Source organism: Rhineura floridana, chromosome 8, assembly GCF_030035675.1.
Source record: "Rhineura floridana isolate rRhiFlo1 chromosome 8, rRhiFlo1.hap2, whole genome shotgun sequence".
NCBI lineage: Eukaryota > Metazoa > Chordata > Lepidosauria > Squamata > Rhineuridae > Rhineura > Rhineura floridana.
In genome coordinates this window covers 40,299,284-40,443,462 of record NC_084487.1, presented here as the reverse complement: position 1 = coordinate 40,443,462, position 144,179 = coordinate 40,299,284, and the positions used below count along the sequence as shown (strand labels likewise).

Genomic DNA, 144,179 nt, shown 5'->3' with positions numbered 1-144,179 from the left:
TTCAACTTTGGGTCCCCAGATGTTGTATGACTACAACTCTCATCAACCCCAGCCTGCTTAGCCAATGGCCAAGGATGATGGGAGTTACAGTCCAATAACATCTGGGGACCCAAGGTTGCAGAACAGTGCATTATGTCACATTTACAAGTTGAGATTCAGTGTCATCTTACACTCTAATATACCATTTCCTCTTTTTATGAAAATTTTAAACACAGTACTAAGAATCCTGGTGAGCAATGTGGCAGGTTCAGGGCAGGGGCCAATGGTATGCACAGGAACTGAGGCACTGCCCTCTTTGCTTTGTGTTGTCAATGGCAAATGGCCCCAGTTGCCCCCCACCCTGGGGAACTCTGCAGCTTTGCATGTATGGCTTGTGCAGGATTGCAAAACATAGCAGTGCAAGAGACCACACTACTCCCAGGCTTTTCTCCAGCAATGCCTATGACAACAGCCCAGAGCAAACCTCTTATTTGCTGCTCTGCTTTCAGTGCACTCCTGCTTCAGTTCTAGGATCCCAATGAAGTCTCTGTCATGTGGTATGGGTGGGTCTCAGTGGATGTTTCTCATGGAGCTGTAGGCCCCATGTAGGTCTATATTCTTTATTATGTTCAGCACACACACAAAATGGCTCCTGTTGCAAGTTCTCCTCCTTGAGCTCCAACACTCCCTCTTCAGTTATTTATTTATTGTATTTGTATACCGCCCCATAGCCGAAGCTCTCTGGGCGGTTTACAGTAACTAAAAACATTAAAAACAAATATACAAATTTAAAACACATCTTTTAAAAACAATTTAAAACACAATTTAAAAAATTTAAAACAATTTAAAAAACACATGCTAACATGCCTGGGAGAAGAGGAAAGTCTTGACCTGGCGCCGAAAAGATAACAGCGATGGCGCCAGGTGCACCTCGTCAGGGAGATCATTCCATAATTTGGGGGCCACCACTGAGAAGGCCCTCTCCCTTGTTGCCACCCTCCGAGATTCCCTCGAAGTAGGCACCCGGAGGAGGGCCTTAGATGTTGAGTGTAGTGTACGGGTGGGTTCGTATCAGGAGAGGCGTTCCATCAGGTATTGTTGTCCTAACCGATGTAAGGCTTTATAGGTTAAAACCAGCACCTTGAATTGAGCTCGGAAACATACAGGCAGCCAAAGCAAGCAGGCCAGAATTGGTTTTATATGTTTGGACTGTCTGGTCCCTGTTACCAATCTGGCTGCTGCATTTTGCACAAGCTGCAGTTTCCGAACCGTCTTCAAAGGCAGTCCCACGTAGAGGCATTGCAATAATCTAACTTGGAGGTTACCAGAGCATGGACAACTGAAGCCAGGTTATCCCTGTCCAGATAGGGGAGCAGCTGGGCCACCAACCGAAATTGGTAGAAGGCACTCCGTGCCACCGAGGTTACCTGAGCCTCAAGTGACAGAGATGGTTCTAGGAGAACCCCCAAGCTATGAACCTGCTCCTTCAGGGGGAGTGCAACCCCATCCAGGACAGGTTGGACATCCATCATCTGGTCAGAAGAACCACCCACTAGCAGCATCTCAGTCTTGTCTGGACTGAGCCTCAGTTTATTAGCCCTCATCCAGTCCATTGTTGCAGCCAGGCACCGGTTCAGCACATTGATAGCCTCACCGGAAGAAGATAAAAAGGAGAAATAGAGCTGTGTGTCATCAGCATACTGATGGCAACGCACTCCAAAGTTCTGGATGACCAAACCCAACAGTTTCATGTAGATGTTGAACAGCATGGGGGACAGAACTGACCCCTGTGGAACCCCATACTGGAGAATCCAGGATGCCGAGCAATGTTCCCCAAGTACCACCTTCTGGAGCCTATCTGCCAAGTAGGAGCAGAACTACCGCCATGCAGTCCCTCCCACTCCCAACTCAGCCAGTCATCCCAGAAGGATACCATGGTCGATGGTATCGAAAGCCGCTGAGAGATCAAGAAGAATCAATAGAGTCACACTCCCCCTGTCTCTCTCCCCACAGAGGTCATCATACAGGGCGACCAAGGCTGTTTCCATGCCAGAACCAGGCCTGAAACCCAACTGAAATGGATCCAGATAATCGGTCTCATCCAAGAGTGTCTGGAGCTGGCCCGCAACCACTCGTTCAAGGACCTTGCCCAGGAATGGAACATTTGCTACCGGTCTATAGTTATTAAGATTTTCTGGGTCCAAGGAGGGTTTCTTCAGGAGTGGTCTAACTACCGCCTCTTTCAGGCAGCCAGGGACCACCCCCTCTCGCAGAGAGGCATTAATCACTTCCCTGACCCAGCCAGCTGTTGCATCCCTGCAAGCTTTTATTAGCGAAGAAGGGCAAGGATCCAGCACAGAAGTGGTTGCACGAATTTGTCCAAGCACCTTGTCAACATCCTCAAGCTGTACCAACTGAAACTCATCCAAGAAATTGGGACAAGGCTGTGCTCTGGATACCTTGCTTGATTCACCTGCTATAACAATGGAGTCTAAGTCCTGGTGGATGCTAAATATTTTATCCTGGAAGCAAATTCATTACAGCGGGCCTCAGATGGTTCTACCATGTCCCTGGGGCCAGAGTGTAATAGCTCCCGGACAATTCTGAAGAGCTCCGCTGGGTGGCAGATTGATGACTTGATAGTGGCAGCAAAATATTGTTTTTTTGCTGCCTTTACTGCCCCTAAATACAGCTTACCATAGGCACTTACCAGTGTATAATTGCATCCACTAGGAGTTCATCTCCATCTGCACTCAAGCCATCTCCTATATTGTTTCATTGCTCTCCGGGATATACCATGGAGCAGTACGAGCTCTACACAGGAGAGGGCGCTCAGGAGCAATCATGTCAACCGCCCGGGTCATCTCTGTATTCCACAGTTCAACCAGGGTTTTGATGGGAGCGCCAGCCCTATCAGCCGGAAAACTCCCCAGAGCCCTTTGGAAACCATCCGGATCCATTAGTCTCTGGGGGCGGACCAACTTAATAGGTCCCCCACCCTTGCAGAGGGGAAAGGCCACTGTAAGTCTAAACTCCAGCAAGCAGTGATCTGTCCATGACAGAGGGACTGATGTAAGGACCCCCACGTTCAGATCACCAACTCCATGCCCAGTTGCAAAAAACAAATCTAGAGTATGCCCTGCTACATGTGTTGGGCCAATGGCGTATTGGGACAGTCCCATGGTTGTCAAGGAGACCATGAAATTCTGAGCCGCCCCGGATAAGGTGGCCTTGGCATGGATGTTGACATCCCCTAGAAGCAACAGTCTAGGGGATTGCAACAGTGCACCCAAGACCACCTCTGTCAGCTCAGCTAGGGAGTCTGTTGGGCAGCGGGGCGGGCGGTGCACCAACAGAATCCCCAGTCTGTCCTGCAGACCCAACATAAGGTGCAAACACTCCAGACCAGTAGTCACATGAACAGGGTGCTTGCAGAGGGAGATGGAGCTCCTATAGACCACAGCAACCCCCCTCCCTGGCCCTCAGGTCTACCCTGATGCTGAACCAGGTACCCTGGTGGACATAGCTGGGAGAGGCTGACTCCCCCCTGCTCACCCACCCAGGTCTCAGTTACACATGCCAAATCGGCTGCGTCATCCACTATTAAATCGTGAATGAGGGAGGTCTTATTATGCACCCATCTGGCATTTAGGAGCAGCATCCAGAGGCCAGAGAGCTGGTTGATAGGGCAACCAACAAACCTGCGGGTGTGGGGAGGACCGGAACAAGGCACAGCCGTTAAGTGCCTAGGCCACGTTCCCCTTACCCGGCAAGTCTTCCTCACAACGCCATATCCCCCTTGACCCGTCACTACACTAATTGGGCCCCCCTCAGGTCTCCCCACTCAGCTCTGAGTCCTCTCTCCTAGGCACATGATTCAAGACCCACAAAAAGGCAGACAAAGCAGGAGGCACCTCAGCCAGCCAGGTTATGCATCCCCTCCAGGGAAGGGACAGGTGGAAAAAATCAGCAACAGCTGGCTGAATACCTGGGGCCTGATCCTGCAAGGCATGACACCTGCTGAGCAGAAGTCCAACAGGGAGAGGGTGGTGGTAGCCGAGCAGCAGCAGCAAGCAAGCAAGCAAGCAGGCAGGCAGGCAGGCAGGCAGGCAGGCAGGCAGGCAGCGGCAGCAGACGGCTCTCCTTCCCTGGACAGCAATGATTCCCTTCCTCCTGCAGGCACTTGGGTCTCCCAAGCCACCTGAGCCAGCCAGCTTATGTATCCCCTCCAGAGAAGACAGGTGGAAGAAATCAGCAACAGCTGGCTGAGTACCTGGGGCCTGGTCCTGCAAGGCGTGACACCTGCCGAGCAGAAGTCCAACAGGGAGAGGGTGGTGGTGGTGGTAGCCGAGCAGCAAGCCAGCAGGCAGGCAGGCAGGCTGGCTGGCAGTCAGCAGCAGCAAACAGCTCTCCTTCCCTGGACAGCAACTGTCCCCTTCCTCCTGCAGGCACTGGGTCTCCCGATTATCACCAATTTTATTTTTTTTTGTAGCAGTTCCTATCTTTCGGCAAGCATTCTTTATGTTAGAATATTATTATTTTATCTTTTAAAATAATAAGGAAAAGTTATAAATAAAAAAGGAATCCTCTAACAGCTTACGGCTTTACTTTATTATTATTTATACAGTGCTTGTATTGTTTATAATATTTGAAGAGCGAAGTGCTCAGTAAAGTAAAGCTGTGTTCCACTGATTTTTACCTTGTGCAAATGACATCAAAGTGGAAACTGAAAAAGATAATACTTTAAAGCTAATTGAAGGAAGATCATTTTTGTATTTAGTGCCCAGACAACCTGCGGAACCTTGGGAAAAAAGGTTTGACACTTGCTTTTTGCTACACTAGTTCACTATAGACAGTACATTAAAAAAGCAGCCACAGAGCTCAACCTGGCGCCCCCTTCAGATCAGCTTGGTGTCTCCTCAGCTCATCTTGGTGCCCCCTTCAGCTTGGTGCTCTAGGGCGACTGTATAGCTTGCCCCCCCCCCCGGGCTGGCCCTGTGTACCCTCATAGTTATTCACATGTAACATTCAACATGTGCACTGTCTGTATACACAATAGGTGAGCTGTAGGAATCAACAAGGGTATACTCTTTCCCACAAATGCTTGTACTTGTGTAGAGACAGCTTGCACCTGCATTCAGGATAATGTGTGAACAAGCCTATAGTCCTCCTAAGCACTGGCATAGTCCTGATTGTATTTTGATTTTATTTGTCCTTTGGTTCTGGCTTTTGGCTTTTTCTTTGGTTCCAACTTATGGCACACCCTCAATATTGATTACTTTTTTGCTCTTTACTGTGATGCCTGATTGGTTCCTCAGCTCCACCTCCCAGCTTTTTTGCTTGGCTTCCTGGTTCACCTCCTGGCTACCAGCTCCAGGATCATCCTAGATAGCTGCCTACAGCTCAGCCCGCGCACTTTGGGTTACTGTCCCTTAAAAAGCTTCTACTTTTCCACTGCTTGCAGATGCAGTATTTGCAATCTCCATTCTACAAGGGTTTCTTTCCAGCCACCATTCCCAGCAACTGCTAATCTTCCAGCACCAAAATGATAAAGGAATGGAAATGGCATAGGACTAGGAGAATTCCTGCCATTGGAAGAAAGGAGCTGTAGCAGCTAAACTGGAGATGCAGAAGCTTTTGAAAGGAAAGACTCCCTACCACTCCTTCATGCTGGGAGGAATTTGAATATGGCTATAACCTTCAAAGCAGCTACTGCTTTTCAAAGCTCTTCCAAGTACATTTTCTGATCCTAATCCAATTGCCACCTGTTTCTCACTGGCTTCAGGGATGGAGAATTCAAACACAGGATGGGAAGGGTTTTTAATACTTAGTGTATTTCTTCAAAGCACTTTTTCCCTTGCATCCGCCTTCAACTTTCTCTTGTCTGGCATGCAGTTCTTGGAGAAACCTCATGTCAGTTTTATCTCAGCAGTAAAGGGACTTATCCAGATTTAGTGCAGAAAGGTTGGTTGGGGAAGCCCTGTCAATTTCATCACTGCTGCTATAATAATAATAATAATAATAATAATAATAATAATAATAATAATAATAATAATAATAATAATAATAATAATTCACACTATCATTTCTGTGCTTGTTCACATACATAACCTTCCATTTGTTTGTTCTGGTTCTGCTCATTCAAAATTGGAGAATACCTCATACAGATGGAACAAGACAGCTTTAACTGGATGTACCCTTGGGTATTGAATTGGCTGTAAATTGAAGCATCTAGTTGCAGAAATAGTTCAGAAAGTCTACAGAGGAAGAACTGACAGCCGAGGTAGTAGTGAATGAGGAAGATGACATTTGCTCAGTCTTTCTGCTAACACCTGACCTGATGCAGACTTCACTCTAAAAGAGATCTTCTCTGGGATCCTCCACCTGCATTCTTCAGCTTGGCCAGAGAGATGAATGACTAGGGAGGGTAATCAAGTAGACTAGCAATGGGGAACTAATTATGCCCACCAGGCCTCCACATTTGACTGAAGAGTTTGTTTTGGCCAAGCTGCGACCACCTGTCCAACATCTGATGTTATATATGATGTCATGCGTACAGTAGGTAAAAATGTGGCTGGGTCAAAAAGGGGTTTGCAGGCACCACCAGTCAACTGATTGGGGGCATCTGCAAAAGCCTCCACATAGTGCCCTGCATGGCTGTTTGCAAGTCTTATCAATCAACTGATCATAGGTGCTTGCAGGACTCACCTGTCCAACCTGGCCCACGGGAGGGGGGGATCCTGGCCTGCTGCCCAGATTCAGTTCCTAAACCTTAAAGCTGACACTTCCTGGAATTCCCCTTGTAGCTTAGGTTACTTTCTTGGGGCTCAGGGGTCCTGGATGTAGGGGCCTAGAGAGTTATGGAACAGAATGGAAGCAAAAGTTGGTCAAGAAAATCCTGGTTTGTGAATTCACCAAGCAGACCCAACTGGTTTTGCTGAGGGCAGAGATTCAGCCTATATACTTGGTTCTGATGAGAAAAAGACAGATAAATGGTTGCTATAGTGACTAGGCCTTGGATAAGCTCTGAGATGATGGACTAGTGTGAAAAAAGCCCAACAATGGATACTTCCAAATTTCAGTTATGAGAGGAGTGGAGGGAGAAAAGGAAGCAATCAGCAAGGAGGAAGAGGCTTTGGATTAGTGGGAGAGCAGAGAGAGGCTCCACTCCTTCAGTGATTTCACTTAGCTTTTTCCTTTAGATTTGGCTTCAGCTTTTCTTACATATTCCTTTTTTCCTGGTGCCTTTCAAGCTTCAGTTTTGTCTTGTCTCTTAAACACAGAGAAGGGACTTTGTTTTTAGAAATCCCTTCTTAAGAAGTCAACTGTGGATTCATAGCTATGAATCCCTCTCAAACTTAATATCAAAATGTCATGCAGTTAGAATAACTAAGAAACTTATGCTTTAATCCTGTGTATACGCTAGGAATGGGCGAGAAATTCAATTCAGTTAGCATCTGAAGCCGAATCTATCAAATTTGCACTTTCCGAAACAATGTGAGTCAGCCTTCAAAATTCTCATTTATTCAAATTTTGCAAAGCAATTCACCAACCAAACCATGTTTACAAAAATGCACATTTTATGGGGAAAGTGTGCATAAAAATTCTGAATATATCAGTAAAAGTAACATACAAAAATGCATTTATATGATGAGAAATAGTCAAAACTACCTATAAAAATGGGCTCATTAGGAGAAATTTGCACTAAAATGATGGAGAATTTTCATGAGGATTTTTTTTTAATTTGCAAATTGCTGCAGAAATGTGGAGAACTGAATTTAAAACTGGAAAAATGAGAAGCTGAGAGAACCAAAACTGACAGATCTTTCCATCCCTAGTATACACTTTCCTCAGAGTTGGTTATGTTAGATTCAAAGGGACTGGCTTCTGAGTGGAAATGGTTTTAAACTAGTTCAGGCAGGATTTATTTTTATGAGATGCAATTTAGGGCTTAATAATATGCATATTTCATTTGCAGCTCTTTGGTTGATTATTTTTTATTTGCCATTTCTTTTAGTTAATTATTCTTGACTGAGGCTGCAATTCTAATCTCACTTACCAGGAGTAAGACCACTGAATCCAGTAAGATTTACTGTTGAGTTGACATGTTTAGGATTCTGCTGTAAATTACTCTCTTGTCCTGTAGATTAATTTTATATTATCTCTGATTTTACAGTTTATTTCACATTTTATTTTACCCCAGTTAATAATTACACGTGTCTTGCAGTTTTCCCGTTATATACTGCTCCCTTATATTTCATGTATGTTTTCATCATTTGTCTACAGTGATTTAAATAAATGTTTCCAATTTATTCTGCTTTTGGTCCTTTCTGGTTGCTATCACTAACTCACTGGAGCAAATTCAACGGAGTTAAAAATAAGACCTAATTTCACCCTCACCTTCTCCAAGGGTGATATCAGGAAAGGGTGCTTTCCAACCGTCTGACCCTCCTCCCATGCATTGTAAATTCAGTGATCTCAGGAGGAAGCACACACTCCTAAGTGCTGTTTTTGAGGCTTATATTAATAAGAACATAAGAACATAAGAAGAGCCTGCTGGATCAGGCCAGTGGACCATCTAGTCCAGCATCCTGTTCTCACAGTGGCCAACCAGGTGCCTGGGGGAAGCCCGCAAGCAGGACCCGAGTGCAAGAACACTCTCCCCTCCTGAGGCTTCCAGCAACTGGTTTTCAGAAGCATGCTGCCTCTGACTAGGGTGGCAGAGCACAGCCATCACAGCTAGTAGCCATTGATAGCCCTGTCCTCCATGAATTTGTCTAATCTTCTTTTAAAGCCATCCAAGCTGGTGGCCATTACTGCATCTTGTGGGAGCAAATTCCATAGTTTAACTATGCGCTGAGTAAAGAAGTACTTCCTTTTGTCTGTCCTGAATCTTCCAACATTCAGCTTCTTTGAATGTCCATGAGTTCTAGTATTATGAGAGAGGGAGAAGAACTTTTCTCTATCCACTTTCTCAATGCCATGCATAATTTTATACACTTCTATCATGTCTCCTCTGACCCGCCTTTTCTCTAAACTAAAAAGCCCCAAATGCTGCAACCTTTCCTCGTAAGGGAGTTGCTCCATCCCCTTGATCATTCTGGTTGCCCTCTTCTGAACCTTTTCCAACTCTATAATATCCTTTTTGAGATGAGGCGACCAGAACTGTACACAGTATTCCAAATGCGGCCGCACCATAGATTTATACAACGGCATTATGATATCGGCTGTTTTATTTTCAATACCTTTCCTAATTATCGCTAGCATGGAATTTGCCTTTTTCACAGCTGCCGCACACTGGGTCGACATTTTCATCGTGCTGTCCACTACAACCCCGAGGTCTCTCTCCTGGTTGATTATATGCTGCTCTGTACTGGGTCTTATGTTGATTTTGACTTGTTTTTATGCTGACATTTGTCGGGTTTTTTTAATCTCGGCTTTCTTAAAATCATTTTAATACATTATCTGTATTGAGTGTACTTTTATATGTTTTGTGAAGTGCCCAGAGGATTTTGTGGAATGGATGGTATCTGAATGTAATGTCTGGAGAACTTGAAAGTTTCCCACAATTTTGTGACATGTTGGTCCTAATAATGGTCTTGCCCAACTGTGGATATTCATAGGTGTTGAGCTAGCTTCATTCCTAGTACCTTAAACCAGGAGTGGGGAGCCTTTTTCAGTCTGAGGGCCATATTCTCTTCTGGGTAACCTTTTGAGGGCCACATGCCTGTGGTGAGCAGGGGCAGAGGCAAAAGCAGGCAGAGCAATGAATGCAAATTTCACCTTTGCAACCATAACCCAGAAAAAAGACATGTGAGACTTAGCACTGGAGTAATGTTATGTTTATTAAAATATAATAAAGTTTTGGAGAACCTCCAGACCAAATAAATTAACCAAATTCAAACCATGCTGGCAGGTGAGGAAAGATCCCTCCAGCCCCCAGGACATGCACTTCAGCCTCAGGCTGTGGCTCCTCAGTCAAGACTGGGCAATCAAATCCTCTTTCCTTGCTAGGTGAATCTTGGATGAGCAGCAACCAACCTGTGCATCAGGGCCCAACTGTACCGGCATTAACCCAAATGCACAAGTCAGGTCACAAGGGCACCCCCCAAGTCACTCCAGGCATGAAGGGCAGTGCCCCACAGGGTGTCCTTAACCCAAGAATGCCTCAGGATACCTCTTGTTTGCCCCCCACCTTCCTCACCTGCCCGAGCTCCACAACAAGAGGCAAGCTAACCACTCCAAAAGCCAATTAAATCAACCCCACAGCAGGATGAAGTAGGCAGAACAGGAAGGATCTGAAAAGTGAGAATCTAAGCAAAAAATTACTACTCAGCCCCTAAGTGGTGACTGGCAAAGTCCATACTACGCGAGGGAGGGTGGGCACAGAGAAAAATGTGAAGAGGAAGAGTTAGCGGGGAAAGCTGGCTTTTAAGCCACACTCTCCCCTTCCTGACTGGGCCTCCAGCCCATGAGAAAACCCCTCCCTCTCTGCCTTCAGGAGGCAAACCTCCTGCGTCCTCTTTCCTAAGGAGGAGAGGTGGAGGCAAACACGTCCCCACTGAAGACAGGAACAATGTTGTACAGGAGGCCTAGTTCTATACACTCCTCTCTCTCCTCCATCTGTACAAGGAAGAGACATTATCAGTGTCCAAGGACACATTCCAGTGAGGCAAAAAAACTTGGGGTGCAAAGCAGGGCCAGTGAGTGGTGTGGCTTGGGGAGAGTTCCAAGGGCCAGAGAGAGAAGCTGGAAGGGCCGCATTTCTTCCCCAGACCTGAGGTTCCCCACCTAAGCCATCAAGATCTAAGCAGGAATTCTATTAACGTTTTAAAAATCTTCTTTTCTTCCCAACCAAGTTTTTTTTGCAGTGTCTGTCTCTTTATGTGGGCTATAACAAGGGAGCAGAGGTTTGTAATAAGGGGGCTTCTTGAGGTAATGAGAGCTGGTTCATCTCAAACTGAGGGAGGGAAATCATTTAATATCTTTTTCAATCAAGCCATGCTTATTACAGAGAGTGGGTAATGCTTCTTATGTGAAAAAATCTAGAATATGAAGACGCTGCATGCTGTCCTCACTCCTCTCATGGCCTCTTAATCTGTTTAGGGCTAATACGCTGCCTTATTACAAGGTAAACCAAGTTACACAGTAATTGCCAACTCAAAACAACAGCAGAAAACTTTGCCTTAATCTCTGTCCCGTTGAGTTTTTACATGACTTTTGCTCTTGTAAGGATTGCAAAGTGAGCATTGAAGGAAGTGGAAGTTCAACACACAAGGCCCAGGAAATTAGTGGGAGGGAAAACGTTCCCTTTGAACCAGGTAAAAAGAAACACCACTCCTGGGCTGTTTCTATTCTCTGTAGTTGAAATGTTCTAACTTGGCTCTACAGACATCCCAAACCAATACTTGCATTTCAGCAACCATGGTATGCACACTCTCCAAAATATTTGCAATTTGCTTCTAGGGCACTTATGTATCACCCTAAAAGAGGGCACAGATATGCATACAATTTGTATATGCTAATTTTTTAGGAATGTGTAGGAATGCAAATTTTGAAATAACCCCTATAATAGAAATAGAAATACAATACATCTCACCATGATGGGAAAGATTGTGACCACGTGAGCTGTGTGCCTACACAGGCCACATCCACACCATACACTGAAAGGAGTATTATACCACTTTAAACAGTCATGGTTTCTTCCAAAGAATCCTGGGAACTGTAGTTTGTGAAGGGTGCTGAGAGTTGTTAGGAGACCCCTCGCCGAACGTCAGTTTTCAGACTTCAATTCTCAGACAGAGGGATTGACTGTTGAACTATTCTGGGAATTGTAGCTCTGTGACGAAAATAGGGGTCTCATAACAACTCTCAGCACCCTTCACAAACTACAGTTCCAAGAATTATTTGGGGGAAGACATGACTGTTTAAAGTGGTATCCTTTTGCTTTACATGTATGGTATGGAGTTGGCCTCATCAGTTTGCTGTCCTAGGTGCTAACTGCTGACGGGCAACTTCAGGGCCTCTGCTCTCCTTTCTTAGGGTTCCTTGTCTTTAAACTGAGCTGCTTTCAGACATGAGACTTATTGCGTTAGCTTAATGGATTAAAATGGTAGCACTTCTGTCCTGATTTCTAAAATTCCTTTCACACTGCAGTACCTGTTGCATTAAGGAACAGTAGCTTTTTGAGCCAATATACAGTAGGGCCCCACTCATATGGCGGGTTACGTTCCAGACCCCTGCCTAAAAGTGGAACCCACCGAAAAGCTGAACTTTGTCAATAAAATGGCACCGATGCCCGAAAAACGCTGTAAAAGTGGAACAAGCGCTGTATGAGTGGGGCCTTACTCTAATTGAAAGCCGCTGTATTAGCAGAATGCCGAAAAGTGGGCTGCCAAAAAGTGGGGCCCTACTGTACTGGCATTTCACACAACGGTCTTTCACATGGCTGTAATAAATGTCTTGTTTTGGTCCCTCACCCATTATACACATGCCCACTGTAGTTCCCCACTCTGCAGGTGGTCTAAGATCTAATCCTGTCATCATGCAACCGCTCTCCCTTCAGTGTTTGACGTATATTTTTTTAGTTATATAGCCAGAGGCATGTGTGTGCTGCTGCTTCCTGTGCCTACACCGGAATACTGGTACAATTTTCATCAGGCAAAAAAAATTGTGTGCCTCAAGAATGGGAATCCACTGTATGCTTGAATGCTGCTAGCAAAAAACTCCTGAAATTTTCCAGGTACCAGATTCACCAAACAGATTATTTCTGGTATTATTTATCATGGAAATTAGTGCTAAACTTGCATTATATTCCACTAGAATTCCAGAACTAGCTTGTAAGTTGTGTGAAATATCAAATCTAATACACAAATAACCAGGTAAGAAATAGTCAGAATAACAGAATAAAATACAGTGTGAAAGCAGCCCTGGACTTGGTCTGTACATTCCTTCAAACAGAGGACACCTTCGAATAAAGGTCTGTCCTCTGCTAAGCAGGACACATGGGCACCCCTTTCTCCTCATAAAACTATACAAAGTCAAGGTGTGACATCTCCCAGGAGTGGCTGGTGGGTAGGGGTCCCTGCACAGCACCAAACTTCCCTGGTGCCTTGTCCCAGCAGGACTCTACTTATGTTCTTATGTTCCCTAACAGCCACTCCTACCATCTCCTTTCATAGGGAAAATGGAAACACCACAGATGTTGAAAGATAAAGTGATCACCACAGAAAGATTCTTGGAGAGGCAAATGCACACACAAGATTTCCAGTGGTTCCTTGATTCTCAACAAGTACATCTTTGGGCATTCATTGCTACACCATGTGAGTGCCTTAGAAAATGTCATCTACTAATGAAAGCAAGTATCTTTCCAGTTCTGTGTGCTCCTCAGCAGTCAGTTTGAAAGAGGAGGGATGACAGGATCAAGTGCAATTGTGAAGAGAAAGCATTGCCCTGCTTTATTAAAGGACAATGATCAAAATACTATAGGAGGGAGATGCAAGTTTCACAGCCCAGTATCCTCTGTGTTTTTGCCTATGATATTCCTTTGTGCGTACTGAAATGCAGGGGCACTGTTAAGCTCAGCAGGCTTCAAAATGTGTTGGATACTTCCAGCTGGCTTTCTGTTCACAGGAGGGGCTCTCACTGCAGGGAGTACTCATCTCATATTGTCCACCTGTTCTGTTTGGGGTTTTTTTTGCTGGCAAGCAGCAAATTGAAATAACAAAGAGTATCCTTACACTAACTGAAACTGAGCAAAGCAGAAATGGTGGGATGTTCCAGAGGAATGCTAAGATATATCTTTACATTTCAAATAGCACTTTTTATATCCAGGGTTGTTTGTACTCTACATAAAAGAAAATGTAAAAATTTGCATGAAGACAGCCCAATTTTGTCCCCTTCAAACAACAACACATAGATCCTGCAATCTAGATTATGCAAATTAATCATATTTACATATTGCTTACTTATTTTTCATAATTTATGTTGTTTCTGTTAATTGCATGGAAAAAACAAAAGTGCTGTGGAGGATATTTCCAAGCTTGACACTGCAGTCCTAAGGGCTAGAAACCTGCTTTTTAGAAAGGATAACTAGAATTTTCAGCATGCTTAATTCTGAACTCAATAACCAAATTCTGTGCTTATAGTTTTGGACATATTGATAATTCTATCCTAGTTAACATCCATGCAACCATGCTTTCATATAAGTTGGCAGAAGTCAGTAGCCTTTCATAGAATTCTGAATTAAAGGATAAAGGATTCATAAACAGGTGAATATTTTACTAACTTGCAACCCTCTGACTTGCAGACCGAATAGCTTTTTCTACCTGTGTATAAGTGATCACAGAAACCTGGGTGGGAATCCTTGTCCTGCAACCACACACCCTTTGTGTTCTTTGGTGATGTGGTGTCTTCAGCATCATATAATGTTGTTCACATGCATACCTCCACCCTCTGTTATATTACACGTGGCACAACAGATGCACTTCCAAATCCATGCTTAGTTAGGGAAGCTCACAGAGTAGAATTTTTTAGTATGGGAAGCTCATGATGGGCATATCCCCATGACAGCTGCCCAGACTCCTGGCAGGGCATTTTAATATAAAACTAGAAATGCAGGAGTGTACTTCAAAAAGGTAGATGCTTCCTTTGATCACCAACCAACATCTAGGCTCTGTATATCCCACATCTTTAAAACACATTCAAAGCACATCCTGCCACCCAAAAATCCTGGAAACTGTCGTTTGTTAAAGATGCTGGGAATTGTCGCTCTGTGAAGGGTAAGCTACAATTCCCAGGATTATTTGGGGGCAAATGTGCTTTCAATGTGCCTTAAAGGTATGGTGTGTATGCAGCCCTAGTCATGGAGACTACACAGCAAATGGCCTTGCTATTACCTCCATTGGCTTAACGTCTTTTGCGTGTGTTTGTTTACAGGGAGAGGAAAGTAGTCTGATCTTAAGCTCTTGAGACATGCTGATTGTGGGGCTCAGATGTGTTGAAGCAGTGCATTTGATACCCCCCCACCAGATCCACCCATGCAGATGTGTGCTAATGACACAGGCCATCACAAACCAGGAACATTCTACTGTATAAGCTCCATTGGAAAGAAGGCCTGCAGAGGAAAGCATCCTTCCCAGTGAAGTTAAAGTTAAGTGCTGGATGGGGGATAAGAACCCTGCACTGTCTTGTTCATTCTTACTGCTTATCTTAATAACTCATCCAAAGCACTTCTGCCTCCTTGTTTTTGGGAGATTGCTCCACACAATCAAATCAATCTCACAGTCAAAAGCCAGTCAACCCTCCCTGACATCCAGCCTAATTTCCCCCCCTTTTGCTCAGTTTAATCTTGTTAGTCTTCATTTCAGTGGCTTGGCCCAACCCTCTCTATTTGCGTCTTCTCTTTCTCCTCATTTGTACCCTTCAAGGCCTTTTGGAAGGTGATCTGCTAATCTCCCTGTAGTTACTGTTCGGCCGACCTAAGCATACTCTTAATTTTTTCCCTCATCAATCAAGACTTCCTGTCCTGTTCATCATGTTTAAAGCTCTTCTCTGAACTCTCTTCTCTTCATCAACAACTCCTTGCGTGAAACACAGGCTTGCGTTTTGGTCCCATTGCTGACATAAAGAAGAGCTGTTGCCTCCCAGCTAGCTCAGGTGATGCTTCAACGGTCAATAGAAAAATAAGTTCTCATGAATAATAATAGTAAAATATTATGAAGAGACAGGCCTTCTTATTTCCTTTCTGCTAGACTAGAGCAAGGAAAAGCCGTTTAACCCAGTGAGCCAGAACAGTTTGATTTTGAGGTGCCTGTTTTTCCCCACCCCGCACAAGAGACCCTCATTCCAATATGCAGGAATGGGGAACATTTTTCAGCCTAATGGCTGCATGTAGGTGACCTTCTAGAGGCTGCATGCCAGTGGTGGGCGGGGCCATAGGCAATAAGTGGGTGGAGCAATGGATGTGACTCTTAACTTTTGTTCAGTAGGCTACTTTCCAGGCTTACAAAAGATAGAGGTTTCTACACCAGGAGCGAGCCAATGTAGTGTAGTGGTTAGAGTGTTGGACTACGACCTAGGGAGACCAGGGTTCAAATCCCCCCACAGCCATGATGCTCACTGTATGACCTTAGGCCAGTCACTGCCTCTTCGCCTCAGAGGAAGGCAATGGTAAACCACCTCTGAATACTGCTTACCATGAAAACCCTATTCATAGGGTTGCCATAAGTCAGAATCAATTTGAAGGCAGTCCATTTCCATTTCTTTACACCAGGTGTGCGGGAACCACTTTGCAGAACCCAGGACCTGTGTAGAATCTTTGGCCCTCCAAATGCTGGTGAACTACAACTCTCATCAGCCCCAGCAAACATGGCTAATGGCCAGGGATGATGGGAGTTGTAATTCAGCAACATCTGGAGGGCCAGAGGTTCTCCACACCTGTTCTACACATATCCCCTCCATCTATTCAACTAGACAAGCAAAGGACATTAACAGAGTTCAAGACCACATCCTAGCCAGGCAAAAACATCTGGGGAAGATTCCAATGAATGGTGTGGCCTGGGGAGAGTCCTGAGGGCAGACAGAGAGGTCTGGAGAGTCACACTTGGCCTTTGGGCCGGAGGATTGCCACCCCTGCCATAACGGCATAGAAGAATATCTTTTCTTCATGTATCTTTATATCTGTTATTTTCCTATAGCAGGAATGGTCCACTTCTAAATATCCTCAGGTGTGAGTATATTCTGTGTACTCTCTTATCATCAATAGATCAGTCCCTGCTATTAGGCTTACAATCTAAAAGACATGAGACAAAAGGAAAGTGGATTGGGAAGGAGGAGGAAAAATAATCAATCTTGGAGCCTAGTTCTTCTTGTAAGTACTCAGTCTGTTGTCCAGGTGCTAACTGTTGATGGGCAACTTCAATACCCCTGCTCTCCCTTTCTATGGTGATTTATCTTTAAACTGGACTTGGGCCAGGCAGCTCTTCAAACAGGACTGTAAAGTAGAACTACTCTAGGCGAGAACTTGGCAGATCCAACCATGAATGCTGTGGCCCAGGTGCCTGCCTATCTTTCTCTATCACATCTACTGTACCATCTAGCTTTTGGCTCCATATGGTTGGATAACTGTACAGCTAAGAAGTGCCAAGCTTAGTTCCTCTTCACCCCACTTTGTGTGAAACATCAGTGCGTCAATTAGCACAAAGAACTTTTAATATGGCAGGCAGCACCAGGCTTCCATTGCCATGAAGTTCGGATGGCATGCCTCCAGCACCCACTGACAGTCTGCTGAGGGAAATTTCACAGACAGTTTTCGGTAATGGCTCATCATCCTTATGTGGATATGACTTGGATGCAAGTCCATTGGCCATTATCCTCTCCCATATTGCCTTGCATAGTCCTAATTAATCTGCTCTCAAACTCCATTGTCAAAAGACATGTTCAACAATAATTGCATCCTGGGTTCCTTTCCTGCACCGATTCTCTCTCTCTGCTTCAAATTGCTTCTAAGATGAATCTCATTTCATTGTTTTCACGCTGACCCCCTTTGAATGTTACATCTCTAGCTTTACTGGTATTTACAGTGTCTATTGCTTCCCCACCATCTGTGAAAGCAATTAATGGGATGTTTGTTGTTTTAAGGGTTTCCCAGGTGTAGCTATTTAGAAGTGCTTGGTTTTATGAAAGAGATATCATCTACTGAGACCTGCAGCCCACACACTGAAGTCAGGCACAGTTTATACTTCAGCAAAACACCAATTTTCGACATTAGGGCCAGAGGCCAAATGCTGATCTCCAGACCTCTCTATCTGGCCCTCAGGACTCTTCCCAGTCCACACTTCTTCTGATGCCACACCTCCTCACTGGCCCTGTGCCACTCCCTCCTTGATTCCCTTTCCTGGCTGGCATGCATCCTTGAATGGTAATAAGACGTCTTACTTGCCTGGATTGTGCATGGCTTGAACGTAGTCTTCTGTACAATGACAAGAGTCACACACACCTGTTTCTCTGCCCAATTTTTGCCCCTGAAAGGTCACCCACGAGGGAAGGTGACTCGCAAGCTGAAAAAGGTTTCTCACCTCTGCTTTTGGGGGGGGATGAAGTGGTGACTGGAGACAGATCAAGGGTCAGCGAGGGTGAGCATTTGCTGAGGCGCCATCCTCCTCCTCTGTTGGTCTTAAGGAAAAAGCCCATGTCTGACTTCAGCTCAGTGGTGAAACACACGTTTTTGCATGTGTAACAAAGCGATGTCATCAGGGCAGGATTTGGAGGGCAGAAGTTCAGGGCAAAATCATCGGCATGAGCAGGAACGTAAGACGCTACCTTATACCGAGTCAGACCATTGGTCCCTCTTGCTCAGTGTCCTCTGCACTGACTGGCACTGGCTCTCCAGGGTTTCAGAGAGGGAATATTTCCCAGCCCTCCTGGAGGTGCCAGGGATTGAACCTGGAACCTTTGGCATGCAAATCAGATGCTCTATGACTGAGCTGCTGTGTGTGTGCATACAGTGTGTAAACTGTCTGTAAACAAACAGGCTTGGCTTATCACATTTTGAAGTGGAATAATTCACATTTTCATCTAAAGAAAGTGGCTCTTGAAAAACTATGAAGTCCAAAGTTTAAAATGACCTAACTGCATCACTGGTATACAGTGGTGGCTGGTGGCTCCCTGTCAGTAGGGCAGTGGAATCCACTCCAGGGTTTAGTCTGAACTTTCAAGGAGCTGTCCAGGACAGCTCCTTGAAAGTTCAAACTAAACCCTGGGCTGGATTCCACTGCCCTACTGACAGGGAGCCACCAGCCACCACTGCTGGTGTATGATCCCAAGGACAATCCCTGCATCTCTAATGAGATGACCCCAGGTAGCAATGTTGGAGAAAACCCCTGCCTGAGGCTTTGGCAAGCTGAAGTCATCCAGAATGAATTATAACTGGACAGTTCTGATTTGGTATAAGACATCTCTGTATATCCTTAAAACAGAATCTAGTAAGGAGCACAGGAAGTTTCCCTCTCAACATGTCCTAGTTTGGGATGTGAGGGGTAGTGGTTAGAGTAGGGTCAGGGGGACCAGGGTTGGAATCTCCACTTGGCCATGAAGCTCACTGGTTGATCTTAGACCAGTCACTGCATCTCAGCCTAACCTACCTCTCAGGGTTGTTATAAGGATAAAATTGGGCAGGAGAGAACCATGTACGCCACCTTGAGCTCCTTGAAGGAAAGGTGGGATAAAAATGTAATAATTATTTAATTAGTAATAGAGGATAATTTCATTTGGTTTATTTTTAAAAAGTAAACTGATCCAATTTGCACTTTTTAAAATAACACATGGATTTGGTTCACTTTTTTAGAGTAAACCTATGCAGTTGCACCTTTTAGTGCAATATACATCCTTCAGATTTTTCACTTCTTTTTAATTTTTTCCATATTAGTAAAAATGCATATTTTAGAATAAGATACATCCTGAAATGTATACATTGAGAAAAAATATATATTTGAACACTGTTTTGTCATAAAATAAATATTTAAATATACATCTCACATATTAATGTGGAAATGTGATGGAACATACTTATGAATAAGCATGCACAGAACTGATATGGATCAAAAATAGACTGATCTATCCACAGTCCTCGACTATGAGACCAAAACAGCTCATAATTTTCTGTTCTCTATTCAGGATCTTGATTTTAACACTTAGGGATCAATGAGCTCTTGCCTCTTTAAAACCCAGACTTAGCTGCCGTGGTTGCAAGCATCAAAAAGTTTGAGAGCCTGTTTCCTGTCTGCCAGAAACTGCAGACATTTTGGCATCTCTGGACATGCGGCTTTCTAATCCAAAGAGCTCTGCATATGGATAGATCTGGAAATATTCCCCACCGCTTGTGGTTGCTAATGACTGAGTTTTTAAAAAGCTTGAGGAACAGGTGGGGGAGAGGGTCAGTGGGGTTCCATTTAAATTCTCTTCCCAGACAATTTTAAAGCCATTTATTCTTCAGCCCGAAAATGTGGTGCTATTTCCTCCGAGGCTACATAAGCTGCAAATCTCAACTGCCAGCTGCACCTCTATGAATGCGAATATAAAAAACTTTTCAGCTATTCCTGGTCCCGAGGTCTCTTGGCAAACTGGACAAATAAAGCACTGCCTGAATATAGTTTGGCTTCAGTCTGCAGTAGGTGCAGAAAGGAAAGGAATACAATGCACTGAAGAGAAAAGATAGAGCAGTTTCTACAGCCGGCGTATCCAAGCGACAGTCACATAAGAGAGCAAAATACAAAATGAGGCAATGATGGCCACCAACTTGGATAGATTTAAAAGAGGATTAGACAAATGCATGGAGGAAAAGGCTTACCAGCCACAACGGCTATGCTCCGCCTCCATAGGTGGAGGCAGTATACTTCCAAACACTAGTTGCTGGAAACTACAGGAGGGCAGAGTGCTCTTTGCACTAAGGTCCTGCTTGTGGGCTTCCGGTGGGCATCTGGTTGGCCACTGTGAGAATAGGATGTTGGACTAGATGGCCATTGGCCTGATCCAGTAAGCTCTTCTTATGTTTTTATGTTAAACTGCAAAACTGCAAAATGCTCCTGTTCAGGATACCCTATTCTACCCCCTCCCTGGCTTTCCATTCTCTCAGCAGTCAAATAGCATTTTGTGGCCACTAAGCATGCTCAATTTTCATCCGGCTATATGTGTGTGTGTGTGTGTGGTTCCTTTCCTAGGGATGGGGGAGAAATTCAATTCAGTTCATATTTAAAGGCAAATCTATCTAATTTGCACTTTCTGAAACAAAACAAGAACTGGAACACTGCCATCTTTTGAAATGTGCACTTCTCCAGATTTTGCTGTGTAGTTCTCCAACTAAGCAATGTGTACAAAATTGCATATGCTAGGGTAAAGTGTGCATAAAAATGCATATATTTGTGGAAACAACAAACAAAAATGAATTATATTAGGAAAAATTGCTTTTCAAAAATGTAAAGGTATAGCCTGAAACTGATTTTAGTCCCCCCCTTTTAATTTTACCTCTTTAGTCCCCTTTTAATATCACTCTTGGACTATGACCTGGGAGACCAGGGTTGGAACCCCACACAGCCATGATGCTCACTGGGTGACCTTGGGCCAGTCACTCCCTCTCAGCCTCAGAGGAAGGCAATGATAAACCACCTCTGAATACCGCTTACCATGAAAACCCTGTTCATAGGGTCACCATAAGTCAGGATCGACTTGAAGGCAGTCCATTTCCATTTCAGATTTCTTAACTCTATGTTATGTATTTTTATCTATTTTATTATTATTATTATTATTATTATTTGGTTTTATGATTTTATTGTGAGCCACACCGAGTGCCCTATTTTAGGGAAGAAGGGTGGTATAGAAATCAATAAATACATTAGGAAAAATGGCATACAAACATGTACAGATTAGGAGAAATTCACACTAAAATGCTGATGAATTTTCATGCAGCCTTTTTAAAAAAAAGAATGCACAAACTGAGGTAGAAATGTGGAGAACTGAACTTAAGACTAGAAAAATGGGAAGCTGAGAGAAACCCAAATTGACAGATTTGCCCATCTCTACCCTTTTCTGTACTTCTGCAAACCTTTGGGTTCCCTGAAGCCTGCTGATACCTCCCTCTTCTGCATGGATGGCACCATCTGACTACAAATGGATCATAGTGCTCAGAGAATTGAGGGGGAGAAAAAAGGAAGTCTCATCATAAGAGTGGAAGTTTCTGTATAGTGACAGGCAAGTCCCACATGCCTCACTTCAGATTGGTTTGAGTGGTAGCTATGCCCTGTTAATAACTCTGCTGTTCCCTACTGCTTCAGACATCCACAAATGACTGTTGCAGTTGAGGTGTGAAATAAAACACAGACACATCAGCTTGGTTGAACAAGGGCCACTTTATTAAATTATATTAAAATAAACCCAATTTAAAGTGACCTGCAGAAGGAAAACCTAGGTGCGGAACTGACTCTAAGCAAGTATCTTGCCATACAGCTCTTGGGCGACCAGCCCCTGCCGGAGGAAGGGCAAGCCCATGTGCTTACCCTTACCCAGGCCACACCTTATAGGTGAGTAGGGGGGCCTTCCTATGTCATCCCCACCCGGGGCTGGATAACCCCTGGGTAGATGAGATAAGTTGGCCCCAGAGGCAGCCCATATCCTGCCTTCAAGCTGGAAAGCTCTGACAGGCAGGCCTCCGAAACCGCCAATCACCTCCAAAGGTGCCTAAGGGGGCCACCTAGCTGTCCTTACCTATCTCCCTTCCGCACCTTTCCGCACCAGTGCTAATGAACTGCCCAACGGGGTATTAACTGCAATGCAAATTAGCCGAATTAGCCAAAACAACCTATTGATCACAACGCCCCCTAACCCGATTCCCTCCCACTCCCATAGTGTGGAGCAGGCAAAAAACCTGCCTGCCAACTCGGGTGGGCAGGATAAAAATTCCTACTCGGCCCCGAAGCGACCCCTAGGCACACCATGAAAGAGGGAGGGCGGGGTGGGCGTCGCTTGAGCAAGGAGGAGGTTGGAAGGGGTGGCTGGGCTTAAATAGGCCCATCAAGCCCCACCCCTTCACTCTGTGCGTCGCGTGCGCGTAATAGCCGCGACGCGCGACTCTGCCCCCACAAGATATGGAGGCAGCAGCTTCACTCCCGGCTGCAACTAGGCCTCACCCACCAGCAGCGCAGTAAGTGAGGCCTCATTTGTGTGAAATAAGATAAGAAGGCTGGATGGACTCATTGATCTAACTCAGGAGGGCTACAGTATGCCCAGTTACAGCACAGATCCATAGCAGCAGCCATCTCTAAATCCTCTGCAGAGACATACTCCACTCAGAAGAGGAAACATTCCAACAAATCCTCTTTGACCCTAAAGAGGTTATGTTGAAGATCATTCACTTGATAAACAATGGAACCTTTGTCCACATAATCTTATTTAGGACTAGAGTGTAAAAAGGGTGTACTAAAGTGCTCAGTTTGGCTGGTGGCAAACATTTCAGAAGCAGAACAGACTCTTACTAACAGTGCCATAGGGAGAGATAATGGCCTACAATTTCATTACTGGTATGCTCAAAGCTTGCATATTGTGTTGTGAAAGCAAGAGAGACTGATTGCATGAGCTAGAGCCAAGCAATTGCTAGAACAGGGGTTAGAGAACCTGTGGTCCTACAGATGTTTCTGGACTGCAAATCCCACCATCCCTGACCATTGGCCATGCTGGTTGGGGCTGATGGGAGCTGGAGTCCAACAATATTCGGAGGACTACAAATTCTCCATCCCTGTGCTAGAAGGTGTTGTGCAAGCTTTCTCTTTCCTTATTCTGTCTCCCTCCTGGCTTATTCAATGCAACTCAGTTGCATGCATCTGAAGTTCTTCCTCCTACTCTTGGGTGCCTGTTTGCTACTGCTCTTCTTGATCTTCGCAGTGTAATGCTCCTAGCAATTAAAATCCTAACGCTCCACAAAAGTAGAGTTTGGTAAGACTTATCTGATCCTTCCAAGCAATTGGAGGCCAATTCTCTACAATGAATGTAGCCATGCACCAATATATCTATGTCACGGAGACCAATTGCTTGTCCAGGTAAGTTGTACAAAGAGGAACAAAAAAAGATTACATGATACTTGCTCTAACTTTAGTAGTTTATTTTCTTTTAATCCTAGCTTTCTTTTTTCTTAAGCAAATCTTCTCTTTCCACTTTAAATACCCTATGGAGATGTCCCCCCCTTGCCCACAATCATCTTTGCTTACCCTATCCAGCATTCATTGTTGCTTTCTAGCTTGTGTATACTTAGCCTTTTAACCTTCCTCTGTAAATCAATTTAAACTTATCAGTTGTTATATTACTTGTTGTTCTCATCTTTTGATTATTGACATGCCCATGAAGGAACATGGTATTCCAGGTGTGATTGCAAAAACCATAAAAAAGATAAATTATAACTTCCCTGCTGCATTACATACGTGGTGATTCTTTGTACACTGATTAAAGTTAGGCTGGATGACACAGAACCTTTTCTTATTAGATCTTGGTATAACTCACCTGGGCAAGCAATAGGTCTCCATGTCAATATATTGTGCTGAGGCTACACTTAACGGTAGGGAATTGGACTCCTTCGATTCTAGCAGCACCAAATTAGTTTAGAACGCCCATGCTACATGTGAAACAGGAGGTCTGTAATCCAGGAATAGCCAGCATGTTCCCTCCAGATGTTGTGGACTACAGCTTCCATCAACCCCAGGTTCCCTACAAATATCCTGCAAGCCAGGGTGGCCATGTGTCATGCTTGTCAGAGAACAGTCCTCTATTTGAAGGGCTGTCAGAGGGCAATCTTTGATTTGAAAAAGTCTTCTGTTTAAAGCATTGTCTGTTAATGGAGGCTGGTGACTCTGATGCCAGTGGAACTGTGAATCCACTCTGGATTTTAATCCGAACTTGAAAGTTTGGACTAAAACCAAGAGCGGATTCACTGCTCCCCTGACACTGGAGCCAACAGCCTCCACTGCTGTCTGTTCCAAGTCCATTTTAAAAATAAGAACCATAAGAATGGAGAGCAGAAGTCTTGAGGTTGCTGATTGACACCTTCCCCTCCCAGAGACTCTAATGTAATAATGAAAACTTCAGGAAATGCAGTCACAGAGCTTGGCCTATCTCTAGGCCTAGCACCACTACAACAGCATCCTCAGGAAGCTGCCAGGCCCCAGGCCTATGTGAAGGAGACTAACTCATTTTGGCACCACATGGCTCATACAGGTATACGCATTGGAAGGCTAGGATTTCTTTATTTGGAATGGGTAAGCATTACAAAATACAGTGATAAACTTTGCTATTAGGCAGTTATTGTACTGTTTTTGGCACCTGCGAAAACATTTTTGTTTAAGCACGCCTACCTTGCCTTGATATATAAATTTGACGTGTATTTTAATTTTATAATTATATATTTTTAAAGGAAACTGATTTTATGTTGAACATTTTTAGGCTATCTTGTTTTTAATATTTGATTTGAATGCACATTTATGTTTTATGTAAACTGCTTACATGTTTTGATGATAATTAGTATATAAATCCTGCTAAATAAAAATAAATAAATAAAATATTTTAGCCGCACACTGTTCTTCAACCTTGGGCCCACAAATGTTGTCGGACAACAACTCCCACCAACCCCAGCCAGCTTAGCCAATGGCCAAGGAAGATGGGAGTTATAGTCCAACAACATCTGGGGACCCAAGGCTGAAGAACAGTGCAGTGGTATAATAAAGATAAAACAAGTAAAAAGAGACAAAACTGTTCCTAGAAAAGAATACAGATAACTGTCCTCAAGTCATCCTTCTGGAAAACTTGTAGAAATTTTTTAAAAGTTTTAGTATCTATCAAAATATGTACAATGTTAGAGCCTGTCTAACATTAGTGGGCAATATGTTCCACAAGGCAGGTGCCACCACACTGAAGGACGAAGTCTGAACTTCTGTGAAACTGACATGAATGGCAACATGATCAGTCTCAGGCCATGAACCTGGCAACCCTATTTATGACAGATGCTACTGGAGGACACTGATTCATAGGGTCACCATAAGTCGTAATCGACTTGAAGGCACATAACAACAACAAGTTCTAGCACAGGTGTGGGTAGGAGCATTCCCTTCTTCCTTTCCCCACACACACACCCTTGTCTAGACACAAGTAGTGAATTATGGGGGAACTACAGTGCGCATGTGTATAATGGGTGAGGGATGAAAACAAAGCACTGTTCATTGCAGCCGTGTGAAAGACAGTTGCACAAATGCCGGTATATCGGCTGAAAAAGCCACAGTTCCTCAAAGCAACAGGTACTGCAGTATGAAAGGAATTTTAGAAATTGGGACAGAAGCGCTGCCCTGTTAATCTGTTAAATTAATGCAATAAACTCCATGTCTCATGCAGCCCAAGTATGGCTTAAAGGTAAGGAACCATAAAGAAGGAAAGCATTAGTGCTGAAGTTGCCTATCCACACTTACCAGTACATAGTCAGCAGACAGAGCAGGCACACAAATAACCTGGTGCCTTTGCTGCTATGGCGAGATGTCGGGACCTAGATTCCCATTTTATGACAGTTAGTCCTAATGAGGTGACTGGAGCACAGTCTAGTCATGTTTTGTTGGATGAGTTTCAGTCGGTTCAGTTCGAGGACGTGGACAAGGTGCTTGGACAGGTACGTGCAACCACTTCAGTACTTGATCCGTGCCCCTCTTGGCTTATAAAAACTAGCAAGGATGGAACAGCCAGCTGGGCCAAGGAAGTGATAAATGCCTCTTTACGAGAGGGAGTGGTCCCTGGCTGTCTGAAAGAAGCGGCGGTGAGACCACTCCTGAAAAAACCTTCCTTGGACCCAGATGACTTTAACAACTATAGACCAGTGGCAAATGTTCCATTCTTGGGCAAAGTCCTGGAACGAGTGGTTGCTGACCAGCTCCAGGCGCTATTGGATGAAACCGATTATCTAGATCCATTTCAGTCGGGTTTCAGACCCGGTTTTGGCACTGAGATGGCCTTGGTCGCCCTGTGTGATGACCTATGTCGGGAGAGAGACAGAGGGAGTGTAACTCTGTTGATTCTCCTTGATCTCTCAGCGGCTTTTGATACCATCGACCATGGTATCCTTCTGGAGAGGCTTGCGGAGTTGGGTGTTGGAGGCACTGCTTGGCAGTGGTTCTGCTCCTACTTGGCGGGCCGTCTCCAGAAGATAATACTTGGGGAACATTGCTCGACCCCGTGGGTTCTCCAATATGGGGTCCCGCAGGGTTCGGTCTTGTCTCCCATGCTTTTTAACATCTATATGAAGCCGTTAGGTGTGGTCATCCGGAGTTTTGGAATGCGTTGTCATCAGTACGCTGATGACACGCAGCTCTACTTCTCCTTTTCATCTTCTTCAGGTGAGGCGGTCGATGTGCTGAACCGTTGTCTGGATGCGACAATGGACTGGATGAGAACTAACAAACTGAGGCTCAATCCTGATAAGACTGAGATGCTGCTGGTGGATGGTTTCTCTGGTCAGATGGTGGATACATACCCTGTCCTGGACGGGGTTACACTCCCCCTAAAGGATCAGGTTCGTAGTTTGGGAGTCATTTTAGACTCTTCCCTGTCACTTGAGGCCCATGTAGCCTCGGTGGCACGGAATGCGTTCTACCAACTTCGGTTGGTAGCCCAGCTACGTCCCTAACTGAGTAAGGAGGACCTTACATCAGTGGTTCATGCTCTGGTAACCTCACGTTTGGACTACTGCAACGCGCTCTACATAGGGCTACCTTTGAAGACGGTTCGGAAGCTACAGCTAGTGCAAAATACGGCGGCCAGACTGCTAACAAGAACTAAGCGGTCTGAGCATATAACACCTGTTCTGGCTCGCTTGCACTGGCTTCCAATATGCTACCGGGCCAGATTCAAAGTGTTGGTTTTAACCTATAAAGCCTTATACGGCGCGGGACCACAATACCTGCAGGAACGCCTCTCCCGTTACGAACCGGCTCGTACACTACGGTCTACTACAAAGGCCCTCCTCCGGGTCCCGACCCATAGGGAGGCCCGGAGGGTAGTAACAAGATCTAGGGCCTTCTCAGTGGTAGCCCCCGAATTGTGGAATAGTCTCCCCGAGGAAGTACGCCTGGCGCCGACACTATTATCCTTTCGGCGCCAGGTTAAAACCTTTCTCTTCTCTGAGGCATTTTAATTTAAGTTATTTATGTAAATGCTGTAATTTCTATTTTAGATGGTGTATTTTTATATTTGTTATACTGACTTTGTAATTTTATTATTGTATATGTTGCTATGTTTGCCACCCAGAGAGCTGTTTGCTAGTCGGGCGGGATATAAGCTGAATAAATAAATAAATAAATATAAATAAATAAACTTAAATTATAGTAATTATTTCTAAATTTGCATATAAATTACTATATGCAAGTTGGTATCCTCTTTTGTCTCTTTTTTTTGGTGATGCATATCCTGTTTTTTGGCAAAGTATAACTGGTCACCCTAAGGGCAGACTATGTGTGGCACACAGAACACTGTCTTCCCAACTCCGCATTGTTGGTCCTCATCCCCCAGCATCTACTACCTGATACAGCTGCCCCAACTCTGCCTAATGGTAGGGCCGGCCCTCCAAGAGAAGACAAAATAGAGAAAAAGCCTCTTGCCCACAACAGTAATTAGCAACAGCTGTATAAGGGAACCAGGGCAATTTTAGCCCCCAATGTTGATCCTCTCACAAGTTAATGATCCAAAGTCTCCATTTTGTATGATTTCCCAGCCATTAAAGTGGCTGTTGAGGGTTTTTTTTTTTTAAAGCTTAGAAAGGCAAATGACAAATGTGCCTTGCACAACATATGTAAATGGCAACAATTTTTCTACTCTCTCTTCCTCCACCCCTTCCTCGGAGTGCAAAAGGCCCATAAAACAATTAGAGCTTAAAATTGGACTCCTGGCAGAGAATGAGAGAGGGAGTTTATGCCTTGTTAAGTGTAATCAGCTTAGTGATAAGGGGGGCTATTTCAGCTGTGTCTGATATAATTACATCATAAACTCCACATTATAACTAGAGCAGGCAGAGGTGAAAAGGTAAAGAGAGAGTAAGTAATGGGTTGCCCTTCAAGAGATGTGGCAAACAAACTTAAGGAAGAAAGTTTTGTTAACTGAAAGAAAAAGTAGAAAACACATCACCTTTTAAAAAATGTAATACCATTGGAAGTTGTGTTTGTAAAAAAGTGTGGAGCCATTTTGGGTTCAGCCCAAGGCTGGGTTGAAACTGCACTGTTAAACTGAGTGTGTTAGCATGAAGACCTGTGCAAGTTAGAGATCTAGTAAAAGCATAACTACAAGTGGGAGTTCACACCACCTAACAAGAGTGCTTTTGTTCAGGATACATACCTTCTCTTTTCTTGTCCAACTGATAGTCAACATTCTAAGGCTACTGATCATGCTCAGTTCTTTCTGAGCTGGTTATTTATTTTGCTCCCTTGTACATCTCAATAGTCTTCAGGTTATGCAGATTTCTCCCTCTTGTGGCCCCCAGTTTGGTTCCAGTCCTATCGACACACTCACCACCTGAGTTCGCTAGTAGAGAGAGTGATTTGGGAGTGCTTCTGTGAAAAGGGTGGGCCTAGTTGCTAGGCTTCTTTAAAATTTTGCAGATTTCCAAATATATATCTGGCAGTTTTTTCCTTATTACATGGCTCATGCTCTATAGCCATGCAGCCAATTGTGTAGAGAACAGTATTCTTGCAGGGTGACATACTCTTTTACATGCACCTCTGTGTGGTAAAATCAATTTACCGTGACTTGGAAGGAAACCAGTAGGTTTTAATTACTTTTAATATAAATGTTGTTCTAATGTACCCCACCCATAAATGTGGAGAGAAGCAGGACCATGGTATCACCTAAAGATGGGCAAATATATCAATTGTGGTTCCTCTCCGTTTCTCATTTTCCCAATCTTAAATTCGGTTCTTCACATTTCTGCGACAGTTTGCTTTTGAAAACAAACCACTTATGAATATTTACCAGCATTTTAGTGTGAATTTCTCCTTATACTTGCATTTTTGTATGCAGTTTTCTCTAAAATACATATTCTTGTAATTTTCCCTAATTAAATGCATTTTTGTATGTTATGTTCATTAATATATGCATTTTTGTTCACATTTGCTGCCTGGAGAACTGCACTACAAAATTTGGAAAACTGTGAATTTCAAAGGATGGCTATGCTTTGGCTCGCATATTGTTTTGGATCGTGCACATTTGGTAGGTTCACCTTTAAATGCAAACTGAATTGAATTTCTCCTCCACTCCTGCCATCACCCATCTTCTTCTCAACGTTCCCCTGAATTCAGCTTCCTAATTTCAAGGAATGGTTCCTTATTTAATATTAACATTTAGTAACAGTGTAATCCTTGCCAAAGTGTTTTTTTGTGTTCTACTTGAAAATTCCCGGGAGTCTCACAGGGCTGCCTCGTAATTTTTAAAAAAACGTTCTACCAATCAAAGCACATATGTAGCTCACATTTAATAACTGCAGTCTTGTCTTTAACTGGTACATTTTGAAGAAAAATATTAGGAGACTGCACTACCACACTGCATTATGAGAATGATGGGCCCCAGGCTAGGGCCTGCTTAGCCAGTTTGATAAATCTGGGCCTGGTCAAAATGGAGTCATCAGAAAAGGAACTAAAAAGTGCAGAGCCAAGTACAAATATTCTTGACAGTTCTCTGCTGCACCCTTTCTTGGATGACCTAAATGGCACTTGCACACCAAAGTATGAGAACCTCTGGACTAGGATAAAGCCCTGCTTACAAGCCTGTGTTCAGAGTATTGCCAGGGAGTTTCGTATGAAGGGAGAGGGATCTGACAGTTGTTAGGGGTGAAAACTGCCCGATGTTCATATCCTCCATTAGCATGAGAAAGGAACAAAAAAGGAGACTTCATGGCACCCTTTCAGAATCAATATGTACGCCACCAAACACTTGGCGAAACACCAGTGTCTGGGCACTTCAGATAACTTCCCAGCAAACATGAAGCATATCACAACAGAAGCAATGGAGAGAGAGAGGGAAAATGGGAGAGAGCACATTAGAGGACAAGCACAAACATTCCATATGACAGTCAAACATTAGAAAGTATTTTGTGTGGTGGTGACAAACTTTCTGTCACTGTTGTATGGCTTGGGTTGTGAGTTATAGTCATCATTAATGATAGGGCACCTCCCTCACTCTAAAGCAGATGTGGTGAACCTCCCCCCATGCGGTTGAACTACAACTCCCATCTTTCCTGGCCATTGGCCATGCTTGCTGGGGCTGATGTAGTTTCAGCCACATGTGGAGGACCAAGGGTTCCTCATACCTGCTCTAAAGCCCCCTTCATATATTATTTGCGTAAAGGGAGCATCACACCATTTCTGGCAAGCAGGGTCCCTCTCCCCAGAAGTGGTGTGATACTGCCTTCATGCAAATAATGCCTGGCCCTGCCGATCGTATGGAGGCCTATATGTGAGTTGCAGCTTGCACGTAGGCTTCTTCACTGTGAACAACCATGCAAATGCATGGATGTCTAGAGATGGGGCCAGGCAGTGTGCAGCCCCACTCCCCAATAATTGTGTAGTACCAAAGTGATTTTAGATTAGGAGAAATCCTGCTATTGGCCTGTGTAAGGAGCCCGGCCAGAAAGTTACCTTGCAAAATGAATCAGTTAAGTTGCCAATACCTTTGTGCCTTAGAACATTTAAAGGGATAGAAATGAGCACATGAACTGTAGTCTGGCAATCTGAGGTCTGAGAGACGCTTGGTGGCATCCGATCCTATGCATGGTCGCACCAAAGTAAGTGTGCACAAGACTGCAGCCATGCTGCCTGAGCCTGACCCTATGCATAAATTAGTCAGTCACAAGCTACATTGAGTTCAATGGGATTTACTCCCAAGTGCATAATCACATACATGCGATTCACTATTAGTGTTATGGCTGAACTGAAAATGCTTGTCATTTGTTGGGTTGATAAACAACCATATGTGTTTTCTTCCCTTTCATAGTCCCCGCTGCCCCACCCCAGACACGTTGGCTTTCTTATACATCTAAAATGTATGACAATATGCTCTTTATATATCTCAGGGATGGGGAACCTCAGGTCTTGGGGCCTAATGCAGCCCTCCAGGCCTCTCTATCTGACCTTCAGGACTCTCCCCAGGCCACAAGCCCTCCACAGTCACATCCCTTCTTCCCAGACCACATCCTTCACCAGCTTTACTTTGTCCCCTCCCTGAGTGTTTTTGCTTGGTTTGAATGTGCCCTTGAACTCGGACAATGTTTCTTACTTGTCTGGATGGAGCAGCCTTTCCCAACCAGTGTGCCTCCAGATGGTGTTGGACCACAACTCCCATCAGCCTCAGCCAGCATTGCCAATGGTCAGGAAAGATGGGAATTGTGGTCCAAACACATCTGGAGGCACACTGGTTGGAAAAGGCTGGGATGGAGGATAGAGAGGGATGTGTGAGTAAATTAACATGTGTTGCTCCAACGACTTTTGCTTCTGGCCCTTCCCACCACTGGCATGTGGCCCTTGAAAGGTTGCCTAGACCCTTGGGCTGAAAAAGGTCCTCACTGCTGATGTATCTGGGACAATACCATATATCGGGGTGGCAAACCTTTGGCACTCCAGATGTTGCTGAACCACAATTCCCATCATCCCTGCCCATGGGCCATGCTTGCTGGGGATGATGGGAATTGTAGTTCAGCAACATCTGGAGTGCCAAAGTCCCCCCTCCGCCTTATATCATGTTTTAATTCCTTCTAGAAGCATTCCACATGTTATCAGGGAGGCCCTCTCTAGGTGAACTCTGATATCTGATCTTACTGGCCCCATAGCTGAGTCTAAATTCAAGCAGCATTTAATCTCATGACTTCCCATTCAAGCAAGGCAAACTGGAAAAATGGCTACATAGATTTCTCTAGATTGGTGGAATGAATGCACAGACCTCCTGCCAAGATACAGAGTGTCTTCTAACTCTGGAAAGAATGCTGTGCAGCTTTCAATTCAGTAGGGGTCTCTCTGATGTTGTGAGTGAAGTGCTGATTGACAGCTGGTGTCACAGTCCACAGGGAGGCTTAATTTGGCATTTCCTTAAATGGCAGAGCTGTGTTGACAATTTTTCACCCGAAAGCTGAAATGGAAATTTCATCATGACATGCTGTTTGTCCTTTCTCCAGGTTTGGGAGAATTCAAACATACTAAATGCTATAATTTTGGGGATGGGGGTGGGGGTGGGGAGAGAGGAAATGATAAGCAGTATAATTACTGTGGTTTTCAATGTGGTCTTGATACATCGCATTATCATTTGGTGTGAATTGCTCTTTTTAATATACAAATTGCTCACCCACCTTAATTCTGCCAGCATGAAATATTACTTTTGCCTCCAGAAAGCCCTGGGAAATTTCAGTCTGAATGAAAATTAAATGGAGGAAGTAATGACGGTGCAAAAAAAAAAAAAAAAAACTAGGACAGAATGGCTATTCCAATCAAATAGTGGTGATTAATTAATTAACTGTGCTTTAATGACAATGATGTTCCCCCATTGCAGAATAACTGAGACATCAGCTTTCTAAAGAGATTAAAACTGGTGAATGCCAGCAGTCAAGCAGATGAAAAATTATATTGTTAATAGCCTGAAAAGATGTTATACTGGAATGATAAGGACACTTGATTTTTAAAATGACACTATCAATTTGTATCTTCCCTCTTACACTGCTTCTGAAGGAAGTCTTTTATAATTTTCATGATCACATGTGTGTTGTATAAAATCATACTTATCTAATGTTTTATAATCCAAATGTCCCTATATTTTGAATATGCATTTTTTCCTCAGTGGCAACCTGAAGCTCTGCACATGACGACAAATTTTGGAATCCTGTTGACTTCAGGGAAATTGGTTAAATATCTGATTGCAAATACTTTGGGTCTGAATTGAAAAGATCTTCCTGTTCACCTGGCAATTGGCCTGGTCTGGTGTTTAAACTTCACAGCAGACAGAGAGAATTTCTGCCTACTTTTCTTTGTGTAGTATCGAGAATACTGATGGTCTGTCCTTCCACACTTTATTGGAAATTTTCAGATAAATATTTAGAGGATGGGAAAAATTAACTTCCAGCTCCAGATCTTACAGAACAGATCTATAGTACATCTGCCAGGGGCCAACAGAGCAAGAACCAGGAACTCTCCACTCTCCATGCACTAGCCCCATGTGGTAGGCTACCAGAGCAGGGTTGGTTAAAGCCATTTAACTGCCTGTGGAGAAGGAAAAGAAGACATCCCTCCCTATTCCACACACAGAAGCCAACTGGACTGACAACTGAATCTTAATTCACCACTGGTGATGGGATAGTGACTTCCACACCTGAGGCAGCAGTCTAATTGGGGGAGGGGCAAGACATATCATGTAGCAGACACAGATTTGTCTTCCATCATAGGGGAATGGTCATTGGGACAAGAGGAAGAGCAAGGGGGCTGCGGCTGCGGCTGCGGCTGCTGCTGCTGCTGCCTTCTAACACATGCCACCTGAGGTTCTTGCCTCACTTTGCAAAATGGTAGGGCCAACTCTATACTAGAACTGTTATTTGGAGCATCTTGGTGGACAGTGAAGCATTCTCAGGCTGTGAACTGGCCCTGTCCACTCATGCCAGTCAATCACTGGGCTCTCCTAGACTGGAAGAGCTATAAAAGGCTTTTCTGTTTGGACTGAAACTTTGTCTGACTGTCAACAGTCTTCTTGATTCTGGTGTGTTCTTTAGCTCTGACTCCCTTCTGACTTTGCATGCAGCTCAGCCCTGACAACATCTAGCATATGGAAAGGCAAATGCCACAGCTGTTACAGCGGCAGCCCAAGCCCTTCTGGGACCTGAGATTTACCTCCTCTAATCTAACAACACCATCATCGCTTGGTGGAAACAAGGCACTAATTTAAAAAAAACTGGCAAATTGCTGTCTTTCAGTGCTACCACAGCCTAATGGTAAGAGTAGCCCTGGACATTTAGAATTTCAGTGAATTTGATTTCATAAACGTGTTAAAGATTTGCATAGAATAGGCAAATGATATCCTATTCTATGCTAGGCCATTGGCCTGATTTCCAATTTTTCCAACCTCATGGGACATTTTTCAGTGTTTTGTAAACCTGAGGGATGTCTCTGTGCCTTGATGGAAGTCTAAAGGAGACTCATGTTCCTTCTTCCCAGTCCCTTTGGAGTACTGTGTTAAGTGGTCCTCTGATTGCTGCTGCAGCTACTGCTTGCAAAAGGTGCATGCCTCTAGTCATAGAATCATAGAATAGTAGAGTTGGAAGGGGCCTATAAGGCCATCAAGTCCAACCCCCTGCTCAATGCAGGAATCCAAATCAAAGCACCTTCCTTAAACTTGGAGGAAAAGAAAATATAATTGCACAGCATGCATATTGTTATAGGATGGGGGGTTGGTTTGGAGGATATCTTTGGTTATCCTCCAAGCCTGTGGTTCTGTGTTTGTAAGATGGAAGTCTATTGTAGAATAAACGGCTGAAGTGGTCAAATCAGGCAGTTTGTGACGTTATTTATTTATTAAATGTATATCCTGCCCTTCTTCCCAGAATGTTGATGGCCATAGCTGAGCTGGTCAAGTGTGGATACTTTGCCAGAGAAACAACTAATTAGTGCTGTGTCCAGAAGGAGGGGGTCAGACCTTTCCCCCCCTCACCAAAATGGACACCATGTCTTTCTAGGGGTAGAAGAACAATAGGCCAAGGTATAGTCTGGAAAGTCTCTTCTGTAGCTGGGAGCTGAGAAAACACATAGGCTTGACTTGTTCTCTGTGCTGAAACCAAACCTATGACTTTAGGGACCCTGCTAGACACCTAATGGGGAAGCAAGATCTATTGGAGTGTTAGTGCTATGAGCCTTCTCATCTTATGTTCAGGTTGTATATATTTGTAAATAAAACCATATATAAAAAAGACACCACAGATGTTTCAAGGAAACCAAACCCAAGGTAAGCGCTGGCACCCCTGAAGTATCTCACCACTCAGAGACTGGGGTCATGTAATAATATGTATGATTGCCCCATAGCAGTGGTGCAGTTAGGTAATTTTAGTGTGGCCTTCATGGGTCTTAAATTCCCCTGCTTTATATGATAATGTGTAATACTTCTCATACTTCAAAATGTGGTAAGCCAGTCCTACTGTGTTTGTGAGCCGAACTGTTCATTCTGCTGAGTGGGGCCCTGGACTTCTGCTGCAAACTCCTACCCTGATGGCCCCATTTCCCCAAAGAACTTGAACTCAATTGATTTGGGAACACCATGGATGCCCACATGCAGTCTAGTTGCTCCTTCCATGCTACTATCCAAGCAGGAGGCTCAAAGGAAGAACATTTTATCCTATCTGTGCCATTGAACAGAGGAATGATTTAGGGCAGTGTAACCTCTGGTCTCCAAGTCTAATTAAAAAAAAAACAGATCAGAAAGATGAAGATGATTTAAATTTATGTCCTGCCCTTCCTCCCAAAAAGAGCCCAGGGTGGCAAATAAATGATAAAGCACCAAACAAAAAACTTAAAAACAAAACTTATTAAAAAAAATCTTAAAAACAATTCCAGTACAGATGCAGACTGGGATAAGGTCTCTACTAAAAAGGCTGTTGAAAGAGGAAGGTCTTCAGTAGGTGCTGAAAAGACAACAGAGACAGCACCAGCCTAATATTTAAGGAGAGTCAATTCCAGATGTTTCTCACTAATGCCTAGTGTCAGTGAACAACTGAACAGATAATGGGGAAGAACTTCAACCTCATCTAAACTCCAGTAGCAGACGCTAATCTTATATGGAATCTTTGCAATGGAGACTGGTGGCTCCAATGTCAGTGGCTCAGTGAATCCACTCTGGATTTTAGACCAAACTTTCAAGGAGCTGTCCAAGGTGCTCAACACCTTAATTCTGACTAAAGTTTGGACTAAAACCCGTAGAAGATTCACTGTCCCACTGATATCAGAGCCACCAGCCTCCACCATATATTTGTAAATGTGCCTTTAAGAACTGTAGGAGACATTAATTGGCACCAGACCCTCTCATGTTTCAGACCACATGGGATTATTTCTCAGGAAATCCTGTATCTCTTGTACCTGTTTATATATGGAGTGTCTGTGGCTAAAAAATGATGAAATGGACCTATATGCACACCAAAGGTGCAAAAAGCTTGAAAAATAAATTAAAGCATAAAAAGAAAAAGGATGACCGTTTAGCTTGTTTTGATAACACTGCTGTAGTAGTGATAAGGTGTAAAATAAATAGCATAACCTTTATTGTTGTTATGAGGTGCAAAACAACAATGACCCCATAGTCACAAGAAATGTTCTCTGTTTGCTTGTTTGCAATTTAATATGGGCACTAACCATGAGTGAGTCTCAGAACCTCGCTGTAAAAGTTATTCCCTCCTGCAATATTTTCCCCCAGTGACTAATACCTGACACATTGATTTATTATTTCAATTTCTAACTCCCCTTTCAACATAAAAGGTAAACATCAATGCAATCAAGCCAATCAAATAATATAAAACATGAAATAAAAATGTAAAACAATCAAGAGTCAACAGTGCAGCAGGCAGACAATTCAAAGGTTTACAGCCTAGAGGTCATAACACCAGCTTACTGAGAGAGTCTGGGTAAAAAGGTGTGCCTTTAACTGGTGCCGAAAAGTAAGCAGTGCTGGCTCCAGACACACCCTGGAGAGGAAATGGCATCCCCTGCCTCTGAAAAGCATGGTTGACAGTATAATGACCATATAAATGCCTTGTAAGTCTATCAGCATGGACTTGCTTCAGAGAAATTGAAATAGATTTATTTTCCCATCCCTACTTAGGGCCAAACTTCATGTTATTACAAACATGTTAAAATAGGGGACTTCTTAACAATTGCACTTAAACAGGCCATTTTTATTTTGAAGAGAAAGAACATGCTCTTCATCCGACTGGGGTGCTTCTCCAGTTTTCAGCTGAAACTTCCCCTCCTTCCATGGGCTGTTCTTTGCCCCTGAAGATGCTGTTTTCAGTAAGCATATTTAGGGACAAATGGAGAGGATTTTTAGCAGGAAAGCTGTTCTGGACTGAATCCTCAGCCTGGATGAGGAGCTTCTCCCTGATTGGGCACTGTGCTAGCATTTTTTTCAAAGAAAAAAAAAGTGGCCTGTTCCTAGGCATGCTTTTAAAAAGTGCACAGTTTTGCCCTCAGGACAGCAATAAAGAAAGATTTCAATTTAATCCATGGAATCTTAACTTTACAGCATTCTAACAGTGTGTATGATGAATAAACATCATTCAAGTGTGCCTTAGCCCTAATATATTTTGGAGAAAATGAAATGGCTAAGGCACATTTAGATTAATATTGTTTGCATGGCTGTACTGTCGACACCTGGGTCTTTGAATTTCTAAATAGTAATCGCTCCAGTGATAGAAACATGGATCACACATGTGAAGGACATCATAAGAAGATCACTGGTGGATCAGGACAATGCCTGATCCAGTTCAGCATCCTGTTCTCACAGTGGCTAACCAGATGCCTATGGGAAGCCCAAAAGAAGCTGAGCGCCACAGCACTATACCCACTTGTGATTCCCAGCATACTGCCCCTGACAGTGGGAGCAGAACATAGCCATCATGGCTAGTAGCTGTTGATACCTTTATTTTCTATGAATTTGTCTCATCACTTTTAAAGTCATCCAAGTTGGTGGCCATCACTACTTCTTGTGCAGAAGAACAATGTGCAAAAAATGCACCTTGACTGTGGAGGTTTCATTTGTACCCTTTTATTTGTTCTAAATCAGGGATGGAGAACCTGTGGCCCTGGGCTACAGCTTCCATCATCTCTGATAATTAGCCATGCTGGATGGGGTTGATGAGAGTCCAGCAACACCTGGAGAGCCATAGGTTCTCCATTTCCCTTACAAACGAAGTTTTTATTTTACGATGAATCTATCATTCAGCTAGGCTGAAATCAGGATTTGATTCAGGTAGGCTGAATTCCTGGAAGTTGCAGAATGTTGAGCCTGCTGTAAGAGTGCACATCCCCTATTTGGATGATGGGAGATTTTATTTCTTTAGTTACCTTAAATGTCTTAAGAGGTTTTAATGCTTTGATGTTCTTGGTTTATTTTATTTATTAATTATTTTATTTATACCCCACCCTTCCTTCCAGCAGGAGCCCAGGGCAGCAAACAGAAACATTAAAAACACTTTAAAACATCATTAAAAGACCTTAAAATACAATTAAAACAAAACAACGTTAAAAACATTAATGGTTGATGGTAAAAGGGTCACTGCTTTCCATCAAACATTGCTGCAGTTCCACCCACATATTCAGTGTGCCCCATAACTGCTCACTGAGAACAGTTTGCATTTCCTTTATCTGAACAACCAATCATCTTGCGTTTAAGTGAATACAATACTTTATTTTTAAACAGCAAGCATTGGGCACACATTTTTATCCTCGAGTAATAAGATGTAATGGAAAAATTTACAGTTGGGGTTATAAAGCAATAACAGTTGTAAAACCATTTAGCAGGGTTCAGATGAAGGTGAAAGGAGAAGTTCATAAGTTCAGCATCACAATTAATTTTCCTAAGCTTTGCCCCTTTTGAGTTGCAAGGTCCATATTGCTTTGGAAAACTGTTGGCAACTCTGGAATTCTTATACAAGAATATCTTGTTTTTAATTTTTAAATTATTATTCTGTTGCCTGCAAGTTAGCATACTCAGGAATAAATTGGCCCATCTGATACAAAAATGGATGTGATGTTCATGCTGGATCCATAATCATCTACTGCTTTCATTCAGAACCTGTATTGGTTGATCATCTTTGCTACCAGTGAGAGCTAATTAATGTCAAGGGGAAGAAAGTTGTTGACCACCCTGTACTTAAAATCTTGAATGGTATATTCACTAGCTTTCTTTAGGAGAACTTTTTCTCCCTATCTCATAATACTAGAACTCAGAGATGTCCAGTGAAGCTGAATGTTGGAAGATCCAGGACAGATAAAAGAAAGGACTTCTTCACACTGAATTGATCTTTGTGAATTCCTACACTTACACCTACAGGACAGTTACCATCAACCTGGAGCTTCCCTGACCTTGTCCTGCCCCATCCCATCCCTGTCCCAAGCACAGTGGGGAGGGTGCCACTGCTGCTCCCCCCTTGAGAGAACAGGATGCTGGACTAGATGGGCTATTAGCCTGATCTAGCAGGCTCTTCTTAAGAGATTGTGGTGCAATATCACTACTGTGCTCCTTTACCTCCTCTGCTGTTGGGAAACCAGGCTACATTTCCAGGGCTGTGTAAATTCTTTTGGCCAAAAAGTAATATTTAAAAATATCCTTTTCTGAGATTTCATGGTGTTTTTGTGTGTGTTTCAGATCACAACATATTTAACCTGAAAGCCACCCTCAGGGCACTGTCACAATCACAAGTGATGCTGAGAACCCATTTTTATTAAAAATATATCAATTGTTGTCAACATTATTTCTGCATGAGGGGGTCAAAAATGAAAGAGGGCTGATTTGAAATTTATTTATTTTTTTTTTTTAATAATTTTTATTCAAATTTTTCAAAAAACAAACAAAACAAAGTAAAAAAACATAACAATACAACAACAAAAAATAAAAATAAAATAGTTGACTTCCGATTTGTCGCAGATCAGCTATAAGTATATAATATACATCAAACCTGTCCCTTAATATATACATACAGAATCCCTTTTCTCCATAGGCTGTCTTAGTTAATCGTCAAATCCCAGTATCATCATTTTATTTTGATCTTTCAACAAAAAGTCTAAGAGAGGCTTCCATTCCTTAAGAAATGTATCTGTCGATTTTTCTCTAAGTAGACATGTCAATTTATCCATTTCTACTAAGTCCATTAATTTCAATAGCCATTCTTCCATTGTTGGTGTTGATTCCATTTTCCACTTTTGTGCATATAATAATCTTGCTGCCGTAATCATATATAATATTATTCTTCCATATTTCTTTTCTATTTGTTTATCCATAAAACCCAATAAAAAAAATTCTGGTTTTGACTGAATATTTATCTTTAGAATTTTTTGCATCTTCCTACCTATCTGTGCCCAAAATGATTTTGCCTTTTTACACAGCCACCACATATGATAAAATGATCCTTCTTGTTGTTTACATTTCCAACAAACATTAGAAACATTACTATACATTTTTGACAACTTTTCTGGAGTCATGTACCAACGGTACATCATTTTATAAAATTTTTCTTTAAGATTATAGCATAGTGTAAATTTCAAGCCTTTTTTCCACATATTTTCCCATTGATCCATTTGTATGTTATAACCAAAATTTTTTGCCCACTTTACCATACACTCTTTTACTTGTTCTTCCTCCATATCCATTTTCAGTAAGAGTTTATACATTTTCGCAATTATATTTTCATCATTTGTACACAATCCTATTTCAAAATCAGATTTACTTATTTCAAACCCATACATTTTCTTGTCCATTTTATATCTTTCTAACAATTGTAAATAGGCAAACCATTGAAAACTATATCCTTCCTTTGTCAGTTGTTCTCTCTCTTTCATTATATATTCTCCATGTACATTTTCTAATAGTTCTTGATAAGTTAACCATTTCTCTTTTCCAGCCATTTCTCTTCTGTAAAACGCTTCTTGACTTGAGACACATAATGGTATTTTCAAATAAAACCTTGGTTTATATCTATTCCATATTTTCAACAGAGGACGTCTTATAAAATGATTGTTAAAGTCTACATTTACTTTTACTTTGTCATACCATAGATATCCATGCCATCCCCACTTCAAATTATGGCCCTCCAAATCCAATAGTCTTTTATTCCTCAATAAGATCCATTCCTTTATCCAGACTAGACAGCAGGCAGCAAAATAAAGTCTCAGATTTGGTAATCCCAGTCCTCCTCTTTCTTTGGCATCTTGTAGTAGTTTAAATTTAACTCTTGGTTTTTTTCCTTGCCATACAAATTTAGAGATATCTTTTTGCCATTGTTTAAAAGGTAAATCAGAGGATATTACAGGTATTGTTTGAAACAAAAACATCATTCTCGGTAGTACATTCATTTTTATCACAGATATTCTACCCATTAATGACAATTGTTAGTTTATCCCATTTTAGCAAATCTTTCTTAATCTCTGTCCATAATTTTTCATAATTATTATGAAACAACTTTGAGTTTTTATTTGTCATAATGATACCTAAATATTTCAACTTTTTCTCTATTGTAAAATCTGTCTTGTCCATTAACTCTTTCTGTTCCCTTAAAGTTAAATTTTTCACCAACATCTTTGTTTTTTGATTGCTGATCTTAAATCCTGCTAACGGTCCAAATTCTTTTAATTTGTCCATCAATACATTAATTCCTTCCAAAGGGTTTTCTAGTACAATTATCAAATCATCAGCAAATGCTCTCAATTTATATTCTTCTTTTTTTTATCTTTAATCCCGAAATTCTTTTATCTTGCCTTATATCTCTAAGCAGCACTTCTAAGACCAGAATAAATAAAAGGGGAGATAAAGGACATCCCTGTCTTGTACCCTTTTGTATTTCACATGATTCCGTTAAATCTCCGTTAACAATTATCTGAGCCTTCTGAGATGTATAAATCGATCTAATCCATTTTATAAAATTGTCTCCAAAATCCATTTGCTCCAAAACCTGAAACATAAATTTCCAATTCAAATTATCAAATGCTTTTTCAACATCTAAAAAAATCAAAGCTGCTTGTTTATCATTTCATTGTTCTAAATATTCCAACACATTCAAGACATTCCTGACGTTGTCACGTAATTGTCTTTTAGGTAAAAACCCTGATTGATCTTCCTGAATAAATTGTTGCAATATTATTTTCAATCTTTCTGCCAAGATCATTGTAAAAATTTTATAGTCATTATTCAATAGAGATATTGGTCGATAATTTTTTGTTTTAGTTAAATCTTGCTCCTCTTTAGGTATTAATGTTATATTAGCATTTTTCCAACTATCCGGTATCTTTCCCTCTTGCAGAATAAAATTCATTGTAGACTGTAAAGGTAGCAAGAGTTCTTCCTCCAAACATTTATAATACATTGCAGATAACCCATCTGGTCCTGGCGCCTTTCCTAATTTAATTTTGTTTATAGCTTCAGATATCTCTCTTGACGTAATAGGGCCATTAATAGCTTGTCTCTGAAAGTCTGTAATTTTAGGCAAATTCTGTTTAGATATATACTCTTCTATTTTTTCAGATGGAATTTCCTGACACTTGTACAATGTTGAATAATATTGATGAAAAATCTTTTTGATTTTTACATTATCTGTCAACGTCTCATCTCCTTCTTGTATCTTTAAAATAATATTTTTTTGACGTTCTTTCCTTAATTTATATGCTAACCATTTCCCAGGTTTATTTGCAAATTCAGAAGTCCTTTGTTTAGCAAAATTTAGTTTTCTTTCAATTTCTCTAACTGTCAGCATTGATACTTGATTCTGTAACATTTTAATTTGATTTACAATAGAAACTTTAGTTGGATTCTTTTTCAATTCTTCCTCTTTTTGTTTTATTTCTTCCAAAATTAATTGCATTTTCTGTTGTTTCTTTTTTTTTAATTCAGAGTTACATTTAATAAAATATCCCCTCATAAATGCCTTACTTGTATCCCAAACGATATTTTCACTTGTTCCTTTATGTAAATTATGTTCAAAAAACTCTTTTAATTTCTTCTTACATTCTTGTACTACTTTGTCATTCTGTAATAAAGATTCATTTAGTCTCCATCTAAATCCAAGATTTTTTTTTTTTAAAGTTAATATCACAGGATTGTGGTCAGAAAAAGTTTTTGGTAATATATCCATTTTATTTTTTTATTTTTTTTTTCAATAATTTTTATTCAAATTTTCATAAAACATACAAGACAAAATCATAAAACATTCAAAGACAAAAAACAAAATCAAAAATAGTTAAACAAAAATAAAAATAAAAATAAAAATAAAAATAAAAATAAAAAATAAAGAGTAAAATATTGACTTCCCATTTGTCAAAGATCAGATCAGTTATAAGTCTATAATATATAACAATCCTGTCTCTTAAGTCATATTATAAAATCACTTTCCTCCAATAGTTATCTTACTTAATCATCAAATCTCATAAACATTACTTTATTCTTTCCACAAAAAGTCAAAGAGAGGTTTCAATTCTTTAAGAAATATATCTATCAATTTTTTTTTCCAGATAAGCATATCGATTAACCCATCTCATTACTAATTATGATAATCTTATTGTCATAACCATAGTCAAAATAAACATTTCAATTAATCCATCACATCAGAATCTGTTAGGTTCAGTAATTTCAGTAGCCATTGTTCTATTATCCCTATTAGTTCCATTTTCCATCTTCCATCTTCAGTAGTCTTGTTAAGTCCAGTAATTTCAGTATCCAATCTTCCATTATCAGTATTCCATAATAATCTTGCTGTCAAAGCCATAGTCATATAGTAAGAGTCTGATGGGAATTACCTCTATCCCAAATATTTTCTTGCCATCCATTCTGAATAGGTTGCTGAAATACTGCTGTAAAATCATATCTCTGTTCTTTTTTTCAAAATACACTGGGTCATCTCTTGAAAGTTTTTCCATTGTCACATGGCTGCAGTTAATTCCATAGATTTCCTCTATATTGGGCTCCATCACATCATTCCAGTCCAGAAGATTATCCATGCCATTGATAACTTTATCTCTAGGATCTTCATTAATTTCTTCAGAGATAACATTGAGTTCCAAACAATAGATTTTATTTCTAAAGTCCATAGACTCCAAATCTTTTTCCTGTTCCACGTTTGTTCCAATCTCCGGGGTCTCCTCTCTCACAGGGACCCCTGTTCCAGTCTCCAGGGTCTCCTCTCTCACAGGGACCCCTGTTCCAGTCTCCAGGGTCTCCTCTCTCACAAGGACCCCTATGTCTTTAATCTCCTGTGTCTCCAAACAATAGATTTTATTTCTAAAGTCCATAGACTCCAAATCTTTTTCCTGTTCCACGTTTGTTCCAATCTCCGGGGTCTCCTCTCTCACAGGGACCCCTTCCAGGGTCACCTCTCTCACAGGGACCCCTATATCTTTAATCTCCTGCGTCATTTTACTCAATTCAATTTTCAGCTCCTTACAACCCTGTCGCAGGTTTTGTTTCGTTATCTCAATCTCATCCATTATTTTCTGAAACATAGTTATTTCCAGATTCTCAGCCACTTTCTTAATTGCCATTTTAAAAGAAAAATATAGGAAAACCACTTCTTATTTCAGCAACAATTGGGTTAATACTCCAAACTTGGTGACATCACAGTATAAACAGAGCAGACAGCCTTATCTCTCCATAGTTAAGTAAACAAAATGCAGTTCCCAGGATCGAAACAATTAATGGCAGTCGTCAGAAAACAGATTCGTCAAAATAAAATAAAATAAAATAGACCAAAAAGAGAGTAGTCTCAGACAATATAATATTCTTCAAAATAAAAATCTGGAATAGAAATCCCTCTTCTGTGTATATCTTTAGAATGCAAATCCAGGACAGCTTTTTGCAACAAAAACAGAGATAAGCTATTAATTAGTGCGTAGCAGAGAGAAGTTATGGCTCCCCAGTGAGATGTCAAAAACCGATCAATCTGGCAAATCTCTTTTAAACAGCAACAATTTAAGTCAAGTAAAAGAAAAATATAGAAAGAAGGGTGCTTGCCTGTTAGTGCGTTCTCTCTTAGAAGATAAGGTGAACGTTCGCTTTATCAGATAGAGCTTGCTGTTGAAAATCCGTCCCACCTTCGTCGGCTGGACCTCGTCCCATAAATTAATGAGATCTGGTCGTCCCAACAAAAATAGGCTTTGAGGTTAATCTCTTCGTTTCTCCCTACCCGGGAGAAGTTTAATCAGTCAAAAAAAAAAGAAAAAACTGACTGATATATCTGAATAAGCTTCTTTTGAGGCAGGAGCCCGTCTCAAAAGCAGGCACAGGCTAAGTCACCCTTCCCGGAAGTCCGGTAATATATCCATTTTAAAAATATCCTTCGCTAAAATTTTAGACATCCAAATCATATCAATCCTCGAGAATGTTTTGTGTCTTTCTGAAAAATAAGTAAATTCCTTTGCGTTATCATTTATATATCTCCAGGTATCCACCAATTCTAAATGTTCCATCAGTTCAAAGCAAATCTTCGGTAATTTACCCTGTGTCTCTTTGATATTTTTTTCAGAAAGCCTATCAATTTTTGGTAAGATTACCCCATTCCAATCACCCATGACACACCAATGATCATATGAAAACTCTGACAATTTTTCCATAAGTCCTGTGTAAAACCTTGTTTTATCTTCATTGGGGGCATAAATACCCACTATCAAAATGTTTGTACCCTGTAAAGTAATTTCAACCCCCACAAATCTACCACTATCATCCAGTAATACCAATTTAGGAAGCAATTGTGGGTTAATGTAGAGAACAACTCCATTTTTTTTTTTGGTCCAGCCGAAATAAATTCTTCACCCAAATTTTTACAAATCAAATATTTGGAATCTTTCTTCTTAATATGAGTTTCTTGTAAACAAATTATATCCAATTTTAATTTTTTCAAATAATGAAACACTTTCTTTCTCTTCTGCGCCGTGTTGGCTCCATTTATATTCCAAGTTAGATATTTGTAATCCATCTTTAAGCGTGTATTTTAAAATGTGCCTGATGCTCCTTTTAATCCATCATCTTCCTTCCCTTCCTCTGCATATCCTTGTTGACTTTGTTCCCCAGGAATTATATCCATATCTTTGAGTTTATCTTCATCCATATCTTTTGAAGCTTTTCTCAAGAAGTCCCTTGCTTTTTGAACAGTATTCAATCTATATTTCTGTTGTCTGAATGTAAAGATCACTCCTTCTGGAACATCCCATCTAAATTGAATTTTGCGTTGCTTAAGTTTTTCTGTAAGGAAAGCATATTCTTTTCTCTTACGTAAAAGTCTAATAGGAATTTCTTTCATCACCAGTATTTCCTTACCATCAATTTTAAAGGTATTTTTAAAGTGTTGCTGTAATACCATATCGTCTTCTTTCTAAAGTGAACAAGCACATCTCTTGGAATTTTTTTCATTGTTGCATATCTGGAATTAATTCTATACACTTTGTCTATTTCAAATTCCATCTGATTTTCATTCAAATCCAGAAATTTTACTAAAGCATTAACAATTTTATCTCTGATGTCTTCACCTGTTTCCTCAGGGATTGCACGGAATCTCAAACAATGTTCTTTATTTCTCATTTCAGTCACATCCATATAGTCCAAGTTTTTTTCTAATTCCAGATTTAATATATCTGTTCTATTCTCCAAGATTTGTACCTTTTCTTTAGTATTTTTTGCATCCTCCTTTATTTGCCCAATTGTCCCTTTAATCTCATCCACTTGTGTTTTAATATAGTCTTTTATATCTATCAATTCAGTTTTCATTTCCTGTTTTATATCATTAATCCCTTCCATTATTTTTTGAAACATATCTGGGGGTATAGCCCCTTCCTGTGGGTCAATAGAACCTCTTCGCTCCTGGGCCTTAGTTGCTTTTTTAGTTGTCATTTTCAAAAGAAGCCTTTAATTTCTGATATTAACCACTGTTCCAAAACCTAGAGGCAGTCTATTTCTTTTTTTTTTTCCTCCACCAACAAAAGAGTTAATATTCCAGGCCTGTTATTGTAGTCCAGCCAGCACAGCACAGTTCTTATCTACGTCCAAGAATGCAAAACAATTCTGGTTCCCAACACCAAACGATTAGTAACATATACGAGCAGCAGATTCGTCCAAAAAGAAATAGTCCGAGGAGAAAAATAGTCCAAAATATATTTCCATCAAATAATAATTACCTCTCATCCGTTTTTAAACTTTAAAACTCCAAATTCAGGCCAGCTTTTTGTCGTAAAAAAAGTATATAAGTTGTTTACATTTTCTTTCTTCCTTAATTATATTTAAAAGAGAAAAAGTATGACTCACCCAGGTTTCTCAGTTGCTGATTCGTAAACAAATCCCTTTTATTGTAGTAATTTAAGCCAAATGATAAGATTTAGACAGAAGTAGGCTCGCTGGTTAAGGACTTTTTTTAAGAAGAAAAAAAAACGCTTCGCTTTTTTCCAGTACAGCTTGCATGGAAATCCTGACTCCGTCTTCAGCCGATCGGCATGCCTTCTTATCTCAGGGATTTCCTGATCAATTCCAGCCGCCGACAGCTCAACGAAGTCTTGTGGAAAATCTGATCGGTTCTCCTATACCTTGGAGAACATTTAAGCCAGTCAAAGTTTCCTCTTGGCTGGCTTTTAACCTGAAAAAAGCTTCCTCTGAGGCAGAGATCTCTCAGAGACAGTCACCAGCTGAGCACTCACTTCCGGGAAGTCTCACTTCCGGGAAGTCAAAAATGAAAGAGGGCTGATTTGAAATTTAGTGGGATTTTTTTATGGCAGTTTACTTTAAACTTCAGACATGGGTAAGGTGAACAACAAACATGATTTAAAACATCATTGTGAAAAGAGCTTTGGGACATATAGTAGCCATTCCTTTTCCCCAGGGAACTCTGGGAATTATAGGGCTATGAGCGAGTGAAACAATAGGGATTGCTAACAAAAGAATTCTCAGCACTCTTACCAAATTACAGTTCCCAAGATTCTTTGGGGAAAGCCCTAACAAGCTGGCATTAAACCACACTAACTTTGAGGAGTAAACAATGTGTGTTTAATCTCTAAAGTGGACTCTAGTCTACCAGCTTTTCTTTCTTTCTTTCTTTCTTTCTTTCTTTCTTTCTTTCTTTCTTTCTTTCTTTCTTTCTTTCTTTCTTTCAAGATCATTTGTGTGTCTCCTTCTATTAAAAAGTAATACCAAAGCAGTTTACTGAAGACCTTTCTTTTTCAAAAAGCCTTTTAAGTAGAAACCTTATCCCAGTCTGTGCCTGCGTTGGAATTGCTTTTAAATATATTTTTAAAACTGTTTTTCTTTTTTTAAAAATGTTTTAAAATATGTTTTGTTTAATATGTTTTTAAAGCTGTTTTGATAAAATATATTTTAAAGATGTTTAAGATGTTTTAGAGTGTTTTTAGTGTTTTTGTTTGCCGCCCTGGGCTCCTTCTGGGAGGAAGGACAGGATATAAATAAATAAATTCACTGAAAACAAAATCTATAAATAGAGCAGCCAGGGATTATTAAAACTAGTGTTAAAGGCCAGGGAATTCCTGGACAATTATTATTTGTTACATTTATATCCCACCTTTCCTCCAAAGAGCTCAAGGTGACATACATTTGTTGGCTTGATTTTATTGTATTATTGTATTTATATATTCCTGACTGTTTTATTTTATGTACACCGCCCAGAGAGCCCTTGGGCTTAGGGCGGTATATAAATTAAATAAAATAAATAAAATAAATAAATACATTGTTCTCCTCCTCATGTTATTCTCACAGCAACCCTTTGAGGTAGGTTAGCCTATCAGACACAGTGATTGCCTCAAGGTCACCCAGTGAGCTTCATGCCTGAGTAGGGATTTGAACCCTGGTCTTCCAGGGCTTAGTCTGAAACCACATCATTACACTGGCTCAATATGCTTTCAACAGATATGTTTTCAATAATCAGTGGAAACTTACCACAGGTGATGTTTGCTGTATCTCAGAGGGAAGACCATTTCACAGGCTGGGGGGCACCATGGAGAAATCACCACTAGATGAACCTCTGCAGGCCATGGCACAACCAAAAGGGTCTCTTCCAAAGATCATAGCGAACAGGCAGGTATATATGGGAGAAGGCATCATTACAGATAATCTGGTTCCAAGTTGTTTAGGGCTTTGTAACTCAATAACAAAACATGAAACTTGGCTCAGTAGAAGATCAGCAGCCAGTGCCACTCCTTTAGCGCAGGTGTGATATGTGCAGGGTGGTTCCCTGAGCAACTTAAGGCTGCACACACCCCATACATTTAAAACACATTAATGTTCCCCAAAGAATCCTGGGAACTATAGGTTACTCCCACAGAGCTACAATTCTCAGCACCCTTTAAATACTATAGTTCCCAGGATTCTTTGGGGGAAATAATGTGCTTCAAATGCGCTTCAAATGTATGGTGGGCATACAGCCCCATCTGCTGCATTTTGCAACAGCTGCAGCTTCTGAACCAACACACAGAGTGCAGTAATCTAGCCTTGAGGTTACCAATGCACACGTCACTGAGGCTAAGCTTCAATAATCCACGTTTCCCAATTTCTTCTCTCCAAAACAGTTGCCATTACTAAGGATCCACATGACCAACTGAAGGCCATGCTAGACAATGCATTAGCTATAACCTTAAGTACATTTAAGCATTTTACACAAATTGTATTTGTTGTTATTTATTAAATTTATATCTTGTCTTTCCTTCCGAAGGAGCCCAGGTTGGCAAAGATATCAACAAAACAATTTAACAAAAAAGGAAGAAAGGCATTCTAAAATTAGTTTAAAACTTTCTAAAACACAATTACAGTTACAAATATTCTTTCATAACTTTCAGTGATCTTCGCGTTATCAGGAACTTCAGCTATCAAACTGGTAGTGTGGACCCCCTGAACCTGATCAGAACCTGATCAGAACCTGTGTGTGTGTGTGTGTTGGGGGTAGGGTGCTTTAACCTTTACCCCCTTTATGGTTCCAATCTGGATTGACACCCTCCTCCACTTGTGCCTGCTCTGCATGTTGGAAAAAAACCCTTCCCATTCACCTCAGTGGGAGCATTGTTTTCCAATGTAAATTGCAACCAGGATGCCTCTGAATTGGATTGGGATGATAGTGGGGTGTAAAGAGCCACCCCACACACATTACATCTAGGTTAGGTCCCTGTGGCCACAATTTACACTGAGGGGAAAAATATGATACATAGTAACAAGTATGGTCTAGTTTGGCTGTGACAGCCACTGTGGTGCTTGAGTCTTTTGTGTTGCTATTCAAACTGAACTTTTGCCCAGGGCTGTATTATTAATCATGGTATAATACGTTTATGAAGAAAGATGATAATTCAGCTGAATAGAGGGCAAAGGTTTTTTTTCCTCATTATGAAGCAATGATATAGTTGTGAGGGATGCCTATCTTTTACAGGCAAATTAGAAAAATCAGTTATCTTTTAGAAAGCCCAGGAAGAGTATTCCTTGGCAAATGGTCTTAGACAAAGTTCCAAACAAGGCCCAGATGAAAATTGTATTACAAACTGTAGCCACATTTTACACCCTTTAGTTTGACTTCATTGACTATATCGCAAAAGATATAAGATCCCAAAAGAATATCAGCAAAGAATGCATTTAGATGGAACCCATACAATGCATTCTGGTAACAAACTAAGGATACAATACTATGCTAGAGACCTTCTGGCTGAGGACTTCTAGGATTCAGCAGAAGTCCTACTAGTCTAGGGTTGGAAAAGAAATTCGATTCAGTACTTTTTGGGGTGGGAGTTGCCCTTCCTTTTTTTCTTTTAATATTTTCTGCAAATCTTAGTGTTTCTCCAGGCATTCATGCTGAACACTCCTTTCCTTTCCCCTGTGGCCTTGTTTTAGCTACAATCCTGTTGGCATTCACCAGCTCAGTTCAATATTAGAAGTGAGTGATGAAACTGATATATGTTTGAAGTACGGATATTCCCCAAGAGTCCTTTGGCCTCAACCGAACTTGATAAATAGGAGCTATCCAATACAGAGTAGTACAGTGTTTTTCCTCACCACATAGCTGGAGGGCTCTGATACACTTGCTAGGCATAGGGTGAGTCCAACAATACTAGCCATTCTTTTTGTATGGCTATAAGGTACTGAGCTGTTTCAAACAATAAAGCTAGAAGTGGTTTCCATGCTCCTCCTATGGTCTACTCTGATCCGAGTGTACCCCTTATATACCATTTTGTACAAATGGTGTCTGGTTTTTATAGCCTCATTATCTCTCTTTCGCCTTTTAATATAATAGGGCAGACCAGTAATATCAGCATATGAATAATTAATAGGCTTCTTTGCAGGTACCTTGATTTGTAACTTTTAATTAAACTGCAGCAAGACCAAAAGAAGAACATATATTTGTCATATAAAGAACATGACAATAAATTTGGCCTTCTGAGAGGCAGAAGATGTCATGAACAGCAGCATTTGGGGAAATACCTTGAAATGACCTCTAGATCCATGAAGAGGAGGCTTCACTGCCAGTAATGTTGAAGGCTTTATCCATGTCTTATTTCTGTGATGCTGCAAGATAATTCAGGAGATTCACCCATCTTTCCTAATGAAGCAGAAAAGAAAAGAAAAGAAAAGAAAAGAAAAAAGAGCAAAAGAACTATCCAAAAAACACCACTGCATCCTTATTAGGCTTGCTTGAAAGAATATTATATTCCATTGACAGTCTAATGGATTTTAAAAAATAATTGCAATGTAGAAACTAATGAAAATGCATCTTTTGGAAAATATGTTTGGTAAATCCTATCAGTATCTGTTAGGATTATATTAAGAATACCTATAAACACCTTAAACAGGATGCAAAACACAAGGTGGTTACAGTCGCAAATCGTGAGCATAATGAATATTTTAAAGGAAGGATGAATATTACCTAGCATGGAAAGTCCATTCAAGCAATGACTTCTTGTGTCTTCCTGGGCATTTGAATTTTCTAATAAAGCACCAGGGTTTTGATATTTCTACAAGACAGTTATATTGGACTTGGCACAGTCATTAACTGAAGTGGAGACAATAGTCAAGAAATTAGCAGAAGCTAGGACTGGGGAGAGCAGCTATGAGAGAAACTGAAAAGGTCCTCAAATGCAAAGATGTATCACTGAATACTAAAGTCAGGATCATTCAGACCATAGTATTCCCGATCTCTATGTATGGATGTGAAAGCTGGACAGTGAAAAAAGCAGAAAAGAGAAAAATAAACTCATTTGAAATGTGGTGTTGGAGGAGAGCTTTGTAGATACCATGGACCACAAAAAAGACAAATAATTGGATGTTAGAACAAATTAAAGTAGAACTATCACTAGAAGCTAAAATAATGAAACTGAGGTTATCATACTATGGACACATCATGAGAAGACATGATTCACTAGAAAAGACAATAATGCTGGGAAAAACAGAAGGGAGTAGAAAAAGAGGAAGGCCAAAGAAAAGATGGATTGATTTCATAAAGGAAGCCACAGACCTGAACTTACAAGATCTGAACAGGGTGGTTTATAACAGATGCTCTTGGAGGTCACTGATTCATAGGGTCTCCATAAGTCATAATCAACTTGAAGGCACATAACAACAACAGGAACAATGGCCCTGCTTGCTTCATCAACCCTGCCTACCCCCCACCAACCCCACCCCTTCTCCCCTTACACCTTCTTAAAAAAACACCCTCAATATGATTAACAGGTGGGTTTTCCCTCCACCTGTCAAAATCCCTTGTGGGACACCCAAGCTCCAATTGCCACTGAGGGAAGCCTGAGAAAGAAGCTTGACTTTTAAAATGCAGGCTTCTTTTTCATGCTTTCTGCAGCAGTGGTGGTGGCGGCAGTGGTGGCAGCAGTGGCAGTGGCAGTGGCAGTGGCGTGGAACAAAGTGGGTAATGATGTTTCCCTCTACCAGTGGTGGCAGCAGCAACAGCAGCAGCAGTAGCAGCAACAACAGCAACAGTAGCAGCAATAGCTGGGCAAAGGGGAGAAAAAAAATTCCCCTTCATTCCCCCACTAGTGATGGGGATGGGAGCAGCAGTGGCAGTGAACAAAAGGGAGTAAGATTTTCTTTTCTTCATTCTCCCCCCATCACTGCTGGTGGTTGCAGTGGAAGTGAGGCTGTGGCTGGGGAGGAGGAAGGTGGCCAGTAGTGGCACTGGCTTTTCATTACACTGTAGTTCACAGAACATCTGTTGATGGCCACACAAACTGCAGCATGTCAAAAGTTTTACACAAAATAGATATAAGAAGAAATGGTACTTGACTTTGTCTTTTATCATTACACAATTTCACAATGATATCCTACTATTCCCCTTTATCATTTATGACACATACTCCAAACATCTTGGAACTTGGGGTACTGATAAGCGTAGTCATTTAACTACCTGAGAGTTGTAAATTACTTAAATTGGTTTTGATTCTAATTACTGCTAAATGACTTGATTGTCCCATTGAGAATGGAGCAGGGTCATGCAGTGGTCACAGCACCAGGTGTTTGATAAGGTGCGTACTGAGAATCCGACACCGTGTTCCTATACTGTTGTGTTCACATTTTGGTAATGCCCTTGTGGCATTGCACTGCACTGCAGTAATTAAGCATGTATGTGACAGAAGAGCATGTCTTAGATTCAAAGTAAAAGCCATTGTCCTTGCCTATGAAACATCTACAGTGGGGTGGAGAACCTGTGGCTCTCCAGGGATTTTATTTATTTACAATTTAATTTTGTAATAAATTGCACTTTACATAAAATATCACAAGAGGGTATACAGACCAAAAACATAGTACTACAATAAAAACATCAAACACTTCAGTAAGAGCTGAAATTCTTGGCAAAGAATTTCAGCTTTGAAAGGTCTGTCTGAATAATACACTTTTTAGAAGATGTCTAAAAATGAGCAGGGGCGTCTCCTGCCAGATTTCTATTGGCAAGGAATTTCGCAGGGCACACTAAAGGCTTGGCCCCTGGTAAAGGCCAGCTAAATTTCAGGGGCATGTGTGACCATGAAAAGTACCCCATCAGAAGACTTCAGCAATTGAGACAAGAGGTCCTTAAAATACTTAGGGCCCAAGTTGTTTAGGGCTTTGTGAATTAACACAAGAACCTTGAACCTGGCCTGGAAGCCATTCGGCAACTAACGTAGCTCTCTCAGGACCATGTTGCCACCTGTGAACGGTGTGGCCACTACATCCTGTACTAGCTGCATCTTCTGGACCAAATACAAGGCCAGCCCCACATAAAGTGTGTTACAGTAATCAAGTCTTGAATTTACCAATGTATGGACAACTGTGGTTAGGCTAGTTCAGTCCAGGATGGCTTACCAGCCAAAGCTGGTAGAAGGCATCCCTAGCCATAGTGGTCACTTGGGTCTCTAACGACAAAAATGGATCAAGGAGTATCCCCAAGCTGTGAACTTGCTCCTTTAGAGGGAGTGGAACCCCATCCAGAACTGGCAGTTGATCTATCTCCCAGACATAGGGACCACTCACCAACAAGGCCTCTGTTTTTCTGGGATTCACGCTCATATTGCTGGACTTAAAGTCCCATTATCCCCAGCCAGCATGTCCCAATAGACAGGGATGATGGAAGTTGTAGTCCAACAACATCTGAACAACAACATACGTAACTTACATCCTTGAGTTCAGTATGGGGATCTGCTCTGTGAATCTGCATGCCAAATCTAATTGGAAAGATCTGAACTGTTTAACTAAAGTTGTGTTAAAATAAGTGATTACTGTGCACAGTTTTGCAATAGAAAGCTGAACTGGTGTAAAGGACATATCATGTTGCTGGGTAAGTTAGGCTTGTTAACACTTTAAGTCCTATCTTATCAAATATCCACAGCTATATTAGCTGATCAGGTGTCAGTTGTAGAATATGTCAACATCTTAGAGCTCTGTGATTGACTAGATGTTCTGGTTTTGCTGAGAAATTAGTTGATAAATCAGAAATGTTTTTTATCAGGCAGCATAAATCTACAGTGTGCGATATGGCTAGGATATATTAATTATATGATGTATGACTTGCCATAACCCTCTTATAGTTAAAATTTTAGTTAACAAATCTAAAATTATTAGCTGACTTAGGAGCTATTCTAATAACAATGTTTTACATTCGCTGAAACCTGCCAAACTATTAGAACCATAGAATGCTCCAACATTTCTCCTTTTAAGTACACAAACGTAAATACCAGCTACACAAATATTAGATATTGTGGACAGCCGTAGACAGAATGCAATCAATTCTATTAATGTCCTTATCACCCCAGTTCTGCCTTGTGCAGAATGTTCATAATTCCATAGGTCACACATTGTGTAATAGATACAGATTGTTTTGGGTGATAAGTTCTCTTGTCTGCATGAATGGAGATGGTGAAGTGCAAGTTTCAAGGTGCCTGTTGTCAGCAACACCTTATAAAATATAGAATGCTCTCAAAGAACTAAGCACTACAGCTGAACTTGGGCTATTACTCCAAGGAACGGGACTATATCATTCCACCATAGAATAAGCTTTGCTGCAACATTATACTGCATCCTTTGTGCCAGCCCAGTTGGTTTGTCTTTTGCAGTGAGGAAGAACTAATGTTCACTCTTGATTCTGATCGCATATACAGGGCAGAGAGCAGAATATTCAGTGCCTGTATTCTCTCAAACCTTTTATTTCCCTCTTCCTATTAGCAAGGCTTGTGAATAGGGCTTCGCTGGAGGCGTCCAGCACTAGTCAGCAGGCAACAAATATTAGGATCCAGAGAACCATATCCAGCAAACAGGAAGAGGTCAAATTCTTCAGGACTTCGGCAAGGTTCCATACAAAAAAAAAAGGCTTCTTGGTTCGAACTTAATGTGAAATACATCAGAGCTGTTAATAGCAAAGCAAACCTGCTAAGTGATCAAGCCCAGACCCTTAGCTGAAAGTTAGCAAACCTGTCTGTCTATTTGTCTCACTCACCAAGGTGTCTGGGAAAAGGACATGGCACTTGTTTTCTGTGGATGCTAGGCTAGGGGAATTGGTGTCACATATATTCATAAGGAAGCAGAATCAGGGGTTTGAAGATGCATTGCAGACTAGATACATGTACATCTAATTTGAAAATGATAGGTATTTGTTCCCAGGCTAGAAGTACATGCTTGGGGATGCCTCTTTTTTGTGAATGAATATCTTGGCACTGGAACAAAAATACATCTAGCCATTCTCAAATTATAGGTGATGTGTAGGAACTCACATCTTTCAACCTGTATCTTGCAATCTAGGCTAGCTACTCCAGACTGTGGATGGCTGGATGACCAGGTTTTGAACTTTGAAAAAGTTAATCAATAGCTTTTAAAGAATGGAGGCAGTGCTGCAATACTCAAAACTGTCATGCAAGTACCTTTTATTTTTAAAGCACCATGGTGTTTCCACGTGAATTTTTAAGGATTTCCCTACATAGAAGTGGGACTTAGTCCTGTCCCTTTGCAGAACTGGAACACATTGGTCTTTAATGGCTCTGCCTCTCCCTAATTATAAGATTGCAAAATAAAGCCAAACAGAACAAATTCATAAGATGCTTCCACCCCACCTGTCAGTGCAGAGCAGGTGACAATAATTTCCCTTCCAAGGCTGATCAGGGAGCAAGCACCAAAAATTTGTTAGCCACCAAAGAGCAGACAGTTAATCCTGTACCACTTTGAAGAGTGTGGGCAGCTGACATTACTGCAACCTGGAAAAGGGTGAAGCTGGCCTAAAAAGGCTCCAGAAAAGGCTCACCTGGTGAGGTGGAGCTACAACAATAACTTCCAGCAGCAGGGGTGCTGCCACTTACCAGGAGGGAGATGACAAAGTGTGGGGAGGTCAGCGTCATGCAGATGCACCAATGGAAGCCATCTGGGTCTCCTGCTAGTGCACTGGCACAGCGCTGATGTCCCTGCAGCCTTGCTCCTTCCCCTTTCCCTCCCATTAAGCAGCAGCAATGCTGCTGTGGTAACACTGGGGCTGTACCCCACTGCCCACTAGCAGGGTCCCTTTGGCTAGAGCCCACAAGAACCTGAGCTCAAGGCAGTCATGTCATGCTCCTCCTCTTAAAAGGGTGAGAGAACAGTATCCTCTCCACATACACATAACAGGCAAATAAATGACATTTCTTTCCTTGGGCTTTAAACATTACACCTTCTTCTTTCCTAGTCAACCTTTGACAGATTCTAACCTTGAAGGCTCAGAACTGGATTTATAACCAGTGATGAAGGTGCAAATCCACCGGTTAGTGTCACATGGTTGCAACCACCCCACCCAATCCACACAGCAGACAGGTGTAGATCATGCACAGTGTTGCCACTTCCTCTGTGTCATGAGCTTGGTAAGTGTTGGGTTCTGTAGTGAACTATACAGCCAGCTTACTCTCACTACCTCACTACCCAGAGAAGTTGCACTTCCCAGTTCTGAAATTGAGGCTGAGCTCTGTGCCCCTCTAAACCTTCCTGCCCCACTCCATGAATACTTATTTCTTTCCTCTCTGCTATTCTCTCTCATCTTCCTGTTTTCCTCCCATCTTGCCTTGGGAACTAAAAAGAGCGAGCCATAATTGCTGGAATTATCCAAACTTTCTTCGGTGGTAAGGGACAACTCTTTCCACTACATCTTGGAACTATGCCCAGACAGAGAATGTGCAGTGACTGAAAGCATGAGGTAGACAAATTAGATTTTCTTCCCTCCCCTTTGTCTATTGCTTTAGAACGAAAGCTGTTTTGCACAGTGAAAGCATATTTTAGCATCCAGCTATTAGCCAACTCTGGGACTTTTTATCACGGTGTGCTTTTTTCAGGATATCCTTTTAACCACCACCACTGAGCGTTTGTTGGCATTATCATCAATGCTTTACGTTCGCATATGCCTTGATATAGCTTGTTGACATTTTTGTATTGTGCAGAAGTGCTGTCAAAGTAATTTATTAGATGGGGAGCTGTGCTTTCAATGTTTTTCTCTTCTTGCATTTATGGCATTTGTAAAAACTGCTGTGATTTTAGAGCATTTGTAAAATACTGTGACTTTACGGCATTAGGAAAGGGCTGTGATTTAAATGAAAACCAGGCTGGGCAGAATTAATTGGACAGCACTTCTCAGTTATTACATTCACAAAAGTCTTCTGAGCATATTGGAAAAGTCTTCTGGAGGGAATGGAAATTGCAATGATTCATACCAGGGGCACAGTCTACCAGGACATTATGTGTAAGCGTCATTGAAATGAACTTTTGTGCTCCTTAGCAGGCCCCATTCGTTTTATTGGGGACTTGCATATGATCACTTCCTGGCTGATTGTGCTCCAGTTCAGCTCAAAAGATGCTTGCCTTGATGCTAGGGATGGGGGGGGGGATCAGGGTTTTTTTTTGCATTTTAATGAGAAACTACCTAATTCACACTTCTCAGACAAATACATGATCTGAAATACAGCTATATGTTGAAATTTGCACTTCTCTGAATTTTGTGATGCAATTCTCCAAACAATGTGTACAAAAGTGCATATATTAGGGGAAAGTATACATAAAAATATACCGTGAAAATAACATACAAAAGTGCATTATATTAGGGAAAATTACTTGCAAAATATGCATATAGTCAAAACTGCATACAAAATATGTTTATTAGGAGAAATTTGCACTATGATGCTGACAAATGTTTATGAGTATTAAATTTTTTCTCCATGAATTGTTATGAAAATGTGGAAACCTGAAATTGATTGAAAAAATGAGAAATTGAAAGAACCAAAATTGGCAGATCCGGCCATTCCTCACTGATGCAAATAGTTTAAGCTAGGGTTGTAGCTCAATCCCTTAGTATAATTTTAAAGACAAAATTGTTGAGATTCATAGAATCATAGAATCCCTTGAGTCAATCCAGATGTGTGAAACAGAGGTTTAAATCCTTACATCATGGGGGAGCAACCTAAACACCCAGAGGCCACATGGGACCTCCACATCATTACATGGGACCCCCCACATTTCTTGAAGCTGCCCCATTCTTCCCTGCCATCAGATCCTTCCTGTTAGTTCCCTTCTTATTTTTTCTGACTTTTTAAAAAAAAAAATTGTGCTTTTAAAGTGTTTTCTTGGTCTATTTTTTAAAAAAAGTCCACTGTAAATCTGAGAGTAACCCCATCAGTATTATTTCTGAATAGACCTGCATAGGATTGGGAATTGTATTCTGAGGTAACCAAGGTGAAAATTGAAACAGATGATGATTAGTCAATCCAGAACATGTTTGCATTTGGCTCTACCCATAGTTGACTCTGGCTCCACACACTGCCATCATGCGGCCCCCAAAAGATTAACTCAGAGAGAATGTGGCTCTTGCCAGAAAAAAAGTATTGCTCACCCCTGCCCTGCGCAGACATGGTTCTCACTAGATGGTCTTGCACAAGCCACAGTCTCTTAGCTTAACCTACACTATAGGGCCTTTGTGAGGTTAAAACACTTTAATGTCTTTAGAGGAAAGGCTAGTTCACAAGATGACTGTTGGAGTTTCATTAAACCATGCATGAAGAATATAAAATGTTACTCAACTGAGGCTCAATCAATTTTGGATTCAGAGCACCCTTGGCCCTGTTGCCAGCCTCACAGATACGTAGATATGAACTAGAGGAGGGGTGGCCAATGTGATGCCTTACAGATGTTTTGGACTACAACTCCTAATGGGAGGAAGGGCGGGATACAAATCTAATAAATAAATAAATAAATAAAATCATTCATGACCATTGGATATGCTGGCTGCGGCTGATGGCAGTTGGAGTCCAACAACTAGAAGGCTATAGGTACTCCATGTCTGTTTTAACTACAGTGGGCATAATCCACTGGGACATTCTTGTGTACAAGCTGAAATGAATGGGAATTGTTCAAGAGCACTAATGTGAACCTTATACTGTAATGCTTGTAAGCCAATGTCATGGACATTGTTCTTTTAGAAGGATGCTGACAAACTGGAACAGGACAGTATGAGGGCAGACTGAAAGAACTGGGCATGTTTAGCCTTGAGAAGAGAAGACTGAGGGGGGACTTCCCAGGAGGATCCCTCCGCCTGTGCTGCCTCTGAGACGGGCTCCCATCTTGGATGAAACTTTTTCAGTTTAAAATCCAGTCAAATGGGCTTTTTTGACTGGGGATAATTTCTTCCGGATAAGGAAGAAACGTGAGATTTCCCACACAGCTTTGTTGTGTTTGTTGGAGACTGGAATTCATTAGAATTGTCTGTGAAAGAAGGTGTTCCAACAGCTCGGATGGAGCTAGGATTTCTAACTAGCTCAGCTGAATAAGTGAGCAGTTTTTTTTTTCTTCAAAGAAAAACAGATTAACAGGCAAGCATCCTCCTGTCTATGCTCATTATTTTGTTATCTATACAGTTAAAGAGATTTGTCAAGGAACCAGCAATTAAGAAAACCTGGGTGAGTCAAAACCTTCTCTTTTACTCACGGAACTAAGGGGGAAGAAAATAAAAATAGCCTATCTTTTTTTATTGCAAAAAGCTGGCATATAAATCAGCATTATAAAGATTACAACGGATGAGGGGTTTCTGATTGGGTAATTTTTTGATTTATAAGACTTCCGTGTAATATATGTCTGGGACTATTTTTTCCGGTCTTTTTTTTTTTTTTTTGACAAATCTGCTCATTCCTTCTGCAACTAGTTATTTGGATGCTGTGAACTAAAGTTGTTTTTGCACTTCTGGGCATATAAGAGATAAGGAAATCCGTACTGTCTAGAGTGTGACGTCAGTTGGTTTGAAAGATTAACTCCTTTGTAACTGGATAAAGAAACTGCTCTTTGCTTGGGACATTGAAAATTGAAGGAGTTTTGTTCCTTTGGTTTTAAGAATGACAATTAAGAAGATCATGGATGTACAAGAAGGGACTTTATCTTTAGATATGTTTCAGAAAATAATGAATGGGATTAAGTCAATAAAACAAGAACTGAGAAATAATAGACAAGCGTTGAGAATTGAATTTGACGAAATGAGACAGGAGCTGAAAGAAATTCAGGATTCTATGAGAAAGGAGAATAAAGATAGATCTGGAAAACCAAAAAAGGATGAAAGAAAAATTAAAGGCAAGGTTCAAACTATGGAGATTGGATTAAATATGGACTTGGAAAAAGATTTGGATTTCCTGGCTGTGATGGATCTTGGAGACAAATATTACGGTTTGGAACTCAGCACTGTCCCTGAAGGAATTGATGAAGAGATTGGAGATAAAGATATTATCGGTTTGAAAAAATTCCTGGACTGGAAGGATTTGATGGAACTTGAAATGGAGAAAGTTAACAGAATTAATTCCTGTTTTGTGTCAATGGAAAAACCTTCAAGAGATGTGCTAGTGTATCATGTAAAAAAAGAGGAACAGAGATGCGGCTTTGCAACAATATTTCAGTGATATGTTCAGAATTGATGGCAAAGAAATATCTGTGATACAGGAAGTTCCTATCAGACTTTTATTATATGACTATGACAGCAAGATTATTGGGTGCGTAAAGATGGAAGAAGATGGAACCAACACGGATAATGGAAGAAGAGCGATTTGAAATTACTGGACTTAATAGACTTGATGAGTTGGATTAACTGACATGTTTATCTAGAAAAAAAATTGATGGACATATATCTCAAGGATTGGAAACTTCTCTTTGACTTTTTGTGGAAGAATAAAATGATATGATGTTAATGAGATTTGATACCAACTAAGATAACCGCTGGAGGAAGGTGATTTTATAATCTATTAAGAGACAGGCTTGTTATATATTATAGACTTATAGCTGAACTACGACAAATCGGAAGTCAATAGTTTTTATTCTTTTTTTCCCTTTTTTATTGTATTGATCTGTGTTTTTTTTTTGTATTGTTTTGGTTTTGAAAATCTGAATAAAAATTAATTGAAAAAAAAAAGAGAAGAGAAGACTGAGGGGACATATGATATCACCGTTCAAGTACTGTATGTATGTATGTATGTATGTATGCATGCATGCATTTATTCATTCATTCATTCGTACATACTGCCCTTCCTCCTAGTAGGAGCCAGGGCGGCAAACAAAAACACTAAAAACACTTTAAAATATCATAAAAACAGATTTGAACATATAATAAAACAAAGTACCTAAAAGGTTGTTACACAGAGGAAGGCCAGGATGTCTTCTCAATCATCCCAGAGTGCAGGACACGGAATAGTAAACTCAAGTTACAGGAAGCCAGATTTTGGCTGAACATCAGGAAAAACTTCCTAACTGTAAGAGCAGTACGACAATGGAACCAATTACCTAGGGAGGTGGTGGGCTGTCCAACACTGGGGGCCTTCAAGAGGCAGCTGGGCAGCTGTTTGGGTATGCTTTAAGTCGGATTTCTGCACTGAGCAGGGGGTTGGACTTGATGGCCTTAAAGGCCCCTTCTAATTCTACTGTTCTATGATTTTATAAACCTACCACTGTCCTTGAATGGTGTTAGCCAAATTGCAGGAGCTTCCTGAGGATAACTTCATATGTGTGTGGTCATTGCTTGGTGAAATCTGGAGGGCACCATCTCATATATCCCTGAACTACAGCTTTTCGTCTCTCTGTTTCTGTTAGAGGTAGCCACACACATCTGCCGCTGGGAGCACATGCAACTGCCTCCTGTTTCCAGGTCCTAACGATGTGATAGTTGGTGCCCATTTGGGCTGAAAGTAGGTAGGGCAATAGTAGGTGGAGCCAAAGCCAATACAGGTGGAACTACTAATTCCAGTTTTGCCCCTATCCTCCTTCCTGTTGAGTTCTACAAAGGCAACCCTGAGACTAAGGAGGAAGAAGCTGACAAGCAGGGTCATCCTTTGGACTGGTTCTAAGTAAAAAGGCAAGCAGGGGTGTGTTGGCTGAGGGCAACCTGGGGCTGATGGGGCAGTGACTCATTCACTCTAATGGATCAGCTTCCACTTTGCCTGCAAGACATATTTGCATTTACCTGCCTTCTTTCCTGTCCTTGCCATTTGGCGTTAGGGGGCTCATTCTTTCTCCTCATCACACACAAGATACAAATGTAACAAAAGAACATGCCCAAACATCTCTCCAAGATGCTCCTTGTGGCTTAACTTCAATGAAGGAAGCTACAAAGTTCTAGTCTTTCCTCAGGCAAACACTTTATCTACTGTTCTGGGTCAAGTGAGCACATAACACATGTCATACCTTACCTGGATTAGTCTCAGCTGGGCTTGCTTCAATAGGATTACCTCTGTATAAGTGAAGTGAAGAAGCCTGCCTTCTCGCAAGATGCTCTTCTTTTAACTCTGATATAGGGATTCAACAAATCCTGAAAGGGTTTCAGGGTTAGAGGACCCAATACCAGTACTGGTATATATATATTTCTGATCATGCACTAATGCAATGTTGAAATAAACATCACTGTTAAAATTGTGTTGAGGTGTAATCACCTGCATAATTGGTAATAACAGAACAATAGCTAGAGGAAAAAGGGCTTAAATAACTTCTGTCAATTCTATCAATTAGCTAGAGCTACAGCATGCAGATTATAAAAGGTTTCCTAAGAGGGTGGCCAAGCCCACCATTATACTACTCCCACCCTTCCACCTTTGAGATCTGTGATTAGAAAATTGCATGGCAAGTTGGCGACATTGATAACCCTGGTTTGTCTCACTTCACAGTCTTGTGGAGAATGGATTGGCCTATTTGAGCCATGCTGCAAATGAAGACTCTAATTTTCAGTAGTTGTTTCTTTAAATAAATAAAAAATAAAATAAAAACAAGATACCCAAAGTAATTCAACTAAATGTGAAATTTGATCAGGGAAATTCTCTCTCTGGAGCCATCAGCCTGAGGAAGAAGGATGGAGAAGAGCACAGCCCAGGCTGATGACAAAATTCAATCAGTGTTGAACTGCCATTGATTGCTTTGATCTGGTTTGTGTTTATCTTTTAATTAAGCTGTTCTAATCCATTTTTAGTTTTATGTGCCTTTATCCTTCCTCCCTGCCTGTGCTATTCTGCCAGCATGACAAAAATATGCATGCAGAAACAAAGGGAACCCCACTAGTTAAGCATAATGATAAAATGAGAGCTGCAGCAAAAAGCTGCAGTGTGTCCCCAGCCCCTATGATGAGTGTTCCTGATCAGAGCTCTAGCAAGCCTCCTTGTAGTCCTGTTCAGGCCTACCACACCAGACCTTCCCCTGCTTTGCTAAAAGATAGCAGGTAACAGGAAGTAATGCGAGCCTGAGATCTGGGACAGATGCTGCTAGTCAGAATAGACCAGCTGTCTAACCCGTTCAGAACCATGACTCCAAACATATATTTGGAGACTCACTTCTTTTGTTATTGATTTAATCATACATTTGCATGGTGGTAATTAGGGTTGCCAGGTTCAGGGCCTGAGACTGATCCTGTATCTTTAGGAGAAGAGAAAGTCAGCCAAGTACAGGTGTTCTTGCAACACTGTAATGGGAAAAACCACAAGGTGGAATTTTCCCTCCCCCCTCCACAACTTTTAAAGATACAGAAGACCTCTGGGAGGCCTGGCCTGGCAACCAAGAGGTCTTCTGTATCTTTAAAAGATGTGCAGGGGAAAAGGAGAATTCCACTTTGTGGTTTTTCCCATTATAGTGTTGCAAGAACACCTGCACTTGGCTGACTTTCTCTTCTCCTAAAGATACAGGATCAGTCTCAGGCCCTGAACCTGGCAGCTGTTTTGACCCCCTTTAGAACAGTCAGTGACACAGTAGTGGGTCCTGACCTACCAGACCAGACCAGAAGTATTCAATTTGGAGCCCTCCAGATGTTGTTGAACTACAGCTCTCATCATTCCTGGCTATAGTGGCTAGGACTGATGGGAGTTGTAGTCCAGAAACATCCAGAGGGCTCCATATTGGCTATTCTTGGGGCAGATCCTAGAATAATAGAATAGTAGAGTTGGAAGGGGGCACTGAATCCAACCCCCTGCTCAAAGCAGGAATTCAGATTAAAGCATACCCAACAAGTGGTTGTTCAGCTGCCTTTTGAATGCCTCCAGTCAGTGCCAGTGACAAGGGTGGCCAGGTTGGGCCCTGGCTGAGGGCCCCTGAAGGGCCCCTCCTTAGGGTGCGTGGGTAGTGCTCCTGTTCCTGTGACAGCATCAGCTCCCTACCTTTCAGGGGATCACAGAGAGAGAACTCCCAGGCACCCCCCCACAACTGTGCAGGCCCATGATGCCTGCCTGCATGCCCCACCTACCTCTCCTGTTGTGGTGAATGCTGGCTGTGCTGTGCATGCCTGCCTGCCATCTATTAAGATGGCAGCTGAAGCTTCCCTAAGGGTTGATGCCCCTGCCACCATCTTGATGGCACATATGCAAGAGCAGCTCAGCCAGCATTCACCGCAGCGGGAGAGGTAGGTGGCACATGTGGGCGGGCGCTGTAGGCATGGGGCAGGCTGGTGCCCAAAGGCCCACTCATGCCTGGTGCTGGCCCTGTCTCCAGTGTTGGAGAGCCCACAGGTTCCCTAGGTAATTGGTGCCATTGTCGTACCGCTTTAACACTTAGGACGTTTTTCCTGATGTTCAATCAAAATCTGGCTTCCTGCAGCTTGAGCCCATTATTCCATGTCCTGCACTCTGGGATGATCAAGAAGAGATCCTCACTGTCCTCTGTGTGGCAACCTTTCAAGTACTTGAAAAGTGTGATCATATCTCCCCTCAGTCTTCTCTTCTTAAGGCTATATATGCCCAGTTCTTTCAGTCTCTTTTCACAGGGCTTTGTTTCTAATCCCCTGATCATCCTGGTTGCCCTCCTCTAAATTCATTCCAGTTTGTCTGCATCCTTCTTAAAGTGCGGTGTGCAGAACTGGGCACAATACTCAAGATGAGGCCTAACCAGTGCTGAATAGATGGGAACTAGTACTTCAGGTGATTTGGAAACTATTCTTCTGTTAATGCAGCCTTAAAAAGCATTTGCATTTTTTGCAGCCACATCACACTGTTGGCTCATATTCAGCTTGTGGTCAGCATAATCCCAAGATCCTTCTCACATGTAGTATTGCTGAGCCAAGTATCTCCCATCTTATAACTATGCATTTGGTTTCTTTTTCCTAGGTGTAGAACTTTGCACTTATCCCTGTTAAATTTCATTCAGATGGTATAAAGCAATTTCCTCTGTTCCTATACAACTAGAGGCAGGGTGGCCAGTCACCCATCATCAAAAAGAAGGTGAAGAAAACAATTTGCATACAATGTGCATATGGTACCTTATATGTATAGATGCAAATTTAGAAGTAATGAATACAATTTTAAAAGAAGTACAATACATCTCACCAGAGTAGAGAAGACACCACACCACTGAAGTGTGCTGATTGGGTGCTGCTAAATATGGAACAACTTCAAGGTTCCAGTTCTGTTTTATTGTTCCTTATTCTCAAACCAGAGTTTGACTGGAGAGCCTTCATGTAGAGGACATGTGGCCACCCTAGGTAAAGAGCTTGGATTTCGGGCTGCCAGAGGTTGAAGTAACCAGTAAAAATCAAGCTGCTTCACCAATAAAAATTAACCTGCTTCACAGCTCGGATCAGGCTCCAATTTTCATGTAAATTGTGGATGTGATAAAAGCACCATGAGCTACAGTTTCCACACAATGACCCTCTCTTTCTTTATTGCAGGATAAACTTCATTTTTGCTGCATCCTGGAGAACTCCATTTTCTTTCCTTCTCTCAAGGATGTGTTAAGCATAGATCTCATGTGAATATCCAATCTTATTCTCCTGAAAGCCACACATTATTACAGCAAGATGTCACTTTGGCCTTCCTGAATTCAGCTCTTTAAAACCTGCCTTCCTGAATTCAGCTCTTTAAAACCTGCATTTCTGGATCCAGTCTCTCTGACCTAGTGCTGATCACCTCTATATTCAAGGAAGATATGAGGTGTGTATGCATATGAACAGAGCCACAACTTTATGAATGATACATATATGATACTACATATCTACTCCTATCTACAATGCATGAACTTCTTCTAAGATAAGAGTGGGAACCTGTGGCCCTCCAGATATTGCTGAACTCAATTCTCGTCATCCCTGACCATTGGCCATGTTGCCTGGGGCTCATGGGAGTTGTAGTCCATCAACATCTGAAGGGCCACACATTCCCCATCCCTGGTCTAAGGAGATAAATAGGATGTTTACATCATTCTGTCATCCTTGTTGGACAACTCCACTTTAGCTTCAAGTGTCATGTCAGAAATAGTCTTGATCCCAGCTTTTCTTAGCTATCCCCCTGTATGATAAGTCAAGAAGGTACATTATTGCCTCAAAAGAAGTGACAATCATTAAGGAAGTCAAGAGCTAAAGTCCTAATGTTCAAATTAGCTGCCAGATAAACAGCAATGATTATGGTTATCAGAAATAATCCAACAAATTCTTTATTCATCAAGATGGTGACGGAGACCTTATTCAGCCAGTTGGTACCTGTGCAGGTGAAGTGCCAGGGCTGTGAGGAGAGGTAAATAAATGTTTGTGTGAGCATTGAGCTACAATCGACCACAAATCCCATTCATAGAAAGGCCCTACAATATTCCTTCACTGCTGCTGCCGCTGCCTCCTGGTCTCAGTCCCAGCCCTGCTTTGCAGGCCGGCCGGCCATGAACTTCCAGGGCGGGGCCATGCAGGGTGCTGGGCAGTAGCAGCAGCAGAGCCTGGTGGTGCTGGAGGGCCCATTGGGCCAGTTGCCGGGCAGCACGCCACAGCAGCAGTTTGGTCTCTCTAACTCGGTGGCCATCTGCATCAAGATCAGGCTCTTCGAGTCGGTGCACCCTAACATCTACACCCCAACATCTACGCCATCTACGACCTTATTGAGCATGTCGACGATCTCGTGCTCCACAGCTGGATTCGCAAGCACGTCATCTCCATCGAGGGTCACAGAAATACAGCTGGAACAGCTGGATTTAACACCCTGCAGTAGACGAAGCCATGACAACTCAAGCCAGAATTTCCAACAAGATCAGAAGGATCCAGTATGATTCCTACAGTATGATACCTACTATTGGAAGCTTGTAATTGCTGTTTTTTTCCTTTTAATAATGTTATTCATTACTTAATTTTGAGAATTATATTATTTTATTGATGTATTATGTTCTATTGATGTATTGCTATATTCATGTTTTTTGTAAGCTGCCTTGAGGGCCTTTTGGCCATAAGGCGGGATATAAATTTAATAAATAACTAAATATTGCCCTCCTTATATTGTCAAGTCTTTGAGGCTAGTGAGGCTATCATGACTCAAGAGAGGTCTCTTTCCCATTGCCTCCAGTCATTCAGCCTCAAGGAATTGGTTTGGCATATCCTCCTTTCAGCACTATGGTGCTTCAAGGTGGTCATCAAGAATCCTCTGCAAATTTCTTACCCTACCCACACTGTCAGTTGGGACCAGAATGCTTTCACCTCTTTATTCCTCACTCTCCCCCAAATCTTCTCCTGACTTAAGCAATCTGATAAGGAGCAAAAATATCTTTCTCAACCCCTGTGAAAGGCAACCAGGTAATTCCACACTTCCGTACGGCAGTGCCACTTTGCTATGTGATGCTATGTTGCTCCTATCCTACCCCTCCACCTTTCTCTAAGCCTTAGCAAAGGGTGGAGCAATAGTACTCCGCCTTGCAATGGGTGAGGAAGAAGGCTGATATTCTCCCTTGGTCTGGATCCTGACAATTCTCATCCCCGGCTCTGATCTGTGAAGACCCTGAGACTTGCTCTCATACGTCTACTCACCACCTGGGCTTGGTTGTCCTTTTATATTGCATTGCATCAATGTTCTTCAGTCTTGGGTCTCTAGATGTTGTTGGACTACAACTGCCATTATCCCTGATTATTGGCTAAGCTGGATGGGAATGGTAGGAGTTGTAGCCTAACAACAACTGGGGACCCAAGGCTGAAGAACAGTGTATTAGATCATGTGATAGTCATTTGCTGATCAATAGGATGAGGATGAAAACATCCGTTTGAAACCAGCAGATTAGAAATCACAGGCTTTTTTTCCCTAGAGAAAGCCTGCCAGATTGACCAAATTATTCTGTTAATACAAGAAGCAAACAAGAGATTGATGAGAGGCCAGAGAAGCTTTTGCTGGTCCAGAGTGGACAATCAACGACCAACAAGGAAACAATAGCTGAGAGTCCCAAATGATATGTTTTCTGCAGCAGACATAAATAAAGCATAAAGGAATGTTCAAAATATGGGAATAATGTTTCCTGGAGAGAGAGAGACAGAGAAGGGGGCCTGTGTATCATTGTTAAATTGCCTTTTCTTATTGTACTGGGATCCATTAAAAATAGCCAGGCCATTTCAGCTACTGAAAGTTTTAAAAACCTTTGAAGAATGATAAAGCTTCAGGCTCAGGGGGCTGCAAGTAGCAGTGCCTACCTTAATGATTGAGTAAACTTGACATTGATAACATGGCAGAGGCACTGGCAACAATGATGGGGAATGAGATGATAGAAGGCTTGGCAAAACAAAGATGAGGCGCAGTTATTGAAGATTCCAAGCGGAAGGCTCCTGTCCACTCAATGGGCTTTGATTCTTTGGATAGTTGGAATATTGTATTCTTTGGTAGTTGGAAAGATCACAACACAAACCCACTTAAATTGCAGTTCCTGAAGACCATGCCCAAGACTCCTAGCCAGCATTTCTTTGCTGCTGTTGCTATTCCATGGGGAGCATTTTCTCCTTGAAATTTTTATGAAAACAACTATCAGAGTGATAAATTCTTTGTAACTTTTCAGATGTGGAAATTTTATTGAAGCTGATAAAAAACCTATTTGAGTTTCCCTTTAAAGTGTTTAATCTGAAATCCCCTGAAGAATAAATGATCGTGTTTGATAGTTTAAATGAAAAGAGCCTGCTCTGCTATTTTTTCTCTACTCAGAAAAAAAGAGTTATTCTTCAAGAGATGAACTGAAATCTACTAAAAGTCTCTTCCTTTACCTTAAATTTGGGAAGGGATCAAGAGGACTCCCAGTCTTTGGAGACAATGCCAGGGACACAGATATCTGAACTAATGAAACTCAAATTTCTTCAACCCAAATACTTGCATTTTACATTGAGAATACATTGTTTAAATCTGGTCCCTTTGCATATTTTCCTTAATTTTGCTTATCTCATATATCCCTGTTGCAAAATCTGGGTACTTCTAAGAGAATAGAAATTATTTGTCTATGTCAAAAATGGGAAAGGATGGTTTTAGCAATATATGGTTAGGAAATTGGGCTGGGGAACTTGAGGAAAAGACAGGAGGGTAGAAATCTTGTCTCATGACCATGGAAAGCTCCAAACAGAGGTGATGCACATGGTTCTCACCACCTTTTATCCTCACTGCAGCCCCAGGTTAGGCTGAGAGAGTAGACTGGTCCAATATCACTCATTGATCTTCCAGTAGAGCAGTTATAAACTTTAGGTTTTGGACTTCATGGTCTCTCGGGGACCCCCCCTCCAGATGGTAATGTGTATTGCTTCACTTTACTTAAAATTTGATAAGCCAGACCTGCATCATTTGGAGGTTAAGTTGCTCATCCTGCTGAGTGGGCTCTGGATTTCTGCCCCAAAGTCACTGGATTTTTCTGGCTATGTAGGAATTTGAACCTGGGCTCCCTTAGTCCTAATCCAACACTCTAACCACTCTGCCATAGCTATGTTTCTCAGAATTCAATGTGTACAATCATGTTCTATACTGTCCAGCTATCCCTTATGCATTAATAGACATACAGGGTGCTAGGTCACATGACTCTGATTGGGTAGCTATTGATAATAAAGTGGGATTGAGATACATTAAAATATAGATGAGAAACCTATTACACATCAACCCAACCTCCCAAAATGTATCTCAGAAGCCATGTAGTTTGCGTATGGTGTGTATGGAAGGCTTGTGCATTTATCTGGAATGAGCAGTCAGAACTATGTTCCATCAAACCACTCCTTTTAGTCACATGTTTGGGCTATTCAAGGCTTATTTTGGCCATATGGAAGAACCAGTGCTGAAACAGAAAATGCCAAAATGATCTGAATTTGCAGTTTGTCGAATGTGAATGCTGGATGTTGAACAGCTTCCAACATCAACAAACTCAAAAACTCATTGCATCAGAATTTCAAAGAAAAGCTTATTTGAAGGGGTTTTTTTTTGCTTCTCTTGGTGTATATTTGAGACCCATGGGCCATAAATCAAGACAGAACCAATGTGCTTCATCTAGTTTATCTCCACGAGGGATTGTGACCATTCTGCATTGGAGATAATTTATGCACTGGAACATGCTTTATACTGAGTCAAATGCATTGGTCCACCTATCTCATTATTGTCTGTTCTAACTGACATAGCTCTCCAGGATTCCAGGCAGGGGTCATTACCAATGCTACCCAGAGATGCTGGAGACTGGATCTGGGTCCTTTTGCATGCAAAACAGATGTTCTGCCACTAGGGGTGAGGGAGATGCTGGAGACTGGTACTGGATCCAGATTGAATTCGTTAGTTCTCTATTCCTTTGGAGCAACACCGATCCCTTGCAGAGGACGTTACTGCAATCAGCAAAAATTTTTTTCAAATTCCTCCCCATATTTTACATAACTTTTTGTAATTAAGATGTTGTGTCAACCATAGGATTTTCATTTCTCCATTATATATTGTGAAAAAATGTTATTGTTGTATTGCAATGCAAACAAATTGGGTACATATGTTTTCAACGGTAATTGTGCTTCCAACCTCGCACAGACCATATCCAAAAGAGAGCAAGCCTGAGGCAAGACAGACTCAAAGGCGATTATCTGCCTCACTAATATGTAAAAATAGGGGGAAAAACCACCACGTAGAACACTGTGATCAATTCATTCATGTAAGTGACCTAAAAATCATGCAATGTTTTTCCCGCCGCCAAAAAGCCACATGGAACACTGTGATCCATCTGATCATTCATTCACGGCAGTTACCTAAAAATCACACAACGTTTTTCCCGCCGCCAAAAAACCCCATGTGGAACACTGTGATCATTGATGTAAGCAACCTAAAAATTAAGCATTGTTTTTCTCCGCTGCCAAAAAACTATGTGGAATGCTGTCATTTACATAAGTATTTATGAAAATAATTACATAATTTTCACAACCCCTGGGGGAAAAACCCTGAGGATCAAATCAACAAAAAACGCTTGCAGCAGATTGAATCGGCAAGAGCCAGAGAAAGCGGAAACAAAAAAAGGACGGACCGATAAAGAAACGATGGGCTATCGAAATGCATGCAGATCGGCACCATGCAGCGGATCCCATCCCTATCTGCCATTGAGCTATGGCTAGTAGCAGCCAGTGATGTGCTGTGGGTGGGGCAGCATTGCTCACCTGGCTTCCCAATGTCAGGCATTGCTACTCGTTACTGAGAGAGAGGGGGAGGGGCAACACAATGGGAAGCTCAGCACACTGTGGGTGCAGCATTGAGAGTGTCAGATCGGCTCTACTGCTGCACCCTCCCTGAACCTCCTTCCCACTGCTTTGCTTATCCTTCTTTCAGTAACTGGAAGTGGCACACAGCATTGGAAAGCCAGGTGAATAACGCCACACCATGCCATTCTGTCAGCCATTGTGGCCCATCCCCATGAAATATCTATCTGTTGTAACCGAGTTAAATACTTGAGTTTGAGGATGCTCAGACATCTTGGCTTCTGATTAAAAGGACAAAAGAGATCCAGAAGAGATCCAGACTACATTAAACCTTTCCTGCTCCTTTAAAGAAATGTTTAGGAATCCTTAAGTGAGCAGCTTCTATAGAAAAGCAATCCATTATTGTTCCTGGAGAGGTGTCCCTGGCAGTTATGCAGTAACTGAAGCAAACAGAGTTGCATCATGATGAGTCACCTTCAGTGCCTCATAGCCATCAGTCTGATTTATACAACCCATTATTTTGAAACAACTTCTCAAGAGCTAACCTCAAGATTAATATGTTGCATGACCCAATTCAGCACACAGCTCTAAACTCCTCAGTCAAGCTTTGTAAGTCCCAGTTCACATGATGAAATATCCTTTGCTGTGTTTGTATCCTGCCTGTTCTTGAAGAAGGTGAAATGATCATACACAGGGGGGTTCCCTCGCAGACTCTCATTGAATTTATGGTCAGAAAACATAAAAGCTCTGCTGGATCAGACCAAAAGCCCATCAAATCCCATCATCCAGTTTTCACAGTGGCTAAGTAGATATCTATGGGAAGCCCACAAGCAGGACATCAGCATGGCAACACTCTTCCCCACTTGTGATTTGCTTATTCTTAGAGATGAAACTGCATCAGGATGTATCTTCAATGTAACAAATTTGTTAGTGGTTTGAAAGGCCCATTTCTGTCCCCTTCTAGTATTTTGTAACAATGAAATCACTTGAACCTAAAGTATACATGTGCAAAAATAAATGACAATCACTCGTATTTATTCTGGTTTCTTACTAGCTAAAACAAATAAAAGAGCCAAACTAGATGCAACATAATTCATGCAATTAGCAACTTTCTGAATGTCTGTGGGTTTTTTTTTTTATAAATAGTATGTGTGTGTATGTAATGATCTAGATTGGGACCTGGCCGGGGTGGGGGCTAAGGATGGAGGAGGATTTTGATTCACTTCACATTTGAAGCTGAATTTATCAAATTTGCATTTTCATAAACAATATAAGAACTAAACTCCATCCATCCTTCAAAATTTGCACTTATCTGAATTTTGTGATGCAGTTCTCGAACCAAGCAATATTTACAAAAAGACATATATTAGTGGGAAGTGTGCATAAAATGAATATATTAATGAAAATAACATACAAAAATGCACGGTTGTAGGAGAAATTGCTTGAAAAAATGTCTACGTGAGTCAAGACATATAAAAATGTGTTTATTAGGAGACATTTGTACTAAAATCTGAAGAATTTTCATGAGATTCTTTAAAAAAACAAAATTGGTGCAGAAATGTGGAGAACTGAATTTCAAATTAGAAAAATGAGAAACTGAGAGAAATGAAATGGACAGATATTTCTACTGGGGGAAAGGGGTTCTGTTTCCACTGCAGTCTCATGCCTGCTATTTGAAATAAGAGGAAAGCCTCTGACAGAGCTGCTTTGAATCAGTGTAGATCATACTGAGCTAGGCAGACCAATGGCCTGATTTGGTATAAGACAAAAAGAACAGACAAAGTCAGTGGGACTCATAAATAGTATAAGAAGTAATCACTGTAATTGAAAGCAGTGGGAACTGGTGGCTCCATGTCAGTGGAGCAGTAGAATACACTCTGAGTTTTACTTCAAACTTTCAAGGAACTGTCCAAGGTGCTGAACCTATTTTGGAATCCTTGAAAGAGTGAACTAAAATCCGGAGCAGAATGTATTATAGAGTTGTTGAGAAGATCTCCATGTATGTGTCTATTGCTGTAATATATTATTTCGATCAATTACATTGATTACCTCTTGTAATGTTTACAGGTCCCATTGACTTGTCCTGTGGTTTGTATGCTGTTTGGGAACCATTTCCTTTGTGTTTGTGCCTGATTTGGTATAAGGCAGTTTCCTGTTTTCCTGCAAAAGCACAAAGGCATTCTTGAGCAGTGAGTTCAAAACAGCCCTACCTCCATGATGGCTTCTACCATTTTGTTCTTTGAAAAACCTTCAACAAAACAAAAAATGCTTTCCTCTTAAAAAGAGTTTAATTGTTTAAAGACATTCCTTAATACCACAGAACAAGTCATCCAATATTATTCTCTCTCTCCCCTTCTATTAAATTCATATATAAGCCATTATTTCAAGTTCAAAATACAATAAAGTCAATATCCTCATCCTTCACTTCACAGAAATAAGGTTATTCAAAAGCTATATTTGGCGGTCTCCCCCCTTTCTCGTACATGGACTCCTTGATGCCCCTCCCCCTAAACACAAGAACACAAAATGTGCAGGACAAAGTATCTAATGGGGTCATTATTTGGATTGGCCATTTTCATCAGTGGAATGGGAGCTCTTTTCCTGAAGAAGGAAGTAGTAATTGTGATCCCACACTACCCGCACTCTGGCCAATAATATCTCACCACTTCTGGCTACTTTTGCGACAGCGTCATCCATCAGTTTTAGGGCTGTGTAAGCCTCAGCTCTCCAGCAGACAATGCAATGCAAGATCCATTTGGCATATTAACTCTCACACCTAGAGAGTGATATTGTTTCAGGAAGAGTACTATTCTGTTATGGAGTTGATGGAATCCTTCAGTTGAGGAAGTGTTGGCCTTCTTGTGTAATGGCTTCTCATTTAGGTCAAGTTGCATAATACTTCAAGGTCAACTGGAAGATTTTTTAGCCTTGTTTTAAGTAGAATTTCCCTCCAGTGGTGATTGGAATTACATTTGCATCTCTTCATTCCTCTGTGGATGAGACATAGCGATCAATTCAAGGCCACCTAGGCATCTTTGTGGCCACTTGGGTATTTGAATCCAGCAGATTTCCCCAATGGAAATCTGATACTATATCCATTGTATCATGCTGGGTCAAGATGGTGCTACAATACATGTTGAAAATCCACAGTATCGCCTCAGAGGTCTTCCTGCTTCATCCTTTTCTATGTGAAATTGCCACAGATATGTCTCCATGCTGGCTTCAGGGGCAGAGGCGGGAGGCTGTATGGAGGGAGGTAGTTGAAGAGAAAATAAGCCTTCGAGAACACCATCGGATCTGTGTGCAGTGGGACACAGGGCATTGCGTCTGCTAGCCAGGCAGATGTGGAATGTCCCTGGATTGGTGAGTAGTGCCATGTGGGGGAATCTACACCATAAAGGCTGCATGGCATCAGGCAGGGACCCTGATAGAAAGAGACAGAGAGAATCTTAGAATCGCTAATGCAGGCTTTTAGCTGGGTGCAATTTATGAGCAGAACAGGACTTGCCTTATCAATTCCCTTCAGTGTTTAGCAATAAAAAAGCAACAAAGTTTCAGCAAGTACCTCTAAATAGAGTCCTTAAAATATAGTGACAGGCAATCAGTAAGGGAAAAAAGAAATCATTTTGTTCCGGCGATTGCAAGGGTTTGTGGAGGTGGAGGAGCAGACAGAAATCTTGTTTGCCAACCAAATAACTCTTTCAGGCTGCAGTCCTCCACAGGGACTCCATAGGGACTTCTCTGAGTGGAGAAGTATAGGATTGTGCTGTCAGTTAGTTCCAGCTTTTTGCAAAATATGTAAAACCAGGGTACAAAGAGAAAAGAGAAAACAGCTGTACAGAGATGACATTTCAAGACCGCTGAGGTCCTCCTAACAATGCTTTCCAAACACAGTTCAGACTATTGTTTCAGTTTCTGGCTTGCATTTACCATGGTTTGTATTAGTGCACATCTGATAGCGAGAGAAGGCCTGCAGCTCAGTGGTAGAGCATCTGCTTTGTATGCAGAAGGTTCCAGGTTCAATCTCTGGCATCTCCAGGTAGGGCTGGGGAAGAACCCTGTCTGAAACCCCAGAGAGCCACTGCCAGTCAGTGTAGACAATACTGAGCTAGATGGACCAATGGTCTCACTCAGTATAAGGCAGCTTCCTATGTTCCAAATGTTAAACTTTGGTGAGCTCCAAAGGGATAAGGATGAAGGGTGAAGGGAAGGATGCGTGTTCCTGAGATTTGCAGGAAGACACTGTTACGTCAGCATCAGGCCAGAATGGATAATGAGTATTGAGGTTATGAGACTTTAGTCTTTGTTTAAGACCCATTTTACAAAAACAAAACAAAACAACCAGGAAAGTTTATACACAGCAACACTAAGGGAAGTAGTGCATCGTCTGAAACTGGGCTCTTAATGGGAGGAAGGGGGAAAATAAATTAATGAATAAATAAAACTATTAATTAGAAACATTTCAGACTGTTTATTGCCTGCTTTTTCAAGGTATTTGTTTTTAATTAATACAACTTATACATACAAAAAGTTTCAGTTTATCAAGATTGCTTTTGCCTTTACAGCTGGCCAGTGATACTCACTGTTATGTCTGCCTTTGGGGCTGGGATAAAATCAATCTCAGTTAGATGCTGAAGGCCACCAAAATTGCCAAATCTTTCATGTTTCCTCCACTTTGCCCGCTGGTTCTGGAACCAGATCTATGTGCAGAGGAAGACAGGAAATGAAGTATTAAATTGAACAAAAATATATTATGAGAAATATTTACATCCTCGAGTGACTATTATTTCTGGTAAAATAAAAGAACAAAATGGATTAAAATGTGAACCCTTGTGGGATTGCAAATGATGGGGACTGCTAGAAGTATTGACAAGAAACCCAAATAGTAAACATAATGTTGTTTTCAAGCTGTTTAACTTAGTTTTGTGGACTGATGTAGCAAACTCCCCTATACTAAGTGATAGGTTGCCCTGAATCTTGTATGAAAGTATCTCTCTCATTCTGTGGGAAAAATTGGCCAGCAATAGTAAATTGTCTCCTACGTGTACTTTTAAGTGCTGATTTCAAATTTTGATTCTAAATTTGAATGGTGAATTTTGAGGTCACAATTTCAAAATCCAACTTTCAGATCATGAAAATTTCACAATTTTGACATTTTATGAAATTTTATGAAAATTCAACACTGCAGATTAACTGGGATTAACTCACATTAATTTGCTGAGTATTTATTCCTGATAATCCTTAAGAACATAAGGAGAGCCTGCTGAATCAGGCCAGTGGCCCATCTAGTCCAGCATCCTGTTCTCACAGTAGTCAATCAGATGCCCATGGGAAGCCCACAAGCAGGACTTGAGTACAAGAGCACTCCTCCCAATCTACGGTTTCCAGCTTTGATTGGCAATGCGATGAAAATGAGTGTATACTTATTGCCAGTGAATCTTCCCATTGGATGCCTGCCCATTATTTCTTACACTGTTGTATGCCTATGTACGAAAAACCTTGCCTGTGAAATGGCTAGGGTTGCCAGGTCAGACCCTGAGATTTCAGGGGCGGGCCCTAATGATGTCATGCGGTGGACCCTAGTGATGTCACAGGGCAGGCCCTAGTGATGTCATTAAGCACGATACGTTAAGCATCACCCACAGTTGCTTGGAGCATACAATTAAAACAAAAACATTTCTCTGATTGGAAATTAAGAGAGAAATCTTAGCTAAAAGATGGAGCCTGGGTGGGAAACATTTAATCTAGCCTACTTGCTTCTGGCAAGAAGGGTTTAAGTGCCCTCAGGCCAGGCCAGTCACGAGAAGGCCATTGTAGGAAGAAAGGAGCCTAGTGTTGTGGAGATGTTAGATGGGAGCACTCAGGAGTAAAGGTGGATGCCCCTGAAGGCTGCAATTCTAAACACACTTACTAAGGGACTAAGCCCCATAGAACTCAACAGGACTTCTAAGTAGATATAGTTTGGATTGTGCTGTTGGTAAAGCTTGACTAGGGATCTTTTGCAAAGATATCTATATCTAAGCAGGGTTGGCAAGCCCCTGCCTGGAATGCCATGCCCCTAACTTTTAACATGGCTGCTCCAAACATCTTTACAGATTTGACACTTCACTTCAGAAAGAGGTCTGAGAAATGAGTAAGAGTAAGAAGATTGTCTACCCTTTTCTGTCTGCCCTGTGGGCTGCTATAAACTGACAGCCAACCCAATTCCAGTGAGTAACAATTGACAGAGAGAAAACTGACATGGTTTGGTCTACCTTCACAGGCAGCAGCTTGGGAACAACAATTGCAGCCACACTTCCAAATATGTGAATTCTCTTTTACCACTATTGGGCAAGAAACAAACCATCATGCAACAAACAAGGCGCATCATCAGTGGGTTTAAGGGGGTTAAGCTGAGTGCATGGAACCACTGCTGTTGCTTCTATAGATGTAAGCGAGTGAGGTTAAAGATAAATAAAATGCAAATACAAAAGAAAAACAAAAGACAGTGGTGATTTCTTAAATGCAATACCATACCAACCACAAGATTCCTATGAGTAAGGCAGAAAACTCAGTAACCCATAACCAGTCAGGATTCACAACCAAAAACCAAAACTAAAAAATTGTGGCTGCCAGTCAGTGAAGGTCACAGAAATCCCTATGCAGCGCAACCTGACCCGAGGGCTGCAGTTAATGCAGAATGTTGTGGCACGATTGCTGACATGAGTGAGACCCTATCAGCACATAATACCTCTGCTCAGAAATCTGCACTGGTTGCTGATTTGCTACCAGGCCAAGTTCAAGGTGTGCTTTCCATGTTATGGGTGCCACATATCAGAGCTTGGAAAAGTTACTTTTTTGAACTACAACTCCCATCAGCCCCAGCCAGCATGGGCACTGGATTGGGCTGATGGGAGTTGTAGTTCAAAAAAGTAACTTTTCCAAGCTCTGCCATAGTACTTGTTCTGCTCTTTTAAGAAATCAGTCCTTTAGTGTGGCAGCACTTTGGAACTCCTTGCCTATTGACATTAGGCAGATGCCTTCATTGTACTCTTTTCAGCACCTGCAAAAATCATTTTTGTTTAGCTAAGCCGATCCAGGCATGTAGAATCTATTGTGTTTTTAATCTGTTTTTAACTCATTGTTGGTTTTATTATTTTGAGTTTTTAAATACCTGTTTTTGCCAATAATTTTCTTGTTTTAATTCCTTCTGTAAACCGCTTTGAGATTGTTTACAATAAAGGGGTATATAAATGTTGTAAATAAAATACATAAATAAATTTGGGAGTCACTGTGGCCCTTAAGTCTCTTCCCACTTTTAGGAACAAAGGAATCTGCCTTATACTGCCTCAGGCCATTTGATACCATCTAGCTCACTAGTGATGACATGGACTAGTATTGGCTCTCCAGGATTACAGTCAATAAGCTTTTCCAGAAATTGAATTTTGGACTTTTACATGCAGAGCATAAGCCCTACCACTGACCTTCAACCCTGCCCGTTTAAAAATGTATCTTTTAAAATTGTTCTTTTCAATTCGCTAATCAATGAATATCATACTTAAGGCAGGTTCATGCCATTCATTTAAGCACATTCAACACCCATTTGAAACGTATGAATCCCACCACAGAATCCTGGGAACTGTAGTTTGTTAAGGATAGTGAGAACTATAACTGTGAGGGGGAAACTACACTTCTCAGGATTCTTTTGGGGAAGTCATGTGCTTTAAATGTGAGTTGGATGTGCTTTAAATGTATTGTGTGGATCCACTTAATAAACTTTGCCTGCATATAAATTGTTTTAATTAATTTTTCAAAATGGAAATGAGCTATAAAGTGTACTGGGTGACCATGGGCTACTCACCATCTCTCAGCCTATCTGTCCCCCAGGATGAAAACAATGGAGAACCATGACCACCCCAAGCAAGAAGGGCACACTTAAAATGTAAAGGAAATTATAATCTACAACCATAGTGTGAAATCAAATACTTATTGGGACACAGTATGCAGAAATATTTATATAAGCATGACTGTCAAAGATGTTTATTATTAACGCAATCTGTAAAGATAGTTATAGTGCAATCCTATGTTTGTTTACTCAGAAGCAAGTCCCAATGTATTCAATGGGACTTAAACAGGGAAGCGTGCAGAGAACTGCAACCTCAAGTGATAAGGAACTTCATTCGCCCAACTCAAAATTCAGAATCATGCCACTTTAAGCTGTTTTGCAACTGTTTATACTTGTTTTTATGGTTACTGGATTTTAAAAGGATTTATTTCTTATTGTGAGCTATCTTGGTTTCCAGTCACCAATCCTACCACACAGGGTTGTTGGAAAGACTACACACACACACACACACACACATACACACACACACACGCACACACACACACACACAGCAGATGTAAAAATACATACACCCCATATAACAGTTTATTGTCAAACCAGTCATTGCAGAACATTTTTAAAAATATCAGTATTAGTTTCCTACATAATGAACTGTGATACCTAAGTAAACCCTGCCTAATTGTGTTAAAAGTAGGATTGGAGGGGGAGAGAAAGATTTACAACACAAACACAATTCTTTGCTATGTTCTCTCAAAAGTCCCATTAATTGATAGCACAATCCTAACCACGTCTAATCAAAAGTAACTCCTTTTGAATTCAATGGAGTTTACTCCGGGTACATGGGATTAGCACTGCAGCTTTATTTCCAGAAAAGAGTGTATTTGATTAAAGCTTCATATTGGGAAGGTTTTCAAAACATTGCCATCTTCAACAGCCCAGGAAATTTTAAACTTGTTTGACACCTGCACACAAGAGAGAGAAAAACTGAAAGCTATATATTTAATTTATGAGATCTTCAGATAAACAGGTAAAAACAACCATTTTCTGGCATTGCAATAGGGTCTAGGCACTGACTGGAGGTCAACAAATCACAACCCTGACTTCACTTATTGTATTGGCTACAAACCTGAAAGGGCAGGGTTAGAGCAGTCTGCTACAAGTTGATTTAACAGAAGTTGCAGGGGAGCAGCAGATGTTTTGACGTATATCTCATGAACCAGACCACCTAGAAACTTATTTTTTTTAAAAAAAATAATAAAGCTGAGAGTCCAGAGATTAAGGTGACTTACCCAGAGAGGACCCCCAAAATCCAGTGTCTCTGGGCAAAAACCGGACACCAGGCAACCCTAGAAATGGCCCTTATTAGATTTGACCATTTAAGCAAAGCTGAGATGTATCTTTTCATCTGATCTAAGAATTTATGGTGCAATTTGCACAGAAACATGTTTCTCTGTTGCTTTGCTGGAGGCTGCTGTGAAAAACCTCCCTAGGAAACTTTAGATTAGTTTGACAATGAACTACCCGCTGATTTTAAGAGCCACTCTGATGGTGAGTCAGGGTGGGATTTTCCATCTCCACCTGGAAGTGAACATGCTGGGGTTACTCTGGTCAGAAGAATACTTTTTATTAAGCACACAGCATTGCAACTAAATGCAACCTCCACACTTGAAGAGAATGAGTGCAATTACAAATGCAAGACACTGGAAATCAATTTTGATGTTACCTTTCAATACAACTAGGGTAGTATTTCTGTGAAATATCATTATTGGTTTGTATCTCTAACATAACTGCAAACAACTACCACCACAATCTTTCATAAACCAAGAACCACCATTACTTTCCAGAGACAGCTAATAGGAATCTAACACCCTATAAAATATACTATAATCCGGCAGTTACCATGTTTCCAGCCTTTGCTATCTTATGGGTAACAACAGCCAGTAGCACAATGCTGGGTTTCTCCTATATCAGAGCAGGGCTGGACTTACCATTAGTCAGAGTAAGGTGGCTATGAAAAGGCAGCAAATTGTTAGCTCTTTATTTGTGCTCCATTTTCACTCCCAGGGAGTGGTGCTTGTGAGATTTTCTGCCTCAGGTGCCAAAATAGGTTGTCCACCATTGGGCACTATATACCATGGCTGGGGGTTGGGCACCATCTGCTGTTTTGCTTCAGGAAGCAAAATGTCTTGGGCTGACCCTGCATCAGAAGGACACAGAATTTACCTGGACCCTGGTTTCTGGAAGATTGATCTTTGCTGCCAGCTGGTTGCGCATGTTGACATCTGGGTAGTGTGTGATTTGGAAGATCCGCTCTAGTTCTTGGAGCTGCTCTGCTGTGAATGTTGTCCTGATCCTACGCTTCCCTTTCTTCTCATCTGTACAAACAGAAGTAGATGCATCCTGAGGGAATATGACTATAAGAAAAGGAAGAGTTTTAAATCAATATTGGGGAACCTCTGTCCTGCCAAATTAGGCCCACCAGGCCTCAGTGGTTAGCCTGCCAGGCTGTTTTAGGCAAACCATGCCCATCTTCTGCAGGCCTGACACTATATATGATGTTAAGCATGGGAAGTTCAAGCTGCAGCTTCAAAGTTCAAGGCATGGCATAACACTCCAACACTGGAGGCATTCAAGAGGCTGCTGGACAGCCACCTTTTGGGTATGCCTTTATTTAGATTCCTGTATTGAGCTAGAGTTGCTCGATGTCCTTATAGGCCCTTGCAACTCTACAATTTTATGTTTCTATAAAGGGAGTAGAATCAGAAGCACACCCAAAGTGGATTCCCAGTTCTTTCTTTGTAGCAAAAAGTTGGTGCTTTTAAAAAATTTGGTGCTTTTCTGTTGCCCTGCAGGATTAAATTCCAAAAGTGCTGACTTTTGGCTATAAAAGAACTGGAAGCACATTCAAGCCAGGAATGCGAAAAATCTTCCTTTGCAGGCATGGCTTGAAATCATGCTGCTCCTGGAAAGGAAGAATTGGGAGTGCACTGAGTGTGCTTCTGATTCTTCTCCCTTTGAACTGCAGCGTGAATTTTCAAATTCAGAATCAAAATCAATACCTTGCCTGCAAATGTCATCCAGTTCTGGCCCTATAACAACAACGACAACAACAATGATGATGTTGATGTATAGATGATTCCTCTTTTTGGGAAAAAATTCATTCAATTCTAGCCAAAAATAAAAAGTATAGATAGTTCCTTTTTTGGGGGTGGGGGGAGGGAAACCAAAATTGTTTACACGTGTCCAGCCTCAAAGGCCCTAGACCTATCTGCCTGTAATCTAGCAGGCTTTATCCACTCTGGAGGCGCTACTATAACTGCAAAATTTATCTACTTCTGTCAACAGGAGAAAATATAGCTTTAAAAAAATTCCCAATAGTGAAGGGGGAAGGGCAAACAGACTAAAAACTCCAAGCAGAATTGGTCAGCCTCTGAATTAGTAAAGCCAAATCAGACTGCTTTACAAACTACTGAATTGAGATCTAAACCAAATCTTGTAATTGATGCACAGTTCCAGTGTGGCGTAGTGGTTAAGGTGTTGGACTATGCCCTGGGAGACCAGGGTTCAAATCCCCACGCAGCCATGAAGCTCACTGGGTGACCCTGGGCCAGTCACTGCCTCTCAGCCTCAGAGGAAGGCAATGGTAAACCACCTCTGAATAACGCTTACCATGAAAACCCTGTTCATAGAGTCGCCATAACTTGGGATCGACTTCAAGGCAGTCCATTTCCATTTTTTCTACCAAGCCTATCTCAATGTTTTTTGAAAGATCAATCATATTTGCATCTCACTGTCTTACAAGTAGCTCACGTACCATAACAAATAACAACAGTCCAGTGAGGTAGGTTAGCCTGATTTATTACGCCCTGTTCACAAGCACTACATGTGAAGGCTCAGTTGGAACCATGTCTACAGACCCTGACCACAACATTGCACATCTCACCAGCCCTGCCCCTAACATCTGTACATTGAAAACAGATGCCAGCAAAGTGATGTCTATACATGATCATCTGCTCACGTGTAGGTGGTCCATATGAGTGGGGCTCTTGGAAGATCACAGTCTCAACCATTACTTTGTCCATACCATGTACACTTTTATGCATTTCTATTATGTCTGCCCCCAGTGACCTAACTGCTAAACTAAAAAGTCTTGTAGTTGTAGCCTTTCCTATATGGAGGGTGCTCTAAGGGCTTCTCTCTGAAAGTAGCAGGCTGCACATGGTAGATGGTGGTAATGCTGAATTGAGAATCTTCTGAGACAACAATCTTACTAGCTCAGTTTCAGTGTAGATCCAGTTAGGCAACAACATGAATGTCTGTCATAATGAATACTGTCATAACAAGATCATCTCAGAAGGAAGGGTCAAACTGATTGATTGATTGAATGAAGTTTTATGTACCAGAAAGTTCCATCTCAAACTCTTTGACCTTTGAGTAGCATATCAAGATATATTGTTTGTTAGAGGAATCTCTTGTAGTAGCCTCAAGGAGTAAGTGCCAGTCACACTAAGTCTTGCTGACACTATCAGAGATGAGCAAAATTCTTGGCGCCTCCATGTTAAAGGAGTCCTGAAAGCTGTGGTCCTATTGAAACAAGTTGTTTCAGAAGAAAGGTCTGTTCAGTTTTTAATGGATCTATAGTGGCTAGGAGACTTCTTAATGGAAAGTAACCCGAGCACACTGCATTACTAACAAATGTGTATCATGAAGATAGTCCCTGCCAGAAGTACATGGAAGATGTTGGGTTGACTTACAAAGCAATCCAAATCCCCTTTACACAGAGCTGTGTGTGTACGCATGTGGGAGAGTTGGAATGAACAAAGGTGTTTCTCCACCCAGTTCTGCCAGATAAGCTGGTCTCCTGCCAGATGCTGAATGTGAGGATGGACAGGAGTGCCATTGGCAGAATGCCTACTGGTGGTAGCGAGTGGAAGGCCCCCAAACGGAGCATTCTGGAGGTTGGGAGGGCACAGGGCTGAGCCAGCCTGTGATCTGTTGGATCCTGAGCTCCTCTCATGTGATGGCATCAGGCCTGATTGAGGCCCAATTGCTGTGCTAGCCTGGCCCCACTTCCAGAAAGTGCTGCTGGTGGAAATGAGGTTTGGATTGTACCCCTAGCCATGTTTAGAGTAGATCCATTGAAATTAGCCATGACTAATTTAAGTCCCAGTGATTTCAGTGGGTCTACTCTAAGTATGACTAAGTCAATCCAACCCATTTTCAATAACCGTTGGCACTGAAATCATGCACCAAGAGACCCCAGCTCTGGTTTTGAGGAGATCTGTCGTGAAGCACATTCATTCCTTTGCCTCTTTCTCAGCTGATGGTTTAATTCCATCTTGGCACAAAGAAGCTAAATTGCCAGCAGTGGGGGGGCCAAGAACCGCTCGCATCTGCCATTTGTACTGCCAGCCCAGAGAACACTGTCAAAGGCACAGAGTGGATCCAAGGATCCATTTGCCTGCCTCAGCCATTCAACATCATTAGTTTCCAGCAGCAGCAGCAACAGCACCAAAATGGCCTATCCTCCATTTTCCGTTTATAGTGCTATAGTATCTTTTTTTATATACAACTCTGATTTAATTAGCTGGCATGAGTATAATAATGCAAAGTCAGTTCTTTGGCTTGGCAGGGGATTCCATTTGTGATTGGCACAGGGTAGAGCTGCTGAGAGGCTGGCTGGGTACATTGGCATGGCTGGGTGGCACCATCTCATCTCTAGACTGAGCCTTGGCATACTGTATGTGCCCCCTGACTAATTACCTGTCCATAGGACCACAACGGTGGGCCTGGGAAGTGGAGTTGAAGGAATATCTTTCCACTCTGGTTCATTCCCCACTTATAAGTAGGGGGTCCACCCAGAATGCTGGTCAGGGATTTTATTTCCTGACTTGAGCATACTAATAGTAAGGCAGGATATACATTTTACAAACACATGTGCTCTGTTCTTATGAAGCTTGTACAACCTAGTGTTCCTAAATTTATTACAGATCAAGCTGACTAGTCTGTGGCCCTCCAGATATTGTTGGATTTGGAACTCCCATCATCTCTGCTATTGGCTATGCTAGCTCGGGCTGATGGGAGTAGTTGTCCAACAATATCTGGAGGGCTACATGACAGCTTGCCCACATGGACGGTTAAATTGTTCTGAACCTCAGACTTATTCGGCTCCTCCAGATGAACTTTAATTGAACATTCATCCTGATTTGCTTGCATAAAGCTTATGTGAAGGTTATACAATGTCCGCTCTTTATTGAACATTCATAGTGATTTGTTTACAGGGAGGTTATTGAATGAGCATTCATTCTGAGTTGCTGTGTGGAGGTTATATGTCTGTTTTGCCACCCCCAGGGGACAAATGGTTCTTTTAAACAAAAAGATCCATGTAGGCAATGATATTAACACCAAATGCGCTAGCTAACATGGTTTATTCATTAAAAAAAGCAACACTTAGAGCAAAATATTACAAACTTACAGTTGGTAAGAGATCCATTTGTAGTAGTTATTAACGGTTGAACTCCTGGATCATTAATCACACACTTTTTTCTTTCTCACCTTAAAATATGTGTCAGAGTCTCATTACAGGAAGTGGCTCCTTTTGTTTGTATACTGTTGAGCTATGTTGACAAAAGTTGATTGTTGCATTGTCCACCCCCACTTGGTCTTTGCATCTATTGGTTCCTTCATGTAGCCAATTAAGATAAGCCACTATGCCAGGCTCATATACAGTGAATGTTTGGCAGCTGATCTACCATGTGCAGATAAGCCCCCCAGCCTCCTCCTATGACAGTTTATGCTGTCATTCATTCTCAGAATTAACTGTTTATAAGCGCAAGCTTCAAAGGACTATACGTACTGCACTTTGCATATGCTTCATATAACAACATATTATTATCAGATTCAGGCCCTTGCATAGTCTTCTGTTAAGGCATTAAAGGGGCAATTGCTGGATCCCACCTATCTCATTGAAGTCACAATAAAACTGCCAAACATTGACATTACAACACCTTCCCATCAATCAGTCATTTATCTCACTCACATTAATGCATCACTTCCTAACCATAGCAGTCTTTTTAAAAAAATAAAAAATAAAAAGTGGTTTGTTTCACCAGACTGCTTTAATCCACTTTAATTGTGCAAACCTAAATTTCTGGTATGCAATTGAATCAGTCCCACAAGCTACTGGCAGTCTGGAGGTGACCACTCTCTGGAGGACAGATCAGCCCTTGAGAATGCAGAAGTTAGCCATCTAGGATGCCCCACTGCAGATGTCTCTAACACAGCATTGTTGATAGTATGGTAAACTAGGTCTTGCTGCCTCCTACATTTGTCCTGACAAATTGTTTTTTGATATGTGTGTTGCATACAGAAAACAACAATGCAGAGTGTTTTTGAGTGCCAATCCAGCTGAGAGCAATTTTTTCAAAGCTGGAACTCATAAAATTAAAAGAACAAAATAACCCAAGGTCAGCAGTGGGCCAACAGAGTATGAGTGGACTGGCTTTGATTTCAGATCCAAATGAAATTGCTGCTGAAATAGTTATACGCAGCTAATCAAGAACTTGCCTGTAAGAAAGTGAGATGGTGCATTTTTTAATTAAACTTAATCAGTAATTCTGTTTATATTTGAGAAACAGAGAGAGATTTTTTTGGGGGGGGAGAAAAAAAGTGGCAAGTCTATGTTAGCCTTCACCCCCACAAGGTGAAATTTTCTCTGATTGCAGCTCCGAATATTTGTAAGTGCCTTTGGGACCTCAGTGTAGGAAATCCCATAGCAAACAACAGCACTCAAAATTACAGTCTAACAAAGAATGTGGGAGGAAGATATAAGGCTAGAAAATGTTAAATGTAATGCCAGATTTACAAATTTGGCTCCAGGCTCCCTGGGGAAATAAGACTACATTTCTTTCTTGAAATGTTTTCATATGCAAAAGCTTGGGATGTTCAAATGCATTTTTGAAAAGCTGCAGGGAAGTCATGCAGAAAGAGCTTAAGTGATTTAAGGGGGTGGTTCCTTTTCCTAAATGGGATCCTCAGACCTCTTGCAAAAGTCCCATTTCTCCAGAACAAAAAGCAACTTTAGCACACTGTCAGAATTTAGGCTTTTGCCAGCTCCAAACATGGAGATTTTGCTTGCTCCTTTAAGGATTATGGGAACAAAGCTGGCTGCAAGCTGTACCTCCTGCTCCAAATGGTACCTTTGCTTCTCATGTTTGGTTGACTCAACATGCTCCTAAGAGCAAAGGTAGCAGAAAGCCCAAATCCAGAACAGAAGAACTAACTATGAGGCTTATGAGCTCCCATTGTGGTTTGATGATATCTGCCCCCGCCCTGTGCCAATCCTATTAGTCCATGTGAACTAGCTGTGATTGTAATGAGAATTGCCCTCTTCGTGGGATGTGTGGTTTGAGGGAGATCAAATTCAGAGAGTTAATCCCCTACAAACTGCAAGGCCTAGAAGTAGCCTCTCCTTCTAACCATGTGGCAAACTTATCAGAGTCCTGCTTACTAGCTTCATTTTTTAAAAAAAAGGGAAGGAAGAAATTTCGGTTTGGGGTAGGGGAAGATTCACAGCAAAGGTGCAAAAGTCCACTATTAGATATATTAAAGTATTCTCAAGGCATCGTCAATGGATCCAATGCCCGCTGCATTGCCCTCCTAAGGGTCTTCAAACAGGTGCGCGCTGGCTAAGGGGAGGCTTCGGGGTCCACTTTTCTGGCTGTAGATCTTTCTAAACTGCATGGATGGGAGACAAAACAGCACATGAGGTGAAGAACAGCCGCGCCGTGATCATATCACTCCAGTGTTAGAAGATCTACACTGGTTACCAGTTGTTTACCGGGCCCAATTCAAGGTGTTGGTACTAACCTTTAAAGCCCTATACGGTTTCGGCCCAGTTTATCTAAAGGAGCGCCTCCAACATCACCAAATATGCCGCCTAATGAGATCGGCCACTCAAGATCTTCTCTCGGTCCCACCAGTAAAAACAGCTAGGCTGGTGCGGACCAGAGAGAGGGCTTTCTTGATTGTGGCCCCCACCCTCTGGAATTCTTTGCCCTATGATCTCCGCCATGCCCCCTCCCTGCCTAGTTTTCATCGAGCCTTGAAGACCTGGCTTTTCAGGCAGGTCTACAAGATCCTGGGAGTAGATTAATTCTATCTTGCTACAGCTGTGGATGTTTTTAGATTAATTTTAGATTGAAGTTTGGTTTTTATGTTGTATTTATTGCTGTATTTAATTTTAAATTGTATGTCGCCTAGAGTGGCCGCTGACCTGGCCAGATAGGCGACCCAGAAATAAAATTTTATTATTATTATTATTATTTTTCAGAAGGTCAGCTCCATGCACGTACTAAACACAAGGAGGTCCGGGGGGGGGGGTTCTTGTTGGCCACATCCCCAACATCACAAAACCTGCTAACATCTTTGGTAAATCTATAAAGAGGAACACATTTGCATATTGGGAAACCTGCTTGATTGGGGTTCCTGATTGCATGGAGAACCAATCCATGTACAGCTAGGGATGTGAGAGAAATTTGATTTAGTTTGCACTGAAAGCCAAATGTGTCAAACCACACTTTCTGAAACAATATGAGAACCAAAACCTAGCCATCATTTTAAATTTGCACTTATCCAAATTTTGTGATGCAGTTATTTAACCAAGCAATGCTTTAAAAGCGCATATATTAGGGGGAAGGGTGCATAAAAATGAACATATTAGTGAAAATAACATACAAAATACATTGTATTAGGAGAAATTGCTTGCAAAACATTAGTCAAAACTGCATACAAAATGTGTTTATTAGGAGTCATTTGCACTAAATGAAAATTTTTAATGTATATGTAAATTGCTGCAGAAATGTGGAGGACTGAATTTAAGATTGAAAAACCAAAACTGATAGATCTTTCCATCCCTATATCCAGCTGTAGACCCATCTCCACCTATATCCAGAGTAGACCCATTGCAGTTAATAAACATAAGTTATTCATGCCCATTCATTTCAGTGGGTTCGGTTTAGCAGCAAATCCGTTGAGGTAATTGTGATGTACAGAGCTTAAGCTTGTTCCAGGTTGCATCCATGCAGCCCAGTCCTATCCACCTTAATTCAGAAGGAAATCTCACTTTATTCAATAAGACTTCTGGAAAGAAAGTGTACATAGGATTGTGACCACCCACCTGGTCTATACTTGCAACAGAATACAATAGTAAAGTGGCATTCTGAGACACTAGTATGGACTGTACCACTTCAGACTGTAGGTGATATGTGGAGGTTGACATTTTTAATGCACAAAAATGGACAGCATAAGGTAGAGCAGGGAAGGGATACTTTTTTTCAGCTTGAAGGTCACATTCCCTTCTCTGCAACCTTCTGGGGGCCACATGACAGCGGCAGATGGGGTCAGAGGCAAAAAGAGGCATGGTCAGAGGCAGAACTGGGAACAGCAATGAATCTGATTTTGCCTTTGTACAGTAGGCTAGTTTTTATGCACAAAGATCCCACTCTATCCTCCATCCTGGCAACCAAGAGCCTTTATCAGAGTTTAATGATACATTCCAACAGGAAAAACAATCAAGGAGGGCCAGGGACAGTTGTGATCTGGGAAGGAGGTGTGGCCTGGGTAGAGCTTGTAAAAACACAGACAACCACCCAAAACAAAAGCTAGTGTGAAGCTGCAAAGTTTTAAAAAATGGCACAAGCAAGAATACACACTATGTGGTCACCTTTTGATTTTTTGAAGGTAAGAAAGTGCAAGAGACAAACTCTCACTCCACCCCCATGAGGGATTATGGAGGAAAATGAATCCCTTTCACTTCTCCAACAAAAGTCCTAGTACCTATTTGTCTGCAATTTGGGAAGCTTAATCCATTCTGGAGGGGCTCCAGTGCCTGCAAATTCCATCCACTTTGTCCAAAAAGCGAAAAGGTATAGCCATTTTTAGATTCCCTTTTATAGTAAATGGGGAAACAATTTCATTTCACAGAGTGACTCAGGAGCTAAAGCAGACAGAGCACAGAGTTATTCAGAAACCAATCAGAATTTTTTTAAAACACACACACACAGATACACAAATAAGGCAATTGTGAGGCCTGTGTGCATCCCTAAAATTGAGGTTCCCCTAAGGCTGCTGGTACCTCCCACTTCAGTGTGGATGGTGCCATTTTGGATATATAAGGACTGCAACTCAGAAACTTGAGATCACTGTTATTTATTTAATATTGATATACAAAAATTATATTCTATCCTTCTGGCGCCAATGCACCACCCACAGCAGCTATCAAATATAACACCCGCCTCCCAATACAATACAGAACAATAGAGACCATTGCAACGGATTAAAACAAAACCATTGGGCAAAAATGTCTCTCTGATCAAACAAATGCATGCCTAAATGGGAATGGTTTTGCAATACAAAATACCATTAATGAGGGTCCAGCTGAGTCTCCTGGGTCATAGAGCCCCACAATTTAGGGGTGACCCCAGATAAAGCCCTTTCTGTAGTCACGCCTCCACCATAGATGGAGGAAGGGGTCCCATAGGGAGAGGTGGGGCTGATTGCAGCTCCCCAGGCCCCAACATCTGGCTCTTGGGACTCTCTCCAGGCCACACTGGTCCTGTCCCATGTCTACCTCAAGTGCTGTTTGAAATGTCTTTTTGTGTGATAACGCCTCTTCCTTGTGTGCATGTGTGAGTGTAAACCTCTTACCAGTGTGTGGCTAGAATGTAATCTACTCTATACAGGTCAGAGTCACATCAATTTGTCCTCTCACATTTACCCATGGGCCCATCCACCAAAGCCATATGGCCCCCAAAGGCTGCCCATGAGGAAATGTGGCCCTTGGGTGGAAAAAGGCTTCCCATCCCTGCCCTAAGGTGGTGATGGCGGTGATGAGACGAGCTTTGCTTGTTCAAACCGATGCTCCAAGTCATGGTCATCAGTGTCTGAATGGTGTGTCTGAATGGTGTGGCAAGACCTTTTGGAGTATAGGTCTGTTAGTTCATTTTTTTTTTAAAGCATGTTGTCATGTTGTGCTTCAGTTAAGCAAACCAAATTTGCTTGTATCCATAAAGAAACGTGCCTGCTCTGGGACTTCTCCTCCAAGCTAAAGAGCTTGCTTTCCAATTTAAACGGGCATGTGGAGAGACTGCAAGGCAGGAGTATGGTGCCGTGGCTAATTTTTTTATGAAAGAAGCTTCTCACCCCTTATTAAAAGGAACTAGCGTAGTTGGGGAGAATAGTTCTAATTGGGTTCATACAAATTGCTTAGGGTAGAGCCTTCTGCTACTGAAGCATAGCATTTAGCATCCTGCTGCTATCTGTCGAGGCATTGCAGAAATGGAGCAGCAGGATGTTGGGATGCTTAAAGGCTCCATTTCATTTCTCTCCATCCAAAACTTTCAGACAAAAGCCGCCTTTACCCAGACACCAATCACAGTTGCTTAATTATTGGAGAGGAGGGCTGGAACGAAAAGAACGTGGATGGCCCCAGGCACTAGGAGGAAACTTTCAACAAAAACAAAAGGATGAAAAATGGGAAGCTGAAGATATCTTTCAAAATGGATTGCTGGAAGGATTGGGAGCTCAATGTATCTCCTTTATACCGCCCTCTCCCGTTCCTCATGAAAAGCTATTAAATGCTAACCCTGTTTTGAGATGGTCCCTGCTGAACTTCCAGTGTACTGAAACCAAATGCAGTGTGGAAAACAATAACTTACGAGGGTTTTATTTGACTGGAAATCAAATAGCCAAATTGGAGCAACTCTCATCCTGGGACAGATAGGGGGCATCCGTAGACATACAGGGGTGTTGTCATCCAGGGTTTCAAGGGGTTGTAGACACCTTACATTTTTGGGAGCAGGGTCCCAGCCAGGTCCCCATGTACAAGCCAATCAGCATGAATGGGGAGCATGTTAGCCACTTAGAAGAGTCCTTGTCTTTTTGTGCTGATTGGAGACAATCAGCATGAAAGGAAGTACAAGAACACAAGAACACAAGAAGAGCCTGCTGGATCAGGCCAGTGGCCCATCTAGTCCAGCATCCTGTTCTCACAGTGGCCAACCAGGTGCCTGGGGGAAGCCCGCAAGCAGGACCCGAGTGCAAGAACACTCTCCCCTCCTGAGGCTTCCAGCAACTGGTTTTCAGAAGCATGCTGCCTCTGACTAGGGTGGCACAGCACAGCCATCACGGCTAGTAGCCATTGATAGCCCTGTCCTCCATGAACTTGTCTAATCTTCTTTTAAAGCCATCCAAGCTGGTGGCCATTACCACATCTTGTGGGAGCAAATTCCATAGTTTAACTATGCGCTGAGTAAAGAAGTACTTCCTTTTGTCTGTCCTGAATCTTCCAACATTCAGCTTCTTTGAATGTCCATGAGTTCTAGTATTATGAGAGAGGGAGAAGAACTTTTCTCTATCCACTTTCTCAATGCCATGCATAATTTTATACACTTCTATCATGTCTCCTCTGACCCGCCTTTTCTCTAAACTAAAAAGCCCCAAATGCTGCAACCTTTCCTCATAAGGGAGTCGCTCCGTCCCCTTGATCATTCTGGTTGCCCTCTTCTGAACCTTTTCCAACTCTATAATATCCTTTTTGAGATGAGGCGACCAGAACTGTACACAGTATTCCAAATGCGGCCGCACCATAGATTTATACAACGGCATTATGATATTGGCTGTTTTATTTTCAATACCTTTCCTAATTATCGCTAGCATGGAATTTGCCTTTTTCACAGCTGCCGCACACTGGGTCGACAGTTTCATCGTGCTGTCCACTACAACCCCGAGGTCTCTCTCCTGGTCGGTCACCGCCAGTTCAGACCCCATGAGCGTATATGTGAAATTAAGATTTTTTGCTCCAATATGCATAATTTTACACTTGTTTATATTGAATTGCATTTGCCATTTTTCCGCCCATTCACTCAGTTTGGAGAGGTCTTTTTGGAGCTCTTCGCAATCCCTTTTTGTTTTAATAACCCTGAACAATTTAGTGTCGTCAGCAAACTTGGCCACTTCACTGCTCACTCCTAATTCTAGGTCATTAATGAACAAGTTGAAAAGTACAGGTCCCAATACCGATCCTTGAGGGACTCCACTTTCTACAGCCCTCCATTGGGAGAACTGTCTGTTGATTCCTACTCTCTGCTTTCTGCTTCTTAACCAATTCCTTATCCACAAGAGGACCTCTCCTCTTATTCCATGACTGCTAAGCTTCCTCAGAAGTCTTTGGTGAGGTACCTTGTCAAAAGCTTTTTGAAAGTCTAACTCCAGCCATGGAGAAGACTCTTCTTGGTAGCTGATTCACAGCCTCACCTTTCATGCTAATTGGCTCCTAGGGACATCTGTTGTTGTGGATTGTGGACTCAGAAACTACATGGCGAGTAAGGGGGATGAGGGAAAGCGGAAAATGGCTGTGGTGTGAGGGGGTGCAGTGTGACTATCATGAAGGGACCCTGCACTTCTGAATTTGCTACTACATTCCTGGTGACAGATTTCCAAGCAACCCAGTATTGTAATAGTTGTCCCCCATGGATTAGCAGGATGCACTTTCAGTTCAAAGGAAGTGGCTTTCAGGCATGCTTTGGTAACATCTTTAGGAATTAACCACTTCCAGGCATGGACCTGTTCAAAGATGGCACCAAGTGTCAGCATTGTTGGGCACTTGCCAAGATCCATGCTCTAGCAGAGGGCCCACTGCCAGCTCTGCTTCTCTTCCTTCTAGATGTCTCTGCCTGTTTATTTGTCCTCATTGTGTATGTGAGTAGTGACAAGAGCAAGGGAAAGAGGGACAGTGGTAAAAACTAATCCTACTCAGGGATCCCCACCAACAACAATCTATCTACCCCTTGTTCCTTGCTCCCACTCCTCTCATGGATGGGTTCCTCCCTGCTCATCTGCTGTGCCCACTGGCCTGTGTGTGTTGTTTAACGCCAGATCGGTACACAATAAGACCACACACATCCATGCTTTGATCATGGATGAAGGTGCCGATTTGGTGTGCATTACTGAGACCTGAGTGGGTAAGCTGGGAGGAGTAGATCTGACCCAGCTTTGCCCACCTGGATACTCAGCACAACACCAGCACAAGTTGCGTGGGCAAGGCAAGAGGAGGAGTTGCTGTGGTCTACAGAACTTCCATCTCTGTCACCAGGAAACCACTCTGTCTTGGAACTGGCTGTGAGGGCCTGCATCTGGTGTTGGGCCAAGGAGACAGGAAACTGGGGTTGCTGCTGGTGTAGCATCCACCCTGTTGCCCGGCAGCTTCTCTGACTGACTTGGCAGAGGCTATCTCGACGATGGTATTGGAGGAGCCCAGAACAATAGTTGCGGGTGATTTCAATGTCCATGCTGAGGCTACCTCTAGTGTTCTGGTTTGGGACTTCATGGCCTCTATGACGACCATGGAGCTGTTTCAAGTTGTCACTGGCCCGATGCATAGGGCAGGACACATCTACACTTTGGTTTTTACTCCAGATGGAGGAAGAGGTGGTCTGGAGATGGGGAGGGTGAATGTCACCCCATTGTCATGGTCAGACCACGTCCTGGTGAAGGTTAGACTTATGGCCCCAATCCTCCCCTGCAGGGGCGATGGACAGATTAAGATGGTCCATCTCCAGAGACTAATTTAATCCACTGGATTCCTGAATGCCCTGGGGGAATTCCCAGTAGATAGAGCAGGTGACCCTGTTGAAGCCCTTGTCACTCTGTGGAACAGCGAGGCACGTCGGGCCCTTTACATGGTTGCCCCCGAGCTCCCTCTCTGGCATTCTGGAGCCCTGTTTGCACCTTTGTACACCAGTGAGCTAAAGGCAATGAAACAGGCTGGACGACGGCTAGAGTGGCAAAAGACGTGTTGTGAGGTTGATCGGGCATGAGTAAAACTTCATAACCATGCCTACTGTGTGGCAGTGAGGGTGGCGAAGAAGGCCCACTCTCTGCCTCCATCGCATCTTGAAGTAGCCATCCAGTGGAGCTTTTCTGTATTGTCAAGGGTCGGTTGACATCAGCTCCAGGAAATGGAGTTTTAGATCCTTCGGAGGCCCACGGTGAATTGTTTGCAAGGCACTTTGAGGGTAAAGTTGCTCACCTCCACAGCAGTCTTGATGCCCTATTCACATCTACTGTAGTCCCCAGTGAGGTGTCCAGTGCAACATCTGCTGCAACTTCTTGGGAAGGGTTTCAGTTGATGCAGCCTGATGACGTAGACAAGGTGCTTGTGATGATGCAGCCAGCAATGTGTCCTCTCGACCCTTGCTCTTCTTGGCTTATTAAAGGTTACAAAGGGGGCTTGACTGAGTGGATCCAGGGTGTTGTCAATGCATGGTTGAGGGAGGGAGTGATTCCAGCTGCCATGAAAAAGGCGGTGATCAGAATGTTCCTGAAAAAGCCCACCCTGAACACATTGGTTTGCGACAATTTCCGACCTGTCACAAATACCCCCTTCTTTGGGAGGGTGACTAAGAGGGTTATGGTGCAGCAATTGCAAGTACTCTTGGATGAAACAGGTTATCTTGGCCTGTTCCAGTCTGGGTTCAGGCCTGCTTATGGGACTGAATTGGCCTTGGTTGCCCTTGTGGATGACTTTTATTGGGAGGAGGACAGGGGGAGTGTGACCCTGTTACTCTTACTTGATGTCTTGGTGGCTTTTGATACTATTGACCATGGTATCCCGCTGGGCCAACTTGGTGGGATAGGTATTGGAGGCACTGTTTTACAGTGGTTCTGATCCTATCTCCAAGGTTATTTTCAGAGAATAGCATTGGCTGATTATCTTTTGGCCCCCTGGCAGTTATGCTGTGGGGTGCGGCAGGGTACCATCTTGTCCCCCATGCTGTTTAATGTCTATATGAAGCCCTTGGGAGCAGTCATCAAGAGAGAGGTGTCAGGAGTACACTGATCTATTTCTCTGTAACATCTGAATTGGGAGAGGCCATGCAAGTCCTGGACCAGTAGCTGGACTTGGGGGTGGGCTGTATGAGGACTAATAAACTGAGTCTGAATCCTAGCAAGATGGAGACGCTGTGGTTTGGTGGTTCCCGAGTTCAGATAATTGGTCAGTTGCCTGCTTTGGATAGGGTTGTACTCCCTCTGAAAGAGCAGGTCAGTAGTCCGGGGGTGCTCCTGGATCCATCTTTGTCACTAGAAGTGACCTCTGTAGCTAGGAGAACCTTTTACCAGCTTCGGCTGATAAGACAGCTGCGACCATTTCTGGACCGAGATAGCCTGACCACTGTTGTCCATGCACTGGTAACCTCCAGGGTAGATTACTGTAATGCGCTCTATGTGGGGCTCCCATGAGGTTGGTCTGGAAGCTGCAGCTGGTGCAAAATGTGGTGGCGAGACCGCTCACTGGGGCAGGGTATTGCCAACATGTCACTCCGCTGCTGAAAGAATTGCACTGGCTACCTATTAGCTACCCAGGCTAAGTTCAAGGTTCTAATTTTGGTGTACAAAGCCCTATACAGCTTGGGACCAGGATACCTGACAGACTATCTTATCCCTTATATACCCAGTCGATTACTGTACTCTGCAGGTAAGGGCCTCCTGCAGATACCATCTTATCAGGAGGTCCGTTGTGCACAACATAGGAAACGGACCTTTAGTGTGGCAGCACCTACCCTGTGGAACTCGCTACCCTTAAATATTAGACAGGTGCCATCTCTGTTATCTTTTTGGTGCCTATTGAAGACCTTCCTCTTTCAACAAGCCTTTTAAGTTGAGACCTTATCGCAGTCTGTCTGTGCCACAATTGCTTTTTAATATATTTTTCAACCTTTTTTTAAAAAAAGATGTTTTTAAACCTTTTAAAAATGTTTTTAAAGATGTTTCATTTTAATATATTTTAAAGTTTGTTTTTATGAAGTTTTAAAGTGTTTTTAATGCTTTTGTTTGCCTCCTGGCCTCCTACTGGGAAGAAGGGCAGGATATAAATTAAATGACAAATAAATAAATAAGGAGCTCCACATAACCTGGAGCTGGCACTAGTCCTATTGAAGTTCCATCTATGTTCAAATATACACTTGGAGCTCAGTATTCAGGTCCACTTCATACATCACATTGCAAAAATGCAAATTTGTGGGCACATTTCTTAAAAATAAAATTTGCAGATTAATGTGGAAATGGGACAAACCTATCAGTGAACACACACAAAGGGGACGTAGACTGGAAATAGGCTGATCCATCCATCCCTGGTTCCTGGGAAACAAGATTGGCAGAGGGCTATTGCTCTCATGTCCTGCTTGTCAGCTTGTGACTACTACGGGAAACAGAGTGTGGACCAGGTGAGTCTTTAGGCTGATCCAGCAGAGCTCTTTGTATGTTTAACTAGCAGCCTTGTACCTGCCATTGCTTGGAAATTCTAAGAAACAGACAAACAAACAAAGCAGTGCAGTTTTGAAATAAATGGTTAAAGAGTGCAGTTTTCAAAGAATCACTCTGCCATCTTGACTCAAAATGGCACCCAATTATATCCAAACACAGACCAAAGATCACTCCTTGATCTCTGGAACCACAATGCAAAATTTGGTGATGATATCTTAAGAAGTGTCCAAATGCATAACGAACAAATAACTTTCAAAAATATATAGCAGATGATACTTGCGTTTTTGAAGTAGTACGACAGAAGGTAGTTCGCTTTCATACAGGCTTCTCTGGCATGCCATTTACAAGCTGCCTGTTGCTATCTGTTGTTACTTGTACCTACAAAGCTCTACACATCAATCAGAAGAGTTTGCCTTTTAAATCTCTGCCTCAATCAGGTTTCTTGCTCCCTTTCTGCTCCTGCAATGTAATTTTGTCATTCCCTTAGTACACTTGGCCTCTGCTCTCTACTGATATAAGATAAAACTCTTGTTAAAACAACAGATAAAAACCATGCCCTCAATTCTTAGCCAAAGGATAATAAAAAAAAAACATAAGAGATCAAATCCTTCGGTTGTAATGATAAGTTCTTAGACCAGTTTGGGAAAAGACCAATAAAACCCGCAAAGGATTAAGAGAGGAAATGGTCAACAATGTTATTAATTTATAAAACAGCCCCATAAGCCAGGGTCTATTATCAGGAGCTCTGCAGCCCCAATAATAACTTTACCCAACAGCCTTGTAAAATGTGACCTGTATCTCTGAAATCCTAGGAAATGTAGGAGAAGTGGACTAACTTGCATAGGCATCTGAAGGCATTTGCTCTGTCAACTTGCACCTGTCTGCAGAGCGACTGCTCTATGCCTGGGACACATTCTGGTCTGGATCATATAGGCTGGTTTGAGGGGAGTTGGCAGGTGATTCAGCCATACAAACATAAGAAGAGTTCTGCTGGATCAGGACAATGGCCCATTTAGTCCAGCATCCTGTTCTCACAGTGGCCAACCAGAAGCCTATGGGAAGTAGGGTTGCCAGGGTTGGAGGCCACCAAGAGGTCTTCTGTACCTTTAAAAGTTGTGCAGGGGGAAGGGAGAATTCCACCTTGTGGTTTTTCCCATTACAGTGTTGCAAGAACACCTGCACTTGGCTGACTTTCTCTTCTCCTAAAGGTACAGGATCACTCTCAGGCCCTGAACCTGGCAACCCTAATGGGAAGCCTGCAGGCAGGACCCGAGGACAGTCTACCTCAAGGGTAGCATGTTGGATAGGGGTCTGAGAGCCAAGCAAATAGTGATTTAAATGCATGCTTTTGCATTAATGTGCTTTTTTTTTAACTAACAGCCATAAGCTCAGACTTCAATTAGGCTTGGGACTGCAGGGTATGGGGAGGGACATTTAATAGCAGCCATATTAGGCAATTAGGCCTGGGACTGCAGGTGTTGGGAGAGAAAGTTGAACTCTTTTCCTCCCTGCTTTGGTCCTGATGAAAGTTACCCCCAGCCCCCGCAATCTCCCCTACTCGTGGATATCTCATTTTGGCTATTTACAATACATCTCATCAAAGTAGGGAAGAGGCCAGATGATTTGTGTGCCTGCTCCATCTGCTGACCAGGTGTAACTTGCTGGGGATGGCTTTAAAAGAGGATTAAAGAAATACATGGAGGATAAAGCTATACAAGGCTAATAGCCATGATGGCTATGCTCTGCCTCCATGGTCAGAGGCAGCATGCTTCTGGATACCAGTTGCTGGAAACCACAGGATTAACTCAGTTGTGAGAATTTGCTGTTTCCCAGTACTGAGCTTTAAGCCTTAATCCAGGCAAGATGTTTCCCCACAGTTCACTGCAACAGAGTCATTTTGTTTGAGCAAATCAGTCTTTTTCATAAAGACAGCTTCAAAATAGAGGACAGTCCTCTGAAAAGAAGGATACGTGGGCTGCTTTCACACTGCACTTAATCCCGTTATTCTGACAATTTCTTAATTCACACATTTTATTTGATCTTTCACATAATGTAAAAGCTAGTTCCAGAAATTCTGGAATATAGTGGAAGTTTAGGGCTAATATCTGTGATAAATGATTGCAGAAACAATCTGTTTGCAGACTTGGAAACCCATAAAATTGTGGGAGCTTTGCACTAGCTGCAACCACTCACATGACAGGCATTTCAACATGCAATGCATTCCTGCGCTTTAGGGATGCATCAATTTTTTGGTTTTGCCTGACAAAAATTGTGCTCGTATTCTGGCGTAGGCATGGATAGCAGCTTCCCCTTCCTCCTTTTCCCACACATCCAGTGTCCAGTAGGTATGGGGGAGAAATCCGCAGAATTCAGACTTAATACTGGATTTTGACTCAATCTGACAATCCACTGTCTTTTCGGACTGGCACTGATTTCTTGTGGTGGGCGGCAGCTGTCATTGGCACAGGGTTTTTTAAAAATTGTTTCCATAATTTTACATAATTACGTTCATAATTGTATTTTCTCTAAATTGATGCATTCTTAGTGGCTATCCAGGTGATTACAATCGCCATTAACATCCATTAACCTCCCTCCAATTTTCTATTTGTGTTGTTAATGCAGCGGACACGACTTTTTGAATGCTATAGGAGCTACTACTCAGCAGGCAAATTTGTTTGGCTTCAGCTTTCTCTTCTAAGTTATATGTATATAAGCTCCTGAGTGCTGCTGCCAGAGGGGGGATGACTGTTTATTTGTACTGAAGCACATGGTGCATGTGCATCTGTCTGCCATTGGCATTGCCCATCTCATTGCTATATGGCATAAGTGTGCATGTGCCCACTCTGTCATCATTAGAAGGAATCCTCTAGGCTGCGCTGCTGCCAATTCAGGAATCCTATAAGCTACCATTCCAGTGGTGGTTGACTTTCCACAGTAAAAATCAAAAGTACTGGAAAACAAGACTAGCGAATAGTGAAATGGGGGGGGGGAATCATTAAGCAGCACATCAGTTAGCCCAAGGCAAAAGACAGACACAAAGGCAAGAGACAGACTCAAAGACAATTATCTGCCTAATTATGTAAAAAATACATGGAACACTGTAATCATTTTCATAAGCATTTTCATTACAATTATGTAATTTTTTTCACAAATAAAAAAAATACCAGATCGCATCAGCAAGTGCAAAAGCAAAAGGAAACAAAAAAAGGGTGGGGCGGGAATGAACGATGGACTATTTGTATACAAGCGGATTGAACTAAGCAGCAAACCCCATTTCCCAGTGTCCAGACACTAACACAAGCAGTGAATTATTGGGGAACTACAGTGTGCATGTATATAACGAGTGAGGAATGAAAACAAGACATTTGTTGCAGCAGAAAGCCATGAAATTTGCATGAAATGCTGGTATATCAGCCGAAGAAGCCACAGTTCCTTCATGCAACACATACTGCAGTGTGGAGGGAATTTTAGAAACTGGGACAGAAATGCTACCATTTTAAACCACAAAACTGACTCAACAAGCCCCATGTGTGAAAGCAGCCATGGTCACTATACAGCTCAGTGAAAGAGCACATGCTTTGCATGTGAAAGGTCCCAGGTTCAAGTCCTGGCATCTCCAGCTAGGGCTGAGAAAAACTCCTGCCTAAAACTTTGAGACAATGCTGAGCTAGATGGGCCAATGGTCCAATTCAGTAGAAGATAGTGCTGTATCCTAAATTAAACAGCTTCTGACCAGACTGGAACCAGTGTTATACAACAATTTGTGCCTTGCTAGTGATGGATATTTTAAGCACTGCCTGTCCTTTAAATAGTTTCTCTCAATAGGAGATGCTGTTGATCAGGGCATTTCTGAACTATACAGATGAGTAATGGAACCACATCCCCAAACTTCACAATGTAGGGAAAAGCTTGATTTCTGAATTTCTGCTTGTTGTGCTTGAACAAGAGGCCTGTTAGGAATGAAGAAGTGGTAACCCCAAGACAGTCTTCTCCAAACTGGTGCCCTCTAGATGTTTTGGACTACAACTCCCATCAGTCCCAGCCCACACATGTTGATAGGGGCTGATGGTAGTTGTAGTCCAAAACATCTGGAAAACACCAGGTTTGCAAAGGCTGTCCTAAAAGATCAGAGGTCAATATGAACCCTGAAAAGTTCCTGCAATGGGTCCCATATTTCCATCCAACCTTTCTGACATCACTAAGATGCAAGTCTCTTCAGAGATTTTCTGGCCCCTTCTTTGAATGAACTTTTAAAATACGAATAGGAAAATGTTAACTTTTGCTACAACCTGTAGAATATTCTCTTTCAGGAAAAGGAAAAGTGAAACAAAGAACATTAGTGGGGAGAAGGAGGCCTTTGGAGCCAGGATGACATTTTCTTCGGTAAATGTAGCATTTGACTTCCAGAAATGATGACATTTAGCTTGGCACAGTCTGAGAGAAATGTTACTAATCAGGAGAGAAATGGCTTTGAGGTTTGTTTCAAATTGCCTTGGTTTCAGCATTTGAAGCAAGATGCAAGGAGGTGGGTGGGATGGAGATAGGATGGTTGAATTCACTTCTGGAAACATTAGTTCAAAATAAACAGCTGGTGACTGAAAGCCAGATGCAAATTTGGGAGCCTGGTATAGAAATACAATACATCTTTTGTTACCGCTGTACTATTCAAAGAAGATTTCTGCATCGTGTAACCCCACATCCAGGCTGCTTTCAGATGGGAAGGAAATATCTCTCTCAGCCAGGGGCAGCAGAAGGGAGAAGATCTGAGGCCTGGGTTTTACTGACTGAGATTTGTCCCCAATTTGATTATGGGTATGTGATGGACCACAAAATTAGGAACTAAACAGCATCTCCTTGATAGGAACCATTAATGGCTTATACTGTAGAGAAGCAAAGTCTTTTGTTGTAAACATTTGTTTATAAACGTTTTATAATAAACCTTTAAATGAATTACTGTGTTGAGGCCTATAGGCCTTTCCCTCCTCCTCCTTCTATATTTTGGAAAGTAGTTTGTCGGTTGGTCTGCCCATCTGTTCTCTATGCATTTTGACACACCTAAAATACTGTAAGCAAATCTTGCATGATAGTTCCTGAGATCAAGGAGCAGGCTTTCGTCTCTGTTTGGATACCATTTTGGATGCCATTTTGAGTAAAGATGGTGGACTGAACCTTTCAAAACTGCACTGATTTTAACCACATTTGGAACCATTGTATATTATAGTTTATCCAACATCATTCAAATGAAAACACAGTTTTTAAAAATAAAGAAGCTAAAAAAATTACACTATTCATTTATAAATCTTAGAGGGTTTCTTTTTGTTTCTTAGAATGTTTGAGAAAAGCTGTGTACTGTCCACTAGTACTTAGTAAAATGAATATGACAAACATTTGTTACCACACGACAGTGACCTCTGATTGCCACCAAATATATATTCCGCTGCAGCCATAACAAAAAGATTAAGTACTTAATAGGCTACAATTTATGGCTGAGGAACTTGTGACTTGATAGGTCACACATTGTCCAGGCCTAATAGAATGCTACGTATTGAGCAGAGACAATGATTGACCTTATCTAGAACTGGATAATTTGCTGGCCTTTAATGGGTGGATTAATACATGGCTATTTGCATTCTGGGTTGACCCAGGTTGGGTGGTAGCAATGGCAATATTCCACTTTGATGCATCTCAAGGAGAGGTGAAACAAGATCATATAAAGTACATAAAACCATAAATGAATAAAAAGTACAAAATTAAAATCAGTATCAAATTTACTATATAAGGTCATTTATAATTATTTTCCGACATGCGATAGCAGCAGCACAGAAACTAACCACTCTTACTGTAACCTGTGGATTCCTGGCTGCCAATAAGTGCATTAAGTAAAGCTCACTAGGTAAGTCCAGGGTGCTTTGTAAAACTGGGGTAATAAAAGAGTGGCGGAGACCCCTATAAAAGGTAACAATACAATAAAAAGTGACCTACAGTTTCCACTTTCTCCATTCCACATGGACAGACCCATTTGTGATAAGGTACCCTTCTATATCTTCCCTCCAGGAGGGCAGATGGGAGTACATTAAACCTGGCAGCTGTGAAAGCTCTTCTATATTTGGGGATATTCAAATTTGTTAAGTAATGCATGGGCACTAGTGTCCTACCGTTATCCCTGAACTCGGTGCCTACCAGCAAGACTCAAATGATTTTGTAGTTCTATATCCCAAATTCAATGTTAGATAGTGGTTTTTGCTTTAGCATATCCAAGAGCGAAAAGAGCACAAGGGGTAAATACCAGATTTTGCAATTTCTCAAACAGTGAGCTTTTCTATCTTGATTGATGTGCATCAATCAGTGTCAAAGGGGCCAAACCCACAGGAGAAAAAATCAGCTTCAACCAATAATGAAGCCTGAGAATCCAAGCATGGGTTTCAATAGAGATTAGCCCCATTTCTAAACGAAGCAAAACATTAAACACACAGCTTGGAACTCCCAGCATGGCTCTCAGAAACTTAGTCTGTGCAACTTTGAAGGGGCCAAAGTTATCATATGCACATAACTGGGCGCGATATAACATATTTGAAATTGCCTTTGCTATAAACACCTGGAAGGCTGAAGACATTTTGGTCCCCCTTTGTGTAAAAGAACCGGAACAAGGCCTTCGTACTCCTCTGAGCATTCCCAGTAGCATTTTTTGATTGTGCTCTCCAGGAGCCCAATGCATGGAAAGTTACACCCAGATAGACGTAAGATGCAACCTGTTCAATAGGATGATTTATGCCATTTATGCTTTGTCCTCTTCCTAGAGAAGAGTAATACTTTGGACTTGTCATAATTAATCGTCAGGCCTTCCTTATTGCAGTGGGAGTCAAGCACTTTTAAAAGGCATCTCAGACCTATACTTGTCCGGGAGAGAAGCAGTGTATCATCAGCATACAAAAGAATTGACAGAGCTCTATTAGCCATATTTATGGATGCGAGTTAACTTCCGCTAAACTCTTAACTAGGAAGTTAATATAACAATTAAATAAAGTTGGGGCAAGTATGCACCCTTGTTTAACACCATTAAAAGTTGGAATGGGATCAGATAACCGGCTAGCACGTTTGCAACTAATTCTAATGCAGGTGTTTTCGTATAGTTTATGAATAAGAGTTAACAAGTGTCTGTCAATGTTGGTAGCCTCAAATTTTCTCCACAGTTTATCCCTCTGAATCAAGTCGAAGGCTGATTTGAAATCAATGAGGCTGTATAGAGAGCTCCTTCTCTGGGTGATGCATATTCTTCAACAAGATGTTGGAGGACTAGGCCCTGGTCTATAGTAGATCAACCTGACCTGAAACCAGCCTGTTCATCTTCTAATATGTTTTCTTGTTCTAGCCGATTTAGTAGCTTCTCATATAAATGGCTGGCATATAATTTACTAATAATACTTAACAGGCTGATAGGTCTATAATTTGCAGGGTCTGATCTTTTCCCTTTTTTTATATATAGGGACAATAATAGCAAGTCCCCAATCCTCTGGGATACATGCTGTGCGATCAGTGCAGGTGAACAGAGTCACTAGAACTGGAGCCCACCACTCTACATTGGCTTTAAGCAACTCAGGTGGGATATTATCCCCTCCAGGGGCTTTGCAAGGTTTAAGACTAGAAATAAGGTTAGTGACTTCAGATATGGAAACTTGGGGCCACTCTGGCAAACGATTATGAATAGTCAGTGATGTTTGTTGGTAGGCCTGATGGTTCAGCATCAGGCTAGACCTGAGGGCCGGGGAGGGGGAGTCGCTGTGGTCTATAGGAGTTCCATCTCCCTCTCCAAGCACCCCATCCATGTGACTACTGGTCTAGAGTGTTTGCACCTCGTGTTGGGTCAGGGGGACAGATTGGGGATTCTGTTGGTGTACCGCCCACCCCGCTGCCAAACAGACTCCCTAACTGAGCTGACGGAAGTGGTCTCGGATATATTGTTGGGATCCCCTAGACTGTTGGTGCTGGGGGATGTCAACATTCATGCTGAGGCCACCTTGTCTGGGGCAGCTCAGGACTTCATGGCCGCCATGACAACCATGGGGCTGTCCCAACATGCTATTTGCCCAACACATGTAGCAGGGCATACTCTAGACTTGGTTTTCACAACTGGACATGGAGATGGTGATCTGAATGTGGGGAGTCTTACATCAGTCCCTTTGTCATGGACAGATCACCGCTTGTTGAAGTTTAGACTTACAACGGCTTCTTCCCTCTGCAAGGGTGGGGGACCCATTAAGATGGTCTGTCCTCGGAGACTAATGAATCCAGATGGTTTTCAAAGGGCTCTGGGGAGTTTTCCGGCTGATAGGGCTGGCACTCCTGTCGAAACCCTGGTTGAAATGTGGAATGCAGAAATGACCCGGGCAGTTGACATGATCGCTCCTGCGTGCCCTCTCCTGTGTAGAGCTCATACGGCTCCATGGTACACTCCAGAGCTGAGAGCGATGAAACAATATAGGAGACGGCTTGAGTGCAGATGGAGACGGACTCCTGATGGATGCAATTATGCACTGGTAAGTGCCTATACCAAGTTGTACTTAGGGGCCGTGAGGGTGGCAAAAATGGGTTACTTTGCTACCACTATTAAAGCATCTATCTGCCGCCCGGCGGAGCTCTTTAAAATTGTCCGAGGGCTATTACGTTCTGGCCCTAGGGACATGGTAGAACCAACTAAGGCTCACTGTGATGAATTTGCTAGGCACTTCCAGGATAAAATCTTTTGCATCCGCCAGGACTTGGACTCCAGTGTTACAGCAGTTGAATCATATGAGGTCTCCAGAACACAGCCTTGTCCTGATTTTTTGGATGAGTTTCAGTTGGTGCAGCTCGAGGACGTTGACAAGGTGCTTGGACAGGTGCGTGCAACCACTTCTGTGTTGGATCCTTGCCCCTCTTGGCTAATAAAAGCTAGCAGGGATGGAACTGCTGGCTGGGCCAGGGAAGTGGTTAACGCCTCGTTGCGAGAGGGAGTGGTTCCTAACTGCCTGAAAGCGGCGGTAGTGAGACCGCTTCTGAAGAAATCTTCCCTGGACCCAGAAATTGTCAACAGTTACAGGCCGGTAGCAAATGTTCCATTTCTGGGCAAGGTCCTAGAATGAGTGGTTGCGGACCAGCTCCAGACACTCTTGGATGAAACTGATTATCTGGATCCATTTCAATCGGGTTTCAGGCCTGGTTTTGGCACGGAGACAGCCTTGGTCACTCTGTATGATGACCTTTGTCGGGAGAGAGACAGGGGGAGTGTAACTCTGTTGATTCTCCTTGATCTCTCAGCGGCTTTTGATGCCATCGACCATGGTATCCTTCTGGGGAGGCTCGCTGAGTTGGGAGTTGGAGGTACTGCTTGGCAGTGGTTTTGCTCCTACTTGGTGGGTCGTCTCCAGAAGGTAGTGCTTGGGGAGCACTGCTCGACACCCTGGACTCTGCGGTATGGAGTTCCGCAGGGGTCAGTTCTGTCCCCCATGCTCTTTAACATCTACATGAAGCCGCTGGGTGCGGTCATCAGGAGTTTTGGAGTGTGTTGCCATCAGTATGCTGATGACACGCAGCTCTACTTCTCCTTTTAATCTTTTTCAGGTGAGGCTGTCAATGTGCTGAACCGATGCCTGGCTGAGACAATGGACTGGATGAGAGCTAACAAACTGAGGCTCAATCCAGACAAGACTGAGATGCTGTTAGTGGGTGGTTCTTCTGACCAGATGGTGGATGCTCAACCTGTCCTGGATGGGGTTGCACTCCCCCTGAAGGAACAGGTTCGTAGCTTGGGAGTACTTTTAGAATCATCCCTGTCACTTGAGGCTCAAGCAGCCTCGGTGGCACGGAGTGCTTTCTACCAACTTTGGTTGGTGGCCCAGCTACGCCCCTATCTGGACAGGGACAACCTTGCTTCAGTTGTCCACGCACTGGTAACCTCTAGACTGGATTACTGCAATGCGCTCTACGTGGGGCTGCCTTTGAAGATGGTTCAGAAACTGCAGCTCGTGCAAAACGCAGCGGCCATATTGTTAACACGGACCAGGCGGTCCGAACATATAACGCCGGTTCTGGTCCACTTGCATTGGCTGCCTATATGTTTCCGGGCTCGATTCAAGGTGCTGGTTTTAACCTATAAAGCCTTACACGGCTTGGGACCACAATACTTGATGGAACGCCTCTTCCGATATGAACCTACCCGTATACTGCGCTCAACATCGAAGGCCCTTCTCTGGGTGCCTACTCAGAGGGAAGCCCGGAGGATGGTAACAAGAAAAAGGGCCTTCTCAGTGGTGGCCCCCGAATTATGGAACAATCTCCCTGATGAGATACGCCTGGCGCCAACATTGTTGTCTTTTCGGCGCCAGGTTAAGACCTACCTCTTCTCCCAGGCATTTTAGCATTTTAGCATTGTAGTATTTTAACATTGTAGCATTTAGCATCTTAGCATTTTAACATTTCAATATTTTAGTTTAGTATAGGTCTTTTGGAAATTCAATGAACTATGTTTAAATTGCTTAATGTGTGGTTTTAATTGTATGTTGATATTTTGATGTTGTGAACTGCCCAGAGAGCTTCGGCTATGGGGCGGTATAAAAATTTAATAAAATAAAAATAAATAAATAAATAAAAATAAATATTAGGTATTGGATGTGCTTCCTCTAATTCAGGCGGATACTCATGATAATGGGTGTACAAAGCTTCATCACTCTGACCTATTCACACATTAAAATCTGCAGCTAGAATCACTGAGGCTTCTGGGTACAAGACAGTCAGTTTGTTAATATACTCTTCCAACTTTAGCCAATTTTTTTTAACCGGGCATTTTTGTCCTAATGGAGGTAGATAAACATTAAAAAGTAAAGGTGTCCCCACACTTGTAGTGCGAGTCGTTTCCGACTCTTAGGGTGATGTCTTTCGATGTTTACTAGGCAGACCGTATATATGGTGTGGGATTGCCAGTTCCTTCCCCGGCCTTTCTTTACCGCCCAGCATATGCCCGGTATTACCGACCACGGATGGATGGAAGGCTGAGGGGACCTCGACCCCTTTTACCGGAGATTTGACTTCCTTCTTCCGTTGGAATCAAACTCCGGCTGTGAGCAGAGCTTTTGGCTGCGTTACCGCCGCTTACCACTCTGCGCCACATTAAATAGCATGCTCTAAATTTAATGACTGCCACGGTAGTCAAGTGAGTCAAAGGCTCTAATTTAAAGAGGGAAGCCTGGATATTGGTGGAAATTAAAATACTCAGACCACCTCTAGAGCGACCTCCCCTAATACTTGGAGACACGGCCAGTGAATGGCAGTCAAAATCATTTAGAAACAAATCCTCACTGGCCCAAGTTCTCTGGCAGAAAAGCAGACTGCAAATGTCTTCAACAAACAAATGTATATCATTTCCATTTTGTTTAAATGATGGTTTGAGAGAACGAGAAAGAGTACAGACAAAGTAGTAGGAAGAGAGATATTTGAGCAGTTATTTTTTTAACAAAAGATTAAGCAGAGGTGCTTCTTAATTTCTGTGGTTTATTGTACACACCTCTTTCACTTCCAACTTTCCCTTTGTAGCAAATGTCATTTAGTGTGCTAGGTGCTGTACTCAGTCTAGAGCAGGGGTTCCCAAACTGTGGTCCGTGGACCACCAGTGACCCACAAGCTTCATTCAGGTGGCCCACGGCATGGCCACATTAAATATTCACATAGATTTTGGATTGGTATTGCTTCTTTTATTTTTATATTGTAATGTATTACAATTTGCAGTCAAACACAATCAGTCTATTTAGTATGGACATGCAATGGAGCACCTCAGTGAGGCTTGCAGACCAGTGGTGGTCCATGGGCCACAGTTTTGGAACCCCTGTTATATGTGATTTTTGAAAAAGACTGAAAATATCTATGGCATTTTTTTATGATCAGCTTCGGTTTACAGTGTTATCATAATGTAAAATGCATCTGATGCTGTCCTAAACTATGTCAGTAATAATGTTCATTTTGTACATGGCAGAAGCAGAAAATTAATTGTGTATGTTTTTTCCCCTTGTGGCTTGAAGCTACTTCACACCGTTCCTTAACAGCCTACGCTTTTACTTAGCTGAAGGGATTCCCTGGGTGATATTTGGTTTCTCTAAACCAGTGGTTCCCAAACTCCCCCCCCCATGGACCACTTGAAAATTGCAGATGGTCTTGGAGGACACTTAATGTTTTTTCCTGCCTGTTGTAGCAATTGAAATGTACTGTGCTGGATGCTGTGTGATTTTAAATAGTATTTTGATGGCTTCTTTTATTGTTTGTAAATTGTGTTTCATTATATCACAGTTTGCATTGTCACACAATAAAATACAATAAAAGAAACAAAATTTATTATTTATTTATTTAAAATATTTGTATCCCACCCTTCTACCCTGTAATAGGGCACTCAGGGCGGCTTACAAAAATAAAATCAAGCACATACATAATAAAATTGTAAACAATAAAATCACAAAACATTAAAATACATAAAATACAATTAAAATACATAAAATACTACATATATATACACACATATATACATATATATAGGGAGTGATCCTAAGGGGACTACAAGGGTAAAATTTAATGTAGAAGGCATAAGAAGAAGCAATAAAAAAACTATTAAAATGCAATGCAGATTTAATGCATCCAGTGCATTTATTTAATGCAGACATGCCATGGACCACCTGAATGAAGTTTGTGGACCACTGATGGTCCATGGGCCACAGTTTGAGAACCCCTGCTTTAACCTAATGGAAGGTAAAATGTTTCAGCTTGTTGAGAAAGACGGATCTTGCCATCCAGCTCTGTATTGTCTACTGTGTATTGTCTACACAGCGTTTATACAGATAATCACTGCATAGTGAGTTGAACCTGGACTCTTTTGCACTGTGGACAAAGCATGTACTCTTCCACTGAGTTAAGACTGTCCCTCAGTAATTGGGATGGAAAAAGTTTTCCAGGGCATGTTCATGTAGGCATGCTTTGTTCATACAACCCTATGCAGCCCTATGCAGATATTCACTTTACGGAGTAAGGAGTAGGGAGATTGAGAAAGTGGTGGGAGGCCCTGTCTCTTCTGAATGCTGACCTGTACATGGCGCTTAGAACATGCTCAGAGTTGCCTTCACAGCTTCGGGTAAGGGCTATAGTTCAGTGCTAGGGATGGGGAACAAATTCAGTTCAGTTTACATTGCAAGCCAAATCTATCAAATTTGCACTTTCTGAAACAATATGAGAACCCAAACTCAGCCATCCTTCAAAATTCACACTTATCCAACTTTTGTGATGCAGTTCACCAACCAAACAATGTTTACAAAAATACATATATATGAGGGGAAAGTGTGCATAAAGATAAATATATTGGTGAAAATAATATATAAAATGCATTATATCAGGAGAAATGTGTACGTTAGTCAAAACTGCAGACAAAAATGTGTTTATTAGGACAAATTTGGACTATAATGCTGAAGAATTTTTTTGGGTTTTAAAAAATATATATCACAAATTGCTGCAGAAATGTGGAGAACTAAATTTAAGATTGGAAACCCAGTGCCTGCAGGAGGAAGGGGACCACCATCACCCAGGGAAGAAGGAGAGCTGTTTGCTGCTGCTGTCTGCCTGCCTGCCTGCTTGCTTGCTGCTGCTGGGCTACCATCACCGCCCTCTCCCTGTTGGACTTCTGCTCGGCAGGTGTCACGCCTTGCAGGACCAGGCCCCAGGTACACAGCCAGCTGTTGCTGATATCATCCACCTGTCCCTTTCCTGGAGGGGATGCATAAGCTGGCTGGCTGAGGTGGCTCCTGCTTTGCAGATTGCCTGGCTTTTTACGGGTCTTGAGTCATGTGCCTAGGAGAGAGGACTCAGAGCCAAGTGGGGAAACTTGAGGGGCCCCCAATTAGTGTAGTGATGGGTACAGGGAGATATGGCATTGTGAGGAGGACTTGCCAGGTAAGGGGAACGTGGCCCAGGAAGTTAACAACTGTGCCTTGTTCCGGTCCTCTCCACACCCGCAGGTTTGTTGGTTGCCCTATCAGCCAGCTTTCAGACCTCCGGATGCTGCTCCTAAACACCAGATCAGTGCATAATAAGATCTCCCTCATTCATGATTTAATTGTGGATGACACAGCCAGTCTGGCATGTATAACCGAGACCTGGGTGGGTGAGCATGGAGGAATCACTCTCTCCCAGCTATGCCCACCAGAGTACCTGGTTCCGCATCAGGGTAGACGTGATGGTCAGGGAGGGGGGGTGCTGTGGTGTATAGGAGCTCCATCTCCCTCTGCAAGCACCCTGTCCATGTGACTACTGGTCTGGAGTGTTTGCACCTTGTGTTGGGTCAGCGGGACAGACTGGGGATTCTGTTGGTGTACCGCCCACCCCGCTGCCCAACAGACTCCCTAGCTGAGCTGGCGGAGGTGGTCTCAGGTGTACTCTTGAGATTCCCCAGACTGTTGGTTCTGGGGGATGTCAACATCCGTGCCGAGGCCATCTTTCCATGACAACCATGAGACTGTTCCAATATGCCATTGGCCCAACACATGTAGCAGGGCATACTCTAGACTTGGTTTTTGCAACTGGACATGGGGATGGTGATCTGAATGTGGGGGTCCTTACATCAGTCCCTCTGTCAAGGACAGATCACTGCTTGCTGAAGTTTAGATTTACAGCTGCCTTTCCCCTTTGCAAGGGTGGGGGACCAATTAAGTTGGTCCGCCCCCAGAGACTAATGGATCCGGATGGTTTCCAAAGGGCTCTGGGGTGTTTTCCCAGCTGATAGGGCTGGCGCTCCTGTTGAAACCCTGGTTGAACTGTGGAATACAGAGATGACCTGGGTGGTTGACATGATTGCTCCTGAGCGCCCTCTCCTGTGTACAGCTCATACGGCTCCATGGTATACCCCAGAGCTGAGAGGGATGAAACAATATAGGAGACGGCTTGAGTGCAGATGGAGATGAACTCCTAGTGGATGCAGTTACTCGCTGGTAAGTCCCTATGGTAAGCTGTATTTAGGGGAAGTGAGGGCAGCAAAAAAACCAATATTTTGCTGCCACTATCAAATCATCAATCTGCCGCCCAGCAGAGCTCTTCAGAATTGTCTAGGGCCTATTACACGCTGGCCCCAAGGACATGGTAGAACCATCTGAGGCCCGCTGTAATGAATTTGCTAGGCAAATGGATAAAATCTTTAGCATCCACCAGGACTTAGCCTCCAGTGTTATAGCAGGTAAATCAAGCGGGGTATCCAGAGCACAGCCTTGTCCCAGTTTCTTGGATGAGTTTCAGTTGGTACAGCTTGAGGACATTGACAAGGTGCTTGGACAGGTTTGTGCAACCACTTCTGTGATGGATCCTTGCCCTTCTTGGCTAATAAAAGCTGGCAGGGATGGAACGGCTGCCTGGTCCAGGGAAGTGATTAATGCCTCTCTGCAAGAGGGGATGGTCCCTGGCTGCCTGAAAGAGGCAGTAGTGAGACCACTCCTGAAGAGACCCTCCCTGGACCCAGAAAATCTTAATAACTATAGGCTGGTAGCAAATGTTCCATTCCTGGGCAAGGTCCTTGAATGAGTGGTGGCAGGCCAGCTCCAGACACTCTTGGATGAGACCGATTATCTGGATCCATTTTAGTCAGGTTTCAGGCCTGGTTTTGGCACGGAAACAGCCTTGGTCGCCCTGTATGATGACCTTTGTTGGGAGAGAGACAGGGGGAGTGTGACTCTGTTGATTCTCCTTGATCTCTCAGCTGCTTTCGATACCATCGACCATGGTATCCTTCTGGGAAGACTGGCTGAGTTGGGAGTGGGGGGACTGCATGGCAGTAGTTCTGCTCCTACTTGGCGGGTTGGCTCCAGAAGGTGGTGCTTGGGGAACATTGGTCGGCACCCTGGATTCTCCAGTATGGGGTTCCACAGGGGTCGGTTCTGTCCCCCAAGCTGTTCAACATGTACATGAAACTGTTGGGTTTGGTCATCCGGAGCTTTGGAGTGCGTTGCCATCAGTATGCTGATGACACGCAGCTCTATTTCTCCTTTTCATCTTCTTCCGGTGAGGCTGTCAATGTGCTGAACTGGTGCCTGGCTGTGACAATGGACTGGATGAGGGCTAATAAACTTAGGCTCAATCCAGACAAGACTGAGATGCTGCTAGTGGGTGGTTCTTCTGACCAGACGGTGGATGTCCAACCTGTCCTGGATGGGGTTGCACTCCCCCGAAGGAGCAGGTTTGTAGCTTGGGGGTTCTCCTAGAACCATCTCTGTCACTTGAGGCTCAGGTAGCCTCAGTGGCACAGAGTGTCTTCTACCAACTTTGGTTGGTGGCCCAGCTACGCCCCTTTCTTGGCAAGGATAACCTGGCTTCAGTTGTCCATGCTCTGGTAACCTCCAAGTTAGATTACTGCAATGAGCTATACGTGGGGCTGCCTTTGAAGACAGTTCAGAAACTGCAGCTTGTGCAAAATGCAGTGGCCAGATTGGTAACAGGGACCAGATGGTTCGAACATATAAAGCTGATTCTGGCCCGCTTGCATTGGTTGCCTCTATGTTTCCGAGCTCGATTCAAGGTGCTGGTTTTAACTTATAAAGCCTTACACAGCTTAAGACAACAACATCTGATGGAACACCTCTCTTGACACAAACCCACCCGTACACTACACAGAGCTTGGAAAAGTTACTTTTTTGAACTACAACTCCCATCAGCCCAATCTAGTGGCCATGCTGGCTGGGGCTGATGGGAGTTGTAGTTCAAAAAAGTAACTTTTCCAAGCTCTGACACTACACTCAACATCTAAAGCCCTCCTCCCGGTGCCTACTCCGAGGGAAGCTCAGAGAGTGGCAACAAGGGAGAGGGCCTTCTCAGTGGTGGCCCCCAAATTATGGAATGATCTCCCTGATGAGGTGTGCCTGGCACCAACACTGTTATCTTTTTGGCGCCAGGTCAAGACTTTCCTCTTCTCCCAGGCATTTTAGCATGTGTTTCTAAATTGCTTTTTAAAAATGTGTTTTTAAATTTGTGTATTTGTTTTTAATATTTTTAATTGTTGTAAACCACCCAGAGAGCTTCGGCTATGGGGCAGTATACAAATGCAGTAAACAAACAAACAAACAAATAGGAGAATTTGAGAGAACTGAAACTGGCAGATCCTTCTATGCCTAACTGTACTTTGCTAGCAAAAGCTCTCAAGTTTGATCTCTGGTAGAAGCTCTGTAAAAATTGGCATACTAAAATGCAATTCTGTACATGTGTGTAGGCCACTATGCACATGTTCCAACTAATGTGTGAAAGTTGGGTGTACAGAGGTGGCAAAGCCAGTGGTGTAATCACAGTTCCTCTGTCCACTTCTTCTTGTTGTTATGTGCCTTCAAGTCATTTATGACTTATGGTGACCCTATGAATCAGCGACCTCCAAGAGCATCTGTCATGAACCACCCTGTTCAGATCTTGTAAGTTCAGGTCTGTGGCTTCCTTTATGGAATCAATCCATCCCTTGTTTGCTCTTTCTCTTTTTCTACTCCCTGCTGTTTTTCCCAGCATTCTTGTCTTTTCTAGTGAATCATGTCTTCTCATTATGTGTCTAAAGTATGATAACCTCACTTTCATCATATAACTGCACAGGTTTGCAATCACCACGTGCTTCAGACACTTCCATATCAACTCATATTGCTCTAGACACATTACTTCAGGGAGTGCCCACGTTCAGCTCAGCTGTGAGTCATTGAAGGCCTAATTTCATCATACATACAATTTCCAAACATGTGTGTTCTAATTCGGCACGAGGAGAATTCTGATTCAGTTTGCATTTAAAGGTGAATCTCCCTAATTCACACTTTCCAAAACAATGTGAGAACTGAAATACAGCCATCCTTTGAAATTTGCACTTCTCTGAATTTTGCAGTGCAGTTCTCCAGTCATGTAATGTGTACCAAAATGCACATACTGGGGTAAAGTGTGTCTATGAATGCATATATTAGTGAAAATAACACACACAAATGGATTATATTAGGGGAAATTGTCTGCAGAAATGTATATATTGGGCAAAAGTGCACATAACTACGTGTACATTAGGAGAAATCCATACTAAAAATGTTGATGAATTTTCATGGGGAGTTTAAAAAATTGCAAACTGATGTAGGAATGTGGAGAACTGACTGGAAAAATGAGAAACGGAGAGAAACCAAAATAGACAAGTTCACCCCTCACTAATTCTAACTTGAAATCATTTCCTGTTACATGTAAGTGCATGCATCCAAAAGCAATAGTCTTATTTTTTTCTTTTAAGTCAAAGCTGCTTCAGAAGGAGACAATTTTGAGCAGAAAATGCGGCATGAGTATGCATGCATGTGCTTAACTCTTTGCCTGATTACTGCTTCTCCACTCCCAATTGTCCTTCCTTCCCTGAAGTTGTTATCCCCTGGCAACTTTTCAAAACCCATGTTCACCATGGTAAATACAGCAGAAATCATAGGAGGGTGGGTGGTAATGGAAAAAACAACATAAATCCCCAGGAAATATTTGGATAGGGGAAACATCACACCCCCAGCAAGGACCCTGTTACCCCAATGGTCATTGGTGTGTGCATGTGGGGCTTCTGCCCCTCATGGAGTTTGGGGGGATACAGTGTAGACCTCTCCGTTGACTTGCACAGAGAAAGGTACAGAACCACATGAAAAACAAACAGTTTTTAATCTCTTCCTCAAATCACTGTGATTGGAGTGCCCTGGGAAAATAATTCACTGTGATTAAAAGCTAGGCCTGTCCATCAAAATGAAAGATCCCTCCACATCTCCATTCCCTCTCCTCTTGAGTTGTGGGTGTTTCCCCAGTCAACTTGGTTCTCTTTCTCAGGAAAAACATGTGCAAACATGCTTTTTTGGGGCAGATGAGGCCCAGATTGCCCAGAATGAGGCAATCCCTGATCTGCCTCAAGACACCTTGTTAACATTATTATTTGACTTGGAAATGTGAGAATCTTCCCTGAAACAGTTTGATTTGCCTCATATTTTGGAGTACATATAGAACCAACACACACCCTTAATATAAGGTGGGAAGTTGCAATTGGTGATTGGTCTCCACCCCATATACATAAACAATGTGAAGCAGACATGTCCTTTCGTTGTTATATGTTATGGTGTACTGCAGAGCTTGGAAAAGTTACTTTTTTGAACTACAACTCCCATCAGCCCCAGCCAGCGCCATGCTGGCTGGGGCTGATGGGAGTTGTAGTTCAAAAAAGTAACTTTTCCAAGCTCTGCAGTACTGTACATGTTATGTGCATGCTATTTTCCTACACCAAAATGATATCTCTGTAGGAAAACAATCTTGATTAGACAAGAAAAGCACCCTAAATTAATTCAGTCTCTAACCATAAAAGGATTTAGAGCAGAGACTACAAGGACATTTTCCAAGCAAGCTTTATTGAAATGAATGGGAGCCATGCAAGAGTGCGGTATAAGTTAAACAAAGTATATTGTCTATGCATATACCACCCTCTGGCATGTCAAAGCCTCTGAATAATACTGGAGCTCATAGCCACAGGATGAAGTATATCTTCACAACGCTAGACATTAGCTCAGGACTTCCAGTCTTAGTTGCCATTACACTGTTGATTCTAGGCACAGCCCTTCATGCAGCTGCTTCTCTTTGTGTGTGTTACTGTTAGCACAAGGCCTTTCAGTTCCCAGCATCTTGTCTCTGAAATCCCAGACTGACAGTTTTGCACTTTCCACAAGGCATGAAGCAGCTTGAAATTTCAAATTTCAAATCATTTCATAGCGTGGGGATATGTTGTCAGGCTTCCCTCTCCACTCCTTCCCATTTCACCTGCCAGGTGATTCAGCAATCATATGCTTATTGTAGGGTTGCCAGTTCAAATAGTTAACAAAAAGTACAAAATGATGTCTTAGTTGTATTACGTTTGGTGAAGTTGCCCACTACAGCTATTGATTTAGCATAACAAATCCAGAAAGATTGTGACATAACCTAATATTGCTGTTGACCACGGTCACTGTTCTTCTCTTATATTAATTTAAGCTTTACAAAGAAACACCACACACTGTATTTCTTGCATTTTTGCGAGGGGGGGCATATATGGATAACTCTATCTCTTATTCATTCCCCTTTTGCATGTGTTCACCCATAAATATTTTCTGTCACTTTCCCACACGAATCTGCAATCATCATCATTATTTTAAAAAATCCATATGAAAATTAAATTAAATAGGTATTTTTTAAAATGTATTTTCTTTCTGTATTTTAACTATTTTGATGTCATATTGACTATGCATTTTATTTATTTTGATGGGTCTCTGACCATATAACAATAAAGAAAAAGATTTTCTGTAAACATAGGCATTTCTAAAAGATGCCATAAACCTGATTTGATCAAATTCAATCCAGTATAAGTTCACTAGAATTGAAATGGTAGGATAAAATATGCATGATAGACTGCAAACCAGCCTAAAAACGGGGACACTAGTTTCACATTAAAGAACAAGGTTTCTGTTTCACATCCCATTTTTTAAAAAAATGAACACTAGAAGCGACACCACCAATGCATTTCCACATTGGAAAAACCTGCACCTGTTGAATTTCTGCCAAGAGTGCTTCTGTTAAAGGCACAACATCCCAGCAGCCCTAGCCAGGTCAACTTATTGTAGTATTTTGTTGCCTGAAGAACACAATTGAATTCCACCTATCACTCTTCTTGGCACTGTAAACAAGTCACTCTGAATGCTCAGATAATAAGCATGATGATATTAAGAATCATGAAATAAATTGTAGCTGGTGGCTATCTTAAGCAATCAAACTCTAGAGTCATGCAAGGGCAAAAGAGGATCAAGGATGAAAGAGGATCAAGGCTCATATAAATTTCATAAACTAGAAGAAGTGGTACTTACTTACCCTTAGCCATTTCCAAAATTGGCTCTGTTCTGAGGATTTGAGCAGCTTCAGCTTGGTTATTGCAGATTGTTGTCCTGTGTAGGCAGGCCTCAGTGGATGTTTTTTTTAAGATCTCTTCAATAGAAAAAGGCAGAATGGGCCTCTCCTGGTTATCACAGTCCTTTGAGCCACTCATCTTTATTCCATTATGAGGACGAAAACTCAGCATCCAATTGAAATATTGTGAAAAGCAAAATATATGTTAGAATTCACACTCTTTTTGTTGTTCGCCTTATGCAGAGAAAAGGAAAGTAAATGTTGATTTTCTCTCCTTGCTGACACCGACTCTGACTAATTCAACAGATGGAAGAATGAAGACAACTTTCTCTGTTGGATCCCTGAAATCCACTACAAGATTTAAAAAACTTATTAAGTCAAAAGAAACAGCAAAACTACCATATAGAAACAGTGTGTGAAGCCCCCGTCCTTACCAAAACAATACCCACCTCCACCAAGTTCATCTTTGTGCATCCATTCTCATTGTAATCCAAAGAGGAAGAATGTCCTTAACAGATCCAAGATGTTGCTAGAAAGGTCCACTAAAGAGAAGCTTAATATGGACAGGAAAGGATGTCCAAACTATTACTTTCCCTTTTCTTCTCACCAAAGAGATCAGCATACGAGCACCAGCACGTTCTTCTTCAACCAATAGGAGCTAAGGGACTTGAAAAAGCAATCAGATGAAATACAAATTTCTTCAAGATTATTTGGAAGGTCTCAAACACATAAAGGAGCTTCTTGTAACCTTCATACTTATCATTTCTGCAATGATTTGGGAATTTTATCTTCTGTAAGTCATACAACTCTGTGAAAAGTCCCCAAACAAGCTTCTGCTGAAAGGGCATCAACAAAATGATTTCTAGAGTGCCTGAGCAAATGGGAAAGTAATTTTGCTCCCTTAATTTTTTTGGTGGATCTGCTTGAGAAACATCCGAAAGGTTAGAGATTCCTCTCCATATCAGCTCTACCAGGAAGAATGTTAGAGGTCCATCTTCATCTCCCACTCCTTTAGATTTTGCTTGTTACTTTTAATTTAACGTAGAACACACCTATAACCCCCCCTTTTTAAATCCTAAGATTTCCCTTCACCTTTTAAAGTTTTCTTTTTGACTCCCTTTTCGGCTGGCTCTCCCCTTTGGTGCCTTTCACTATCTTTATCCTACAGTTGTACTGACAGACCATTCCTTATTTGTCCAATTACCTGACAATTGTGGAGCTGATATCCCATCATATGATTCTTTGTAAAGCTTAGGCCGAAATTACTATGTAACCAGGTGGCAATAAAACACACCTGATAAGATAAAAGACTTCTGGCTTTTTCCAAGGACTGGTAAAATAACTGTTCAGGGACAGAAATGATGGTGAAGCTTCATCTAGTTACAGTTGGATATAATAGAACGTGTATTATACAGCCACAAGAGTGGCTGTATGCCATAGTCAGCGTGGATTTTTTGCATTCCCCAATGTTAAATTGAAAAAAACACCCATGCCATTCTGAGGCTTCCCATAAGCTAATTTCAAAATAAAACCTTACAAAACGTACAACCCTGAACTCAGAAACACTTGCTTAACAACCCTCTAAATTTTCATGGCACTACACAAAACAGAGAGAATAGAGAGTTCAAAGTGTAAAAAGAGGGAGACCCCTTTTGGACTTTTTTTCTGTTAGAGTTCTCATAATCTGTAGAAATTCATTAAAAATCAGCCATGTTCACAGAGGACCTGTAATGCTGACCTTGTCCCATACTCTGACCTTCATCTTCTGCAGTTTAAAGGTTTTAAAAAATCTGGTAGATTTTTAATTAGTTTGAGAAATTTAGCATTGAACTCAGTGATAAGGCTGGGCATGCTCAGTAAGAACCAACTATCAATGTTCTAAAAGCCATACTCTCAGCTGCTGGGCTTGCCTAATCAGGGGGCCACTCCTACACCAGACCTTATTTCACTTTAGACAGTCATGGCTTCCTCCAAAGAATCCTGGGAAGTGTAGTTTGTAAAGGGTGCTGAGAGGAGACTCCTGTTCCACTGACAGAGCTCCAGTGGCCAGAGTGGTTTAACAGTCAGCCACTCTGATTGAAGTTCTATGAGGGGAACAGGGCATCTCTTAGCAACTCTCAGCACCCTACACTAACTACACTTCCAAGGATTCTTTGGGAGAAGCCATGACTATCTAAAATGAAATAGAGGTCTGGTGTGGATGTGGCCAGGGACAGCTTTGGTTTAAATTTGGGTGGGAGGCTACATGTGCCTGCTGTGGAATAAAAAGATGGGGGAAACCCTGAAAAAGAATGATACTGTTCACAATGTTTTCCTTTTGGAAAGAAAAGGGTCTTTCCCTTTGCCCAGTGCCCACCCATCCAATATCCTCCCCTCCCCCTTCCTCCTTTCCCCTCCCCTCCCCTCCCCTCCCCTCCCTGCCCCTCCCTGCCCTCCTCCCCTCCCCTCCCCTCCCTGATCCTCCCCCCGGTCAGTTTCACCTATCCTAAGCATGATTGCACAGGAGTAAATCCCACTGAACTCAAAAAGCATGCAAATGATCAAACCTGCCTTCTCCTCCTTCCCCATCCTCTCCCTCTTGCCCTTTCCCTCTCCATCCCCTTCCAATCCCCTCCTTCCCCCTTCTCCTCTTCTCCCTCCCCTCTGCCCTCTGCCCTCCCCCTCCTCATTTGATAGATATATCTGTTGGCTGTAGGTACATTTTTTAAACAGCAAGGTTTTTTGCCTATTAGTGAATATTTAATTATCTAACAGTACAATCTTATGCATGTTTCCCCAGAGGTAAGACCCACCATGCTCAGCAGGCTTTATTCACAGGTAAGTGCACATATTTGCAGCCTGACAGTGCAGTCACAGAGATGTCTACTTAGACAAAAATCCCATTCAATCTAATGAGGCTTTCTTCTCCTGAGTAAGTGGGTACAGCATTGCAGCCTGAATGTATTTTTCTCCCCTAGGAAGCAAGACAGGCTATCGACTATCTTTCAAACTGATAACCAAAGTAGAGCCAATCTTTTATTGGTTCCTTGCAGATAACTTCATTTGGAATTTTATGTTTTAACTAATTCTATAAGCATCCTCACATAAAAGCACAACCCTATGCATGTTTACCCATATAGAAGTCTCACTGAGTTCAGTGAAGAGTAAGTGCATATAGGATTGCAGATGAAAATTCCTGGGGGCTCCTTGACTACTAATAATGATGAGATTAAAAAATTCAATCCCGTCTTTTGGTCCAAGAAGAAGCAATATAGGCCAAAAGGTACGGCAGTAGTAGTAGTAGTAGTAGTAGTAGTAGTAGTAGTAGTAGTAGTAGTAGTAGTAGTAGTTCTTGCTGTTGTTCAGGAGTTCCTAGGAATTTGCAGCAGAAATTGGTTGATGCCCCCATTTTATAGCATATTACAGTTAATCTGCCCATTTATAAGGAACAACTTCACTATCAATGCATTTTACAGATTTTCTGGTGCACTGGGCTGAAAACAGAATGAAATTTTAGCAGGGATAAGTGCAAAGTTCTACACCTAGGAAAAAGAAACCAAATGTACAGTTATAAGATGGGGGATACTTGGCATAGCAATACTACATGCAAGAAGGATGTTGGGATTATTGTTGATCACAAGCTCAATATGAGCCAACAGTGTGATGTGGTTGTAAAAAGGCAAATGCTATATTAGGCTGCATTAACAGAAGTATAGTTTCCAAATCACGGGAAGCATTGGTTCCCCTGTATTCGGCACTGGTTAGGTCTCATCTTGAGCATGGCGTTCAGTTCTGGATGCAGCACTTTAAGAAGGATGCAGACAATTTGGAACAGGTTCAGAGAAGTGCAACAAAGATGATCAGGGGACTGGAAACAAAGCCCTATGAGGAGAGACTGAAAGAACTAGGCACATTTAGCTGTGAGAAGAGTAAGGGTAGATATGATAGCATTCTTCAAGTCCTTGAAAGGTTGTCACACAGAGGAGGGCCAGGATTTCTTCTCAATCATCCCAGAGTGCAGGATACGGAATAATGGGTTCAAGTTACAGGAAGCCAGATTTTGACTGAACATCAGGAAAAACATCCTAACCGTTAGAGTGGTATGACAATGGAACCAATTACCTAGGGAGGTAGTGGGCTATCCAGCACTGGAGACATTCAAGAGGCAGCTGGACAGCCACCTGCATTGGATTTCTGCACTGAGCAGGGGTTGGACTCAATGGCCTTATAGGCCCCTTTGAACTCTACTCTTCTCTGACTGAATTATTCTATGACCCCTTTGAGTGCATGGAGTGCAATTTCACTGGTCCTCATGCCGGCCTCCTCTGAGGGTGAGAGCTCTTTTTTTGCCAGGTTATCATTTCAGGGTCAGCTCCAGAGCTGAGAGGGCCTTTGACAAAGTGCCATCTCCCTAGCTGCAGGCTTACTTGGTTGCAGCAGCAGTTAGCTGGGAAGCCACAGTTTTAAATTTCACACAGTGCTCTGAAGCAACACTGTGTCGAATGCTCCAGTACACTGTGAGAAATTTGAAATAGTTGCTTGTAGATTGTAGGTTGCTTAAGGGGACCAAGGCAAGCATCAGTAGCAGTGGCCCTTGCCACGATATTGGAGTCCTTATAGCTGCCCAAGGATGCCAGGACCATTGCCATTTTTGAACAAGCCGCCTTTCTAGTCAATGACAAGGTAACCCTACAGAGTTGTAGGTTGAGTATTAACAATACTGGCTGATGGGCAGAGCAATCCCACATCGAGGAAGCCAGCATAAGTTAAGCTGGCTGAAGTTATGCTATCTTAAAGTATACCAGATCCTAACTCCATTCAGGAGCCTTGGGAGAAAACAGTGCTGAGCTGAGTGGAAAGAAAATAAAAGCAGCAAAAACCAGAGCTGTTATGTGTTTTTACTTAGACCAATTTTTCCCCAGCTTAATTTATGCTGGGACTGGAGATCACATGACCAAGCCTAATGGATGCAGGCTTTCCCAACTTTTGGGTCCCCAGATGTTGCTAGACTACAACTCCCATCAGCCTCGGCCGCATGGCCAACAGTCAGGAATCATGGTAACTGTAGCCCAGCAACATCTGGAGACCCAAAGGCTAGAAAAGGCTGGGATATGGCATAAGTTCCCCTCTACTTGGTGTCACTCCCACCAGACCCCTAGTCTCGGCTGAGCCAACTGAGCCCCGGCTGTCCCCGGAAGGATGGGGTTTTGCCAGCTGAGCTCTTTGTTTAATTGAGGCACTGTAAATTCTCTCTCCTTCATTCAGAACAGCTGTCTTTTCACTAAGAAGAGGCTACATGTGGAGGGATGGGGAAGAGATCCATTCCCCCCACCCAGACCTATAAGCTGGTCTTACTTTCCTTTGTAGAACCTATTTGCTCTCTCCTTTTTTTAATGATTCTTGACCTGTTGCAAAGGCCAAGGATAATTACCATGCAGTCTAGGCCTCTTTGTTGATGCCTATCAGTGTCTCCTTTGATGTCTACCATGCTGCCTTTGTCTCAGTTCTTTGGGAGACAAGGGAACTTATTCTTAATTATAGGAAGCTGAAAAAGACTAGCATTAGTCTTGATATCACTTCACATGGCTCCATTCGTCTGCAGCTGCTAGAGCTGGGATCAACAAGGGCTTGGGTTCCCAAGTGAAGTTCTTTTGCTACATATATTAATACAAATTGAGCAGGGATCAAATTTGTGAGCTAGATGGCTGTAACCTTCTTCTTCTCCCCCCACCCCTCACTGCAAATGGCATGTTTAATTAAGGTTTTAAACCCTAATTAAACATCAGGGCTGTGCAAGGCCTTTGTTTCAATTTGGGGCCCAGTTCAGGCCCAGACTGATCTGGCCCAGATTGGGGTCCAATCAGGATTGCCAAATTGGGCCCTGAACTGAATCAGGGGCGTCTTGCACAGCCCTAGCTGATAATGTTATTTTACTGTGATGTTGTGATTTTCATTGCTCTAAGCTGCCTTGAGTGATGTGTATGCATTAAGAGGGCAGGGTAAAATGGTCTATATAAGTAAAATAAAATAAATGTAACTCTTTCCTTCCCCGCAACCATCCTGAAGAAAATCCCTCTTCTGAAGTTGTATTTGCTTTCAGGAGGGGAAACCCATCATTTAGTTCTAAGACAGACCCAAAGGAGGGAGCCGAACCGCAAGGAATGGTAACTCTTGCAATTCGGCACTAACGGCAGTTTAAACGAAGGATCTTCGAAAGGCAAAAATACAGACAAAATAGGTTCAGTGATTTGTTTGGGAGAGGATCTAGGAAGTTAGTCCCTGGTATATCGGAACTCTTGGAACATATGCGATGCTTTTCTTATTTGTGCTGCTGGGTACTAATGCCATGCCATGGTTTCTGTCTGTTGGACCTATGTATTTATAACACTGTATACATTGCGACTTTTTAAGCTGGTGGGAGGCATGTTCTCCTTTTTCTTGCAAAGATGAAAAATAGTCAGTGATAAAGTGCTCTTTGACTTGAAGCACTCCTTTCATAAGTGTTCCCAGTGAAGTGCTTGAAACAGGAGTGGGGAACCTGGGCCCCTGCAGATGTTGTTGGACTCTAGCTCCCATCAGCTGTACTCAGCATGGCCAATGGCCAGGGATGACATGAGTTATAATCCAGCAACATCTGCAGGGCCACAGATTTCCCCACCCCTGGCCTAAATGCTGTGGTTTGGTTGTATTTTGCTTTCATTTGTATTTGTCCACATAAAAATCAATAAAAATGAGGCAGGGGAGCCAGAGGTGGTGAAACTGTGATCCTCCACATGTTGTTGGACTATAGCTCCCATCAGCCCCAGTGCAGTGGGCTAAGATTGCTTGTTTTTAGGCCTCAGAACTCTCTTCAGGCAAACAGTGACCCTTGCGATTGGCAGGCAGTATAAAGACTCTGCATTGGCCAGCTGTGGTATATATAGTTCTAGGAGCCCATGTCATGTGGTCACATTGTGACACTGAATTCTGTTTGTTTGACTGTTTGAATTAATAACATATTTTGTTTAATTAAGCTTTCTTTGCATAGTCAAAGTAAAAATGAGTATTAGGCCTGTTTTGCCTGTTTTGAATTCATAGTAGAAATGAATTGAGAATCACATTGCTTGTGCTAAAATGCTGACAGTTAATTTACTTGTGTGTGTGTAAAGAGAAATGCTAGTTTGCTGAATTGCAGAACCATTGTTTGTTTAAAGCTGTGTAAAGCTGTGTCTGCAAAATAGATAACTGTATTCTCACAGGCTTTTAGTTGCAAATGCACCTGTGTCGAAGAAAGTATCAGACTATGTTGCAAACTATGTTGCACATGTACAAGGTCAATATGAACATAACAAGTGTGAAAAACAATCTCCTAATATGGTTACCAGGAGGAAATGGGCATGGATTAATGATGTAGTTATGATGTAGATGTGATGAAATTGATGCATGAATAATTAGTAAAACAAAGCTTATAAAAAGGCCAGCACAGCAGAGTTTGTCAGAACTGGCTTGGCCCTTCTCCACATGCACGTGTTAGAAATAAATATACTCTATCCTCCATCTTGTTTCGTTCGTTCTTGAACTCTATTGGGTGAGTATTTGGGAGCGAATCCTCAGCCACTAGGACCCTAAAAGGGACTAGGGCGTATTGTTTATAACAATTTGGCATTACTCCGCCGGGACATCATCTTGTTGGCATTCCTCTTTGCCTTGGACGTGGTCCCTGCAGGGGGTTGGGAAGAGCGCTCCAGGCTATATTCAGCCTGCCCAAGCCTGTGGGAGTGGATTGGGACGACGAGGTATTGCCATGATGACTCCCTTTTAAATCGAAACAAGGTTGGAGAGGATTGGAGAAGAGCAGGGGGTTTCAACGTTCCAACGTCTCTTCGAAAGGGGTAAGAGCCCACTGGGCCTAAGTGTGGAGAGAGTGGTGTGTGAAAGTGTGTGCATGAGACAGGGCTTATCCGCAGCGGTTTACCCTGAAGTGAGTGTGGACCTCTAATTAGTGCGTTTCTCACGTCCTCGCGAGAGGCTGAGCCACGAACAGAGGGAAGCGCGTGTCGTAAGTCATCTGCCTGTTGTTTCGTCTTAGACACTTCCCCTGGTAAACAGAGAGGCTACCCCCGGAGTCGTAAGTCATCTGCAGAGGGCAGAGGGGACTGGGCACGGGAGAGATGGGGCAAAATGCTTCGAAGCAGGATGGGGCAGAGGGGACTGGGCACGGGAATCCCGGAGTCGTACGTCATCTGCAAAGGGCAGAGGGGATTGGGCACGGGAAAGTTAAGAAAGGGTTTGGAAAGAGTCAGAAGAAAAAGGGCGATTGGAAAATGACCCCCCTTGAATGTATTTTGCAAAATTTCTCTGAGTTTAAGAAAAGTGTTGTCTCTTCTGGAGGGCCGGTCCCGAATGAAGAGCAGTTGTCAATGTTTTGTAATGAAGCATGGGTGGAGCTGGGTATTGATTGGCCACTGGGAGGAATGTTTAACATTACAAGGGCTCGGCAGTTGGAAGCCACCCTTTTTGACGTGCTGCCAGACGAGTTAACATCGTGGTGGTATGCTAGGGGGTGGAGAATCATCTGCCTAGACCCACCTTCAGAGTGTGCGCTGGAAATGGCTTTGGCTCAATGCCAAATTAATAAGGGAAAGAAATTGGAAATAAAACCTCCAGTTCTTCAGGCAGAAGAAGAAGAATGGCTGGTTTCGCCTACGGCCCCACCTCCGGCCATTCCTTTGCCAGCACCACCAGTATTACCAGTGCCACCACAGGGAATTCAGCCACCACAGACAATCCAATTGCCACCAGCCCAAATTGTGCCATCTACCCAGGCTCAGACTGGATCATTAGTTCAGGCTGTGCCATCAGCTCAAGTACAGCCCCCAACGTATCAACAGTCTATTGTCCCGCAGACCCAGTCCACTAGTTTTGAAACTCCTTTTGGAGACACAGCAATGACACAAGATTTAAGTCAATCACCTATTGCTGGAACTTCATCCGGAACTGCAGTGACGTTCCAGGATTTGAGTCAATCTTTAAGGCGGATAAGACAAGAATATGATATTTTGGATCGTTATGCTTATTCTGTGCGACAAAGCCAGAATTTAGGAGCTTCGCCCCAAATGATTGATCCACGCCTTCAGATGATTGAGGAAGTTAGGAGGGAGAATCAAGGAATGGATGGGCACATCTTGCGGAGTGGGCGTACATATAGTTCCACTCCAATAAGTAGGGATGCAGGCAGAAATAATCCTGCATCAGAAGATATTTTGGCTGGTGCCTCTCATCTTATGGCACCAATGCGAGAGATGTTAGATGGCCAGGGATAAGTTGCTTATGTACATGTGCCCTTTACCACCTCTGATTTATATAATTGGAAAAATCAGACGCCAGGCCTGAGAGAAGACCAAGATAAACATTGCCAATTATGGGAGACTATTTTTGCTAGCCACCACCCTACTTGGGCTGATATTCAGACATTGATGAATACCCTTCTCAGTTCAGAAGAAAAGTCATTAGTACTTTCTCAGGCCACGGCTCTTGCATTGGAGAGCAGAGACAAGGTGGCAATGCACCTGGTTTAGCCCCAGTACATGTTTTACCGACACAAGAACCTCGTAGATGGATTCAAACCCCAGGAATAGGAGCCCCTGAGATTACTAGATATAAAAGATTGATTTTACATGGACTTAAACATGCTATCCCTAAGCCAATGAATGTGGCGAAATTATATGAAATTCATCAGGAGAAAGAGGAAACTCCCTCTTCCTTTCTTAATCGCCTTACCACAGCTATGCGAAGGTTTACCACTCTTAATCCAGAGGCTGATGAAAATCAACGGCTTCTAATTTCTTTGTTTATTGGCCAAAGTTCTTCAGATATTCAGAAGAAATTGCAGAAGGTGGAAGGAGTGATGGGTATGAGACTGGGACAAATAATGGACATTGCGTTCAAGGTTTATGTAAACAGGGATGAACTAAGTAAGAAGGAAGAAGGAAAGTGAATGAAAAAGCAATGTAGTATGCTTGAAAAACAATGTGACTTGATTGCAGCAGTGGTTGGTGTAAATCAAAGAGACAAGGAAAGAGGGTCAAAGCCAAAGATAAGAGTGGAGAAGGACCAGTGTGCTAAGTGTTTGAAAAGAGGTCATTGGGCGAGGGACTGCAGAAATGAGAAGATTCATAGGGTCTGCCAAGATGAGAGAAGAAGCTCGGGTGGATATAGAGAGGCACCTGGTTCTCGGGACAACTATAGGGAATCGAGGATAGCCTCAAATTCTGATTTAAATCCACATCAGGCTCGAATTGCAGTTGCCAGAGGGCAAGAGGAAGAATCAGAATGAAGATGGACGGGATATGAGGGCGGCTCGCGGGAAGAACCATATGTGTGTCTTACCCTGAATAATTCGGTGGTCCAAGGGTTAGTAGATACAGGAGCGGCCTTCTCTATGATTCCACGAACAATGTCCCGTCTACCCTTGACCCTCACTAAAGAAACCAAAGATGTAATGGGAATAGAAGGACAACGTCGTCGGGTCCCTTTATCTCAGCCCATACAGGTACACCTTCCAGGGATAGAAGATAAACAACAATATTTTACACATCAGTTTTTGGTTTCGGATGGCTGCCCCATTGCAATATTTGGAAGAGATCTTCTAGCAAAACTTCAAGCCCAAATTGTATTTAGAGGAAAAACCTTGGAAGTGAAGATACCAAAGCAACAAGAATGCGCTTTCCAAATGATCTTAAGGGGGGAGCCAGAAGTTAAAGAAAAACAACAGTGGGAGCCTCCGGAGGGGATCCATCCTGATATTTGGGCCAGGAAGAATAATCCTGCTCATGCGGTCAATGCTGAACTAGTAAAGGTCAGATTGAAGCTTGGGGTGGGCCCAACCTGGGTGGGCCCAACCCCAGTACGTCAATTTCCTTTGAAGCCAGAAGTACGCTTGAGTTTGAAGGAACTAGTGATGGACTTTATCCAGTATAAATGGTTACATCAAACCACTAGTCCACACAATACTCCCATATTTGGAGTTCTCAAGGAAGGCCGCCCAGGACAGTATAGGATGGTGCAAGACTTGCGAACTATCAATGAAAAAGTTTTAGAAGATGTTCCAGTAGTGCCAAACCCACATACTCTGCTGGCTCATGTACCTGGCGATACTACCCGATTTACTGTGATTGATTTAAAGGATGCATTCTTTTCAGTACCCCTTCATGAAGATAGTCAAGATCTTTTTGCATTCCAATGGGAAGACCCAGTTGACCATCGACAGTGTCAACTAACTTGATCCGTATTACCTCAAGGATTTATAAGCTCCCCATCTGAATTTACTAAGGCATTGCAGAAAGATTTAGGACCATGGTATCAACGACAACCAAAGTCAGCATTGCTGGTCTATGTGGATGATCTTTTGATCTGTAGCCCAGATAAGAGGAGCAATGAACAGGATGCTGTGAGCCTATTGAATCATTTGCATACTTGTGGATATTGAGTGTCCAAGGATAAGGTACAATGGAACCAGAAGCAAGTAACGTACCTAGGATACCAACTATCACAGGAGGGACGAATGTTATCAACTGAAAGGCGGACAGCGATTTGTGGTTTACTACCACCAACAAATGTTAGGGAGCTACGATCATTCTTGGGTTTGGCTGGCTTTTGTCGACAATGGATACCAAACTACAGTAGCTATGCCACTCCTTTGTATGAGTTATTGAAGAAGGAAACAGATTGGAAATGGACTAAAGAATGTCACCAAGCTTTTGAAGATATCAAACAAGCTTTGCAGAAAGCACCAGCTTTAGCCTTACCAGATGGGCTTAAACCATATAGACTTTATGTTTCAGAAAACAAGGGAACTGCGAGTGGAGTTTTGACACAGCAGTGGGGCCCTGACCATCTACCAGTGGGTTACTACTCGTCTCAATTGGATCCTGTAGCAAGAGGATGGCCAGCATGTCTGCGAATTGTGGCAGCTACAGGAATTCTTTTAAAGAAAGCTGAAAAGATCATGATGGGAGCCCCGGTAGAAGTACTAGGACCTCATGATTTGAAAAGGATCCTGGGAGAGAAGGCAGCTAAGGTCCTTAGCCCAAGTAGGCTTACCCAGTATGAACAGCAGCTGCTAGGACGACAAGGCTTACATTTGAAAGCTTGTAATACCTTGAATCCAGCAACACTACTGCCCCAACCGGGAGAATTAATACATGATTGTATCCAGACATTAGAATGTTCATTGAAACCTCGGATAGATTTGACTGATCAGCCAATAGCAGGACGACATTTATATGTGGATGGAAGTTCGAAGGTAATAGATGGACAGCGGTATGCAGGCTGCGCTGTGTGTGAGGACCTGAAGCCTATAAAGAGTGTTAAATTGCCACCTACCTATTCAGCCCAGATGGCGGAATTGGCCGCAGCCATAGAGGCTCTGAAAGAATTGAATCAACAAGAAGGGAATATATACACTGATTCTAAGTATGTATTCCAAACTGCACATGCCTTCGCTATGTTGTGGAAGGAAAGAGGCTTTATTAAAAGTGATGGACACAGAATTGAGCATCAACAGATGATAAAGGAATTTTTGGAATGTGTTCAATTGCCAAACAAGGTAGCTATTATTCATGTGAAGGCCCATGGAAAAGAATTAGATTCAGCTAGGCGAAAGGGGAATCACCAAGCGGATGAGGCAGCAAAAGAAGCAGCATTGAGTGGACAGCCGTTGGAGAAGAATTTAATGAGCATCATGATCCCATGGAAAGAGTTGATCCCTCAATATTCTAAAAAGGAAGAAGATGCTGCAATACAGTATGGGGCTCAGAAGTTATCCAATGGTTGGTGGCAATTACCTACAGGATTAATTTTTGTCCCAAAGGCAGTGCTTCGAGCTCTTGTATTAGAGACTCATAAACAGACTCATCTTGGAGGCAACGCTTTAGGAGATCTTTTAATTAGACAAATAGTTGCACCAGGATTGTATGAAGAAACAAAGCGAGCAGTGTATGGATGTACTATCTGCGCAGCGACAAATCCTGCCCCAAAACCACCATCAGCAATGGGAGGAAGACCATGGGCCTACTATCCTTTCCAGTGATTACAAATAGACTTTGCAGAATTGCCAAGATGTGCAGGGTATAAGTACCTGCTAGTTGTAATAGATCAATTGACAGGATGGATAGAGGCCTTTCCCACGCGAACAGCAACAGCAATTACAGTAGCAAAGATACTGCTGAAGGAAATCTTTCCAAGATATTCTATGCCAGAGACATTTGAGTCAGACCAAGGCCCACACTTTGTGAGTAAGATAATTTGTGCTGTAAGTGTGGCCTTGGGGTTCAAGTGGAACCTTCATACTCCATGGAGACCACAATCATCTGGTCAAGTTGAACGTGCTATCCGGACGGTTAAGACTTTATTGACCAAGCTTTGTCAAGAGACTAAGTTGAATTGGATAACGGCATTGCCATTGGCTTTAACCATCATAAGAAACACTCCAAGGGGAAAAACAAAATTGACTCCTTTTGAGTCACTGTTTGGCAGACCTCCCATTGAGCCTGGGCCCCAGACAGAAATTAATGGGGAATTGGGGAACAGACAGTTATTGGAATATGTTACTGCCTTGCAGGGTGTTTTGTCTTCTATTCACAGGCACAATCGTGAGTTTCAGAGGTTACCCTTGGATGTGGCTATCCACCAATACCAACCAGGAGATTGGGTACGAGTTCGGAAGTGGAAGCAAGAACCTTTGCAGCCCACGTGGGGACCACAGGAGCAGATCATTTTGATTACCGAATCAGCAGTAAAGCTCGTAGGCCATAAGCGGTGGGTCCATGCCAGTGGGATAAAGAAAGCAGAGCCTGTCATTACTGAGGAACCAGAGAAGGGAGTAGCCAAGGACTCCCCACCTGGAGAGGCAAAGGATCAAACGCCTGAAGAAAAGTGGTTGTCGGAAACTGTACCGGGTTTCAACCTGAAGCTTAAGTTGAAGAAACAGAAAGACTGAGATTGTATGGGCGGTTCACGGAAACCTTTTCCCATCCAGCCTACTAGTATACAAGTACCAGGAGACCCTAGGAGGAAGGTTCCAATAACAGTAGTCCAAATTGTAGATATGTGTACTAAGGAAAGAAAACAACATCTACATACCATTGCTTGAACCTTTTTGAATTCTGTTCTTCTACCCGATATTGATCTCAGGACTGTACGCCTAAGGTGGTAGATGGGAGGGTCTCCACCAACATTGCCACCGGAAGCATACACTGTAGATTGGAGATTTGAATCTGTTGAAACTTGGGGACGTGTAAGAGTAAAAGTTATTTTGCCCCATGTTCCGTTGATTGCCAATATACCAAATAATCCTAGACAGTATTATTATCATCCTATTTTAGAGACAAAACTCACACACCGACGACGTGTATGGCGTAGATGGGCGGACCAATACATCCTTGATCAAGGCCCTTAAGTCAATGGGAGGAAGTGTTCCACCTTCCCCATTAATTGCAATAATAGCTGCAAGAAACGAAAGGAACTATCAAAGGTATCTTCGAGTTCCTGTAGTAGTAATTCAGAAACGACCACCTTTACTTGGTTCACGCCTTGATAGGCCATATCAGTGGCATACAGTGGTTCGGACTTGGGTGAATCACAGAATTCCAAACAGTGGTATTAGATTTGTGGCCTAAGTTATATCTCATGTTAAAATGGGAAGAAACTCAGCAGATATTAATTATCTGGACTTTAAGCCTATCCTTGGTACTATTTTGTGTCTCACTTCTTTATTTGTGGTATATATCTGCCTCCCAACTCCTTTTTCCACTCAAGAAGCGGGAATATGTAGAAGTCAAAGGAGCTCATTCCAGAAGGAAAAAAGGGAAAATGTGTTTGTTGAACTCGCTCAAGAGGTAGCCAAAGGGTTTAACCTTATAAATTGTTGGATCTGTGGAAGTCCAAAAGGATTTTTAAAATGGCCATGGATAGGATTTCCCCTTGCACCCTACTGGCTTTTAAGTAATAAAAGTGAAGTACATGTTAATCTAAGCACTTGGACAGAGCCACATGAATGGAAGTTGTACAAATCAAATTTGGGCAAATATTGTCTCCAACAAAATATTTTGAGAGGCAAATATGTTGGAGCCAGTAAATGTAATTGGACGTTGGGATGGCGAGAGTATTGTTCCATTGTTAATTGTCCAGTTACAAACTGTACTAAATTTGCTTCCCGATGGAATAACACACATGTCCAACTTGAAAATGGAACATGGTGTTCATGTATTCCTGATGCATGCAATCGGAGTTCATGTAGGTCTAAATGTTCGGATCCTTACACAGATATTCAATTGAATGAGTGCCAAGAAAGGAATCTAACGATTCCTACCGTCTTAAAAGATCAAGGTTGGCTATGGAAGCACCTTAATGGAACCGTTATTATGGGATTTCAGAATTATTGGACAGTATGGAACCAAACTAATAATGATACTAGATGTACATACAGAAATGAATCCCAATTATGGAAGTGTAATTTTGTTTTGGGACAAGGATACCGCATTGTCACAGGCCCTCTCGGTGCAAAGGATACATATTACATTCCTTATAATAAAAATTCTCCAATTCTACACAATACTACTATGCCTGCATTAAAAGGACACTATTGGATTTGTGATCAAAAGGCTTATGCAATTCTTCCCTTGAATTGGACTGGCATTTGCTATGTTGGAATCATACAGCCAATGTATACCATAAAAGGTGGAAGTCTAAATCCTTTAGTCCCAGTGTTTGATGGAGAACAGTCTGAAAGAAAGAAAAGGGCACTTGATCTTTCTTTAACAAAAGGCCAAGACAATGGTTGGAGAGATACTTGGCCTCCAGAAAGGATCATTGAACATTATGATCCTGCTTCATGGGCACAAGATGGTTCAGCGGGTTACCGCGGCCCAATATACATTTTGAATCGCCTTATTAGACTTCAGGCGGTAATAGAGATAATAACCAATCAAACAGCTAAAGCTTTAACCTTGCTTGCTGATCAATCAACTCAAATGAGAGAAGCAATACTCCAAAACCGATTAGCCTTGGATTATTTGTTAGCTAAAGAAGGAGGTGTCTGCGGACTCCTTAATTTGACAGAATGTTGTGTGAAAATTGATGACAACGGCAATATAGTAAAAGACATTGCTAATAAAATCAAAAAGCTTGCTTATGTCCCAGTACAAACTTGGAAAGGAATAAATCTTGGAGCTTGGGGAAGTTGGTTCAATTGGTTTGGAGGAATGAAGACAATGATTGTATTGGTTCTTCTGATTTTAATGGGATGTATGCTTTTACCTTGCCTAATGCCTGTAATTATGAATGGTATTCGCAGCATAATAGATAATGCAGTAACTAAAAGTAATATGCAGATGTATGGTAGAATTATGTATCAACAAGTGATTCAGAATGAAGAAGCTATATGATATGAATATCAAAAAGCTTCTAAGGGGGGAATTGTGACACTGAATTCTGTTTGTTTGACTGTTTGAATTAATAACATATTTTGTTTAATTAAGCTTTCTTTGCATAGTCAAAGTAAAAAGGAGTATTAGGCCTGTTTTGCCTGTTTTGAATTCATAGTAGAAATGAATTGAGAATCACATTGCTTGTGCCAAAATGCTGACAGTTAATTTACTTGTGTGTGTGTAAAGAGAAATGCTAGTTTGCTGAATTGCAGAACCATTGTTTAAAGCTGTGTAAAGCTGTGTCTGCAAAATAGATAACTGTATTCTCACAGGTTTTTAGTTGCAAATGCACCTGTGTCAAAGAAAGTATCAGACTATGTTGCAAACTATGTTGCACATGTACAAGGTCAATATGAACATAACAAGTGTGAAAAACAATCTCCTAATATGGTTACCAGGAGGAAATGGGCATGGATTAATGATGTAGTTATGATGTAGATGTGATGAAATTGATGCATGAATAATTAGTAAAATAAAGCTTATAAAAAGGCCAGCACAGCAGAGTTTGTCAGAACTGGCTTGGCCCTTCTCCACATGCACGTGTTAGAAATAAATATACTCTATCCTCCATCTTGTTTCGTTCGTTCTTGAACTCTATTGGGTGAGTATTTGGGAGCGAATCCTCAGCCACTAGGACCCTAAAAGGGACTAGGGCGTATTGTTTATAACAACATGGCCATTCCAGGAGGGCCTGGCAGGCTGGAATATTGTCTGTTAAGCAATGGAGGCCCCGATGCCAGTGAGGCAGTGAATACGCTCTGGGTTTTAGTCTGAACTTTGAAGGAGCTGTCCATCTAACATCAGAGCCACCAGCTTCCATTGCTATAAAGAGCTTGGCACCTCTGAGTGAGTGTGGGGCTTTTAAAATGTATTTGAACTAAATGAAAAGAACCATCTGCCACCATATTCAGTTCCTAAGGTAAGCACCCTGTTCCTTATGTTTTTTTCCCTTTGCTAAGTTGTATTTTCTGCCTCTTTTACAGAATGCATTATTTTGCAGCAAGCAAATTTTTTCTTGGGGAAAAAAAACCAAGTACAGTTCAGCACAGCACTAAATAAAACCATTCAAGGCCCAGACAAGGTTTTAGAGCTTTGTTTAAAATCTGAAAGTTCTCAGAAGCAAATTCTACAGGGTAAGAGGCACCACTAAGATGCCCTTATCTCTACCACCTTAGTGGAGGCATTCTTCAAAATGGAGGGAAGGGCTCTTCTATGATAGGTCCTTGTCATCCACAGTTTTTTATATAGATTTGTAGTTTTTTCAAGATTACATTTCTTTCTGTTCAATTGTTTGGGGGCAGAATTTTAGTTGATGGAATTTTAGTCTTAATTTCTTACATGGAAATTTACACCGTTAAACTCAGTGGGTCTCCCTTCTCAAACTCATAGATCTGCTCTGCATAAGGTCTAGTGATTCCAGTAGTCCAGGGTTGTGGAATCTGTGGCCTTCCAGATGTTAGGAAATGTAGTCCACCAACTTCTGAACCAGCCACAGTTTCCCCACACCTGCTGTAGTCGGTACTTGTGCTTCCATATTGAGGGTCAAACTTCATGTGATGTGGAAGCTTCATGATGAGATCTCCCTTGTCTTTTTATTTAAAAAATATAAATGAAACAAAGCCACTTTATCCAGCTGCTTTCTGCAAAATGTCACAAGTTCTAGTTTTCCAACTTCCTCATCATGTGTAGTTTGACCCTGAGACATGCCACATTTTCACAATGATAGTTTTGTGTCCTGTTGGACTTTAGGCTGTATCCAGGACTAGTGTTGTTGACCTTTCCCAAGTTTAACAGCTGCCAACAATCTACTAGACAGCTCATTCAGCCTTCCCTTGGGATTTATTACCCCCATTGTCTCTGTAAAATGTCCCAACCAGCCTGTAAATTAGAAATATTAATAGAATGGCACAGTGGGTTTAAACCAGTAACATTTATTGTGCTTTTTATGGCATAATTATTATCAATTGACATTTAAAACAGTCTTGTAATCCATCAAGGTGAAATGGCCTCGGAAGGCTATTACTTCAAGATAAAAAACAATAATAATTATTGTGGGTTAGGAAGAGAGAGGGAAATGTTAAATGGCTTGAATCTAGATAATTGATTATACAGTATCGGTGAGAGCTTTCAACAATGTTCATTGTTGATTGGTAAGAATTTAATTTATGCTCGGACATTGAGGATTTTGCTCTGCAGTCTGATTGTTTTGAAAAAGGCTAGGAAAACAGAAGGCTAATTAATTTTAATTTGGGGCTCATGCTTTATACTTGCCATTTAATGTACATTCTGTTTCCAAAGGCCTCCTCTTCTAATCATCTTTATCAGAGTGATTCTTTTAGCATTAATAGGACTGTGTGCAACCCTTCTGAACAGGGCTAACCCAGGGACTACCCACCCTGTATTCGGCTAAAAAAAAAATTAGGATGTTTAATTAGGTTTTTTTAAACCTTAATTTAGCATATGGTCAGGAGGGAGGCAGGGGAAGAAGGAGATGCTGTGTCTCTTCCCTGCCTTGACTGCCGGCTGGTGAGTGGAAGGTTCATCCTATTGGCTGCTGCTTCCCTGTGGGGAAGGTGCCTGAACTCCATTCCTCAGCTGGTAAGCAGAGGATTCAATCCTGCTGAAGCTGCCTGCCTCTTCTTCCTACTCAACAACCTGCCCCCTGACATCCCTGGATTACTCCAGGCAGCCTGACCCGGGATGATCCAGGGCTGTCATCATCTGACTAGGCCAAAGCCCAGATCCCTCCTCCGATTGGCTTGGTTCAGGCTTTGGGCTTCAGCTGAAACTGGTGCACAGCCTGAATCATTAGTGCTCGTTCAGGAGTGGCTGATGGGATGGTGCCATGGAGTTGGCCTCCAGGGAGCAGCATCGCTGTCACGTACTGGGAGAGGATAGGGGCCCAACAGCACTGAATGCAGGGAGGGTTGAGCAGGGCAGGTTCAATTGGTGGGAATGCTGGATTGGTTCTACCAGTTCCAGGAAATCTGAGCGTACCCCTTTCACACCAATATAGGGACAGGAAACACAGCTGTTTATGTGAAGTGTGAACTGACACAAACTTGTGACTCAGCCACAGTGGCTCTTAGAATGCACGGCCTGGGAGCTGCTCCACTGATTTGATTTCACTGCCCTAGATGTAGTGAATCTTTCTGCCCACCCTTTGCTTCCAGAAGGATAGTAGAAGGATTAGGGGGTAAGCAGTGGTGGCTGATCCATTAGGGCAAACAGAGCACTGCCCCGCCAACCTCAGTCAGCCACAGCTAGCCCCCATCTGCCTACTTTCTTACTTAAATCTACCCCAGGGAGTAGTACTGGCTGTCAGCTTCCTCCTTAGTCTCCCTGCTACCATTGTAGCACTCAGCAGGGAGGTCGATAGGGGCCAAACGATCATTCATTGGCTCTGCCTGTCATTGGCTTTGGCTCCACCTACTGTTAGACATTCTGGTTTCAGCCCCACCAGTCCCAGGCACCACTGGGGGCAAGGATGGTTACTGCTGTTGGGCCAGCATTGGTTAAGGTTACTGTATCAAGGCAGTGGGCCACTAAGAGCAATCGTAGGTGCTGCAGAGACAACTTTATAGTTTATAAGTTCAAGCTTTGAAACTGGAGCTGCTGGAAGTCTTTAAATGCTTGAAGACATGTAGCGCACATGTGCCAGGGAGCCACCATTGGTTGTGGCTCCCTGTCACACCACCAATCTGAGTTTTGGCAATTCACAGCAGAACTTCCCTTCAGACTTTTGACAATCAATGCAGTATACACTGGATAGAGCATTTTCTTTGGATGTGGAAGACTTGAGTTCAAATCCTTCTTCAGCCATGCAGTGTGCCAGATGGTTTGGGGTAAAAGCCTTTATCTGCCTGCATAACTCTCCTCCTATGGCTGTGCACATCATAGTCAATGTACTGTGGCAAAATCAAACAGGATGTAGAGGGGTAGTTGTGCAAGTCAGTTGTAGCAAAATGGTTAAAAGTTTTGTGGCACCTGAAAGACTAACATGTGTATTATGGCTTTGGTGGAGTAGAGCCCACTTCATTGGATGCATGAAGCACTATCCTCACTTAGTAGGTATTTTGGGGTGTAGGGGAAACATATTGTAAACAGTGGGGTGAAATGGTGGTGGAAATGTATAAGTACAATCTGTGACAGTTCAATTAAGCACAGTGATTATTCAGAATATCAGGAACTGGTGATAACCCAACTGTCCTTCCTTTAATATGTTCATTAACACCCTTAGCAGGAGAGGAAACCTTTATCTCTAGTCAGACCCAAATAAATAGAATCAAACTTCTGGATGTGTTAATTAGTGTCACACCAGAATCTCCCTTCAAACTTCCTTCGCTTATCCATACCCTCCGTGTCCAGAGCAGCAAATCCTTTGGGTGCATAAAGAAACTCCCAAGAACAAATTAGAATGCACTTTAGCAATTTCATTCGTTCCGCTTAGGAAAGTTTCTGTCTCTCTCTTTGTGTATCTCACTTCCAAATGCAGGCAATGCACCAGCATTTCCAGTCTGTGCAGATCAGCATTATGCCAGTCTGGCAAGCTGCCAGCAGAAAAAAAATACAATGACATCCAGCAAAACAGGTGCGAGAACTTCACATCTCAAGGCCTGAATCAAATAAAGGCAGCGTGTCACAAAGAAAGACCCACAAAGGAGGCAGAAGAAACTCTTGTCACATGCAAGCTTCTCCCTCATATGCTCCCCCTCCTCTGTGCTCCAGTCTCCCAATATTCTTCATGGAGATTCTCACGGAGGAACATGGTGGAGAATGCAATATTCCTGGATGCACAGTGTTATGAGTGTATTTTTTTAAAGGGTTCCAGTTGGATCTCCTGCTTAATCCATTCTAGAGGGAAGATGCTTTAATGCTCTCTTCTGCTTGAGGCAAGTCATGAATTATGTTCTTGACATATTTCTTCCCACAGGGACCTGTTAAGGAGCTTCCTTGGCTTTACTCTCAAGAGACACCAGAATGCTGAAATAGGAAAGGGCATGGAGATCCAGGGATTGTTGCTGCGCAGGAAATCTCAGGAAAGCTGAATGGAAACACTAAGATGCTGTTCCAGAATACAGTGGTAAACAAAGATACTTCTGCATATGTTTATGGAAAGAGAATGAAGGATCTGCTGTAAATATTGTTGGTTGCTTCCCAATTGCTACATGTAAAAGAGAAGGGGCTGCTGCTTATCAGGGTTGATTTGATTTAAATCAAACTGATTTAAATCATGATTTAAATCGCTTCTCCAAAGGGCTCAATTTTAATTATTTAAATCTCAATTACTATTGAGGAAGATTCTATTTAATCATCAGTTTTTAGTATATGTACATTATTGTTTAATATAACCTTAATACATATTCAGAGATGTGGGTTTCATTAGAAAGTATACAAAGCAATTATTCTGAATTATTTTCAGATTAATTTTTATCAAAGAATGGGATGATAATTTGGTCATTTTAGTATAAAGCAGAATGAACGCATGAAGTCATTCATGAGGTGAACCAGCTCTAACTGTTCACTTAAGCATGATATTTTTGTCATGATGTGCCAGAACCACCACCACCAAACAGGCTTTTAAATTGTACTGTTTATTCTTCTGATTAGTTTTCTTCTTCAACAAGCAGCAATATTAACAAACACATGGATTTTTGAATGGTTAACTATTTCAGTTTTTAGATAAATGTAAAGTTATTTAAAAATTAAATTTAGGCAATTTCAACATTGTCAATGTGAGAAACTTAAAATATTGGGTGGTACAGTGAACTTGGTCTTCTTCACCTTTGTCTTCCTTGTTCATTGTCTGGAAAATAAACACAAGCTTTTCGGTTTTTTCAGTTCCCAACGTATTTCTCAATTTAGAATGAATTAGTTCAAAGGAAGAAAAAATTCTCTCTGCCCCTGCAGAAGAGGCTACTGCTGTTAAGAGTTAGATTACCACTTCAGTAGTCTCCTCCTTGTTCAGATCTACTCCATCTCCCCAAATTCTCTATTCAGTGACCTTCTCTATCGTTGCATTTTAGAGAGAGACAAAGTCTTGAGAGAGAGCGTGCACTTCATGTACACCACCTGCAGAGTAGGACTGATCAGATTATCTTCCATCCCCATAAACTACTAACATATTCATAGAATATAATGAGAAGTTCTATAATTAGTATTCATGATGATATCTTTGACCCAGGCTCCTTTTTAGCTCATTGTTTTAATAAAAAATTGAAATCTGATTTAATTTTTTTTTAAAAAAATGATTTAAATTTAAAAAACGCAATTTAAATAAAAAATCTGATATTTTTTTAAAATAGATTTTTATCAACCCTGCTGCTTGCTGAATCAGACCACAGTCATCAACTCTAAGGTTTAGGATTAGATTCATTCAATGCAGACATCACTTTCCACTAAAAATATTCTGAAGCCATTTACAACCAAAATAAAAAGATACAATAAGCAAAGTATTAACACATATTGAAAACAGATTTAAGAATTGGTGCTTCCCAAATGCCTGGTGCCAAAAACAATGACATGGTTGGCGCCAGGCAGGTGTCCCTGAGTAGAGCTTTCCATATAAATAGTGGGTCTACAGAGAGAACCCTAACTGGCTGTGCCTTTTCAAGATCCAAGCTAGAGGTTTTTCTTACCTTTGGTTGTCCTAAGAGTCTTTGAAAGGCAGCGGCTGAATTGGGGGCTTAAACATGCCTAGCATTCATCTTAGTTTTGGATCATTGCCCTTTTGTGGAAAGGGAAAAAATATGAAGCTAACTTATACAATCAGAGCCTTTGAGTCTTTCCTTTTAGCCCAATGCTGTCTGGCAGTGGATTTCTAGAGGAGGGGTGGGGTAACCTAGACCTAATTTCAAGTAGCCATTGGCCTAATTTCATGCAGGTGACAAGGATAGAAAAAATGGGCAGAAGGGGGTGGCAGAAACAGAATGTGTGTGAGAAAAGGGGGAAGCAGAAATAATTGAGGGAGAAAGGGGTGGCAGAAAGAGAGCGAAGAGGCTTGCATCTCATCCATCTTTGGCTATGGCTTCACACACTGTTTACTCCAGCCCCCCTGCCAATGGTTACTCCCCAGCCAAGGTTATCCTTGAGGAAGTGAGGCCCTTGTCAGAAAAAAGGGCTTGCCCACCTCTATTGTAGAGTTTCCAGCCCTGCAGCATGAGATCTTCTTAAATGGAGCTTCAAGGGACTGTTCTGAATGCAAAGAATGTGTGCTGCCACTGAGCTACGGCCACTCCCCTTACGAGAAATAAAATTCCCAATCCATCCTTGCCCACCATCCCAGGCTCAGCTTTCTCATTCCTAGCTGGTAAAGAAGCATTTAGTTAATCTAGGCCAGCTAGCAGAGAGGAAAAATTCTCCAACAGTCTCAAAGGGGTGCTCACCATTTGCAGTGGCAGTAGCCCAGCTGCTTTCTTTTGTCCAAAACCATTTTTGTTTTGCTGCTCCAAGAGGCAACAACAGCAACTGTGTTGGCACCCTGGCCATCCTTTTACAAATCCTCTGGGTCTACCATTTTTCCAGAGCATTATGGGGAATAAATGGTAGCCACACATAACCCATTCATAAAAATGGTGTATATTCTTTATAGAAAATTCTGCAAAGCAGAATTCTTGGGGGGGGGATTAGAAAAAAAGAGAGGAACATCTCAAAAATGTTCCCAGAGAAAATATCTTCTGATAAAGTTCTGCTCAGCTCAAAAAAAAAAAAAAAAAAAGAATATGCAGGCCACCCATGTCAAATCACCTTGCCATATGTCAGGAATAATGGGTAACTGTCAGTGAGAGCAGTGCATTTTAATGCTGTGGGAGCATTGTGTGAATGGCTTCCCCTCCATTTCAGCCTGCAGCAGCCTACCTGGGTCAGTGGGACCTGCACTGAACAGGACTGCAGCTTAAGACAGCTTGATTAGGTTTACAGCAGCTGTACATAAGCCCTTTCAGAACAACAAACATGGCATAGAGTTTTGGTAATTGCCTTTCTCGCAGCTAAGTAAATTCCAAGCAGGGGCACACCTCTTTGCCCGGTTTATTTAAGAGATGTAGTGACTGAA

General features: G+C 42.2%; 1 protein-coding gene across 1 annotated transcript; it reads right to left on the bottom strand.

The window, feature by feature from the left end:
• Positions 1-75,782: 75,782 nt before the first annotated feature.
• On the bottom strand, positions 75,783-119,820 carry ISX (intestine specific homeobox). Its single transcript, XM_061582710.1, has 4 exons — positions 119,646-119,820; positions 82,647-82,837; positions 77,182-77,298; positions 75,783-76,022 (listed from the first exon to the last, which is right to left on the bottom strand). Exons 1-4 carry the CDS (start codon positions 119,818-119,820, stop codon positions 75,783-75,785), a joined length of 723 nt encoding a protein of 240 aa, XP_061438694.1.
• Positions 119,821-144,179: the final 24,359 nt, after the last annotated feature.

What these genes read in the sequence shown, in the direction of transcription:
- ISX (XM_061582710.1), bottom strand. Translation starts at nt 119,820, where the DNA reads ATGAGTGGCTCAAAGGACTGTGATAACCAGGAGAGGCCCATTCTGCCT. An exon ending in TTCCAGAAACCAGGGTCCAG is followed by an intron (nt 77,299 to 82,646) that starts GTAAATTCTGTG and finishes CTCTGCACATAG; the next exon opens with ATCTGGTTCCAGAACCAGCG. An exon ending in CCCCAAAGGCAGACATAACA is followed by an intron (nt 76,023 to 77,181) that starts GTGAGTATCACT and finishes TCTTTCTATCAG; the next exon opens with GGTCCCTGCCTGATGCCATG.